This window comes from Castor canadensis, chromosome 5 (assembly GCF_047511655.1).
Source record: "Castor canadensis chromosome 5, mCasCan1.hap1v2, whole genome shotgun sequence".
NCBI classification, from domain to species: Eukaryota; Metazoa; Chordata; class Mammalia; order Rodentia; family Castoridae; genus Castor; species Castor canadensis.
This window is the reverse complement of record NC_133390.1, coordinates 151376163-151520341: the sequence shown is the minus strand read 5'-3', so window position 1 is coordinate 151520341 and position 144179 is coordinate 151376163. Positions and strand designations below refer to the sequence as shown.

The window sequence follows — 144179 nt, the reverse complement described above, 5'->3', positions numbered from 1 at the left end:
ATATATATATATATATACACATATATATATATACACACATATATATGTATATACATGTATATAATCATATACAATCATAGAACAGCATCAAGGCAAACACTGCTTCTTTGGTGATCCAGATTTTAAATTTAAATTTTTGATGCGTAATTTCCTCTCTCCTTTCTATCAACTTCTTACTTGATCAAAATATGTACCTATGTATATAAAAATATAAATATGCATATAATATATATGTAAAAACTTGGTAAAGAGAGAGGAAATTAAGCACCAAAAATTTAAAATCTGGATCACCAAAAGGGCAGTGTTTGCCTTGATGCTGTTCTATGATTGTTTCAAACCTGGGAGACGCTAGCTTTGGCCTCTGAGTTCACTAGAGTAACTTAGAGCATTGAGATGGGCTGATGCTGACATGGAGGTTTTCTGAGTCCTACGGGAAATCAGGTCAGAAATGAAACACAAGAAAGCACTGACTCATTCACTCTCTTGCTTCCTTACTCAAGAAGGCCTGACAGCCCCATATTCAGGCTGCACAAAGCCAACAGACCTTGGCCCTCTGCTGCTGTATTAGGACCATCCACATGCCCAGAACACTCCCTTGACCACCCATCCTCATGTAGTTCTGCGACATTCTCAAAGGCAGCTTAACACTTCTCAAGGTCCGGAGTCAGGATAAGGGATGTCAGTAATCTACAGGTGCCCACAGAAACAGAGCTATGAATGGGAGCCAAGGCAAGAAATAGTGAGAGGAAAAGTACCAAGCTGCAGAGGCCCTGGTGCTTCATCTTAATTGTAGGGGTAAGAAGCTTGTTGCCTGAAGAAGTTTTAATTTTAAATTAAAAAAAATTTATTATTAAGGTTATGGGGGTAGAACCCAGGACCTGTGCATCCTAGGAAAGTGCTCCATTACTGAGCTATACCCCGGCCCTCTTTTTTATTTTTTAAGGCAGGGTCTCCTTGTGTAGATCAGGTTGGCCTCCCACTCTTGAACCTCCTGCCTCTGTCTCCCAAGTGCTGGCATGCACCACCATGCCCAGCTTCTAAGGATGTTTTTAAAGGGCTGTGACTCCACTTGCTGTCACTTCTACCTGTCTTCAAGGTTCTTCCTAGCCTGCCAAATATGTTAGAATGTAAAGAGAAGCAATTGGCCTCAGTACCACTTGGCTGGTTATTAAAGTGACTTCCATTGATTTTGTAGGATCTCCTCCATTCTCAATTTTTTTTTTTGTCAGTATGGGGGTTTAAACTTACAGCCTCATGCTTGCTAGGCAGTTGTTCTACCACTTGAATCACTCTACTAAGCCCTTTTTTGTATTGAGAATTTTCTGATTTTTTTTTTTTGGCAGCACTGAGGTTTGAACTCAGGGCCTCACACTTGATAGACAGGTACTATACCATATAAGCCATTCTGACAGCCCTTTTTGAGTTGGATATTTTCAAGATAGATGAACTGTTTGCCTGTGCTGATCTCCAAATGTGATCCTCCTGATCTCTGCCTCCTGAGTAGCTAGGATTATAGGCATGAGCCACTGGTGCCCAGCTTTGATTTTTCATACCTCTCACAAATTTGTTACACCTCCTCCCTATTCAAAAACCTTCAAGGACCCCCAGTGCCTATTGATACTCACATATCTTTCTTTCTTTTTTTTTTTGTAATTTTCTTTTGCAGTACTGGGGTTTGAACTCAGGGTCTCATACTTGCTAGGTAGGTGCTCTGTCACTTGAACCATCTACCAGCCTGGGTAGTGGCATTTCTTTTCCCTAGCTCATCAACATTGAAACTAACCAAATTTCTACTTTGTAACTAGAAGGCACTAGGACAGCAGTAGTAACTAGCAGGATCCCATTTCTCTGTCCATGGAGATGTTTCAAGGGAAGGACATCCTATCCAGGTTGGCCAAGCAGAGCCTGCCCTGGCAGTTTTCTACCTGGGCTGGTCGGGGAGAACCTTTGCCCTGGTTGGCCACAAACATGATCTTGAAACATCCTGAGGATCTAGTTCTAGCCTCCCTGTAGAGTCTGATGACCTGAGAAACACAGCCCAAGCAGAAACACACCTGTTCTTCTGGCCACTGTGGCCAGGAAAGTCAAAACAGATCCAGTAGAGAGCTGAGGCAGTATGTGCTTGTGTTTCCAAGGGCGAGGGTACGGGGAAGGCTCCTTGGAAGCCCCAGAGAATGAGGAAGGGTGCCATCCATAATCAGTGGTTCTGCTTCCAGACTGCCTGGGAAGGGAGGCAACATCTGAAGAAGGTGCTGAGACAGAATGACAAGCTAGGCCTGGTTACGTCATCTGAACCCTGAATAGAGGGTTGTTCAGGTAATAGGAGTCCCCAAATTCACTTGTACTAATTTAGCCAACTTCGGTAGGATTTTTTTTTTTTAATCTGTACTCTTGAGAGTTCTGATTCATTGGCTCTTTTTGAAAGTGGCCCTATTTTGAAATCATTTTAAGGAGTTCTTTAAATATCCTGAATGCTCCATTTATGAGGGTGAATCAAAAAGAATCTTTTCCCCTGAGGGCAGGGGGAAGAAGAAAATAGTATTTACTAAGCAGAAAGCTTGTTTTGAAAGATGAAAAAATTCTAGGGACCTGTTGCTTAACAATGTGAATATACTTAACACTGCTAATTTGAACATTTAAAAACAGTTAAGATTATACATTTAATATTATGTTCAACCAAAAATCATATAGGGACTAAGAATGCAGCTAGGTGGGAACTGGCATATGTGAATCTGTGCAATTAAAATGGGCAAATTTTATGGTACATAAATTATAGCCCAGTAAATAAACATGAAAAAGAATATTTTCCTTACAGGGCCCTAGTCTCATGACATCCTGTGGGATGTTTCAGAATTGCTTTCAGGATTTCAAGCCTATCCCAAGCACCCAACTCCTTCATTGACAAGAGTGTCCTGAGGCACTTGCTGAGGTCTGGTTGTTATTGTACCCAGAGGATAGTGTGATGCAGTGGACAGGTACCTGTGAAATACTGTTGCAATGTACAGATGCCTGTTATGTATGCTCTGATTTTATTTAAACTCATTTATTCATTTTCCCAACACTTATTCACTTAGCAACAGCTATTTGACAGGAAAACAGTGACCAAAACAGTAGAGGGAATACACATAAATAAGGTAAACATATACTATAATAGATTGTGGTAGGTAAAAATTGAGAAGAAAAACAAATCCCAAATAGGGATAAGGAGACATCTGGGTAATGACGTCCATGAGTGGACCACAGACATCAACATTACTGCACTGAGGATGTATAATCTGAGGCAGATAAGGAAGGAAATGGACCCAGGAGAAAACGGAGAATGCCAACACATCAATTATACATATACACAGCCAGGGTCAGCATCACGAGTGTGTGGCCTGTGTGGTAACACAGAAACCTATGTCTAGAGGGTTTAATGCTGTCTCCATCTTAAAATTTTAAAAATAAGGAACAATGTATTTGTATTTTCTACCACCTACAAATTATATAGGTGTCCTGCACACAGTACTTTATTCTTTCAGTTACACAATGTTGTCTTCCACTTTCTCTGAAAGCACAGATAGTCCCAGGAAACACTTATGATTCATCTTCTTTTTTTAAATGTTTATTTTTTGGTGGTACTGGGGTTTGAACTCAGGGCCTCATGCTTGTTAGGCAGGCACTCTTACTGCTTGATCCACTCTACCAGCCCTTTCTTTTTGTGATAGGATTTTTCAAGATAGGATCTCTCAAACTATTTGTCCTGGTCTGGCTTCAAACCGTGATCCTACTGATCTCCTTCTTCCAAACAGCTAGAATTACAGGCATGAACCACCAGTGCCTGGCTTGATTCATGTTTCTAATATATTGGTGTGATGTGTTTTAACTCTGACAGTTGTGAAATGTACCAGTCAGGGGAGGCTGGGTTATGCTGCATGATAGAAACCTAAAACCCAGTGACTTAAAACAACAAAGGTTTCTTTCTTTCTCACACTCTGTGTTCATTAAGGTCCAGCTGGGGGTTCAGTTGCCCCACTCCAGGACCATGTCAGAGGGAGAGTGAGACAAGAGAAGTTCTGTACTGGCTCTTACAGCTTCTTGTTAGCATGTATGTTAGCACATGTCACCCTGAACTATCATTGGCCAGGACAAGTCACATGGTGATATTCATCTTTAAGGGACTAGAAAGTATAATCCAAATATGAGCCCAGGAAACCTGAGTTATTGAGCAACCCATCCTTTCCCTGGTGATTGTAATTTCCCAGTTATCATTTGCTAAAATTTTATTGATATTTGGGCCTCTTTTTTGGAGAGTCTGATCCATTGATTTTCCTGTCAATATCTACACAGAATCACCTTGTTTTAACATCTGTAGCTTTATAATGCCATTTAATATCAAAGAGGGCAAGTATTCCCTCAAAAGTCTCAGTTGAAGTTTATTTTGGATATTACCATATCTTTAATTTCTAGATGGATTTCAGAATCACTTTGTCAAGTCCCACCTACTCCTCCAAGGTGATCTTAGAGTGGAATCATATATTTGTAGGTGAACTTCTATTTCTTTACAATATTGAGACATACTAGTTGAATATTTTATGTATTTCAGAAAGGTTTCATGGTCTTCTTCAAATATGTTCAGTAACTTCCTATTAACTTAGTCTCCAAGTATTTTGTTTTATAGTTTTTGTGAATGAGGTTTAGTATTGTCTCATTATTCTTTTACTATGTCTTATTAAACATATCCAAGGGTTATTCTGGGATAGTAGAAATACTCTCAACCTTGGTGTTCTTTATAACCATCCATACTACTAAATTCTCTTATTAGTGATTTTTAAAAAATTATTGGTTTTTACCCAGGCACCGGTGGCTCACGCCTATAATCCTAGCTACTCAGGAGGCAGAGATCAGGAGGATCATGGTTCGAAGCCAGCCCAGGGAAACAGTTTGCAAGACCCTATCTTGAAAAACACTATCACAAAAATAGGGCCGGTGGAGTGGCTCAAGGTATAGGCCCTGAGTTCAAGCCCCAATATCACACACACAAAAAAAAGTATTGGTTTTTGCACATTTAAATCAATCAACTGATGTACCAATTATGATTCATCTCTTTTTCTTTCTTAGCCAATTTTATACTTCTCATTTCTGCAGCAAGAGTGAAATTTGCCATGCTAGCTGATAAATTTTCATTTCCACTATTTTCTGGAACCTCATGACTGTTTCTCTCCAGCCTGACAGCAGCTAGGGTGTTCTGTGCCTGTTGGCTTAGGGAAGAGGTGACACAGCAAAATGTGAAGGAAAAGGAAGTTGTAAAGTCTTTATCGGATCTGCAGATGACTAAGCTCATAAACTAGGTTACTCAATGTGGCCCCTGCACTACTTTTTCTAGAGATCCAAGTGCACGATTAGCAAACTGCTCTCATTGAACAGTGTATAGGCCAACAATATTAATTCAAGACAAGCAGAAGTAAAACACAATGGGTCCTTCACCACAGACTGTTTGAAGAGTACCTCTTGAGACTAACCAAAAATCTCAGATTCAGAGCAGAGAGGAGTTAGAGAGAAGCAAGTGTTCAAAACTATGAGGTATCCCTGCATCCTGTCCACATGTTCCAGAAGCCCAAGCCTTGCCATAAATGACAGGGGGGTCTTGAGGGGGAGAGCTGCCATCAGGAGAACAGAGATATCCCTGACAGACTGGGAAATTGAGATCTAAAGAGACCCATGCCTGTTTTCTCAGAAGAGTCTAGGAAACAGCAATATCTATCATTTTGGGAGGAAATGATAGTGCAGCTGGGCAGTGGGGACATCCCCTCAGCCTGGAGCTAGGAGCAGCAGAATGATTTGACAAGTGCCAAAGGAGTCCAGGGCCAGTGCAGATCCATGGACACTCCCACCAAGTACACACAAGGCCACCTAATGCTCCCACCTGTCTAAATGGAGTGCAAAAGGAGCTGAGACACACAGACATGAAGAAAATTTGCTTGGGATAAGGATGTGTCTTTGTGGTAGAGCATATGCAAGGACTTGGGTTCCATCCCCAGCAGCACAAAAAAAAAAAAAAATCCACACAACTGAGAACAAGGAACATAGCAGTTACTTGTATGCACCTGACACCCGAGGTTTAGATGAGACAAATGTATCTTAGCCAATGTAAGAGTGAGCACTCAAGAGTCCAGCACTTGCCCTCTCCAGAAGTCTTGACGTGATGTGACATCCCTGCTCCCAAATGAGATGGCAAAGCTGTCAGGAAAGAGAACACTTTCATAATAACCAACAGTAAATTTCCATCACCTGGGAAAATGGTGACTCATGATTGAAATACAGTGGAATTTTTTAAAGCAGAAAAAAATTAGAAAGCCTTATTTCTTTCAAACTTGAGTATATGGATTGAGATTCATGCCTGATTTGCCTTTGTTTAACCAGAATGACAGATGTACTTTTACCTTGTGTCTGATATTAATAGGAATGCATCTGGTATTTTCTTATTATATTTGCTATTAATTCTTCGTATTCTCATTGACGTTAAGATCAATCTATTTGAAGTTGGCTAGAGTTTTAATGTCTTCTAAATATTAAATCAGGAATAGATGTTGGATTTTATCTAATCCCTTTTTGACATCAAGATGGTCGTGGATTTTTCTCCTTTACCTTTATTAAGGTAATGAAGTATACAGAATTTCTTAATATACCTTTATCTATTTGTTTTAAACCACAGGTTTTTATCTTCTTATAACTTATAATCTGAAAGTCAATATTTATAGGTGAATTTGGTATGTACTTTTTTTACACATTCATTTGGACAAGCTTTGATACAGAGGTTATACTAGGTTTATAAAATAAATGGTGATACTTCTAAACTTTTCTTATTCTGTAGATTCTAGAATGTAAAGCTACTTTTACATCTTTCCTCAAAGTTCACTAGAAATGTTCCACAACATTGTGGGTCTGAAAATTTGGGGAAATGAGACTTTTTTTTCAGTGCTGGAATCAAACTCAGGGCCTCATGCACGCTAAGCAAGTGCTCTATCACTGAGCTACATCCTCAGCCCAAAAGAAAGACTTTTGATGACCCTTTCCTATCCAGAGCTGATCTGAATATCAACTCTGATTCAGATTTTCCATTTCTTTCTGAGTCTTTAGTAATTTGTATTTTCTTATTCTATAAAACTTATTTGGGGCTGAGGGGTGTTAACTGAGTGGAAGAGTATTTGCCCCCCTCCCCCCCACATACACATCCATTCATTTCAACTTCTAAACTCTCAAATAAAGTTGAATTTGATATTCTGTTATCTGTCCCTGAATCCTGAGTTTCATCTGAAAGCATCATTCTGACTCTAGACTGTCTCCTCCAATGTTCTCTAATCTGACACAAATATTCACTTTAGGTACAAATTTCCCCATACTGCTAACAACTCTTAATTTTGCTCTATTTCCTTTTGTGCTCCTGTACCTTTTCAAAAGTAAGTGCCTCTTCTCATCTTTACTCAAGTCTGTTTTGACCAGTGTCAAGAGTAGGAATAGGGTTTTTCCTGTTCTAATCTTCTAGTTCTGGACAAGGAAGAAAAGCTATGCTTTCTCTGGATTGAGATGATGAACTGAGAGTGAACATAAGGCCTATACCCCCCAGCAAGGGAAGGGAACAGGAGGCCAGACTCTTGCCATGACATAGAGAGCTTTCCACAATCCCACCTGCCTGCATCCTCTCCCAGCCCCAAAGAAGTCAGGCAGTGCTCAGGGCTCACTTGCTGAGTCACCTGTCACCACACTGCTGGGGCTATTCCATCTGTCCAGGGTGCCCACATCTTGTTTTCTGCCTTGGACAGTACATCCTTGAGTTTTACATTTTCATGACAATTAAGATACGCAATTCTGCTTTACGTACTTTTTCACATGTATTGCATTTTATTTTTTGCAGTACTGGGGATTGAATCCAGGGCCTCATACTTGCTAGACAAGGGCTCTTATGCTATACTCCCAGCTATCCTATATTTTACAATGAAAAGTTTAGAAAGTGTCTGTGTATATTTTTACCTTTGCTTTTTTTTTTTTCTGGAAGAAGACAATGACAGAATGTTAATAGGGGTCTTGAATATTTTGCTCAATATGATCTCATATGTAAATAAATTACTATTTTTCAAAGCTCAGCTGTTTGAAAGGCTGAGATCAGGTGGATCATAGCTCGAGGCTAGCCTAAACAAGTAGTTTACAAGACCCCTCTCCAAAAACAACCAGAGCAAAATGTACTGGAGGTGTGGCTCAAGTGGGAGAGCACCTGCTTTGCAAATGTGAAGCCATGAATTCAAATCCCAGTTCTACCAAAAAGAAAAAAAAAAGAGTAGAGGTAAAACATACACAAGTGGATTGGTTAGAAACCTATTTATCCTTTATGTTGACTTTAGAGAACGATGTATGTTTTAATAAACTAAGAGAATTTTGAATGTTTTCACCATGAAGAAATGATAAATGTTTGAGTAGCTATGTTTAGCCTGACTAAAATATCATGCAATGGATATATGTATTGAAATATCTCATGCTACCCCACAAAACTGTACAATTTTTATGTTTACATCTATCAGTTAAAAAAAAAATTAGAAGTCGGGTACCATGACACACATACCTGTAGTTCCAGCTACTTGGGAGGCTGTGGCAGGACTGCTTGAGCCCAGGAGTTTGAGGCCAGCCTGGACAACATAGAAAGGCCCCATTTCAAAGATGATGAAACTAATAAAATAGATTTAAATTAAGAAAAGAAAGAGGCTGGTGCAGTAGCTCAAGTGGTAGAGTGCCTGCCTAGCAAGCATGAAGCCCTGAGTTCAAACCCCAGTACCACCAAAAACAAACAAAGAAATGAAAAAAAGGAACTAGGGTTGGAGGTGTAATTTATGGTAGTGTGTATGTGCTTAGCACATATGAGGCTCTGGTTTGACTCCCAGCACAGGGGTCAGGTTTTGTGGGGGAACAGACATAGACAGACACACTTTGTGTTTTCCTTATGAAAATTCAACAAGTTTTTAATTTGTGCAGTTTTCTGTATGTATGCTGTACTTCAATAAAAAGTAAAGTAAGTGAAATTAGTTAAACCCTACTTCCTAACTCTAAGCAACATAGTTTTTATACTGTGTAGAAACCTGGATATTTGTTGGGTCTCTGAAGTTTCTCAAAGGGTGGATTTTTTTTTTTTTTTGGTGGTATTGGGATTTGAATCAGGGCTCCATGCTTGCCAGGCAGACGCTCTACTTCTTGAGCCACTCCACCAGCCCAATCATGGAGATTGGTAGATACTATTCACAATTGAGGTGTGAGTGCCACACTAGGATCAAGGGGTTAAACAAGAGCCTATTTACTGAATGTTGAGGCTCCCAGCCTTCTTTGCCAACTTGGTTCCCAGATGCTGATGGCCAGCCCTGTCTGAAAAGACCAGCCTCAGAGAAAGATCTGAAGTTAATGACATGGGTACTCTCCAATGAAGGGCTCAGCCAGCCAAACTGTCCTGCAGAGAAACCCAGAGTAAACCTCCACAATCCCTCTTGGTGCTGGAGATGGAACCGAGAGCTTCAGTGCACATGCCAGGCAAGCACTCTGCCACTGAGCTACACCCCTAACATGCTCCATTTGGTTTTGTATCCTTAATCTTTAACATGATCTGAGAGACAAGGATCACCTGAAAGAGAATGAAACAAAGAAACAGAAAAAGCAACATAAAGAAAAGACAGACATGAAGGTAGAGTGAAATGTTAAAAAGGAATCATAGAGGTAAGGGTTGGGGTATATATAGCTTGGTGGTAGAGCACTTGGTTAGTAAGCTCCAGGCCCTGGGTTCCCTCCCCGATCACAAAAGAAAAAAACAAAACATGAATATTCCCAAAGAAGATCATTCATTCATCCTTTCACTCAACAGATTACTGAGTTCCCTATCTGCCACACACAATTAAGTTGCTTGGGATATCAGTGAACAAAACAAAGATCTGAACATTGAGTTGTACAATTTCAGTATATAAAAAAGGTAAAAAACACAAAAGAGAAAAAATTTTAAAGAAAAAACACAATTTCTATTTGTCAATTATACTCCAATAAAGTGAAAAGTGGGTGGAAGAAAGGGGAAAAAAAGAAAAGATGTTTGCCCTTGTAAGCTCATATTCTAACTAGAGTGAGACACAGAAAAGAAATAAGTAAATTAAGCAGTTTGCTGGAAGGTAACAATTGGTGTTGAAAAGAAAGTCTAGCAGGGGAAGGAAGACAGAGAGATGATGCTGGGGATAGATATGACAGATGTGTGGCCAGGTGCCTGGGGTCCAGCGCTTGCCTAGCATGCATGAATCCCTGGGTTCCATCCCTAGCAGCACAAAAATAGTAATAAAAAAAATAAAAGAGAACAGGGCAGGCCTTACTGAGGAGATGCAATTTGAGCAAAATCTTGAAGATCCTAAGAGTGGAAGAGGAAGCCAGTGGGCAGGAGCAGAGTACATAGGAGGCGACTCTTGATGATGCCAGAAAGGTCAGGGTGGACAGCCTACAGTTGGCCCTATCTGCCACTGCTGGGATTCAGGCTTTTCCTAAGTTTCATGGAGAACTACTATAGGACTTTGAGAGAGGAATGACTTTTGTTTTTTGTTTTTTTTGAAGGGTAGAGAAAGGAAGTTATTACACAGCATGGCCAGGTAACTTCGGGAAGAGGCAAAGTAAGCACACTTCAGCCCTTCTTCAGGTACAGACATGAGCATTAGGTTTAAAGAGAATGGGGTCAGGGGGCGAAAGGTATGCAGAATTAAACAGTCCTGGTTAAAAGTGTAGTGTGATTGATCATTATTGAGGGGTTCCTGAGAAGTTGTGAGTGGTCATCATTTGAGGGCAGCAATCTGGTCAGGATGAGCAAGTCATTGTTGCTTGGTAGGTAGTCAGTCTGTCCTGTGGAGGCTCTGCTGTTCCTTTTCTTGGGGGCCGTAATGTCCATCCCTCATTGTAAAGATATTATCAATCAGTCTTGGATTCCAAGGTGACTGACTATAAAGTGACTGCAGAGAGAATGGCTCATAACTAAGACAGATACAAAATGGAGACCGAGGTGCCAGGCTTTTCTCCTGCTTCTAATTTGTGGGCCCAACAAAGGGTTTCTAAGTACCTGTTACAGTCTCATGAGCATATAGTGACCAGTTTGGCTCATCGATCTCCCTGACTACACCTTAAGCTCAGTGTTGGCCACTCCTGTTGACTATCATATCCCTGATGCCTCAAGGGCACAGGGTGGGGAGGCAGAGCAGGTCCAGCCCTGGCAATGTGGAGGGGGCATACCAAAGAATCCAGGGGGCAGGGTGTAAGCAGGGCATGCGGCCCTCTGCTTCCTCCATTCAGACTGGGTTGGGATCCTTCTCCAGCTATAACCATTTCTACCTCATTTTGCTGCATGTTGTACATGGATATATTTATCTCCTGTCTGAAAATGCTCTGCAGCTGTGGTCTACCTCAAAAGTGATTATTCCGCTGGCTGTGCCAAGCTGATGGATCTCCTTCCACAATAAGCCTCCTTTCTTTGAAACAGGAAGTGCCACTACTTGGCCCAGCCTAAACATGCCATTTTCAAGAATGACATATTTTAAAGGGATCACTTTGACTGTTAGGCTGATAAGTGAACATTTTATGTCGATAAGAGAACATACTGATAATAAAAGATGTTATGACTATGAATAAACTTCAATTGCCATAAAATGTAAAAGGGAGTCCTTGAGCAATAAAACAGAAGTCTAACAGATGAAAGGAAAAACAGAAAATCTTTCACAAAGGAGATCAAAAGTACAAAATATAAGAAAACCAAAATATGGAAAATAGGAAAGGTAAGGATTAGCATCTAAAGAAATACTCCAGAAATAGAAAAGAGAGATATGTGAGTGAAAGAAATTATCAAAAAATTGATTTCAGAAAATTTCCTAACATTGAAGGACATGAGTTTCTGGACTAAAAGGGCCCACAAGGCCCAGAACAACGGATGATGGGTACTGTATAAAAATGTGCTAACAAGATACATCATTGTGAAATTTCAGAACACTGAAAACAATCCTACAAGCATCCAAAGAGCAAAAATAACAAAAGAAGAGCCAAGAATCAGAGTGGCACCCAGACACATCTTCACTTCAGAGAGAGGTCAAGGCAGCAGGCTCCTTTATGGAAAGCATTCTTCAAGATGAAATGGACAGAATACTAGGAGCTATAGACAAATGGGAGTCAGTTTGGGTTTAGTGACAGATACATAGAAAATCATGCAAACAGGATTGTCAAGTACAGGGAAAACTAAAAGTTGTACCAGAAAAGTAAATCAAAATATACATCCTGTCTGTTATGAACAGGGTTTATACATCTTGGTAATGCCAGCATTTATATTGATCCAACCAAACTGACAATTATGTGAACAAAACGGAGGACTGGAAACATGTATCTATGATTGTCGATGATCAGGGAACAGAACTAAATAGCCATAATCCACCAGATAAAGTCGACCAAAATGCCTAATAGTGAAAAATCATGAAGTAGTAATATAAATATTTCATATGGGGAGATCAAAGTCAACACTAACAGACACAGCTGGAAGAGCTGGGTGCCTCTTGGAGGAAGGTTGCAAATGATTACTGATTTTCAGGATGAGTCTTCTGAAACTTTAAAATACCAAAGTACCTTATTCCTTAGCAGGTCACAAACTAGTCCTGTGTTGCTTGGTCAACCTCAATCTCCAACTCTTCCCATACCCAGACTGTGGGCTCCTGATCATGTCACTCATTTTACCAGCTTTGGGCCAGCCCAAGTCCCTGTCCCCATCTTACCATGGTCTAGCTCATGCCCGTCTCAGAGAAAGACCATTTCAAGATGATGTGAGCCTCATTTCCTCTCTAATCCATTTATCAGAACATTTTCAAATTATTCATTATATTACTTATATTTGTCCAGTTAACTCAAATATGGATCTTTTTCTGTAAATACATTGAAAGGTTCTGAAGGATGGTATAACGGACAATTCCTTTTTTTTTTTTAATGGTGGTACTAGGGCTTGAACTCAGGGCCTCATGCTTGTTAAGCATGTGCTCTACCACTTGAGCCACACTGCCAGCCCAGACAATTCCTTTTTGATGTCTAGCAGAGTGCTATGTCTGTAGTAAATACTCAAAAAATATTTCATGGATAAACTTAATGATAGGATTCAAGGTGAATTAATATGCAGTTTTAAATCAAAGCCTGTAGATAAAACCAAGGTTAGATTAATGTTGTTACTGATAATAGTTAAGACATGTGAAGGACCCAATTGTTTCAAGTAGAGCTGACTTCAAAGTTCTATGGCCTACTTTTTTTGGTTAATGTTTAAGTTGGGTTGATTTAATAATGAGATATTTTCTCCCAAAGAACTCTCTAGTTCCAAGTTTCTGTAATCCAGGGCTTGATAGGTAAATGTAGGTCTACTCTGCCAACACTCAATATGACTTTATAGACTCTGTATCTGCCTTTTTTTTTCTAGATTGCAAAGTCCTAATCTCTACACACTGAGAAGTTAACTTCTTTTACTGCCAATAAGATAAGACAGCTAGAGAGAGATGACTTTCTTGCCCATTGCTGGAGGTGGGAGATAGAAACATCTAGGGAAGGATCACAATGGAAGATCCTCATGAGTCAATGTTCAGAAGAGCAGGAGACTAAGTCTCGGGCCAGCATCATTTCATGGCTCTTTTGGTGTCACTCACCATTAAATAGTGGAAATACCTGCCATCTTCTGACATCCTGGTTCAACATAAGCAAATCAATAATACATTATATTAATGGACAAAAAACATATTCACCTTTCTAGATGCAAAAAAGCATTTGACAAAATTCAGCATCCTTTCATGGAAAAACTTTCAAGAAGGTAGGCATAAAAGGACAATAAAGGCCATTTATGACAAGCCACAGTTAACATCACACTTGTTAAGGAAAAGTTGAAAGGTTTCCTCTAAGATCCATGAGACAAGGATGTCTCTCTCACCACTTCTATATAGCATAGTACTGCAAGCCTTAGCCAGAGCAATTAAGAAAGAAAAATAAAGAATCCAAATCAGAAATGAAATAAACTGTTTCTATTTGCAGATAGCATGATCTTACATACAGAAAACCCTAAAGACTCCACCGCCCAAAAAATATTAGAACTAAACAAATTCAGTAACATGGCAGGATATAAAACCAACATACAAAAATCAGTAGTATTTCTATACATTAAAAACAAACTAAAACAAAAAATAAACCAGGGGGATGGGGATTTAGCTCAGTGGAAGAGTGCTTGCCTGGCAAGTGCAAGGCCCTGAGTTCGGTCCCCAGCACCGGAAAAAAAAAAAAAAAAAAGCAAATGAAAAAATGAATCAGGAAAACAGGGCTGGATGTGTGGCTCAAGTGCAGAGCGCCTGTCTAGCAAGTGTGAAGCCCTGAGTTCAAATCCCAGTATTTGACCTGCCAAAAATAAAATCAGGAACACAATCACATTTATAGTAACTATAAAGAAAAACTTCTGACATTCCCAAGAATGGGAAATTTTAAGCTCTCAGTAAGTGCCCTGTCAATAAGTTCTGAAGTCCTCACATAATGGACCACAGGGCTGGGGAAGTAGTTCAATGATAGTGCACTTGCCTAGCATGTGCCAGACCCTGGGTTCTACCCCCAGCACTGCAAAACTAATAAAAGTCACAGCTTCGCATGGTGGGTCCTACCTCCCAACACCCACTACATTCATAAGCTCCCCTCAGCTCTTCCTAGGAAGCCTAAATCCTCCTAGGGTTTAGGTGATTCAGCTGTTGCCACTGTCTCAGCAATAGGGGTATATCAGCCCCAAGGGTGGTAGTCTCAAGGAAAACTCTCCAGATACTATTGATTCTAGAAAAAAACCTTTCAGAGACTTAGCATCTGGGCTAAGAAACTTGATCCCTCAGATTGGAGCATTTTCAAGTTGGCTCTTCTCGTTATTGAGATGAAAGAATGGAGGCATCAGAGACAGAGATGAGCGCCATCACCTCCAATGATCAAATTGACCTCCTGAGGCACCAAGCCTGCCTCCCACACAACCAGAGAGAAAGTCTATCTTGCCTTTCACTGGGTCATAAATTGCACATTGTCCCCTTCCCCAGATCTTAGGTCATCTTTCCTGATGCAGACCTACCATCCTTGGAATTCCAGTTTTAGTTTCTCCTTGCTCACAAAAGGTTCACAAAGTCTTTCTGCATTGCTTTCCTGCCCTTTCTGTGATGCTTCCTCAGTTACTGTTTTATTCAGAACAGTGGTAGATCCAGAAGGAACTATACCTGCTGGGAGGCCTCCTACCATCAGTGGCACTGGTGGACTTCATCCAGACCCAAAGTAAGGAAATGAACTAGGAGGCATAGGGTGCCTGGAACAGTGTTTCTCAGACACAATGAATCCCTGGGGTCTTATTAAAAAGCAGGTTCTAACTTAGCAGGCAGACGCAAGATGCTGCATTTCTAACAAACTCCATGCTGCAGGTCCACAGACTATAGCCTGAGTAGCACGGCAGATGGTGGAGCGAAGTGCCAAGGGCAGTGCACCAAGTAGAGGGAAGAACAAGCTCTAGGTCTGACGATCCTGCTGCACCAGCTCACCTTCAAGGCCTTCCCTACGGGGCCTCTGGGTCATAACAGGATGTCCTGGTCCTGCCTTTCTGAAGACTGGAGCACACAGCTGCTCAAGTCCAGCTACATGCTGGCAAAGGGTTGGGGGCCCTCACATCCTCCTGTAGTTTTGTGAAGAGAGCCCTGCCTAGATTAGCTCCTGCTCCTAGCTCTGGGGCAGTTCCTCCTTGGAACAGCAGGTTCATCAGGACAGCCACAGGGACAACAGATGGGCTCTCTGCCCTCCTTCTCTGACTCACACCAAGTCCTACACCCTGAAGCCAAAGGAGTGACCTGAACTTTCTCCAACAGCAACTTCTTTTACAGAATGCTTACTCATGCCAGGACCTGCACAAAGTTCCCTTCAGAATTGTTTCATTTCATCTTCCCAATTACCCCCTAAGGTAAGAACTGGTTAGCCCCACTTTAAAAGACAACTGAGGCTCCAGAGATAATTTGTCCAATACCTTATTAGCTAATAAAATGAGTCTGTGCCCTTTCCACCCATGAAGTAAACCATATACCTTTGGAAGTGTGTCTAGCAGACATCTCAAGATAGGTTTTTAGATGACAGGTCAAGGCAACTAAGGGGCACTAACCTGGCAAATGACCTTTCAAACGGCTGCAAAGTCAACACTTACCATTCCTTTACAGGTTCCCTTGGCACACAACACTAATGGGAGGCTCCTCTGTACCAGCTGGTAGGTGTAAATTGCTAACTGTACCTTGAGCCAACTGACCAGACAGCACCAACTGTCTGAAGAGTAGCTGGGCTGTTACAACTAACAGAGGGACATTTAGGAAAGTTTGAATTAAATGGACCCAGCCCACTTGTCAACACTTCAAAGGAACATAATGTCTTTAGCTTTTGGCTTTTCATTGACAAACCTGAGTGCCTGCAAGCAGTACAAACTTTGTTGGAGTAAGAAAATCTCTACCAATAGTGAGGAAAATTTGGTTATAAAAATAACAGGTGTGGGGGGAACTACAGTGGAGAATCCTGCTCAGCTAAAGCTACTTTTACTACCTTGTTCCAGTTTGTAATGAAGGACCATCTACTTTTCAAGAGAAGTCAAATATCAAGATCATGTGAATCTTTTTTTTGGGGTGGTACTAGGGTTCGAATTCAGGGCCTCACACTTGCTAGGCAGGCACTCTACCGCTTGAGCCACTCCACCAGCCCCATGAATCTCACTTTTAAAAGCAAAACACAGAGCCAGTGCCAGATGTCTGTAATCCTAACTACTTGTGAGGCTGAGATTGGAAGGATCCCAGTTCGAGGCCAGCCTGGGCAAATAGTTCACAAGACCCCATCTCCAAAATAACCACAGAGAAATGGGATGGAGGGTAGCTCAGGAGGTATAATGCCTGCTTTGCAAGCAAAGTCAAGTCCAAACCCCAGTCCCACCAAAAAAAATCAACAAAAATGAAAGCAAAATGTAGGCCAACAAGTGGTCACTAGTTTGTAACCTTTGCTCCTTACGGACCAAACTGTTGTACCCCCAGCAACCTAACAGTCCTGGCAGAATACAAGTGAATAGTTCCAGTCCACCAGAGTGGCAATGATCATGAATCCTCAATACATGCAGAACAGCTGAAGCAACTAGGGTGGATTTTTTGCCTTGGAAATGACTAATGGGAAGCCCTAACTATAGTTGTCACAGATATAGTTAGGGCACCTACTTTAGTCAAGTTTATTGATACTGGGGCTTGAACTCAGGGCCTCACTCTTGCTAAGCAGGTACTCTACCACCTGAGTCCAAAGCCAGCCAACAGCTTAAAAGGGAGGTGGTCAGGTTGGGTGCCTGTGGCTCATGTCTTTAATCCTAGCTACTTGGAAGCCCGAGATGGGGAGGATCATGGTTCAAGACCAGCCTGGGCAAATAGTTCTCAAGACCCCATCTCCAAAATAACCAGAGCAAAATGGACTGGAGGGTATGGCTCAAGTGGTAGAACCCCCTGCTTTGCAAGTGGAAGTCCTGGGTTCAAACCCCAGTATCACCAAAGGGGAAAAAAAAAAAAAGGAGGGGAAAAAGGGAACTTTTAGGCAAACATCCATTTGGGTTGGTTCCTTTTACTCCTGTCCACCCCTCCTCCCCATTTTTTTTACTTACTCAGCCTCTAAACACTTTAGACTTTGCTGTGAATTCTGAATATCCCATCTACTGCCTAGGAATTTTATGTAACTCAGGATTTTCCCAAAAATTAAAATGATACAGAATATGTAATGAAAATACTTAGCACAACGTTTGGCAAAGGGTTCAAGAAACATTCACCAGTATTACAGGAATTTGTTTTCTATAAAGCAGTAAGGAATATAATTACAGTCAATGTATAGAAGTTATAGGGAGTCTGATTTTGGCTTAATAAGATACTTCTGGTCAGGTGCTGGTGTCTTGCACATGTAATCCTAGTTATTTGGGAGGCTGAGATCAGGATTGCGGTTCGAGGCCAGTTCAGATAAATGGTTCACAAGACCCCCATCTCCAAATAACTAGAGCAAAATGGACTGGAGGTGTGGCTTAAGCAGTAGAGTGCCTGCCTAGCAAATGTGAAGCCCTGAGTATCAAACCCCCCCTCCCCCCGAAAAAAGTTACCTCTGGAACAAAGTCAAATGAAAGTAAATTACCAGCGGATTAGAAAGGGATTCCTACATCAGGAGGGAAGTCTTAGGACCCTAAGACTACATATGCACGTAAGATGAAAAACTATACTTAGATACAACGTACATGAAAAACAAACCAGCTAGGGTTGGAGGTATTGCTCAGTGATAGAGTTGCTAGCTTGTGATGTCCTGGGTTTGGTCCCCAAAACTGCCCCACTTCCCAAATGTGACTGATCTCTTTGTATACTGCTACACAAAACAAGAGTAAGTAGAAAAGGAGAAATTATAGAATCATACAATGGGAGCCCAAGTTTTCTTTCTTTTCTTTTTTTAAAAGAATATGTCTTTTTTAAAGGATATGTTTATATGCTTGGAACATTTCTGGAAAGTTATTTCTGGAGCATTTCTAGAATTGAACAAACCTGGAAAGTGAGCTAATGAAGCAAATGTTCACCCCTCCCATGTACACACCAAATGTTTACTTTTCACTTTATACCCTTTTGTTCCATTTTGATTTTTCTTACTAGGAAAATCATTATCTTTATAAAAAGGACCAAATAACTGGATTTGGCTGACACCACTCTATCTGAACTTTGATTTGCAAGCATAGCCCATTGCAAAGCTCTATGTATTATTATACTTCATATCTTCACTGTCAAGTGTCAAGAACTCTAGAGCATTGGAGGTCTCAGGTTCTCCTCCCATTACCAAATGTATCCAAACTTGGAGGATGCTTCAGGTCAGTCTCTGTCCCTCATTTCTCAAGTTCTCCTTTCTTCTCCATATATATTCAGTCCACTGGTGATCTCATCCAGCCCCACGGCTCTGAAGATACTGCCCAAATACTGACTCACACATTTCTATCTCTAACCACCCCCTCCTGAATTCTAGACACACTGCACAGCAATTGCCTCCTCCACAGCAACCTTTGGATGTTGAGCAGACGCCTATAATGTAGCACATCCAAAAGTGAACTAATCTTCTCCCTCAAACCTACCCTACTCACAGCCTCCCAAATCTCAGCGGCATGTTTAGGCTCCAAGCTGCCCAAGTCCATAAGAGTAAAAAACTGATTGGAAAAGATCTGATTCATGATGCCAGTTACCTAAAAACAAAGGTCGTCCTGGATTACTAAGATCAAAGACATCATAAAATCATTAAAATCTTGAAATATGCTAAAAGTTAACTCATGTGAAGCCTAGAACTTGGATTTTGACATTTTAATTTCTTTTGAATATAAATCACTTTTTTAAAGCTAGGAAACAGAATTAACCAAAGGCAATCTATTCCTCCAGGGATTTAGGTCAAGTCTTTCAATCTTTAGCAGAATGATATCATAGTACCAAGTGCTAACAATAAGGTTATAAACTCTAAATAGTAACTGCTTATCTACATTTCTCATTAAGAAACAGCCCAAAGTCCAGTCCTCAAAGGCATGATATATAGAACATCTTGATCTTCAAATGACATAGTGACCCAAATTATATGCTGGCCAACCTAGTGGGAAACTAGATCATGGCTGGGCAAAGACTGGTTATCAGAGAAAGTGCTTACATTTTAAAAACTTAACTCTGTGGCTTAAAAAATTCCTGGTTGCTGTCAATTAAGAAAGTAAAAAAATATTACAGATGGACCCACACTTTCTTCTATCAGAATATGAAGGTAGAGAAAAATGTAGTGGATTTTTTTTTTTTTAAATAAATTACTTGGGGGCAGGGGGGGAGAAATGACCCAAGCCTTGTATGCAAATATGAATAAAAGAAAAAAAAATTACTTAGTAATAAGAAATTAGACATACGCCTTTCTTCCATTTGCTAAAACAACAAATTGACAATGAAGTCTATTTTAAAGAAACGTTCAACTCTAAAGAGGGGGTAGCGGTAATACTTTCCACTACAGAATAACCTCCTACTTTTCCAGACAATTAACCTTGCTATTCTTCCATGATACATATTCATGTGGAAAAATCTTGTTGAGCTTTGCCAGGGCCAAGAGATGAAAAACAGAGCATGTCCTAATTAACTGACTATAAGCTCAGTGAACATTTTTGCAGGTGGACCCATAAAAACATGCCAATGTTTTGCTAAACATCTGCAAACTGCAGAATTCCTCAGCCCTTAGCCATAGTTTCTGCTCAGTAACTTAAAGCTGGATGCTGCCCCACTGTGACTCTTCTCTTCAGGTCTGAGGTGAGTGCTAATCGTCAAAGTCTGGAATGTCATCGTAGGAGTAACCCCGGTAGCCTTTGGATGCATAGTAGGCGATGCGCAAATGGTAAAAGCCGGGCAGGAATACCAGAATACCAATGATCAGGACAGGAATGGCCCGGTCTGCCCCCTGGTGGCAAAAAGAGGAAAACATTAGTACCTACAATTTACACATTTTTAAAATAAAGTCATGGACCCAATCCATAGATCAGTATTTTACACTGTTCTGTACATTTTCTTTGGGTAGTGCACTACTGAGGTAAAGGATTGGTATCACTCTTCTTCCCAAGTATAAACCAGAGCCCCCTCCTCACCAAGCGTTGCGGATCAAACCAAGGCCTCAGCATGCCAGGCAACCACTCTACCACTAAGCCACATCATCAGCCCCCTCCTGATTATAAACTGAAAAACAAACAAAAAACTGCAGAGCACTAAAAATTATAAAGAAAAAAAGTTATCTGTTCTCATTCACAAGATATTTGGCTTATCTTCTTCTATTCCTTTTTTTATTTGTTTTTCTTTTTTATGGTACTGGGTATTGAACCCAGGGCCTTATACATATTTGCTAGGCAAGCACTCTACCACTTGAGCAGCCCTTAGCTCTTTTTTTATTTTGTTTTTGAGATAGGATCTTGCTAACTTTGTCTGGGCTGAACACAAGATCCTCCTGCCTTCGCCTCTGGAGTAGCTGAGATAACAGGCATGCATCACGCCTGACTTTCCTTCTGTTTTCTTTTTTAAAGTTCTTAGTTGTTGGCCTGGCAGAGTGGCTCAAGCACTAAGATCACATGCCTAGCAAGCATGAAACCCTGAGTTCAAACCCCATTGCCACCAAAAAAAGAAGAAAAAAGTTCTTACTTGTGAACATATCATACTCCTGTTTTCTCTTTTATAGACATATTAGTCAATAGTATTCAATACTCATCATATATTTAGGCTGCAATGGTGTTTAACATTCCACAGAAATGGATGTACCACAATTTCACTTAACTGCCTCCCTTTGAACACTATGGTTCTTTTTCACTTTTTGTAATTGTATAGAATACCACAACGAACTGTATTTTTCCTGGTATGTGTTAAAGAGAATGGGTTATGGTCGGACTCCATTCAGGATAACTTAAGACACATTATATATGGGAATGGCCTGAGAGAAAGAACCACCAAAAACCACTTTAGGATTCCATGGTATCATAGTGAAACTCAATGGAACTTTAACCAAATCAATGTCAGAGGAAATGATTTATGAGGCTCAATGGCCCCATACCTATACAAGACTCACTGCTTCTTCTCAAACACTGTCTAGCATTGGGGGTGTAGCTCAAGTGGTAGAGTGCTTGTCTATCAAGCATAAGGGCCTGAGTTCAAACTGCAGTACCAACAATTTTTTTTTTAATTAAAACAAAACAAAGATAAACACTGCCCAGTATGTTGGTGCTATTACAAATGACAGACGTACTCCAACTACAACCCTTTACCAATCAGGACTCCTGGATGCCAGGTTCAGCTTTGCTGTTCCAAACTGTGATAATGAGCAGATTGCTCAGTATCTCAGAGGTCAAGTTTTCCTATCTGCTACCACTCACCTCGTAGGAATTATGGGAGAAATTTGTTGTTCAGAGAACAAACTATAAAAGAAAAAAAAATTTTTGTCTATCTGCTGGAATCTGCTGTACTAGCTAGAAATATAGCTCTGGCTCACATTTTAAAAATCCCATAGCACATTTCCACATGTCCACCAGCTTACCCCTTTGCTGAAGTAGCCGGACAGCAGGAGGGAGCCTATGATAATGAGAAAGGCGCCAATCAAAAACAGCACAGTGGCAAGTGCAATGGCCTTATAAGGGATCTTAGGAGGGCTTTTCTTAAACTGGAAGAGAAACAAACAAACAAAAAGACAAAGAAGATGTAAATATCAGGACTAAGACACCTTAAAACAAGGAGGATTATAATTAAGAAACAAACTGGATGCTTCAAGTGTTTTCAAGTATGTTCTACCACCCAAGTGCACCTCTGGGAGAGAAAGCAAAGGGACAGGCAATAAACAAAGCTTTAGCTATGCTTTAATGGTCACTCCAAGGAATGGAATGCCAAATGTCATCCTTCCTAGTTCTGATCTCCTTCCACAGGCCATTCATTGTACCTGAAGAAACTTGTTTTCACAAAAACAGGAACTACTTTACAGTCATTTGTTCATAGACACATATTTAGCAAGTGCCTGGCACATGGATGGCTATACTAACGTGGGGATTTAAGATTACACACCATGCCATAGACAAGCAATGAAGTTAAACAACTTCTGGAATAGAAAGTTAAGTTTAGCATACAATTAAGGTTTTACAAACAGACAATTTCAGCTTTTTCTAAAGCACTGCCTTATGACCAAGTTCAATTCAAGGTTAAGATTAGAGACAGACTTTCTAAGATGTGGTTCATAGCTAAATCTGACCTAACTGTCTGGAAGCTTCCCAGATCTATTTTCAGCTCTCTGTAAGTAGGGGTTCAAAGAACATTGGTTTATTTATATTTAAAAGAATGGGTTCCTGCTACTTTATCCTTGTCTCTAGTTCCACCTAGAATATCCTACTTTAAGGAAAAGTGGGCAAAAAGGATGCTATACTACAATTTTATAAATAATGATCAGGAGCTAACAGAGTGGCTCAAGTAGTAAAGCGCCTGCTTAGCAAGTGTGAGGCTCTGAGTTCAAACCCCAGTACTATACAAAAAATAATAAAAATAAATAAATAGTGGTCAGGATATTAACAGATATTCTCTGTTTTACTTACTGTTTGTCACAAAGAATACCTTTAATAAATTAGATCTCATGACATCAGGAAATGAGGAAGGATTCCCACAATCTGCTGGCTTTAGCCGTTAGTTTCTCCCTTAAAAGATGAACTGACTTTCACTAAATTGTAAATTATCACAGTCCTTAAAACAAAATCTTATTATTTTCTGGATAAACTAAATGAAACTTGCAACTACAAGGCATTACAATTAACAACTGGAAATGGACAATATTGGAATTGGTTTAAAACTTCCTTGCCAAAATAGGGCTGAAAAGTTCAAAGAGATGAGTTTACTTCTTTCTGCTCCCTCTAATCCCCAAGGGTAGTAAGCAAAACCTCCACCTGGAGGTCCCTTTGCTAACTCAAGAGAAACACAGCCAACCAGTCTGTCATTTCCCTTCTGCATTTACCTGAAGGTCAATGTAGCCATCATCTGTACTGGAAAGCCTTGAGTATTTCACTTTACTACTGGGGATTCCAGTAGCCAGGTTGGTGCGAGCTGGCATCATAACACGCTGACACAGCTGTCTAAAACAAAAAGATTGTCATCTAGTCGTCACAAGAGTACATTGTTGTCAACGATTTCAGATGTCAGGTACTGAGTTCTGGGCTGCCATGTCATACTGCACCCAGCAACTTAGGCTCCACCGCTCTTGAAACACGACATTCCTGACAGTGAGAATATTCTCATTGTGTATCTACTCTAGTTCATCCTCACAGAATGACAGCCAAGACACTCACCAAGAACAGGACCAAGTTTACCTTGCCACCAATGTTCCCTGCCTTGTCATTTTTCCAAAGTCACACAGAGTACGTGGAAGAGTGGGACTTTAATCCAGGTGTACCTGACATTGAAGTGTACGTTTTCGACTACTCCACTTTGATACTGCCTGTCTCCTGCCCTGCTTAGAGTATATCCTTGAGTGATTTTGTTTGCCAGGAACAAACAGTGAATGAGGAACGAATACAGTCACATTAGTATTTTGTCTATTTCTCCTTTGACGGGCATCATCTTTTCAATGCAAAGGATCTGTAAAATTTCTTGGAGATTTGAATAGCCTCTTGGCCCCATGAGTACTATACTAGTGACTTCAGATAATGCCTGTCTCTCTGTACCACTCCAAGTAGTTGAAAGAAATGATTTCACTTTTCAGATTATGTAGCAACTGAAAAAAATTGATTAAGTCTGGTTTACTAGTATAATACTCAAAGCAGAAAGCAGCCATGAAATCATGGCTTCTTCGCCCAGTTTGAAAGCAGGTAAATTTAAAACAGTGACACTTATTAAAATAAAAAATTTTGAGCTGGGTGCTGGTGGCTCACGCTTGTAATCCTAGCTACTTGAGAGGCTGGGATCAGGAGGTTTTTGATTCAAGGCCAGTCTGGGCAAATAGCTCAGGACCCCTTCTCCAAAATCACCAGAACAAAATGGACTGGAGGTATAACTCAAGCAGTAGAGTACTGCCTAGCAAGTGTGAAGCCCTGAGTTCAAACCTCAGTACCACCAAATAATTTTTTTTTTTTAATTTGGGTTAGGTGAGGAGAGGGAGGATAAAGAAGAACGATGGAGGGAGTGAATTCAGCTACAAAATTTTGTAACTATCAAAATGTACCCTAATATGACAATGAAAAATTAAATTAATTATTTTGGGCCAGGCACTGTAGTAGATGCCTGTAATCTCGGCTACTTGGGAGAATGAGGTGGAAGCATCTGAAATTGGAGGCCAGCCTGGGCAACTTAATGAAACCTGGTCTCAAAGGAAAAAAAATGAAATTTGTACATTTTCCTTCATAAAGTAACAAAAGTTATTGAATAGCACAAGTAAATCTATCTTAATTGGAACACTTTCTGAATTCTAAATGCAAAAGCTATCTTTAAAGAGAGAAAATTGCTGGTGGAGTGACTCAAGCTTACAGCGCAGGCCTAGCAAGCTCGATGCCCAGAGTTCACACCCCAGTATTGCCCGCCCCCCCCCCAAAAGCTACAAAGACAGAAAATTAAGTATTTCAATAAAGGAACATAAAATAACAAAACGAAGACTGGCCTCTCTCTGGTGTGACAGTGTAAATCTAGATGATGGCAGTAATTACTTAGCCTGGCTCAGATGCCAGGCAATTATGCTTTCCACATCCTTAACTCTGAAATTGACAAGCTGTTACTGGGCTGCTAAATTAACTAGAATTGTAAGAGGTGCTCAAGCCGCTTTTGCTGAAAAACATGGACTCCTCACTCAGGTGCACAAATTAAAAGCAGGCAAAAAGCACAGCATTTCTCCCTCATTTTGTATCTGTCTCTTGCTCTAAGCAGAACTCTCTGCAGTTACTTTGCAATCACCTTGGATTCCAGGAAAGACAAAAATGGAAACATCTTCCTAACAGTAAAGTCTCAGGATGAACCACTAGCCAGGTGACAATGACCCTAGCCTACAACTCGGGAACCTTTGAGAACAAGGACACCTGTGACTGGGACTGTTTAAATGTTGTCCCCTGCCCCCAGTTCTTTGTTTATTTAATCTTACAGCTCGGGGGCTGGACGTGTGGCTCAAGAGGCAGAGCATCTGCTTGGCAAACACAAAGCCCTACTTTCAAACTCCAGGCCCGCCAAAAACAAACTAAAAAGCCCAACTACAGCTCATATCCCCTAAGACGGCTTAAGATGATCAGAGCGCTTACTCTGCCTCTTCCCACGGTATGTCCCCAGCCCTGTAATAAGTCTCCTTTCTCGGTTTTCACCATGCCTCTCTCTTTAGCGTACAGGGACAAGTGGGTGGAGCCAGTTTATGGAATCCCAGGAGTTTGGGCCTTGGGTCCAAAACTCGTTTCAACATGAAAGAATTGGTTTTAACTGTCCCTGTCCGTTTTGGTTAATTACATACTGGTTCAGCAATCTAGTATTGAAAAAAAGAAGAGTAATACTAATCTACATGCTTTTCTAAAAGGGCGTCAAGACGCATTGACGACTAGGTTTTTAGTGTTGCCATCCTAATGACACGATTAAGTTTAACTCTGTAAAACTTATTTTAAAAAAAGTTTAAACGACCAGTATATGGGAGTTTTGAGGGCATTTAATCACATCTGACTTGTACTGACTTTAAAAAACAAAACAAAACAAACTATGTTGGGCGCCGGTGGCTCACGCCTGTAATCCCAGCTACTCAGGACGGGAGAATCACGGTTCAAACCCTGCCCGGGGAAATAGTTCGAGAGAACCAATCTCGAAAAATCCCATAACCAAAAAGGGCTAGTGGAGTGGCTCAAGGTGTAAGCTCTGAGTTCAAACGCCAGTACCGGAAAAAAAAAAAATCATACACTAGCAGCAAAACAAAAAAATTCGCAGAAGGTGAGGAAGAGAGGAAGACATGCTTTTCCTTAGCAAACAAAAATTTCTAAAAGATGGTAAAACTCTCAACATAACTTGACACTATTTTCAAAGCGTCACTCTAAGTTTCCAAGCAGGTTTTTTTAACCAGCTCCACCGCAAGACGCCCAATTCGCTCAGCACCCGAGAGTTAGCAAAGAATTACAAAAGCACCTATCAGGAAAGCGCTTGGCACACTGCCTAGCTAGCATTAAGCGCCGTTACATACACTGTTTTCCCGCCGGTCTCCAGACGTCACCACCCAGATAAGTAAGACCACACGAATTTAGACGTAAAACAAACAAAACTGGTTTCTGGAAAGAAGTCAACCGTGCCCGGGCGGGGCAAACGCTTCACACCGAGGCCTCAGGGCTGACTTCCGCGAGGAGGGCGAGTCCGCTGCCGCCCCGCTGAACGCACGCCTTACAGGAGCGCCGTGCCAGGCCGCTCGCGCGCAGGGAGCTCGCTCACGGTTCGCAACGGAGGCGTCCGGAGACGCATGGCACACTCCACCCGCACCACTAACCTAACTGCCGCCTTGGCGCCCCAGCAAACGCAGCGCGCCACCGGAAGTAACACGTCGGTAGAGGCGCGCAGGAAATGACGTCACGAGAGTAGCCGTCTTCTCGCCTAGCTTCCTGGGCGTGTAGCAGGATAGTAGGTTAGGTTCGGCATCATGCGGGAGATGTTGGCACTTGTCCGGGCAGTGCCCGGCGACTTTTGGGACGCTCCTTGACCAGCGCCCTTCGCTATGCCAGACACTCTCCTGTGGCAGGCGGGTGGGTTTGTAGGGTCCCCACCCACCTGGGTCATAGTAGGGCCATAGGTTGACCTGATGTGTAGCTGCTTCCCAGACCCAGCCCGGCCAAGGTGGTGTAAGCAGGAGGGACCCGCGGGCAGAGGGGAAGGCTGCTGGCTGCCAAGCCTCAATTTGCCGCCAAGGCAGCCTTCCACCGGCATGCTCCGCAATCTGTGCGGTCAACACCCACGCTTGCAGCCTCTTGGTAGCCCCACATTCTTGGGCTTGTTTCCCTGTCCTTGTTAACAGGGCTCCCGCAGGTTAAGAAGTCTGCCCAGAAGGAACTTTAAAGCCCGTGAAGCTTTTTGAAAAGCCAGGTTGATTACGGTACAATTTACGTAAAGCACAACTGACTGAGTTCCGAAAAATGTAGTCCTGGAACCGTGACCAATCTAAATATTTTCCATCACTCCCAAAATTCCCATCAATGGGTACCTTTGCAGTCTCCCTACCCATTGACACACTGGAAGTATAGTAATTACTGGATATAGTGAACTGTAAAGTTGAATAATCTAGCACTCACTCCAAGTACCACCAGAGAAATCAGCTAATCCAAACAAAATATACTGGAAAAAAGAAAGATAATGTTTGCTAGGTAGAGCTGGGCACTGGTGGCCAACGCCTATAATCCTAGCTACTTGAATCTGAGGCTGGCAGAATTGAGGTTTCAGACAAATGGCAAATAGTTCAGTAGTCCCTATCTCCCAAACAACCAGAGCAGATTGGACTGGAAGTGTGACTCAAGCAAGCAATAGAACACCCGCTTTACTACTGTGAATCCGAGTTCAAGCTTCAGTCCCACCAAGAAAAAAAAAAAAATTCAATTATAAGGCATGCCAATGACCTCCCAGCAGTTACTGGGAATATTTTTAGTGTTTCTTCACAAACTCAGGACCTTTACACTTTCTTGGTTGGACTCAACATCCATGAAATTTAAGCCATCAAAATACTCCTTGGGCCCCATCACAAATCTACCAAAGACTCATGACTAGTAAAACAAGCTCTAGGCCAGAAGAAGACACTGCCCTGAAAAGTTTTGGTTTTTTTTCTTCCTTTCTAAAATGACTATAATTTATACCAACCTGCTCTAAACTGACAAAATAAGCACATTTACATGAGAGGGTAGCTTTCACTGAGAGTTCAGCAAGGTCCTTGCAACAGTTATGGTCCAAATGAAGGCACTGTCCTCTGACATCTGAAATTCAAATAACTTTATTTAAATTGAAAAAAATTTCTTAAAACTGCATTTACAGTCAAAACCTCTGTTATAAAAATCACCAGGAGTATTTCTAAATAAGGCAGATGTATTTCTAGGTTAACAAGACCAGATATGATTTTGAATTTTATTTCTTAAACAAATTGTAAAGAATGAAGAGAAAAATAATAGGTTATTTACAGAAAGCAGTATCTACATATGTACTCAGAGGTACAAATTTGGTGACAGGAAAGACGTTAAGTATTTGCTGGCATCTCGGAAGCAGTTCTCAAAGGCTTAGTATTATTTCCTCAGGTTTTATGTATACCTAAGATCCTTCTTCATCCTCAATCTTGGGAGCCAAATAGTACTTTAAATGTCCCATATCAGCAATTTTATACTCTACAACTGAAAGACAGGAAAACAGTTAATTACTGAGGAGTATCACATATACTACCTACAAAATAATGCTCAAATTCATTGTAGTGTCTTACCTAGAGGTACATCTGCAGACATACTAAGTGTTACTGTAGGAGAGAGCGGAGTGGCTTTTGTAAAGAAGTTCAGGTACCTCAGCGCAAAGGTTAGCTGGACTGGCTCATTCATATCTATGGTAACCTATAGGACAAAACAAGATTCATTACACTGAAAAAGTCACAATCCAGTAGTTTGTAATACACATTAGAAAACACACAAAAACCTTTTTTAAAGGGTGCTGTCAAATTAATTGTGGAACTGTATCTCAAGCAACCTAAAAATGATATGGCAAAGTTGCTCTTTATGAAAATCTAATAAATCAGCTACTTCATGAAGGAACAAAATAAACCAATACATTTTAGCCTGGCAAACACTAATGACTTGATGGACGTAGATGATAGGTATTACGGCTGCTAACATTACAAAAAGACATCCATACCCCTACAAAGTGTTCTTGATCTCCTGTCCCCAAAACAAACAGGAAAATACTGAAAATCATCCAGTTTCTAGAGCTGGAGCTACCAGTTAATAGGGTGCGGTAGAGGAGCATGTTAATTGACAGAGATGCATGTAATCTGCAAAATCCAGATTCTGGAAAAACTGACAAATGACCTGGTTTCTTCAACTAAAAGACTGCCATAGAGAGGGAAAGAGAAATTGAAGAAGTAACCAATAAGGCTGAATGACAGTTAAGGGAGCATATCGATCAATTTCAATATATGAACTTTACTAAAATATTGATTCAAACAAACTTGTGAAATAGTCACAAAAATATGAATGCTGAAATATTCCTTACAATTTCTTTTTGGCTGTCATCATATTTATAGTTCACATAAAGCCAAGGTTGGAAGGGGAGTAGAAATAAAATTTAGAAGACAGATAAAGGTAAGGATTAGCCCCTGACCTTTTTCACATATGCATACATGTTCAAATCTTTAAACTGAGTTTTACCTCCATTTGAGCTCATGCAGGAGACAAGAAAACAGTATCTAATATTTACTGTAAACTTCTAATGCCAGACACTGTGCTAAGCACTTTGCATATATTACTATATCCAATCCTAACACTTGGTTCAGACTTTTGTCTGCAATTTATAGTTTAATTGTTGCTCAGGCTAGCAATGATCAAACATTTATTAGTTTATAATTACTCTAAGCATATAATAAAGCATCTAGTTTAAGGAAAACCTTTACTGAGAAATATAGCTTGGTTAAATGAGGAGCACCCTCATTTAAATTTTAATTCCTACAACTGGAGACGTGTGCCCGCCTATCAAGCACAAAGCCCCAAGTTCAAACGTCAGTACTGTTCAGGCCTGTGACTAGGTCTAAACTGTCACTTAACCTTGTTTAAGTCTGCCCCTCCACCTCTAAAAAAAGGACTAACAATATGGGCACACTAACAAGCAGCTCACTCCTGTAATCCTGGCTATTTGTGAGTCTGACATCTGGAGGATCTCAGTTAGAGGCCAGCCTGTATAAACAGTTTGAGAGCCCCCATCTTTGAAATAAACAGAGCAAAATGGATGGAGGTATGGCTTAATCTGTGTTTCTGTTTTGCAAGCACAAAGCCAAGCTCAAACTCCAGCCCCACACACACACACAAAAAAAGAAAATGGACACAAAAAGAACTACATGCTCACAACAGCTAGACTTTTACCCCTTCTGTTGAGTTTCTGTCCAATCTTCACTTATTTGGCAAAAGATAATCTCCAGAAAGCAAAAGGTTAAACACCTACCTAGTTTCTCAATCCTATCTTTAAGACCATCTGTGAGTTTCATCCACAAACCCATTGTTCTGTGATTTGTAAAAATGCTGAATTTGCATTTCAATTTGAGATATCTTTTTAAGTAGGACTGGAATTTGAATTCAGGGCTTTGAGCATGCAAAGCAGGTGCTGCACTGGTCAAGCCACACCCTTTGGAGATGGTGGTCTCATGAACTATTTGCCCAGGCTTGTCTTAAACCTCAATCTCACAATCTCAGCCTGCCAAGTAGCTAGGATTACAGGCATGAGCCACTATGGCCTAGCTCTATTTCAGATAATTCTAAATTGGATGGCGCTTATAAATCACTTGCAGATTTCAAGTTATCTTTCTATTTTCATAAATTACTTTGAATGCAATTGTGTTTATTATTCGTTATTAACAAACTAGTGTTAAACAGTACTGCCATTGTCTAAAGTAATTTTACTTAAATAGAAACATTGACTTTAGTACTTATACTTACAGCTTCCTCTTCTTTATCAACATTACTTGTTTGTGACAACTTAATGTTTCCATTTCCAAGTTCTCCACTTGCAGAAAATTTCACTCCATCTTTTGCACAGGATATTACAACAGCATCTCCAATATGACTGAGGTCTCGGCATATACGTGCAAATTCACCAGAAGGCATTTTTACCACACAGCTGTACTCTTGTTCCTTTAAAAAAAAAAAATCAATGGTCAATCACTCGCCTCATAAAGATTTGGCACCCTTTCTTAAGATGCAGCATCTCAACAAGAACTCAGAATGTAAGACTTTTTGGATACTTTAAAATATCCTTACGGACTGTATAATTTCTTAACATACCCAACTACCCAGGTTACTAGAGCCTCCTCATAATCATCCTTCAGGGCTACATTAAGAGGACATCAGGGGTATGACACAGAATTGATGCTGATGTAAGCACACCTACCTGCTTTCTAAAAGAAACAGTTTATTAGGTATTTGAAACATCCCAACATCTCTCCTCTCCCTTGATGTTAATAAAGCTAGCCTTAATAAACTTCTAACATAAACTTAAAATCTAGTCTTGACAAAAAACAAGCATCCCACATGCAAAAAAATAAAACTTTAAAAAGAGATGCATGGCTGGGCACCAGTAGCTCATGCCTATAATCCTAACTACTCAGGAGGAGAGATCAGGTAGATCACAGTTCAAAGCCAGCCCGGGCTTTAAAAAAAAAAAAAAAGCAGGATGACAGAGGCTCACCCCTGTAATCCTAGCTACTCAGGAGGCAGAGATCAGAAGAAGCCCAGGCAGATAGTTCGAGACCCTGTCTTGAAAAGCCCTTCACAAATAGGGCTGATGGGGTGGCTCAAGGTGAAAGCCCTGAGTTCAAGCCCCGGTATCACAAAAGAAGAGAGAGAGACGCATGAAGGTCTAAAATGATGAATTTTGGACAACTGTGGTTTAGTAAAATGAGTGTCATTCCAAATAATAAAATCTCACTTTGGATCACACACCAGCAGTTACACTTCTAGAAAAAGTTGTTTGGAAATAGGCTTGAAATTATATTAGTAATGTATCTTACATAACTATCATAACTACATACAGTATGCTTTTTGATCAGAAACTGATACTCACTGGAATTCCAAGTTGTTCAACATCTAAATCCATTAATTTCATTTCATAATCTGAAACTTTCTCCTGATCTGCCAAAAGAAAACGTATTACTAAAGAAAATCACGTGGTCATAACTAAGATGTAAATTCTACACCCATCACAATTCTCAATATTCTCACAGATGAGATACTGACACAGAGTACAACTTACTTGGTGCTTCAAATACCAGTGCCAAGGTGTCTGCATTGTCCTCAGCCCTTAATGTAATGATGTCTTCATTGCCAGCACATTTTAATATTTTGGACATGCTAGAACATAAGACACAGCGTTTTAAATCAGCACCTTCTGCTAAGGACCTAGACTTCTATGCGGTTAAGAGTTACTACTGTCACACATGGGGCAGCCTGAGGATTTGGTGAAGAGGGTAATGGGACCCGGGTTGGAGGTGGTGTATATGAATGCAGCCATTTTGGAATGTAATTCATCAATATTTATACTTAAACCCCCCACCAACAGCAGTTTCACTTTTGGGTAATAATGGAGTACGTTCTGAATCCCATCCCTTCAGTGGGTGAAGTCAATTATCAAGTTGTGATGTTACTGGATTAAAAATATCCAACATTAAAAACGATAGAGTAAACCTCTCAGGCACACCGCAGAGTGTGACTAATACTTCATGTAAGCCCCTACTTTTTTGAGACAGGGCCTTCCTACGTAGCCCAAGGTGGCCTGTAACCCGCGACCCTCGGACTCCCGAGTAGCTGGGATTACAGGCGTGCATCACCACACCGGCTTTTTTTTTTAAAAAGCCTTTTAGGATTTAAACCTACAGGTGCTACTAGATAGGAAGTGGTCACTTAACTGAAAGCCACTACCCTAGATCAAACTTTACACAAGTCCAGGATCTTAAGATGCTCACTGCGAGTCCGTAATAATAAATAAAAGACCAGAAACAACCTATTGTCTTATTTATGTAACAGTGACATTCTCATTAGGGCACTGAAGTCAACCAGGACTAAGGTTTGTCATCCAAGGCTGCTGCCATTTAATGAGCAAGGAGCAATGAAGCAGTCTTTCCCCGGCAGCGCGGAAAGCAGGTCATTTTCCCGCCACGATCCGCTTTGTGACTTTGGCGCGGAAAGAGCAGGTTCGCGCGGTTGCCAGCGCGGGCTTTTTCGGAACCGCGCGCTCCTCCGGGCCCCGCCCCCGGCGTCGCAGGCCAACGAGAGCGCGCGGATGGCCCTTGTCAGCCAATGAGAACTCGGGACGGCGGCGCTCGCGCCAAGAGCCAGAGCTGGCGGTGCGCCAGGGCCCCAGTCTCCGCGGTCCCGGAGCTCACCTGGTGAGATTCACGCCCATGGCCAGGTTACGGTCGCAGCGGTACGTGTCAAAGCCCTCGGAGCGCAGGGTGAGCTGCACCAAGGAGACGTGGGACGAGTCCATGCTCTGCAGGTTCACTCCTCCGGAGCTGATGTCCCAGCAGGCCTCGTTGATGAGGTCCTTGAGCGCCTCCAGCACCTTCTTCAGGATGGAGCCCTGGACCAGGCGCGCTTCGAACATGGTGGCGGAGTCGCAACGACGGGCTGCAGGCAGGTGGGAGGGAGTACGGCCTAGCTGGTTTAGGCTTCCTGGGACTCGGAGCGAACGCGGCGGCTGAAGTCTTGAGATCCGGAAAGACGACAACCAGCCTGCTCCGCTTGCAACCGTTTAATGCCTCCGCATCCGCTAGTGCGCGCTCTCCGCCCCTGCGCCTCGTGTTGCGACGTCACCACGCTGCCCCGCCTATCATCTGGCTAGGCCCAATCGTATCCCTGGTTCGCACAAAGCCCGCCCCACTGAACATGCATTGGTGGATGAGTGTGCAGGGGCGCTGCTCACTACCGGAGGCCCTCGGAGGGGCGTCCCGCCGGCCTCCTGGCCTTTTTCCGTGTTTTGAGCCTGTTTCGTTGTTCTGGGCACGAGGCTTACCTGGGGTCTCGAGAAACAGGTCTGTGCCGGATCAAACCCGAACTTGGTGATGCCTGCTCAGACTCCCACTTCGGAGGTAGAAAGTTGCCATCCATGAACATGAAACGTGTATCAACTCCTTGTAGCCTCAAGAGTGCAAATACGCACTTTAGTTTTGCTCGTGTAGAAGTGATGCACCCAAAATGTCAAGCCATAAAGTTGTTCACTTAAAGTTAGATGAACTCTTAACACCCCCCTCACACTTGATAAAAATCATTTAATGCTCACTGTACACTTCGCTCTAAGCCTTTTTCTATAGAAACACAGATTTTAACAAATATCTTCATACTGTAAATACTTCTGCCTCATTAAGGTACATTGGATCTTATGCCACACATAACTATTGGTATAACTCTCAAAAAGATACATAATAGCCCATATATGTAAACTAATTTGTCAATTTCCTGTTGTAACTTCAAACACCTTTGAGCGTTTAAGTGCTTTTTGTATGATCAGCTCCTTGAAGTATTGCTGAGTCAAGCAACTTAAAGTAAATTTTTGATTAGTGCTACTAAATTGACCTTGAAAAGATTGCAATTTACATTCCAGGCAAGACTTTGTTTGAGCATGGTCATTTTCCCTTATTTTTCCAACAATATTTAGTAATTTTGTTTTTATTTTTATATTGTGCAGAAGGGCCTTGGGAGTGCTAGGTGAGTGCTCTGCCACTGAGCCATGCCCCACACCACAATAATCTGGTTTTTAAATCTGTATGTTTTTGTGAAAATTTCAGTCCTTAATAGGCTGGGTAATTTTTTTAATTAAACTTCTACCTATCGATTAAAAGGAATGTTTTATATATTACAATGTTAATATATATTTATCCCCTGGTTTGTTTCTTTTTTGCTTTGTTTACAGTGTTTTTCTTTAGTTGCTTTTAGTATCTTGGTTTGTAGAATTCTGCAGGTTTTCTACCATATACCTAAGTATGGATAGATATGGATTTAATTTTAGTTAGCCTTTCAGGGAACTGAAGACTTATTTATTTTATCAAGTCTAGAATATTCTCAATCATGACTTAAAATATCTATACTGTCCCTACTCTATTTTTTCACTCTGCCATTTCTTTCTTTCTTTCTTTCTTTTTTGGTAGGACTGAGATTGAACTCAGGGCTGCATTTTGCCCTGGTTATTTTGGAGATGGAGCTTCTGTAAATATTCACCCAGCTGGCCTCAAACAGAGGTCCTCCCTATCTCAGCCTCCCAAGTAACTAGGATTACAGGTGTGAGCCACAAGTACCTGGCCTTCTTCTAGTATTTCTATTAGACATATCTATTTCATTAAATTTAATATACCTTCAATTTATAAGATGTAACATAAAATAAAACCTTGCTGGGTGTCAGTGGCTCATGCCTATAATCCTAGCTACTCGGAGGCAGAGATCAGGAGGATCACAGTTCGAAGCCAGCCCAGGCAAATAGTTCAGGAGACCCTATCTGGAAAAAAATCCATCACAAAAAAGGGCTGGCAGAGTGGCTCAGGGTGTAGGCCCTGAGTTCAAACCACAGTACAGCAAATAAATAAAACCCTGTCAAGCTATCACACACTTACAATTTGTTTTGTAATTATTAAAAGAACTTTCATATTTGGGGGGAGTGCCACAAACAATGTATACACATATAAGTAAATGTAAAAATGATAAAATAAAAGGAGAAAAGAAAAAGAACTACCAAACTTTAAAACACATTTCTGAGCTGGAGGCATGGGCCAAGTGGTAGGACACCTCCTGTGAGGCAAGCTAGTAATAGGGAGAGTACCCAAACCAGGTCATGAGGAACAGGTGGTCTCTTTGAACGTCATATCACTGGGAACAGATCATCTAACCACACCCAGAACCACCCCCAAATGCCTGTTTTGAAACAGCATTTTCATCTGGACCCAAACTGGGTCATGCTCACAAGTGCCCCTATTTATAGCTCAATAGATTCACATGTGTGGCCAATTACCAAAAGCCACTCATAAGTACCATGCAAATTTCCTCCCCTTGCTGTAAATACCCATCCAAAGCAATGCACCTGGCTGTTGAGCCATAAGCGCTGCTCTTAAGCCAGCCTGCTTAGGGCCAGCTCCCCTCTCCTTCCACCGGCCTTGGGGGAGTGTACTTTCACTCATTCTATCTCAAGCTCAATACACTCTCAAAAAAAATCTTACTACTTTGTAAATTGTGTGTCTCCATCCAGCTGTTTGGGAAACCAAGGACCTGAGATCTTCACCAGGGTCTTCTGAGACCACCCACTGGTAACACCTGCCTAGCAAGAGTGGAGTACCTCAAACCAAAAACCAAACAAACAAAGGGTTAGGAGTATAGCTCAATGGTAGAGCATTTGCCTGACAAATAGATTAAGGCAGTCTTATTTTTCTACACTCAGAGTTGCTGATATTGCTGTTTTTCTACATAATATCATGTTCTGTGTTGTCAAGGATTTTCATGAAACAGCATCTCTCAAGAATGCTGCTCTATTGTCTCTGGAATTTCTTCACGTTCTTGCTTTATGAGCAATCAATTATCCTTTTAATACATCTTACTATCTAAGCATACAGGGCTGAGGGAGTAGTTCAGTGGTAAAGTACGTGTTTAGCATGTGCAAGGCCCTGTGTTAGAGCTCCAAAAACAAAAATAGCAAACCCCCAACCCACACAAAAGAAAAATCCAAAATACAGTTTCATCTGTTTTGGGGTATTCCTTTCTTGGGTCCCTTAAAATCTCAAGTTCCTAGCTGGGCACTGGTGGCTCACGCCTATAATCCTACTTACTCAGGAGGCAGAGATCAGTAGGATTGTGGTTTGAAGCCAGCCCCAGCAAATAGTTTGTGAGACCATATCTCAAAAAACACTTCACACACACACACTCACAAAAATAGGGCTAGTGAGTGAGTGGCTGAAGGGGAAGGCCCTGAGTTCAAGCCCCAGTACTACACAAAAAAAAAAAAAAAAAAAACTCAGTTCCTGCCGGGTGCCTGTGGCTCCCACCTGTAATCCTAGATACTCATGAGGCAGAGATCAAGAGGATCTAGCCCAGACAAATAGTTTGAGACCCTATCTTGAAAAAATCCAACACAAAACAGGGCTGGTGAAATGGCTTTAGTGGTAAAGCACCTGCCTAGCAAACATGAGGCCCTTAGTTCAAATCCCAGTACTGCTCACCCCCCACCAAAAATCTCAGTTTCTTTGCAAAATGTGAAATGTGTTCATTCCTCCATGAAGCCCATTTGCTTCATTAATAACAAAGTTATTCTCTGCTACTCTGCTCGGTGCTCAGGAGTTATAGAACACTGTGATTTAATGCCAAATCACAGTGTAATTTGTTTGAAGATATTTTTTGGTGATGGGAGTTTATCCCAGAGCCTCACAGATGCTAAGCACATGCGCTACCCCCAAAGCTCTTGATCTCAGGGCCTCATGCTTACTAGGCAGGCTCTCTACCACTTAAGCTTTTCTGCCAGCATTGGTTTGTGGTGTTTTTTTTCCAAGATAGTTTCTCATGAACTATTTGCCCTGGCTGGCTTTGAACCGTGATCCACCTGATCTCTGCCTCCTGAGTAGTTAGGATTACAGGTGTGAGCCACCAGTGTTGGACCTGAAGACATTTTAAATGGCAGTTATGTTCCACTGGCACAGTACCCGCAAAAATCTGTTGAAATGAGGACTTAAGCTATGACCTATTCTTGGAGAAGGTCTCTCTGTGGAGGTAGCATTTTACCTGAGAAGCTATCTGTTCAGTTAGTAGAAGAAAGAGCACTCTAGGATGAGAGAATAGCATTCTTTGTATTTATTTATTTATCATTGTGCCGGGTGGGAGTACATTGTGGAATTTACAAAAGTTCTTACAATATATTAAATATATCATTCTTAAATTCACCCCTTCCACCATTCTCCTTCATCATCTGCTACGCCTGAGAATAGCATTCTGTTTTTTTTTTATTATTATTTTTTGTGGCACTGGGGCTTGAACTCAGGGCCTTCACGTAGAGCCACTCTACCAGCCCTTTTTTGTGAAGGTTTTTTTTTTGAGATAGGGTCTTGTGGAACAATTTGCTCAGGCTGGCTTCAAACCGCGATCCTCCTGGTCTCTGCCTCCTGAGTAGCTGGGATTACAGGCATGAGCCATTGGTGCTTGCTAAGAAGAGCATTCTTTAAAAAGGCAGGCATTAGGGCTGGGGATGTAGTCCTGTAGTAGAATGGTGGCCTAGCACGTGCAAGGCCTTGGGTTCCATTTCCAGCACTGCAAAAAAGAAAAATAAATAAATAAAGGAAAAAGCACAGGCATGCCTACAAGGTGTGCAGTTAGTAGTTTGTTGTAGTGGACATGTCTGACTGGGCATGATGTTACACAACTGTAATCCCAGCACTCAGGAGGCCGAGGCAGGCGGATCTTTAGTTCCAGGCTAGTCTGGGTTACAGTACAACCTTGCCCACCTCCCAAAAAAAGAAAGTTGCATGGGCATAAAATCATCTGTGTACTCAATCCATTCTAGATGGGAACTTAAATGCAGAAAATAGTAAAAAAAAAAAAAAAGAGAAAAAAAAAGTTGCGATGTCTGGAGTGTTAGAAATGCCGTTCCCAAACAGTGAACAAAGAAATGTGCAGGAGTTGCTCAGCAAGGCAAAAGGAAAAGTTTTACTTCATTTTTCTTTTTTTTGTGTGTGTTACTGGGACTTGAACTCAGGGCCTTCACCTTAAGCCACTCCACCAGCCCTATTTTTGTGTTGGGTTTTTTCGAGATAGGACCTCTCAAACTATTTGCCTCTGCTGGCTTCGAACCGTGATCCTTCTGATCTCTGCCTCCTGAGTAGCTAGGATTATGGCCATGAGCCACTGGCACCCAGCAAAAAGTTTTACTTTATGCAGAAGGGTGCAGCCACAGACCATAGTCTGATAGGTAGAACATACTGAACATGGAGTCAGCTCAGTTTTTATCTCTCTTTGCCCCTCACCCTGATGGATGGGTTTGGGTTCATAATCTTTGAGATTGGTTACTTAGAAAAGGGGCACACGGGATAAGTGGGACCTGGAAGCAGAGAGAACAAGAAAATTCTTTTGGGCAATATTCATCTTTAAGCAAGCAGTTTGAAAGAGCTGGTGATAAACAGCTCTTTGTTTGACTGCAAGAACCTTGCAAGGTCAAGCAACATTTCACAAAGCATGTAGGCAGCGATTTAGAGAGGTTAGCTGACATCTACACAATGATAGTTTTACATTAACTCCTTTGGCAGAAAGGACCTAACTTTAGTTGATTCTCACAGGAGCATACTGAGCAAAGGGGAGAGTAATGTAGGTGAGATTGCAAAGAGAGGTGAGGTAGATCATACAGGGCTTTGTAGGGTCTCTGCAAGTGCAACAGAAAGTCACCCAAAGCAGGTCTTTGACATGATCCAATTGTATTTTAAGAGGATCTCTTTAGCTGCACTGGTGGCTCATCCCTGTAATCCTAGCTACTCAGGAGGCAGAGATCAGGGGGATCATGGTTTGAAGTCAGCCAGGGCAAATAGTTTGTGAGACCCTATCTTGAAAAAAACCTTTCACACACACATACACAAAAAAAAAGGGCTGGTGGAGGGGGACTCAAGGTGTAGGCCCTGAGTTCAAACCTTAGTACCAAAAAAAAAAAAAAGTGGATCTCTTTAACATCTAATAAAGGTACTATCCATTAGTGGAAGAAAGAATGAATTAAGGAAATTTTTATCTAATGATTGGTTCAAATTTTGAAAAGAATAAAGCTATAGACTCTTCCAAATAACTTCATCAAATTCAAGATAAAGAATTTAAATTCAAGTGAATGTAAACTCAGTAAGAAAGGAAAAATGTTTTAGTAAATATTGGAGATGTTGCTATGGGCTTCCTAACATAAGGAAACCCACAAGAAGGAAGACTACGTAAGTCTTAAAACTTCAGTATGCCTGAAAGCCTTGCATTGTTGAGTATACTTCAGGTTTTTGTGACAGAGAACACAACTCAAAGTGATTAGGAGTGTTTAACATTTTGTAGGACCAGAAAGATTTGGACCAGGCACCTGTACTGGGCCCAAGAGACCAAACCCACGTAGACTTTTAACCATAGTAACTGAGTTTTGAGTGGTTACAGAGGTTCTGTACCCAGGGAACTAATTAACTGAAAAAATTATCCAGTTCAGCCACCACTAATTGCTGGTTGATTGATTAGGCTGTAGGCAGTAAGTTGTTTTCTCCTTCTTGCCTCTATTTTTTCTATAAATGCTATCTGATCACATTGTTGGCTGGAATTTTCAGAACCTGCTCTGGTCCTGGCGGGGAGCTGGCCAATTGTTATAAGAACTTTTTTTTTGGCAGAACTGGAGTTTGAACTCAGGGCTTCATGTTTGCTAGTAGGCGCTCTACAGTTACTCTTTTTTTTTTTTTTCAGTCTTTTATTTTTTGATTCTGGGATCGAACCCAGGGCCTCCCACATGCTAGGCAAGTGCTGTACCACCGAGCTACATCCCAGCCCTACAGTTATTCTTTTTTTTTTTCTTTTATTATTCATATGTGCATATAAGACTTGGGTCATTTCTCCCCCCTGCCCCCACCCCCTCCCTTACCACCCACTCCGCTCCCTCCCTCTCCCCCCCACCCCCTCAATACCCAGCAGAAACTATTTTGCCCTTATTTCTAATTTTGTCCTACAGTTATTCTTGAATGGTGTTTTGGTCTTCTTAGCTCAAACCTTACTCAATTTAATTGGTTTAAGGAATTTTACTTTTTTTTTTTTTTGGCTGGGATTGAACCCAGGTCCTCAAGCAAGCTAAACACAAGCTCTACCGAGACATTATTTCCAGGCTTGGAATTTTCCATTTAACAAGAGAAAAGGAGAATTTATTTATCTAAAAAAGCCAGGAGATGGCTCAAAAGACCAAAAATCGTATGTTCTCCCTCATATGTGGACATTAGATCAAGGGCAAACACAACAAGGGGATTGGACTATGAGCACATGATAAAAGCGAGAGCACACAAGGGAGGGGTGAGGATAGGTAAGACACCTAAAAAACTAGCTAGCATTTGTTGCCCTTAATGCAGAGAAACTAAAGCAGATACCTTAAAGCAACTGAGGCCAATAGGAAAAGGGGACCAGGAACTAGAGAAAAGGTGAGATCAAAAAGAATTAACCTAGAAGGTAACACCCACGCACAGGAAATCAATGCGAGTCAACTCCCTGTATAGCTATCCTTATCTCAACCAGCAAAACCCCTTGTTCCTTCCTATTATTGCTTATACTCTCTCTACAACAAAATTAGAGATAAGGGCAAAATAGTTTCTGCTGGGTATTGAGGGGGGGAGCGGGAGGGGGTGGAGTGGGTGGTAAGGGAGGGGGTGGGGGCAGGGGGGAGAAATGAACCAAGCCTTGTATGCACATATGAATAATAAAAGAAAAATGAAAAAAAAAAATAAAATAAAAATAAAAAAATAAATAAATAAAATAAAAAAGCCAGGAGAATCTGGCTTCCAGTGTCCAGTCCTAGTCTTAGTAAATGTGTGAAAAAATTATTAGTCATAAAATAAACAATGAATGTAAATTCAAATGTAAATTCAAATTCACTGGAGATACTTTTTTTTTTTTTTTTTTTTTTGGTGACAGGGCCTGAATATATACCTGAAGCTAGCTTTGAGTTTGTGATCCTATTTCCTTCACTTTCTGAGCATTTGGGACTGTAGGTCTGAACCACCACATACACACCCAAAATATTGAGGCAAAACCACAATGAACAATGGAGACTTAAATAATGAAGGACAAGAATGTAGAACAGGTCCTGATAAAGGAAGGTAGTATGGGAGGGGAGGGAAAATGAAGAGGGTTAGAAAGGTGTATGTGGTTGATGTATTTTCTACATGTGTGAATATGGAACATTGAAACTTGCAAAGTCATTTTAAGAATGGGGAGAGGGAAGAGGGAGAATAGTGGAGGGGATGAGCCAATCTGGGGTGCATTGTACACATATATGGAAATGTCACAATGAAAACCCCTGTAAAACTATTATGTACTAGTAAAAAGTTTAAAAAATAAAATGCAAATGCTTTGAAAAAATAAGTGATCAATGACGTTGGTCAAAATGGCGGTCATACAGTCTTCAACAGATTGTTTTGTTATTTTGCTTTTTTTTTTTTTTTTCAGTATTGGGGGTTTAAACTCACGGCCTCACACTTGCTAGGCAGGCACTCAACCACTTGAGCCACTTGCTAGCCCTTTAACTGATTGTTTTACAGTTATCACCACTATGTTGTTTACGTTTGTAGACAAGGCAAACAATACAAAAAGCAAAGCTTTCGCTAAATAAATTATGGCCTGAAGGGCCATAATTTCCAAACAAAAGATGCAACAACAACAAAACCCACTCAGGTATTTGTGCAAGGCTGTTAAATAGGAAACAAAGTTCAGAGTTCAGGGATCTGTTAAATTTATTTTACTGTCACGTTAAAGTTAAAGGGCTGTTGTAAGAACTTGAGAATACACTTTTTTTTTCTTTTTTTGCAGTACTGGAGTTTAAACTCAGGGTGTACACCTTAAGCCACTCCACCAGCCATTTTTTGCAATGTGTTTTTTTCATGATAGGGTCTCATAAACGAACTATTTGCCAGGGCTAGCTTTGAACTGCTATCCTCCTGATCTCTGCCTCCTGAGTAGCTAGGATTACAGGCGTGAGCCTGCAGAGATACACTCTTATAAAAATCAGGAATATATAGTCCCCTGTTCAGAATTCTCTCTACTTTCCCCCAAACTCACAGCTCAGGTCAAAATTGCCAAAAGGAAATTAATTGCAACATCTCTTTGTGCAAACGTCTCTCATCCTTAGATTGCCAGATGGTTGGGGATAGGGAGCCCATGTTTTGCACTGTTTAAAATGCATTAAGTAGGGCTGGGGATGTAGCTCAGTGGTTTAGTGTTTGACTAGCATGCATGAGGCCTTGGGTTCAATCCTCATACTAAAAAAAAAAAAAAAAAAAAAAGGAAAGAAAAGCATTAAGTAGGAAACATTGAGGGCAATGCTGGAGCAACATGGGTATGAATGAATTCAGGCAGGGATATAGAACAGTGGTCTGTGCTCTTATTTTTTTGGTGGGACTCGGGCTTGTACTCAGGGCTTCATGCTTGCAAAGCAGGTGCTCTATAAGCCACATCTGTAGTCCATTTTGCTATGGTATTTTTGCCTGGGTTGGGCTCGAACCGTGATCCTCCTGATCTCTGCCTGCTGAGTAGCTAGGATTACACTGGCGTCCGGCTTGAAAACGTTTTTATCAGTATATGATAGCTATACGGGGAGTTTCGTTGTAACATTCCATATCTACATATGTTGTACCCCGGTTTGGTTCATCCCCTCCATTAGTCTCCCTCTCCCCCCACTTCCTTTCTTAAAATGACATGGACAAGGTTTCAATGTTCCATATTCATACATGTATAAAAAGTGCCTCAACCATATTCACCCTCCTTTATGGTCTTTGATTCCTTTCTCTTAAGCACGTCGGCTCAACTGGCCTCTCCAGTTTAGGATCTGACAAACCTCTCCTGGGGTGGAGGCTCAAGCGGTAAAGCGCCTGTCTAGCAAGCCCCAAGTTCAAACCCCAGTACTGCCGGGGGTGGGGGGCGTAACCTTGCACAAACGTTTCCTGAAGTGTGACAAACTCTGTCTGCTGAGGACAGTAAGTACTCGACAGGCTGTAGACCTTCGGAGGGGGCGCCTAGCCCCTCAGCAACCAGTTACCTCCAGGACCCTGGCAGCCCGCGCCGGACGCCCGCAGTCAGGCGGGAGCTCCTATTGGCTAATCACTTGCAGAACCGCACCCTTTTTCCCGCCCCCTCAGGCTATCGTCCAATGCACGCCTCTTCGCTCTGCTCCGTCCCTCCCCCGTCGCCCCGCCTCCCCGTGGTGTTCGCACCATTGGCGGATCTCCGGCCGACTTGGCGACGGTGCGCGTGCGCGCTCGCGCTGAGCCCTCTTCCCTGGAGGAGGAGCGAGCGGCGGAGACTAGGGAAGGCGAGTTGCGCTCGGCTCGGGAGAAAGGGCGGCGGCGGCGGCTTTGAGTAGAGCCGAGCTCCTAGGCTGGCGGCCGGGCTGCGGAGGGGCCGCTGCGGAGCTGCAGGGTGGTTTGCACCCGGCCGAGGAGTCCGTGCGCCTGCGCTAAGCTGCCCGTTTTGGTGGCAGCGCTGCTTGTCTGTGGCGACGTAGCGCAGAAGTCTCCAGCATGACAGAGCTGAGGCAGAGGGCGGCCCGCGAGCCGGATGCAACGCCGGAGGACAAGGTAGCGGCGGCATGGTCCGGGTGGACGCGACCGGGGCGGCGTGGACCCGGGGGCGGCGCGTGCAGCCGGGGAGTCTAGCCCTCCGACTCTGTCGCGGGCGAAGGCGGCACCGGCCCTGGGACGCACAGAGGGTCCTCGGGTGTGCGCGGCGCGCGTCGGGAGGTCAGCAGGTCCCGGCTCTGGGGCGGATTGGGAATGGGAATGGCACCCTGGGCAGGTTGCGCATGGCCGCCTGCCTCGCAGGGCTGGTTGGGGGTCCCCAACACCTTCTTGGGTGTGAAATCTCATGACGCTGCAGAGCCTCCTATTGCCGGGAGGTTTCTCTAACCGCGACTGGGCTGTGTGTTCCCCTTAAAAATGCTACTACAGTTTTTGGGGCGAGGGGATCAAGGCTGAAGGGTTTGTCTCCTGGGAGATTTAAACCCCGCCTTGGAGGTTAAACCCGTTGGCTTTGATCACAGAGGGGTTTTGACTCACAGAGTGAACCAGCCTGTTATTCAGCAGGTTTTGGAGGGTCTGTTCTCAGTGGTGGGCTTGTTTACTGCGCCAAGTGGGGGCATTGTTGGGGGGTGAAGGAGGAAGGTAAGGAGGCCATCTTGACAAGAACTCAGCCGATTGGTGGGTAGACTACTTTGGTTGGAAGTGCACGGTTTGCATGGGGTAGTTGAGGAAGATGGAGAATGGCTGTGTGAATGACAACATTAAGGTTTGGCATTTAGTGGTAGTATTTGTGCTTTTCGAGTTAGCAATGCTCAGAAGCAGTGTATTTGGAAAAGTGGTCACGCAGTGCTGTGTAGAATATACTGTAGGGAGGGAGTCTGGACCAGAATGATGGAGACTACTTAACTCAGGGGTTGCCATCGGGTGACCTACTGTAGATGCTTGCTTTGGGTCACATGGTCACATGATTTCTCCTAACCGTCTGGATTTCTTGTATGTTTTGATGTTGGAGAATCTGACACCACAATCTCACCAGATTATTGGTTGTCTGGAGTTTAGGTTCAATCTTTTTTTTTTTTTTGCGGTACTGAGGTTTGAACTCAGGGCCTACACCTTGAGCCACTCCCTTTTTTGTGATGGCTTTTTTCTTTTTCGAGATAGGGTCTCCTGAACTGTTTGCCTCGGTCTGGCTTCCAACTGCAATACTCCTGATCACTGCCTCCTGAGTAGCTAGGATTACTGACCTGAGCCACCAGCGCCCTAGGATAACTGTACATTTTTTGATTTTTAGAATAACTTTTAGAGAAAATTTAGGTGAGGTACAAACTTAGGTGTATCTTGCAGAGATAAAGTACTTTGAAGTCTGTTGCTCCTGTTGAATACCCTAGTCTGGCTGGGAAGAGCTCTACTCACTCAGCATATGACTGATGAGTAGTCAGATATTTGAAGATTCTAACCCTTTGAAGGGTAGCATTTTACTTTGTTAGTGGGATTCTGTGGACCAAGAAGATGTGAGAAGAAAGAAGCTAACTATAATAATTAGATATGGTAAACAAAGCAAAATAAAAACAACTATGAGGTTATGAGGTGAAACAAAGTTTTTGCTTCTCCCACTCAACTCCTTGATCATCCCTCAAAGATTGTCAGTTGGTTCTTACTTTTCACATCCATGGTTTAGGTAGGGAGGACATGAGGAACTGTCCAACTATAGATGCCTTAATAATTACAGTTGCACTTAAACCACTTCTACAATTAAAGGATGCCTGTGTTTGTGAGTTCTGTTAAGTGCATACCCTTCCCTAAAATATAGCAGATATGCATTCTGTTAAAAGCCTGTTGTAGCTATTAGCCCAGAAGAAGGCAATCAGTACCTAAGCCCCTTATTTAGTGTTTTTGAATTGTCATTTATGGGAATTTTAGTAAGGGCATATTTTAAAAATTGCAAAATGCATTGCTTTTTTTTTTTGACAGTACTTTTTTTTTTTTTTGTGGTACTAGAGTTTGAACTCAGTGCCTCACACTTGCTAGGCAGGTGCTTTACCACTTCAGCCACTCCTCCAGCCCTGTTTTGTATTGGGTTTTTTTTGAGATAGGGTCTCACAAACTCCTGAGATCATGATGCTCCTGACCTCTGCCTCCTGAGTTGCTAGGATTACAGTCAGGAGCCCCAGCCCCCAGTGGCAGTACTGGGTTTGAACTCAGGACCTTGTGCTTGCTAGATAGGCACTGTACCCTTTGAATTATGCCTCCAGCATGATAAATATATATATGTGTAATGTATATATGTGTAATAAAATTTTTTCAAATCCTGATTTATTATGTTTCATAGGTTGGAGAAAAATCTGTGTCCATGATTCTGGCTTTGCCAGTGCCCTGTGTTACAATCCAAGGATGTTAGAAATAACAACACAAGGATGATGTCTTAGGGAAATGAATTGTGAAATGGGAACTTTCTTATCTCGTAGTAGAAAAATCCAGAGAACAATTTTTAGGTCAATTCTTTAAAAGAGCTAGAACAAATCTGAAAGATTCCTCAAAAGGTTATAGTAGCACTTAGTGCTGTGGCCAACCCAGCTGGTTAATAGACAATCACTGTTATCAGAAATAATCTGGAGAATGTGCTTATTTATAAAGTCAGAGGTATTTTGTTATATTTAGCATCCTAGAATGGAATTTTCAAAGCTAGTTGCTAATAAAGGAAATGTTCTCCTCTGAGTGCTTATAATTTTAAAGTCCCAAAGCACAGTATAGTTACCAAACTGAGAAACTTGGAATTTAAGCTTTAGGAATGGTCCTCTTCCTGACCAAGCATGTTTTTTCCAATGGGATTTAGGAAACGAATAAAATCTGAATTGAAAGATTGGAATCCTTAGATGCTGGGGATATAGTATAGTAGAATGCTTGTTTAGCATTCTTGACCCTGGGTTCTGCCCCAGCACTACCCCCTCTCCCCCGCTAAAAAAAAAAAAAAAAAAAAGATTTGTATCTTGAAATGTGATTGGATTGGCATTTCAGGAGGTCTTGGATTGGATGCCAAAGTGAAGGTTCTGGGATTTTCTACTTCACTTAGATGCTGAAGTACTGTTAAAATTAGAGCTTTCTTTGTTTTAAGGCTTAATCCTAGGTTGATGAAAGTCAGCATGGAGAAGAAGTAGATGACGTTATTTAGAAAGGAGAGTGTGTCTGTTAGACACAGGATTTCACTGTGTAGCCCAGGCTGGCCTTCAACTCACTGTATATCCTAGCCTGAGTTGGGCTTAAAGTTGTGTCAACATATCCAGGTAGAAAGGAAAATTTGTTTTATTATTATTATTGGTGGTGGTGGTACTGGGGTCTGAGTTTAGGGCCTTGTGCTTGGTAAGTGCTCTACTATTTGAGCCATTTCTCCAGCCTGAGAATTTAAATTTTAACTGAGGACAGTGATTAAGAGCAGAGGTCTAAGTATCAGCTAGGTTCACCTTGAGCTTTGATGCTGCCACTTGTATAACTGAACAAATCACTTAACTTGTATAAGCCTCAGTTTGTCAATCCCTAAATTGGGAATAATAAAATTGCATGTGTTTCATAGGGCATTTGAGTGGATTCTGTAAGTATCCATGTTATACACCTAAGGCAGAACATGTCACAATGTAATAACCTGTCAGTTATTGTTGCTGCTGATTACAATAAACTTTTGTAGGAATAAACTTAGTCTTAGAAGGTGATTAAATCTTCACATTGTGTTTGGAGTAATCTTATATTCCCCACCTTTGAAGGAGGGTTTTATAGAAAGGACTTGTCTTCTGTGACCTGCCTTCAGTTCTTTTTTTTTTTATTTTAATTTTTTTGTGGTACTGGGGTTTGAACCCAGAGTCTACATCTTTTTTGTGATGGGTTTTTTTCGAGATAGGGTCTTGTGAATTATTTGCCTGGGCTGGCTTTGAACCATGATCTTCTTGATCTTCACCTCCCAAGTAGCTAGAATTACAGGCATAAACCACCGGTGACTGACCTTCTATTTTTCTTATGTAGCTCTGAATCACAAAAATTGCAAAATAAGTCTTTTTAAGTGTCAAATATAAAAACAAGTGTAGTGAGCCTGTGGGAAAAATTTTTTTTTGGTAGCAGAAATGGATAAGGTTGCTTTCCCATTCATTGGATGGCTGGTGATGTATGTATTTTGAAGCCCATCCCTGGGAGTGGCCACACGGCTCCACTCAGAGTAGGTGTGAGGCTATCCAGAAGAAGTGCTTTCTGGTTGATGACTGTGAGCACCAGAACTATTGGTTCTAGCAGCATGCATTCAGTGTTAAACACCTCTCATTCACTGACTCCAGTCTACTATATACAGTGTCTTTGGCTCTGAGCAAGACTGCTATCAGTGCTTATGAGATTAATATTCAGGATTTACATCAATTTTGATTTCCCAAATTTAAATATTTAAAGTTTGCCTGATTTAAAGAATTTTTTGCCATGCTGGGAATTGGTCCATGGTCTTGCACTTGCTAGGCAAGTTCTCTACCACTGAGCTACACTGCCAGCCCTTGTTTTTTTGAGCCGGGGCCTGGTTATATAGACCATCCTGGCCTTGAACTCATGATCCTCCTGCCTTTGCCTCCTGAATCTGAATGCAGACCTTACAGGTGTGTACTAACACATCCAGCTGAGAAACTTTTAAAATGAATTTTGTAGCCAGGTGCTGGTGGCTCACACCTATAATCTTAGCTGCTGGGAAGACTGAGATCTGGAGGATCAGCAAAAGATTAGTCAGGGCAAATAGCCCATCTCCAGAATAACCAGAACAAGATGAACTGAAGGAGTGGCTCAAGTAGTAGAGTGCCTGTTTTACAAGTGTGAAGCCCTGAGTTCAAACCCCAGTCCCACCAAAACGAAAAGAATCTTATTAAAGATTTCACAGTGGAAATAATCATTCTTTAAAGGTTTGAAGCAGTTTTTAATCAATATTTCTGACTTTCACCCTTTTGTATCATTTCTAGGATCATATAGGTAGAGTATCTTCCACCAAAAAGCTTGGTAACCTACACCGGCTGTGACAGCCCCCCAGGTCTTGACTGGTCCTGAAGGGTATGGGGATGAAAAACTACAGCCATTCTTCTGGTTTGGAAAAGAAACAAGGACTGACTCTTGACTGTTAATTTAGCCAGGTCTTGTTGAATGAATACTGATTTCCTGGCATTAGGCAATGTCCCTGCTTTTCAAGTCTTGTCACATGGTGGCTACTTGTTGGGGGAGTAGTGAGGCGCTCCCACATGATCCCTATTAGCCATCTTCATGTGCCAGTCCCTGATCTTTGTTCTCATGTTGTTTGCCCAACAAGAGGGATGGCACTGAGCCTACTAAGTTGAGTGACCTTCTAAAGAAAGTTAAACTTTATCATGTTATTTTAGCGAGGCAGTGTCTGGTTCAGAATTTGAAAGGAGCAAAGGGTACACTGTGAGGTCTTCTTCCTCCTACCTGCTTCTCCCCAGAGGCACCCACAGGCTAGTCTTTTGAGTGCTGTTGTCTCTGTGAAGGACCTACCTTTTCCTGCCAACATCAGATGTTCTTTTGATTGGTGTTGAGGCATCATTTCCTTTGTGTTAAGATCCCCACAGGGCAAGCTTGGGGCTTCTCTAAAGACTTTGCTGAGGTTGTGTTTTTGGCTCTGGGGTTTGCACTCAGGGCCTCACGCTCACTAGGCAGGCACTCAAGTAGCTAGGATTACAAGTGTGAGCCACTGGTTCCTGGTGTTTTTGCTGAGTTTTTAAAAGGGCCTTTGGGACATAGGATTTATAGGCAATACTGTTCTTGGGTTTTTGACATTGAGGGGACATTTGTTATAGAACCGGGACCCTTTTCAGTGGTTGATTCTCAGAGCTGTGTCACCATCATTGTGTCCTGCTATTCCTGTGATTTCAGCGGTATATAAGTACTTATTGGTCATTCAGTCAGTGCAAACTCAAATTGTCTCAAATTTGCCCCCCTTTCTCTCTTTCTCTCTCTCTTGGTTGTACTGTGATTTGAATTCAGGGCCTTGTGCTTGCTAGGCATGTGCTTTACCACTTGAGCTGTACCTCAGCCTTTTTAGCTTTTAGTTATTTTTCACATAGGGCCTCCCTAACTTTTTGTTGTTGTTGTTGGCTTGGGCTGGTCTAGAACCATGATCCTCCATCTCTGCCTCCTGAGTAGCTGGGATTATAAGCATTCACAACCATTCTTGTCCCTCAAATTTGTCTTTTACTCTCTGCTGACCCATTTCTTCCAGTTTCCTTTTTCTGAAGATAGAATCACAGATCCCTCGGTTATTCAAGCTAGATATCTGCTAGTCCTATGTGTCTCCTCTGCTCCTATGCCTGGTCAAGGACAAAGAGTCTAACCAGGCATTATTTGGATTTCATATTGCCCTCGCATATTTTACTTAGTTCAGAACTTGATGCCTGCCCTATTGTAAATCCTTTTTTTAAATGTGGTGGTACTGGGGTTTGAACATGACCTCACACTTGCTAGGCAGGTACTCTACCAATTGATCCACTCCACTAGCTCCCTGTAAACCCTTCTAATTTAGCATTCTCTAGCCCTTGAGGATTTGTTCTCAGCACCTTCTGTTCCAGTCCGTCTGTTCTTTGTATCTTCTTGCACCTTTGAAACTACCCTATGAGTTGAGAATTATGCAATAAACTATAGAATCCTTTTTCATCTCTCTTAGCTAGCACAGCCTCTTGCTTGCCCTCTGTCATGGGTCTTGGTTCTTGATACTTCCAGCCCCAGAAATGTGCTCTTTTTCTGTCATTTCTCTCTCATTGAGGAGTGTGAATTGATATAATCACCCTGGAAAACTGTTGGACAATATTTACCAAAAGCTAAATATGCACAAACCTTATAAACAAGCAGTTCCAGTCTTATGTTATTACTCAGTAGAAATCCTGTATTTATGTTCCCTGAAAGACAAATCCTAGAACATTTAAAGCTGTATATATATATATATATATATATATATATATATTTTTTTTTTTTTTTTTTTGTCAAAGGTTTATTTAGTAAAGCAGGGCAAAACAGAAATAGAAAGGAGTGCCCTCCTCCCCCACCGTACTTGGATATTTTTGTATTTTGGAAATTTCTGTTTCAGTTTTTAGTATGACAAGTATTGATGGATATAATCTTCATAAACAGCTATTGGGGTCCTCAGTCATTGAATGTTTGGTTGCTTCAGTGGACTGTATTACTCTTTAAGGGGCAGAGGGTGGAAGCAGCCCCATCAGTGGGTGTGGAAAGTGATGGTGTGGGCAAATTGGGTGATGAGTAGGGTCACACACTCCTTTGCGCTCAAGTGTTCCAGTTTGGGTTATGCATTATATCACCACCCTGATGGTGGGGTCCTTGAGGCAGATTTTTAGATTTGGCATTAGAGCTACCTTTGTGTTAGTGCAGCTGTGGAGCTTCTTCAACTGGCTATTTAACTTTTTGTGGCCCATGGCAGACCAAGGCTTTGAACAAAAACACTGCTGAATGAAACATTATCACATTAAGAAATTTCTTTGGGCCAGGTGCTGGTGACTAATGCCTATAATCCTAACTGAGTTTGGGAGGATTGCAGTTTGAGGTCAGCCTGGGCAAATAGTTCACAAGACCCCATCTCCAAAATAACCAGAGCAAAATGGACTGGAGGCATGGCTTAAGCATGAAGCCCTGAATTCAAACCCTAATTGCACCAAAAAAAAAAAAAAAGAGAAATTTCTGTGGATGGTGCTATAAGACTTTTTTTAATTAAACATCAGACTTGATTTTTAAAAGAAAGCTTCTATTCATATCATCACAAAGAATATGTCACCAGTGCAACACTCCAGTAGCTTTGGACACTACCCATTCCTTTTGAAATCTGACATACTTTCCAAAATGGGTGATGATTCTGACATTCTTCCTGTAACTTTTCCTGTGTATTGTTTTGTTTACAGTAATGGACTTTTGAGATAAAATACATTCTTTTTTAGATAAACTATTGCAACCGTCAGGTTCTGGATGTATGCATGCCTACTGTGATGATTGTTTATTAATCCACGTGTGTCTTCCCAAGAAAACATTAACTGGGGATGATTTGCAGGGTGTGTGGGCTTGATCTAGTTCTCTCTCCTTTCAGCTTGCAGAACACATCAGCCCTCTCCGGGGGGTGGGGCAGGATAAAGTCCCAGCCAGTTACTGGTCAGTGTGTGTGGCTTAGAGTGCAGCATCAGTTTTATACCCAGTAGTCTCCTTCTTGGGTATAGTGTCAGGTCTCTAGAAGGATGTCTGTCATCTCTCTCCCCTGAAAATACCATTGTACAAGGACAGAATGGGGAGGAGGAGGGGCAGGATGGCCATAACAAGCTTTCCTATTTTGACAAGGAAAGAAGGAGAGACACACAGCAGTGTCTTGGCTGACTTCTTTCTTGAGTGGAAGTTTAACTTTATTTTAAACCTCTGTGTGCTTAGGTGGAATTGTTCCCTAATAGATGTCACTTTAGGTCAAGTGGAGGGGTGCAGAACCCTCTAAGTCCCAGATGAGAATTCACTCTGGGGCTCCAGTCACACTGGAAGGTTAAAGTAATCAGTTGGTCAGTTTGGTTTATTGACAAGTAATACCTTCTGGTTTTTAGGCTGGGGGAATGGCCATGTTCTCTGTAGGTAAGTCTAGGAGTGGAGTGAGTTACAGTTGCATCTTATACAGACCTTCAGTTTTTTTTTTTTTTTGTGGTAGTGGGGCTTGAACTCAGGGCCTACATACACCTTGAGCCATTCTGCCATCCCTTTTTGTGATGGATTTTTTTTGAGATGAACCATTTGCCTGGGCTGGCTTTGAACCACGATTCTCCTGGTCTTTGCCTCCTGAGTAGCTAGGATTATGTGTGTGAGGCATCGGCGCCTGGCCGGATTTCAATCTTTGTTGCAATCCCCAACTTCTTACTCTCATCTACCATTGCATGTGTTAGATATTAGTCCAGAGCTCCTCCAAGTTTCCAGAGGACAGAGGCTTCTATTTTCTCCCAAGTCTTCCAGAAGCACACACTTTGGTTGCATTTTGTTTTGTTTTCTCCATTTTAGCACTTCAGTTCATTTTGTTATCAAGAAGTTCATTGAACTCTCACATCCTTTTATGATTCCTGTCCTTTGCTATTTCTAAGGCTGTGGTTTCCTTCTTTACTGTACTCATGGACACTTCTTTCTGTGTGAATTTGGGGTCAAAGCATGGATCCCACCTATTGTCTTCAACAGGAAGTTTTGAGTTTAGAGAGCTCAAACTGGTGTTGTTGCAACACTTTCAGTTGTTGTTTTTTGTTTGATTTGTGTAGTGAAGGGTTAGAAATGGTTCCTCTTGATCAGTGACACTTAGGAATTTTGGGCTTCTGCCCTTGGCATAAAAGATAGTCAAGAGCTGATGACTGACCTTGGGAAGTGCCAGTGTTTGGTTAGAGATGGGAGATGGAGGAGAGAGGTCAGGGTAGAAGTCAGTGAAAGAACCAGGAGGGTGTGGTGTGCTGGCTGGAGGAAAACATAAGTATCTATGGAGGTGTCAGGTAGAATAAGGAGTAGACATGGTTCATTCCCACTCGTGTGTTTCCCACAGTGGCCCAGTATTCATTTAATAGAAGAAAGAGGCTGTTATCCCTGAAGGTGATGGGACCTAAGTGTTTTGAAAAGTAAACTTTATGTATACATTTGCCAGTTCATGGATTTTTTCAGCACTAGGATTTGAACTCAGGGCCTCATGCTCTTACCATATGAGCCACTCTGCCAGCCCCTCATTTTATGGATTTTGCTATAAGCTCTTACATTTTTTAAGCCTCTATTCCGTTATGAAGTAACTAGCACTATGTGTTCACAACCTGTTTCATTAAACATTACTGCAAAATCTCAGGGTTTTATACCAAAAAATAGTCTATGCCTTGTTTAATTGTAAGTGACTAAAAACTAAAAATCATAAACAAAATAGAAGTACGTTTTTCTCATGTAAAAGAAGTTTGGAGGTTGACATTCTAGCAGTTTCACAGTGTGAAATATTCAAGTTTCTCTATCTTCTTCTCCCACCATCCTGAGTGTAGGGTGGTTGCTGGAATACTAGCCATCATATCCATATTTCAGTAAGTAGGAGTTAGGGAGAGGGAAAAAAGAAGCATACTCTTTTCCTGTAAGGACACTTCCAAAAAATGCACTGTTTCAGAGCTGGGAATGTGCTGCAAGGTTTGATCCCTAGCACTTTTAAAAAATAAAAATAAAAGTAAAAATTTTCACTTAAAAAAGTTAGACACCATCAGCCAGAACTCAGTGATATGTCCTTTTCCTCTGCAAGGAAAACTGGGAAATGTTCCTTATGGGTGGCTATGAGTTTGAGTATCGGGGTTCCTATTTCAGTAAAAGAATAAAAGGGGAAAATCAGCAGTCTCTGGAATCTTCCATAGGCCTGAATATGCTTATTAAAAATTGATAGAAGGCAGGCAGGCATGATATTGAATACCTGTAATCCAATCCCAGCACTAGGGAGACTGAGGCAGGACGATCTTGAGTCCAAGGCCAGTTTAGGCTACATTGTGAGATCCTATCTGAAAAAAAAACCCAAAAATCAAACAAAAACCAAAACACCCCACAACCCCAAAAAACCTAACAGAAGAGCTAAGATGCAATAAAGAAGAAAAACTGTGAGAAAATAAGGGTGTAGAGAAATTAGGCCGAAAGGAGCTGTTCTGCAGGTTTGGAGATAGGAAAGGACGTTGGGTATAGGTATCTACTGTCTACTCTTTCATGGACCCCAGGAGAGCATAGGCATTGAAGTGTGTTTTTTTGGTGTGTGATACATTAATGCTTGGTAAATAAGGAGATAGATATGTAGAAAACTCCACATCAACAGTGACTCGCAAATACATCCAATTCCACTTTTCTAAATGTAGAGGAAAAACCAGACCCTTAGCTCCATGTTCCTCATTGTTTGATTTGTATCTTTTTGGCTTCTCAATAAAACAGAAGTGATTGTTATCTAAAATGATCCTCTTGATTTCTTAAGAAGTTGTGTGGAAATGCCCTGTTGAAGAGAGCCAGAAATGGTGCTGCTTTAACAAGACCAGTTTGGATACAAATTATCCCACAGGACTTCTCTTGTGGCCTTGCAGCAGAAGTGTATTTCCTAGATGTTGAAACAGTAACTTGCTGAAGGTGTCACAGGAACCTGCAGGGTTTGCCTGAAGGGTCTGATCTGGATGCCAGGGATCTAACGGCTTGATGGGGTTGTTCTCTCTGGAAAATGTATATTATTTATAAATGCAGTTCTGTAGACAGTCTTAAAAGTAAGAGCTTTTTGGTGGAAAACAATCAAAGGATTAAGCTGAGAAATAGGACTGAACCAGCTTCATTATCTTGTATGGGAAAACAGGCTCATGGAAACTGGCTGGCCAGCCAGAATTCTCAGGGTCTCTGGCCAGTTTTTTTCCATGGACTTAACTCTGAAGGCGTAAGTCATAAACTTTCTAGTCCTTCACCTGTAGATTGATACGTGTCCATCCTACTTTGATCCTCCTTCATTGCTGAGCTTTTGGTAGCTCTAGATAGCATCTCTTCTTGTAGTCTAGTCTGTGCTGTGTAGGCCGATAACTCCTCTCCTGTTGTTTTGGAACAGGACAAGCAAGAGTCATGTGAACTTTGTGATCCCACAGGGACATCAGCCAAACATCCAGCTTTCTCTTGAACAGTTGCCATTTCTTTCTCCTTGCTGTTCCACAGAATTCTCTGAATAGAGAATTTTTAATTTGCACCCAGTGATCTGTTGAAAATGTGCCACTGGGGAGTGTCTATTTTGAGAATCTCTGGACAAGAACCATTTCTTCCAGAGACATCATCCTCTGTAGGGACTTTCATCAGATAAGTGGTATCTCATTGTAACAGGAGGTCCTGCTTTATTTAGTATTTGGACCAGGACTTAGACATTGTTTCCTAGATCTTGGGGGAGAATTCTCTGGATTGTGGATCTGGTGTTCTAACCGATCACTCTTGTATTTCTCATTGGCATAGAAGAGTTATTATTATTGTAGAAGTTGAACCCTTTGCTGTATGTTGCAAAATTTTCTCAATTTGCCTTTTTGATTTTTTTTTTTTGAGTTTTTGCATTTAGAAGGAGTTCCAGATTATTTTGGTTAAATCTATCGGGTTTTTTTTTTTTTAAACATGTGGACTTGAACCCAGGGCCTTGCACATGCTAAGAAGCATATGTTGTACTACTGAACTACACTCTCCAGTCCCCATGAGTCTTTTGTTTCTTCCTTTGATAACATTCTTAGAAAAGCCTTAGCTCCTTTCCTCTACCCTTGCATGTAGGCATTTAACCTGTCTGATCTTAGTATTTTTATAGTTTCCTTTTTTTTTTTTTTGGTGGGGCTGAGGTTCAAACTGAGGGCTTCATGTTTGCAAAGCAAGTGCTCTACTTCTTGAACTGCACCTACAGTCCATTTTGCTTTGGTTATTTCGGAGATAAGGTCTTGTGAACTGTTTTCCTGGATTGGCCTCGAACCATAGTCCTCTCAATCTCAGCCTCCCAAGTAGCTAGGATTGCAGGTGTGAGCCACTGCGCCTGGCTATAGTTTGCTTTTGATATTGAACTCTTTAATCCATCTGGAATGTATTTAAATGAATGGTGTGAAGTAGAGATCTGAACTGTAGGTTTGTTCTCAAAAGATTTTAGAAAATGATCATCCATTTCTCATAGCTGTGCCATTGTGGTAGGCAGGGTGTGATTTTGTGCAGAATAGCTGCTTAGCAGGGTTGTGATTCTATTAAATGTTCTTAGTATGCAGTGACCAGCTTCCAACTTGAGTCCACTTCTAGATGTGGGCGTGCTGAATTGTCAGAAGTATTGGCTTTTATTTTATAGAGTTGAGCAAACAGTTTTGAAGTTCAGTAACTTGACAAGTTAAAAGTTTAAACACAGATGGACTGAATCTGAGTTCTGTGCTTTCTGCTTCCCTGGCTTCCTGTACTCCTAAGTAATTTTTCTTCCACAGTTTTGCAGGATCCCTAAAACAGAAGACTTGTGAGCTTCTCAGGGAGCAGTGTTGACAGTGCCTACCCATTCCTTATGGTCTGCATGCTGGAAGAAAGGGCATTCTGGGGTAGTGTGAGACTTGTGTGGTACATAATCCTTGCCTGCTGAGGCCCAGCTTAGCTCCAGCTTCTTCTGTGGAATCCTCCACCCATTTCCTTATTTCTCTCCCTTCCCTGAGCTTCTGTAGAAATGGGCAGTCTAGACCCTCATTAGTTGCTGTCTTCAACAGATGGTCTTTAGAGTGAGGCTTTTTTGTCCTGGATTTCTGCAGCTCCCTCATGTAAGTGTGTTGAGCTCATAGGCTCATCTTTCCTGCAGCCTTGGTCATGAACGCCTTGGATGGTTGGACTTCGGTGTTCTAGCATATGTTGGTTGTCAGGAGGTTGTGTTGGCGCTAAATCAGCTGTGAAGATTAGCAACTGTCTGGACAGTGAGAACTAGCTCTGTGGTTTCAGGAGGAATTTGTTAAGCAGCACAAAGAAAATATTGGCATGTCAGTGTTTTATTTTAGTACTGGAGTATCATGTTGATATGTATTAAAGCTACATTAATGCATGTTTAATAGTAGTCCCAATATTTTATTAAAAATTACTTAGGATTTATGAAATTAAAAAGACAGGTAAAGCTAATGCTCAAATACGCAATGTTTTACCACAGAATTCACAAAAATGTAAATGCTAAATATAAATTACTCTTCCTATGGAGGTTAGTAGATTAAATAAACTTTAAACTAATTCAAAGTTAAAATTTACTAAAATGTACTACATTAGCTATACTTACTGAATTCAGAATTAAAGCTGAAGATTTAAAATTCAGTGTTCTTTTAAAATAGGTGACCTTGGTTTAAGTACTTTTGTTCAAGCTTTTTCCCTGTGCTGGAAAACTCTAGGAGGAGGGGGATTAGGAGACTATTGAACTGCATCTTCTTAATCTTTCATGGCTAAAGAGTCAGCTGCTCGTTGCATGGTAACCTTGAGGACACTTTGAGGCAGGTAGGCAGAGACTGTAGCCCTGTTTTTTTTTTTTGATAGTGCTGGGGTTTGAACTTGGCCTCATACTTGCTAGGCAGGTGTTCTACTACTTGAGCCACTCCACCAGCCTGGACTGTAGCCTTTTAATTGTGGTGTGCTATGGGTTTTGTCTCAAGAGACAGCATTTCCTGTTTGTTTTGTTGTTCTTAGTTTCATCATTTGTTTGGAAAGTCTTTGAACTGGAGTAAGAATTAGTCTTCAGGCAGAAGGTTTTCTTTATTGATTCATTTTCTTGCTTTTCCTGATGATTGTGGAAGGAAAGAAGGCTTCTAAATGAGGACACCTGTTGTAGGTAAGTGTCAAAAATGAAATCAGGGAAAGAAGAAAAGCATGTTGTTTAGAGCACATTTGTACACAGGAGTTATGCGTGGGTTTTAGATTTTTCTTGCAGTGCTGGGGATTGAACCCAGTGCCTCATAGATGCTAGGCAAGTGCTCTATCACTGAGCTATATCTCTAGGCCTAGGAGTTGTTTTTATGTTTTGGATTCTCATTGCAAAAGGGGTATCTTGTGTATTTCTCCACCCTTGCTGGCCCCCAATAATAGCTTTGGCATTCGTGTAGTGGTTTAGTTTGTAACCTATTTTTCTTTTTCTTTGAGCAAGCACTCAGCCCATCTTCAGCCACCTTCCCTCCTCCTGATAGAATGAAACTGTGCAGGGGCATAGATGACATGTAGATGTGACAAATGACAGGTATGTACAGCTCCCTACCTTCACCATGCAGCAAAGGACTATGCTGACCTGCAGTGCCTTCTCTGCCTCTAGGCTTTATCTGTGGAGAGATTTCTGCCTACCTGATGTCTTATGCCCAAGAATATCTACCCCAAGGCCTCAGTGCTGAGCCGTTCTGTCATCCTAATCTTTTCTGGTTGAGGGGGTCGCTGTTCCCAGCCAGCACTTCTGGGAGCACATGCACCGAGCACAGCTGGGGCTCACATCCCATAGTCCATACCCAGAAAGCCTGTCCAAGCACCAATCCTGAGGACTCTCAGGCTGAAGCTTAGTTCTAAGAGCCTTGGCCTTCTGGGTTCATCACCCTTGGTAGAGTTCCCTGGGAGAGAGGCAATTCTAAAGGCAGGTATGTGCCAGACAGAGTTGTCATCCATGGGTTGTAGCAGTGAATAAACCAAGTCTTTCCACTATGAAGAGTTCATGTTCCAGTGTGGTGGGGTGGGGGACAAACACGTGTTACAAGCTAGCGAGTTCAAGAATGATGCAGGTGTGGGCGACAGTGGCTCACACCTGTAATCCCAGCTACTCAGGAGGCAGAGATCAGGAGGATCACAGTTTAAAGCCAGCCCAGGCAAATAGTTCATGAGACCCATCACAAAAAAAAACCCATCACAAAAAAGGGCTGGTGGAGTGGCTCAAGGTGTAGGTCCTGAGTTCAAGCCCTAGTACTGCAAAAAAAAAAAAAAGATTCAGGTGTTCAATTTTTTGACTGGGTTGCACTATGCTGCCCACTATGGTCTTGAACACATTCACATAAATAACCCTGTTGGTTTAGCCTCCCAAGTAGTTTGGACTGTGGATGTTTACCACCATGCTTAGCTAGGTATTTGTTAATACAAAGGTAGCATTTTCAAGTGTTAGCATCTGAAGGAACCTTTCAGTACACAGTCCAGTTGGCTCAGATGTGGACAAATGGTTTCTGTTTCCATTATTCAAAGGAAACAAGTGGAAATATACACAGAACTATATATTGTGTAAGACAGGACCAAACCATTTAAGACTCTAAAAGCCTTTACTTTGTCTACGTATTCATTATTCCTGGCAGTACATTTATGTGTTGTTGGGAAGTATGGCACATTACTACACTGGACTTTATGGTTGCCTCCTGGGAGCTGCTCCCATCCCAAGACTTTAACCTTTGAGAGGGCTAAAACTCGGTGCTTTAGTCATTAGTTGCATTTATATAACTGTAGTTTCCAGTTGTCTTTCCCACACAAATGCTAGCAGGCCAACATCCTAGGCCTTGCAGAAGAAGGTAGATGAATTTGATTCATTAAAAAAATACTTAATGGCTAGTAGAGTGGCTCAAGTGGTAGAGCACCTGCCTAGTAAGTATGAGGCCCAGAGTTCAAACTCCAAAACCACCAAAATAAATAAATATAAAAAAAAAATACTTACTAAGATGGGCACTGGTGGCTCATGCCTGTAATCTTAGCTACTCAGGAGGCAGAGATCAGGAGGAGCATGGTTTGAAGCCAGCCTGGGCAAATAGTTCCGTGAGCCCTTATCTCGAAAAAACCATCATATAAAAGGGTTGGTGGAGTGGCTCAAGGTGTAGGCCCTGAGTTCAAGTCCCAATACTGAAAAAAAAAAGGTACTTATTGAGCTCTCAAGGTCAACAAACATGAATAAGGCAGTTCCTACTTTTCATCAAAAGATTTCATCTTGAAATCTAAATTATGGAAAGTGCCCTCTTACTGTATATATAAAGCTTAACAAATTGTATGGGGGGAGGGACAGCTAGCATTCTGTGGGAACTTTATCAGAAGAGAGAGAAAGTTGGTGAGAGGAATGATATTTTAGTTTCCTGGGGCTGGTATAACAACTACATTTCACACAGTCTGAAAAGTCCAAGGTCAAGGTGCAGGCAGATTAGGTGTCTGGTGAAGTCCTGATTCATAGATGTCTTCTTACTTTCTTCAGATGGTAGAAGAGGGGTGGGGGGGAGAGGGAGGGGGCGGAGTGGGTGGTAAGGGAGGGGGTGGGGGCAGGGGGGAGAAATGACCCAAGCCTTGTATGCACATATGAATAATAAAACAAAATAAAAAAATAAAAATAAAAAAAACCTTAAAAACAAAAAAAAAAGAAGGGTCCCTTTCTGGGATGATGACTTTTTTTTTGGTGGTGGTGGTGGTACTGGGACTTGAACTAAGGGCCTTATGCTTGCTAGGCAGGCACTGTTACCACTTGAGCCACTCCACCAGCCCAAGCCCTTGATTCTTGATTAATACACTCTCAGCAATTTGCCAAAGGATTACTGAGTGCCTGTGTAGATGGTAACCAGCTTTGTTCCCTGTCCCTCTTTTATCCCCCAAGCAGATTTGTGAAACTGTATTTGTTATAATGTGCACAAACCTTTCATATCAGATAAATACCAAACTACATTCTTCTGAGGGATGTTTTTCTTAAGTCATTGAAATACATGTTACATACAATGAAACTTTTTTTTGATGGTACCGGGGGTTTGAACTGGGCAGGCTTGCTATCAACTTGAACCACTCTGCTAGCCCCAATGAAACCATTTTAAAATAAGCAGTGACTTAGGCAAACTAGCCCTAGTTTGTTACAGCACTTCCCTGTTTTTATTTAAAAATGGGAAGCTGTGCTTCTGAATAAGTTTGTATATCTAGCAATGTAAAACACTGCTACATAAACAAGAACAAAGTAAAAACTGCTACTGTTCAAGGCATAGGAGAGTCAGAATCTGCTGGTAGGCTTTGCTCACATCTGTTTGTAGGCTTGAACTCCAGAAAACTTTCTCAGCTTACTGACAGGATTGGCCTTTTCTTTATTGAACCTTGCTCAGAACCCTTCCTCTGGCTATTGAGGATTATGCTCTCTCCCTAAGTGTTATCAGTAAGCCCTTTGGGTTTAATGACCAATCCTATGCCAGTGATCCCAATGAATGTATCTTGAACCCCAACCTCTCCCTCAGCACCAGACTTCAGCCTCTTTCTGACCTCATGAGAAAGTTCTCACAAGCATCTCAAATACAACATATCTAAACAGAACTTTCTATGTGGCTCACAGACCTGTTGATCCTGAAGTCTTATCTGGCCAGTCAGTTGACAGCATCACAATCTATTATCCTGCATAATCCAGAAACCTTGGAGTCATAATTATATTGAATTCTTTTTTTTGCCACCTTCCCCTGGTACTGGACCCTTTAGTTCTCTTCCTAAAATATATTCTACTTCTTCATGGTATATAGCCCTCACAGACAATTTATTTTATCTGCCCCACCGCCCTTTTTTGAGACAGGGTCTTGCTCTCCAACTCAGACTGGCCTTGAACTCACATCCTTCCTGTTTCAATTCCCTTGTGCTGCCACCACTGCCAGGCCTGGTTTCTCATTTTTGTTTATTTCTTTTACGACTACCTCCTTACACTTTGCAGAGAGAAAATACAAAACGAGAAATAGACCTCATTTCAAGTACATAAATAATGTGCTGGAGTTTAAAACATTACTAATAATATTAGTATAGAAGAAGGTCAGCTTTTCTCCAGGGCACTTCAGTGTTCCTGAAGAAAAAAAATCTGTTTGTCTTTGCTTCTCACTGGGATATTATTAGTATAAGTCCCCACTCCTGCTCTTTGACATTTCTATGCTGACAATTGGAGTGGGTCATCCCCAATCCTATGCTAGAACCTAAGGTTAATGGCCACTTACTAAGGTAAGTGATAAAACAGTTCCTAATCCCTAATTAGTACATATCTTCATGACCACATTTACCATGCACCGACTCTGCTTCCTGCCAAGGTCTGACTCTGGTATGTTCCCCAACCACAGCTCCAGCTTTCTTACACTCTGGCTAGTTATTTTTAATCCTGTCCCATCTGCCACAGTTCATGAATAGGCATTTAACCGAGCTGAAGCCAATGTACATCTTGATGGTTTTGGAGTAGGCATTTGACTTATAATAGTATAATCAAGTTAGAGCACTAGAATATGGTGAAGTGGCTGTGAGGAGAAAGAGATGGAGGAGCAGCATAGCCCCAGGTGCTTCTGTCACTGGCCTGTACCTGCATATAGATGACATCAACACCTGGAAAGCAATGGTGTGACCATAGAGACTGATGTAACCAATGACTAGAGTGACCTACTACTTGCATTTGGAACAACAGAGCCAAACTATCTTCATTCTTTGGCCAAAATATATCTCATTGTTTCTGTCTCTTCATTCATTAGACTTATCCTAGTTTCCATGATCTTTTTTTCCTCCCATTGTGACCTCCTGATTGCTCCTTTCATTCTTGTCCCACACCACTTTCCTCACAAATAGAGATTTTTTAAAACGTTTATTGATTCATGTATCTCACCCATTGTTTTAAATTTTTTTTTTTTTTGGGTTAGTACTGGGGTTTGAACTTGGCCCTGCTCTTGCTAGGCAGGTACTATATACCACTTGAACACACCTCCAGCCCTTTTTGTTTTAGCTATTTTTTAGGTAGGTTCTTGTACTTTTTTCCCTAGGCTGAGATCCTCGTACCTGTACCTCCTGAGTGACTGGGATCATAAGTATGAACCACCATACCTGGCTTGTTCTTTGATATAAGGTCTCACTAACTTCTTTTTTCGGGCGGTGGGCTGAGCTGTCCTCTAACCATGATCCTTGTATCTCCACCTACCAAGTAGCTAAAACTTCTATGGCCTTAGGTTGACTTAAGATCTCTCATATTACCAGAAGGCTGCAGTAGAAGGATCAAGAGTTTGAGGCCATCCTGAGGTGCATAGGGACACTCTGTCTCAAAAAACCAACACCCCCCCAAAAAAAACCAACCCAAAAGATCCCAGCCTACCTCTCCCACCCCTTCCCTACCCTGCCTTCCCCGAGAGATCTTCAGGAAGACAGACCTAAACCACACTGACTTTCCTGCTGCCTCTCAGCACCCTGAGCTCACTCTGACCTGAAGCCTGCACACCGAATCTCATGGCTCAACTATCTGCCTCACTCAGTCTCACACTCCTCATAGAGGTTTTTTCTGACAACCCTACTTAAAATAATGGTCCAACTCCACTGCCACCATTCTCTTTCCCCTCAGAATTTCTCTGATCTTTATTAGCACTTACCATTGCCTGGAATTTATTATCTAACTTTGGGAGAGGGCCCTAGTGGAGGGGCGGGGGTGGTGGTGAGTAGATTTCTAGCCTCTTCTGCTCTTAGTAGACATTCCTTAATTGAGATAATGCATCTGTAAAACCTCCCGCAATCCCAATACCACAAATGATAAACATTCTGGTGTATTTCATTTTAGTCTATCTGTCTTCTGTCTCTGTCTCTCTTCTCCCCCCCCCTTCCTCTCCTCTCCCTCTCTTACATTAATTGTACAAAGGAGTTTCATTATGATATGCATATGATCACATTCATCCCCTCCAAGTCTCTTTTTTCTGTGTATACACTTGTGTGTGTATTAACAGTTGTAATCACACGTCATATACCAGTTCTGTTTTGTTTCTATTCACTTCCATCTTCAGTGACTTAGATGAAGCTATTGATGACACACTGATAAAGTAAGCAGGAGACACAAAGCTCAGACAGATAAATACACAGACAGGAAAACAAATACGTAAAAATACAAGCATGCTAGAAAAATGGGCACTCTACAAATCAGTTAATATCATGCATTACCCACCAATGCAGAGGCACAGATTAAAGATGTAGTTTGATGATCACACATACAAGGAGTTAAGAAATTTAGTTGACAAGAAATGTAGCTCACAGTTCAAATTACAAAAATAGCTAAGAAATGTTTGACTGTATCAGCACAGTATGAACGGCTGTTTTTAGCTTGACAGACTTCACGTACTGGTAATGTGTCCAATACAGTGGTTAAAGTCTGAAATAAAAGAGACACCAAAGGAGCAAGATGGTAATAGCTGGCCAGAGTTAATTTCACAGTTATCATAGATTTTCATATACTTATGTTTAAATCACTTTTAATTTATTATTTGCTTTAATGCTTGAATTATCCCATCTTTGGTCAATAGGGGTTTTTGATTTGTTAGATGACTTTCTCACTTTCATCTTTTGTCAGGCCTCTTTAGCGATTTATCAAAAAACAAAACAAAACAAAACAAAAAAACCCCCAAAACCCTAGCATCACTGCTTTCATGTTAGTTTCATTTCTGAAACTAATATGATAGTAGTTTGGGATTGGAAGTATGCTAATTCCATGTTATTAAGGGAGAGATATTAGAATCTGTTTGATTGGTATTGTTTTTCATGACTGCTAATCATGAACCAGGAATACCACAAAAGTGACAATATAATATTCTAATACAGTGAACAGGTCAGGTGCTTTCCTACCTTTAGGGGCAGGGGAGATTGGGGCATGAGACACTGGGGACATCAGCTCTCATATCCACCTGTTTTTTTTCCTAGGAATCTTTAGGTTGACAATGAGGCAGATAGCTGGGTGCCAGTGGCACATACCTGTAATCCTAGCTACTTAGGAGGCAGAGATCGGGGAGGATTACAGTTCAAAGCCAGCCCAGGCAAAATAGTCCTCAAGACCCTATCTCAAAAAAGCCCATCACAGGTTACTCCAGAGGCACCTGCACACCCATGTTTATTGCAGCACTGTTCACAATAGCCAAGTTATGGAAACACCCAAGATGCCCCACTACTGACGAATGGATTAAGAAAATGTGGTATTTATACACAATGGAATTTTACGCAGCCATGAAGAAGAACGAAATGTTATCATTCGCGGGTAAATGAATGGAATTGGAGAACATCATTCTGAGTGAGGTTAGCCTGGCCCAAAAGACCAAAAATCGTATGTTCTCCCTCATATGCGGACATTAGATCAAGGGCAAATACAACAAGGGTTTTGGACTTTGATCACATGATAAAGCGAGAGCACACAAGGGAGGTATGAGGATAGGTAAGACACCTCAAAAACTAGAGAGCATTTGTTGCCCTCAACGTAAGAGAAACTAAAGCAGGTACTTTAAAGCAACTGAGGCCAATAGGAGGGGACCAGGAACTAGAGAATAGGTTAGTTCAAGAAGAATTAACTTAGAAGGTAACACACATGCACAGGAAATCAATGAGAGTCAACTCCCTGTATAGCTATCCTTATCTCAACTAGCAAAAACCCTTGTTCCTTCCTATTATTGCTTATACTTTCTCTTCAACAAAATTAGAGATAAGGGCAAAATAGTTTCTGCTGGGTAGCGAGGGGGTAAGGGGGGAGAGGGAGGGGGCTGGGGGTAAGGGAGGGAGTGGGGGAAGTGGGGAGAAATGACCCAAACATTGTATGCACATATGACTAAAATAAAAATTAAAAAAAAAAAAAGCCAAAAATAGGAGTGGATAAAGAAAATGTAGGTATACACAGTGGAATAGCATTCAGCAATAAAAAAGAATGAAACCTGCTGGGTGTTGGTGGTTCACACCTGTAATCCTAGCTACTCAGGAGATCTCGGTTCAAAGCCAGGTGGGCAAAATAGTTCTTGAGACACTATCTCAAAAACACCCATCACAAAAAAAGGTGGGGCTGGTGGAGTGTCTCAAGGTGAAGGCCCTGAATTCAAATCCCAGTACCACAAAAAAAAACAAAAAACTGGGAGGCAGATACTAGATGGCCATTTATGATTTAGAGACTTGTTACATTGAAACCCAGCAGCCCCTCCTGATTCCACTTCCTGACAGGGGTCTAGAGAGTTCAAATATCTTTCTCTTTCCCATCTTATTAGATCTTTTAACAATAGTTGACATACTCCCTTCTGTGGGGGAGACCGAAAAAAAAATGTTTCCCTTCTAATAAGGCTGAAGATTCATTTTCCCTTAAATACTAAGTAGAGTTGCCTGACTAGGGAACTGATAATAGGGAGGGCCTGTTGAACCCCTTCAGGGCTTCTAATTTTTGGTGTCTGCTGTAATCCTGGGGAACAATAGGAAAATAAGTGAGGTCATCAGAATCTAACTGTGGGCAGAATCTTCCAGGCGTTTTAAATAACGTGATGGGAGTTTGGTATTTCCTGTATCTGTTTCAGGTAAAAGTTATGCTTGTTCTTTAATGAATAGATACGTCTACCCCAAAGGGGCACTTAAATGGCCAAGTAGGAGAGTGTTGGGAGAAGGATGGATTCCTGTGCATTCCTTGTCATGCAACTTCTTGGTTTACTATATGATATTGGTATTTGGACCCAGGAAAGTGGTGTGTGTTTGAATTAGAAATTCCTGCATTTTAAAAAATTATTATTGTTGTGCTGGGGGTACATTGTGACATTTACAAAAGTTCTTACAATATACCATAGTTGAATTCACCCTTCATTCTCCTTTATCTCTCCTCCCCCCATTGCTGTATTTTGGTACTCAGTATCCAATCTCCATTTATCCTCTATCTTTCTGCCCTTCCTAACCTCCAGTGATGATTGTTCTACTCTCTACTTGTATAGAATAGGCCTTTTTTAAAAAAAGCTTTCATGTCCAAGTGAGAATATGTGATATTCACCTTCTGGGCCTAGCTTATTTCACTTAACATAATGGCCTCTAGCTCCATCCATGTTGTCAAAGATACGGGATTTTGGGTTTTTTTTTTTTGGCAGTACTGGGGTTTGAACTCAGGGGTATACCTTGAGACACTCCACCATCCTCCCTGTCCCCCATTTTTGTGATGGTTTTTTTCAAGATACTGTCTCAAGAACTATTTTCCCTGGGGCTTGCTTTGAACCGCAAAGCCCTGTTCTCTGCCTCCTGAGCAGCTAGGATTATAGGCGTTAGCCACCGGTGCCCAGCAGGATTTCATTCTTTTTTTTTTTTTTTAATTGCTGAATACTATTCCATTGTGTATACCTACCAATGGAAGGTACTACTGTCCGTTCAGTTGTTTATGGACACCTTAGTTGAGTCCATATTTTGGCTTCCAATCTTAGTTATTGTGAATAGTGCTGCAGTAAACATGGGAGTGCAGGTATGTCTTTGATACACTGATTTCATTTCCTTTGGATAAATACCAAGAAGTAGAATAGCTAGATTATATAGCTATAGTTCTATAATAGTAGTTCTATCACTCCTTTTTTGAACTGTTTCTCAGACGTATAAATCCTGCACTTATTTTTTAATTCCCCTTTATTAGTCAGGTTACATTTGGCCTAAAATGTCAAAGAAAGGAGCTGAATAGTGAGACATCTGGCCACAATTCTGCAGTGCCTCATATAGTGCTATTAAGAGTGAAAAAATTGCCTGGGATTGTCTTGGCATATTCGAGGCTCTAGGGTTTGATTCCCAGTGCTGGAGGAAAAAATCTTGCTGAAGACTGCAAAAATTGTGCAATTGTTGACCCTAACTGTACATAGCCCAGCTGTGCCTGCCATTTGAGTAAACCCTGGATTCTGTGTGAATAATTGGTTGGCTGCTTATGCATGTGTGGTGAGGACTAATTACTGGCTTCTGCGTTCTGCGTGCCATGCTAGGTGCTGGGATGCAGTGGTGAGTAATTGGATGTAGTAGCTGTTCTGTCATGGAGATGCTGGTCTAGAGTGGGAGACCACACAGTGTGGGGAGCACACTTGAGGAAGGACTGGGACATGCAGGTGGATGGGGGGAGTCCTAGTGAGTAAGGAATCTCTTAAAGGTGTGGTGTGAGAACAAGTGAGATTACTTGAGGGAGAGTAGTTGGAAGTATTAATGTTAGTAGTAGAATAAGAATGTCTGGGGGCTGGAGATGTGGCTGAAGTAATAGAGCACTTGCATAGCAAGTGTAAGGCCTTGAATTCAAACACCACTACCATAAACAAACAAACAAAAGCAAACCTAGGACCAACCTGTGAGGAACTCTCAAATTAAAAGACAGCTTAGGAAGAGGAGTTGCTGAAGAGAAGGCCATCTACAGATGGCTTGGCCAGAGAGGCAAACCAGGATATGCTGCCAAAGGAAGAGTGGTTTTTTGATGAGCGCATTGTTGACCTGGAAGAACCATTAAGTACAGTGGATGAGGTCGAACTTGACTTGCTGTGTTTGAGGGATGGTGTACTCAGGACTGGGGTTTTGACGCCTCTTCCCAAGGGTTTTCACGCCTCTAAGTGGGGAAGAAGGCCATTGATTGGATGAACTGTCAGAAATTGTTTATTGTTGAGTTTGCTTAGATGGTTGTAAGTAAGGGCCTGTGGGAGGAAGTGGTGAGTAGAGAGAAGGGAGGGTGATAAGTGGGGTGGGGTGAGTGTCAGAGAGGTGGGAGGAAAGGGCATGGTGAGCACATGGCCAACTCTCAATATAGTTGCTCTAAGGGGTCCATAACTGTGTCCGTTGTGGAACCTTTATAAATCAGCCTCCCCCTGGCCGCCACCACAGCCTCTCCCCTCCCTCCCTCTTCCTGCTTCAGTCTCCCAAGTTCTGTGGGGCGTGCCTTTTCTTTTCTCTCCTTAATCAATTGTTGATTCTCCCCTCCCCCCCCCTTTTTTTAAAGCAATACTGGAGTTTGAACTCAGGGCCTTGTGCTTGCTAGGCAGGCACTCTACCACTTGAGTCATACCCTCAGCCTTTTATGCTTTAGTTATTTTTCTGAGAAAATCTGGCATTTATTTGGCTGGGCTGGCCTGTTGCCATGATCCTCCTACCGATGATCTCTCATAGTTGAGATAACAGCTGTGAATCACCACACCTGGCTTATTGATTGAGATGGGTCTTGCTAGATAATTTTTTGCCTGGGCTGGTCTCCAGCTTTGATCCTCTTGATCTCTCTCCCGCCAGGAGCTAGGATTACAGGCTTTTTTTTTTTTTTTTTTTTTTTTCCCCTAGCTGACTCAGTTATCAACCTTCAGAGGGCATAGAGGAAATTCTCTTTGCCCCTAAAACTGTTTCAGAATAGTTCTCTTCCTCTTTGTTCTTTTTTTTAGCCAACTGAACTTGTCAAATTGGATCAGCATTGGAAAAATCTAGAAATTTGTTACTACTAATGCCATATATACATAGGTCTATTTTTTCTTTTTTTCCTGTAGGAATTCAGATGGAATAGAGCCAATTGCCGGTGGCTCATGTCTGTAAACCTAGCTACTCAGGAGGCAAAGATCAGGAGGATCTCGGTTCAAAGCCAGATCTCACAAATAGTTTGCAACAAGACTGTCTCAAAAATATCCAACAAAGAGGGCTGGTAGAGTGGCTTAAGTGGTAGAGCACCTGCCTAGCAAGTGTGAAGCTCTGAGTACCCCAGTACCACTAAATAAATAAATAAATGAACAAATAAAATAAAAAATGAAAAAATTCAGATAGAAACCTACAAAATTTTTCATTTCAGAGGTGCTTGTTAACTGTCTCTGACAGTTTCCCTCACAGGGACCTGTTTGTGTAAGTGGGAGAGTTGGTTGGCTTGGTAGCTGCCCACAGGCTTGTTTAAGTTGGTACCCTAGGTTCAGACTGATGTCTTTGTTCCAGGAGAAGGTCTATAATTTGCATATAAAGCAGTGCAAAAAATAGTTTAAGTTATGGAGTAATTTAGTAAGGGAAACTTGTGAATTGGCATGCAGTGCTGGGGGTGGGATGGGGAAGGTAGAGCTGTTGTAAGCATAACTAGCCAGGGCATTGAACACCATCTTTTAATGAAATTTCCCTGAAGATGAGGAAAAAAAGAATAAAAGTCTTGTGCATAGTACTAGTTACTTCCTTTCCTCATGTTTTAGCTCCTCAGGCAGATATGAATGGAATATTAACATGTAATTTTTAGCAGGATACCAAATGGAGTCAGCATCTGGTAAAGAAATGGCTGTGCAGCAGGGTGAGTCCCACCTTCCTGGACACCAGATGGCACAATACCAGGGGCTTCTGTCCAGTCCTGGCCACAGCCACACTTTTAAAAGAGGTTGATCATGACCTGACCGTGGCCATTTGGAGTGTCACAAGAGAAGCTTCAAATAACTGCTCCCTGGGAAGTTTTTGTAAGTATAGGGCAGGCCTTCAGGAAATCCTGACAACTAAGAGGGAGTAGGAGGAGATAGGATTCAGTTTTCAACTAGAGAATGGTAGTGGAAATTAGGTATACATGGGCTGTTGTGGGCTGAGTTAGGGCCCTCTGCAGGGGCCTAGACCCAGGAACTTCCTCTTCTACTCACTGTCTCTCTGTCATATTTTCTGGTCCCATCCTGTGTAGTCATCATTTCTCCATTCTCCCCCACCCCTGGTGCTGGGTCAGGGCAGGGGTGAGGGTTCTAGGAGGCTGGTCAGGGAAGCTTTTTGAGTATGAGTTTCTTCAAAAATGCCATTGGCTCTTGATGTCCAGGAAGATCCATGTGCCATCATCCTAAGTGCTTCTACCTTTCTCTAAAGGGGGCCTTAGAAGGAGCTGTTTTCCCCTTCCTTTAGAGCAGCACTGTGTTTCCTGTTTACACCAGCATTACCATCCCCTTGGGAAATGGCTTAGGAACCAAGGGAGGATGGGCGGTGGTTGAGATGGAATCTGAGAGTATCTGCCCAACTCAACCTCTGTTGATTGGAAAGGAAGGAAGAAGGAGAGGTCTTGGTAGCTGGGCTGAGGTAGTTTAGAGTGGCAAGGCAGCTTCTCCTTGCTGTACTCCTTCCGCATCTTTGCCAACATTTGTCATTGTTGGTGTTCTTGATGGTAGCATCAATTTAATAGTATTTATATCTTACTATGCTGGTCCGGAACTGGGCCTCCTACCTGCCACCCATCAGGGAGGGAGGCAGGAACAACTCTGGTCTGGTCCTGCTGCCAGGGCTGCTGCAGAACAGGGGAGGCAGGGGGTGGGTCAGGCACTTGAGCTGGGAGCAGATTGAATGCTGTCAAACTCTCAGTGCAGTCTGCCCACTTGGGTGATGGGTCAGGTAGAACTAATAAGCTCATTAATTCATTGTTCAACAAATCTTTGGATGCCTGTTGTGTTTCAGGCATTGCTCAGTGCTGTGGTGGACAAGAAGCCTATGGTTCCTGACAAACCACCATACGTGGCATGCATATGATTTTGTAAAAATGTTTTAGCAAGTATTTATTTTAGTATAACAGGATAAAGTAGGGAGAAGTATGTGTGTGGGAGAGACATTTCCTGCTCCCCATGCAGTATATGATGTTTTTACTATGTACCTCACTTTATAGATACTTACTAAGGTGTGGATATGTACTGATATGTCCATTCCAAAGTATAGAAGGGAAGGAAAATGAGATAAGTAGAAATAAATTCTGATATCCCCCACCCCACTCACACAGATTATGTTATATGCATCCCACTGGAGAGAACATTATAGTGTGCTGTGTTGCTTTCACAGGTAGCCTGCAGTATCAGACACCACTTCATACATTAGCTGGGGGCGGGGGCATTTTTGCGTTGGGACTGCCTATATGAAAAGAGGAAGCTAAGCTGGCAAATGCTACACCAAAGTAATTTATTAGTTACCCAGACCACTGTTCTTCCCTTGACCCACTGTCCGTGAAAGAGGCACCCATGTTGCCTGGGGTGGATGTTTAAGGTACTCATTCTCCTGTCTTGGGAGCAGGGGAACCTGTGGGGCAGGCACATGTTGTTCTTCAGTCCTTTTACAGCTTCCACAGCTGCATGTTGCATTTGATCCCCCAACAATGTCTGAGACAGGGAGTCCTTGCACCACTAGGAAGGCTGGATTGGAGAAGGAGGCCTGTGCTGAGTAGGATGAGCATCACAGCTGGCCCTGGGCACTCCTGTTTTGGACTGGCTGCTAGTACTGCTGCTTTCTGTAGTTTGCTTGGATGTCTGCCTGTCTTGCCATCCCCTGAAAGCAGTGGATGGACATGCTCAGTATCTCTAATTCATCGTACAAAATGTGCTACTTTTCTTCTGGGCAGGAAGTTGGGTTCCAGATCCCCATCTTCTTCCAGACCCACTGTGTAAGCTGCTGCCCGAACTCAACTTCCTTTATGTAGGCCTGAGCAGCTGCTTCCCCAAGTGGAAGTCCTTTTGCCCATGGGCTGTGGATGGGAGTGGGAAACCACAGGCCTTCAGGTTTTCTTAGGTTTCTTAGGTTTCTGTTCCCATTCGACACACCTGCGGGTCAGATGCTAGAGAGCTGACTGACTTGTCTCCCTTCCCCAGCTGTGCCTTTTCCCTCATAGGGATTCACCCTTTCTACCTGTTTGGCCCTGTCTCAACTGTGGGAGAGTGGTGGTGGTGTATAGGTGTCAGTCTCAGAGGGTGCCTCCAGTCCATTCAAGAGTGGGGTGAGGGCCTGTACTCACTTAGAAGTAGGTAAAATCTAGGAAGTTAATCTCTTTCAGGCTTATTTCTTCAGGGCTCTACATTTCTTAGTCATTAGCCCCAGTCACCTTGAGATCTTGGTTATAAAAGCAGTGATAGTATTCCCGTGAGACTTCCTTATCCGTTTACTACTTTTTGCTTCAGGGTAAGGGAGAGGAATCAGGTTTAGGGGATCATGGTGCTGTGCATACAGTTCATAAAAGACCGCTGGCAAATTCAGAAACACTTTTAGCATGGAGCTAGAACCCCCTGCCCCCAACACACCACTCTTCAGGCTCTGTTCCTGCCCTTCCCCACCTGGAGACCTAGCAGCCTTATGTCTCCTTGACAACGGGACAGATAAGTTAAAAATAACCTTGTGCTGGGCCTTCTGTGTGTGTGAGTGAATGCCCTGCTGTGCTAGGGTTTCTAGATGCTCCTGGAGCGCATCCATGGGAGCCTTGCAGGGCCCAGGTTCTTGCACTTTGAAGTCCCCCAGTTTGTAAGTCAGAACTAGATCACCATGAAGCATTATTACCTATATTACTGTTGGTTGCCAGTGGGGTGTGAGTGTGAATATTAAAGAATGGAAATACGTTGTGAATGTCTGGTTCATTTGTGTGACTGGAGAGAGATGATCCTGGAGGTATTACTGTGTTTCAGAATCTTTTGGGGTAATGGAGAAGGACACAGCCCTGGGTGGAGTTTGGTTCTCTCCAGGGAATCCCTACATGGGAAATGTAGATTAGTGGTAGTACACTGTCCAAGTATGTGCAAAGTCTTGGGTTCAATCCCCAGTACTGCTCTGTTTCCCCCGCAACAACAACAAAAGAATCCCTACAGGTGAGGAGGGCCAGCCTTTACTGAGTTCCTTCCAAAAGGTGAGCACACACAGGTACTTAGGTCACTTGTCAGAGCCATCTGGCCCTGCTGTGGTTCTTTTTCCCTACTTAATAAAGCTATCTCTATAGATCATTGACCAAAGCCAACTGTCTCTTTTATCAGGAGTCCATACTAGCTAAGGCCCTTGGTATTAGTATCTATCATAGCTGTAAATTAATTTAGAAATAGCGTTCTCCATGAGGGCAGGGGCTGGGTCTCTACCATACCTGATATTAATTCTTAATTCCTCTTTCCCTTCATCATTTGTCCACCCATTAGTAAGCATTTTGCTTTGGGCCAGACATGACAAATGAGAACAAGATGTCATGGTCAAATCATTAGGGAGTGTATGGTCAGTTGAGGGGATAATTACTTTAAAAGTCTCCATTGTGACCAGTGCTGAGAATGGAGAAATTCAGAGGTTAGAAGAACATGAGACTGGGAGAACATTCTTGCACATGGAGTACCAGTAACACAAAGTACTTAAAGACAGAATGCATTTTTAAAAATCCTACAAGTTGCCTTGGGATGGAGCTCAGTGTAAGAGGCCCTGGGTTTGATCCCGAATATCTTTTAAGAAAGAAAGGCAGAAAGCCCAGCAAAACAAAAACAAAAACAAAAACTGACTAATAGCTTGACAAACACTTCACAAAAGAGGATATCCAGATAGCCAATAAACATATAAAATAAGTTTTGGGGGAAATTCAAATTCACCTTAATTTTTTAAAAGTGGCTGTTTTTGTGTTTATACTCATACTTAACAAAGTGTTCAAAGATGTGGTGAGACATCTGCTTGCCATTTCTAATTTACTTTGTTCTGAATGTGTTATTGAAGAATAAAATGGATTCCAAAATGCTTAAATGAAAGAAAATTTAGTGGGATGAACACATTGAAGCCAGAAGCCCTGGGTTAATATGGGACAGTGGGCCAGACACTTAACTTTCCAGAGCTCCTGTTTCTAATTTGTAAACAGAGCTCTTCCTGTCTCTTCCCTTCCTCCCATTACTGCTCCAAAGCTCACAGGTATGAGACATGCTTTTCACATTGGAGGGGCTCTATAAATACTCTGTGGTGCATTCTAAGTGATCTGATTTTTCCTCCACTTTCCTGTGACAGCAGCTACTTTAAATTCCCCTAAGGGATAGGGGATCAGAGAAGTGGGATTGTTGCTAGGGTTTGGAATAGCCTGTTTGGTACTTGGGGTAGAGTTTGTGTTTAGCATGCCTCCCTCCATCCCCACACCCTCCAGTCTGGTGGCAGAGTCAGTTCCTGCAGTTGTTAACTTCCTGGCTGTGGCCTGGACAGCAGCTCAGTGTGAGTGACCTTGCAGGTTCTGCTGATACCCTGGGTCTGGTGGCAGGTGAAGGTGAGGTGCACCAGTCTCCGCTCAAAACACTGACTTGAGTGAGTGGGAAGGTGTATCTTCCATGCTGACCGTGGCAGCCTTCTCATAGGGTGTTCTCATGAAGTCCAGAAGTCATGCTCTAGACTCTTAACTGATTCATGGTGGCAATTGCCTGCACACCTGAGAGAGCCTGGTCGGTACCACTGGCTGTATGGTGGCCATGAGGATCCACAAGGTGTATAGAGAGAGAGCAGAGGCTGAGCCCTGTAAGGTTCAAGTGCTGGTGGAGAGGAATTTGCAGACATGGCTAGATCTTTCTGTGTGCTGATGCTCAGTGCTTACAGGGATGAGTCTGGGAAACCTTTGCAAGAGCAGGCTCAGAGACCCACTCCCAGGAAGTCATTCACAGTCTTCTTTCTGCATTCTTTAGGTATAAATGAACCATTTCTCTCAGCCTTATGATCCCACCTGGGGATTAAGCAGATTGTGCATCTCTTCCATCAGAGGAAAGCCACCTTGGCACATGTCAGAACGCTATTGGGATTGCCATGAGTCCTGTCCCGTTACCTAACTGTGCCAGGCCAGGTTTGGGATCTTTCCCACAGATCTCCTGTGACAGGCATGCACTTCTTAATGGTTTATTTGCCAGTTTTGATTTTTCCTCTTCTTTGTTTTTACCACTTAGGAGTCAGAGTCAGAAGCAAAGATAGATGGAGAGACTGCATCAGATAGTGAGAGCCGAGCGGAAACAGCTCCTCCAGCAACTGCTGTAGATGATACTCCAGAGGTCCTCAACAGGGCCCTCTCCAACTTGTCTTCAAGGTAACTAATCTGGCTTACTGATACAGGTGCTTGTAAGGGGCCTTGCACTGTACCCAAGTGCAATGAGGGACTTAAGGTATTAGGGTTTCTGGTTCAAGGTTTACTTTTCCTCTCTCACACATATATCCACTGTGAACGATTTCTTCAGTTCTCTAGGAAGAACTGAGGAACATCTCAAGTTTGGTGAATCCAGGGCTAAAACTCCAAGCTCTTGAGAAGCTGGTCCTTCTAATACCAACCATATGGGTGAGTGAGAAACACAAAGTGAAGGAACCCAGAGTTTTATCTGAAAGTGTTCCTGTGTGTGCCTTCCAGTTATCCCTTTGAGAGGCTGTATTGTCAGTGGGTATGGAGTCTGGAGCCAGACTCCTAGATTCAAATCCTAGCTGTATGGCCACTGTCTCCAACTCCTTAGTAAAATATGTACTAATCTTATGTATCAATTAAAATACTATTTGAATTAAAACCTACTTATTTACTTATATTTTTGGTGGGACTGGGTTTTGAACTCAGGGCTTCACATTTGCAAAGCAGGTGCTTCACTGCTTGAGCCACACCTCCAGTCCATTTTGCTCTAGTTGTTTTGGAAATGTGATCTCGTGAACTATTTGCCCTGGCTGGCCTCAAACCGTGATTCTCGTGATCTCAGCCTCCCAGGTAGTTAGGATTACTGGTGTGAGCCACTGGCACCCAACAAAACCTACTTAAAATAAGACTAAATATTTTAAAAGAGCTATCTGTGTTGAGGGTTTGATGTGTCAGTAATATAAAAAATTCTTACTGAAGTGCCTTGAGCATATTCGTGATAGCTGGTTTTCTATTATTTTCACAGTGATGATAAATTCTGCTGTAGGAAAAAGGCTCAGTCTTTTCTTCAGCTAGAGATGGCCATAGAAACTACATCTCTCTGTCCTCTTTCTTTATAACATAGCTGGATATGTTTTTCTGCAGCCACGGAGCGTGTGCTGAGTTTGGTTGTGGTTAAGACATTGGTCTAGTGACCCTGCTCCTGCCAGCATGTGGCATTGTCTCTGTCAACGTGAAGGAGATGCTCTAGAAAGTATTGAGCTCAGGGCCTTCCATTCTCAGAAGGAGCCATCTCCCTTGGGTTTGTGCTTCAGTTTTTGTGGCTCCTAACTGGTGTTTCCTCCGTCCTCTACTCTCTCACCTAGATGGAAGAACTGGTGGGTGAGAGGTATCCTGACTTTGGCCATGATTGCATTTTTCTTCATCATCATTTACCTGGGACCAATGGTTTTAATGATGATTGTAAGTGCCATTTACATGCCTTTTTAAGTTTTACCTTCAGGTTTTCCTGTAGGACAGTTGTCTTTAGTGCTAGGTGTTGGGTTTGGTTCTGAGAATCAGTGGGGCTCCAGACTCCTAAGATCACTCTGCCTTAGACCTGTGACTTATCTTTTAGTAGCCAACTGAAGGGTCACTGGCCTAGGCCAGTTGTTTATGGTTAAAAAGATGTCTGTGTTTTAAAAATTGAATTTGTTATTACAGATGTTTGATTAAAATTGTGACTTTAGCTGTCTTTGACCCCTGGTTTTGTTTCTTGCTTTCCTGGAGCCTCACTCATGGGCTTAGAGCTCTCATTGTGAAGACACAGGCCATGAGCTGCTTTCAGCCTTTCCACTGTCAGGATAGGGCTAGCTGATTCAGCTTAACAATGCACTTGGGGCCTTTTACATATTTATATCCAAAGTCAGAGGGGAAGGAATTAGTTGAATCCTAGGTGGTTCTAGAATAAAGATTAACTAGGAGAAATTGCACCTGTTCCCTGTGACAAAAAGGGCTGCACTGATGGTATAAGAAAGAAAGAGGAGAGCGGAATCATTGTAGAACTGAATTTTTTCCTTTTTCTTTTTGGCAGTACTGGTGGTTGAACTTGGGGCTTGGCACTTGCTAGGTAGGCATTCTACCACCTGAGCCATGCCCTAGCCCTAAATTTTTTTCTTAAATAATTTTTTTCAAAGGCCCATGACTTGCTAGTTTTTCTTTCCAAAGACTATAAGAAGAGTGCTATAATTCTTCTGTTTTGCAGGTGATGTGTGTTCAGATTAAGTGTTTCCATGAGATAATCACTATTGGCTACAATGTCTACCACTCCTATGATCTGCCCTGGTTCAGGACCCTCAGCTGGTAAGCTCTCTCTCTGGCACCACAGGGCACCTTACCTGACTTAAGTGACATGTTTTGTGGCAGGTGTTTACAGTGATCATGGGTGGAGGGAGTGATTGCTGTAGACTTGCACAGCACCTTTGAGCCTGAGACTGTCACAGGTCCGACCGTGTGGCTGCCTTTGAGGCATCTTCAGTAGCTACTAGGGGCCTGGAATCTTCCTCAGAAGAAACCACATGGGTTGTGTCTGTGATGGGTTTGCCTTGGTATTAGGGTTACTTAGGCTTCTGGGGAAGGAGTGGTGTTTGCTTTCACTCTTCCCTCAACAGTATATTTTTCATGTTGTAGTAGCCCAGCATCCCACAAGAGTCACTAGGGGTTGTCAGGAATCTTCCTCAGAAGAAACCACATGGGTTGTGTCTGTGATGGGTTTGCCTTGGTATTAGGGTTACTTAGGCTTCTGGGGAAGGAGTGGTGTTTGCTTTCACTCTTCCCTCAACAGTATATTTTTCATGTTGTAGTAGCCCAGCATCCCACAAGAGTCACTAGGGGTTGTCAGGTTCTGGTGCTTGTGCTGCTTTGGAACTTGGCTTCCTCATTGCTAAAACAGATGGTTGAGGCTTGAACAGTCATTTTCAAACTGTGATATTGGAGCCCTCATTCCTTGGAAGTGTCTGGGGTCCAGCGTGGGCGGGATGGGACTGAAAATACAGAATGTGGGCTTCCTCCAGGGAAGCTGCTTTCTCCTCTTAGAAAAGGGCTTGGCTGCCTTAATGCAAAAGCAAAATAACTGTAGCACAAATGATGCCTGAGACCCCATTCTGACCTGAAACTGCTTTGTTGTCCACACTGTTCTTGGGTGGTGACATTTGAGCAGAACACTGCACAATGTTGACAAGACTTGGGCCAAATACAGATCTTTCCACCCCACTGTTCTGGGACACGGGATTGATTTGTGACTTAGTGGGCTGGACAGCAGTGTTTTGTGCCCCAGTACCTTGGTCATGGCCAAGGAAACTGACATGCTCAGAGTTAGGCCAGGCATACCCCTCTCCATCACTCAGCAGTGCCAGCTGCCTAGCTGCCTCCCATACTCCAGATGAACTTGGAATTGCCCCCAGGTTAAGATATAGGTCTCTTTCATGACTGTTGTATAACTGGACAGCTGTAGTTTGAATTTTGTTAACATACTCAGGCCTGAGCTCTAGCTATGATTACTTTCCAGTGAAAAATTTTTCCCTCCATATAATGTAAATAAATACAATATGTGAGTTTTGAACTTCACAATTAAAAACAAACAAACAAAACCAAAAAAACAAGAAAGAGGAGCTCTTTACTATCTTCCCTGCCTCAGGATCCTTGCTGAAGGTGTGGAGTGGTCCTGCATGATGCATACTACTTGCTATAGAAATAAAGGTGGGGGGAGGTAGATAGCATGTTGGGACATGCAAGGTTTTCCGAAGAAAATGGTATTTGAGCAATCAGTAAAAAAATAGGTAATTGAAGAGGCTGTTCCAGGCAAGGAAGAGGCAAAGCAGAGTAGACAGGTGGCAAAGCCAGAGTGAGCCATTTTTTTATAGGCATGGAGGGTTCTTGTGGGAAGAGTGGGAATGAGCCAGGGAGGCAGGATGAGGTTTATTTTGGAGGGTCTTGAGGTTGAGTATGGGAATGCCACAAAAGGGCCAAAAATTGAGTCCCAAGTTTGTAATAAAGGAAGAGTAAACAAAAGGTGCCACAAGTTTCTTGGTCACCTTCTTCCCTATGGTGTCAGTGGAGAGCAGGGAACTGTGGTCTGCTAGTCCCCTTTTGACCTGTTTTGGGGTCTTGAGATGGCATGTGCTGTTGCTCTTGTCTTCCTTGGGGCTGTCTGATGGTCTCGTAGTGGAGAGGCTACATGTGCTCCCATGGCATTGCCCTGTCTTCATTTGCAGGTATTTTCTCCTGTGTGTTAACTATTTCTTCTACGGTGAGACAGTGACTGATTACTTCTTCACTCTGGTCCAGAGAGAGGAGCCTTTGCGGATTCTTAGTAAATACCACCGGTTCATATCCTTTACTCTCTATCTAACAGGTATGTGCTAAGCACTTCTCCAGTTCTTTCATTGGTATTGTTTTCATCTGTTTCTTGAGTAGGAGTTGGGGAATTTCTTGGTTAAAGTTTTGTGATGTTAACTCTGACCAGGTGAGCAGTGGGCTGACTGTCTTAACGTTGGCTGCAGCAGCTCTTTATTAAGAGAACCAGAGGCCTAGGGGATTATTAAGTTGTGGGGGTTGACATCTGTGCCACCTGTGCTTGACTTCCACCTCCCTAGGAGGATAGCAGAGCATGGCCTTGTCCTGACTCTCTTGTTGGCAAAGAGTCTGCAGTGTGAGATTAAAAGAAAAAAAATCATCTAGCCATTGACCATTTAGGGGAGTTATTTTAGCAACACTTTTGAGAGGCATTGCAGTGTGGTGGAAATTTTACTGGATTTGGGCTTGGAAAGACTGCAGTCTCTGAGGGGTAGGAACTTAATCTGAGTCTCAGCTCTTTTGTAATCTAGAGCTAAAACTGTGGGCCTGTTGGAATATTTTTTCCTTCTGACTGCTTATCTGGATGACTAGTTTTTCTCCTCTGGGTTTGTTGTTTTGTTTTTGTTTTCTCTTCTGGTTTTTTAACTTAGGCACTGTTAAGTACTGCAAAGAAATTAGTGAAAAGATCACCTAACACAGCTAAAGGAAATGACTAGGAGAAAGAGAAGGGCAGAGTGTGATTGATTTTAACTTTTCTCCTCCCTCTAGGATTCTGCATGTTTGTACTGAGTCTGGTCAAGAAGCATTATCGACTGCAGTTCTACATGGTGAGGGGAGTGTGTGTGTGTGTGTGTGTGTGTTGATCCGTCTGTTTGTGCGAATTCTTAGTGTACGTGAAGATCTTTGGAAACTCAACTCATGCCTTCTGTGACAAATCACAACTCTGGGATGTGGTCTGTTCTGTCAGCATTTAGATATTGGAGCAGGAAGAAGAGTGTCCATTTAGGTTATGGCACTACATACACCTAGACCCAGCCAGTAGTATGTAATTCATGCCCTGAGCAGTCTCTACCAGGCCCCTGAAGGCTCCAGGTAAGGTCCAAGCTGAAGGTTTAGATGTTGTCTGCAGAAACTCTGTCTGATGGATCATTTGGTGCTGGGCATTCCCTACCACAACTTGACAGCATCTCTGAGTTCCCTTAAGAGCTCAGTGAAATGATAAAAGCAAGTGCACACAAGGGAGGTGTGAGGATAGGTAAGACACCTAAAAAATTAGCTAGCATTTGTTGCCCTTAACGCAGAGAAACTAAAGCAGATACCTTAAAAGCAACTGAGGCCAATAGGAAAAGGGGACCAGGAACTAGAGAAAAACGTTAGATCAAAAAGAATTAACCTAGAAGGTGACACACACGCACAGGAAATTAATGTGAGTCAACTCCCTCTATAGCTATCCTTACCTCAACTAACTAAAACCCTTGTTCCTTCCTATTATTGCTTATACTCTCTCTTCAACAAAATTAGAGATAAGGGCAAAATAGTTTATGCTGGGTATTGAGGGGGTCGGGGGGGAGAGGGAAGGGGCAGGGTGGGTGGTAAGGGAGGGGGTGGGGGCAGGGGGGAGAAATGACCCAAGCATTGTATGCACATATGAATAATAAAACAATAAAAAAAAAAGAGCTCAGTGAATACTAAGAAAATGAAAAGTACCCAGTCTTCAGTGTACAGAAGGACTCACTCATTAGTGAACCATATGGTCTGTGCTTTTTTAATTTTTTTGGTGGGACTAGGGTTTTAACTCAGGGCACCATGCTTGCAAAGCAGGTACTCTACCACTTGAACCACATCTCCAGTCTGTTTTCCTCTGGTTATTTTGGAGATAGGAGTCTCACTATTTACTTGGGCCAGCCTTGAACCACAATCCTCCTGATCTTAGGCATGAGCCACCAGCTCCCAGCTTGTTTTCTGCTTTTGAGGAGATAATCTTACTAGGTTATTTTCAGAAGCCTGATCTGTATCTTTTCACTTCCAGGAACTTAGGTACAAAAGCAGGTATTTTTCCTGTTTCTCAGCAATATTGTATTTGTTATTGGTTGTTCTTTGAAGTTACTTGAGAGGTAAACTTGATAGGTAGTTTATTTTTCTTCTTTTGCAGTTTGGCTGGACCCATGTAACATTACTGATTGTTGTAACCCAGTCACATCTTGTTATCCACAACTTGTTTGAAGGAATGATCTGGTAAGTGATGGCAGTGGGAGAAATTTCCCTTTTATTTTGTGGATGTTTCTCATTGGTAGGCTGAAAACCTCTGCCTTAGCAAGCCATGTGTCTCACCTGAGTCCATCAGGATCCTATGCAGGCTAGTTACAGCACAGATGACTGATTGAGTTTGCCATGAGGCCTGAGAATATGAGTACATTCTCAAGTGGTGCTGATGTTGCTGGCCAGGACCCATATTCTTAGAATCTGTTCTGGAAAGAGACATTTAAAGAATCAAAGACAGTGTAACTGTATAGCAATAGATTTAAAACCCTAGAGGAAAATATTCATGATTTCCTAATAAATGGTAGGGTGCTAAAAGTCACAAAAAGTAAACTTGAGTAGATCAATAACTATCGAAGAGCTTTGAAAATTGTGCAAGTTCCACACCTGGAAAAAGAAACAGGACAAAGTGTGTTAACAGCTGAGTATTTTCTAATCCTTACAAAGCTCATAGGAAGGTGAAACAAGAATGAGAAACTATCTCCTTTTTGATTATAGACAAACGATTCTAGCTAAAGTGTTAGCAAATAGAATCTGGCAATGTGTCAGAAGAAGAATATGCTGCTACTAAGTAGGTTTTACTTCAGAAGTGCAATGTTTTCAATAGGATATCTACTATAAACCAGAGTGACTGAAGAAACTAAATGATCATAGTGGAAAAGTAAATGTGCATCTTTTTGTGGGTGACATCCCACACTACCTAATCGTCAGATTTAGGATGTTGGAACCCCCTTCTCCTGAGGAGTCAAGTAGTCAATGTATCTAAAGAGATTAGCTCATGTAAATATTAGCCTTAGCCATTGTTATTACATGTAAAACAATTATAATAGCCAAAGGAGGCACCAGTTCTTTCTCTTTCTGTCAGTGTTTTTGTTAGGTATTTCTTAAAGAGTGGCACGTGCTGAGTTGCCTCATCAGTGGCTAATACTAAAATTTCTAATGAAGACTTAATCATAGTTACAGAGGAGACACTGTTAGAAGCCTTGATAATGTGGGGATTGGAAGGTTAATGGAGTGAGGAGTTACAGATGCTCTAAACTCTCCCCTCAAACAGGAAGTCAGGAAATACTGCCTGCAGTTGCTAGGCCAAGAAATCAAGATTTATGTATATCATGTATTAAACTGTAATAGAAGAACTTGAAAAAATGTCAAAGGGTACAGAGTGAGGAGAGGAGAAAGCTGCTGCAAGTGTAGAAACGTCTCTCCTCCCGCTGGGGATGACAAGGCCAACAGGGGAGGAGTCAAGGAAGAAATGTAGCTTTGTGTACTATGGTTTTCCTCCCAGGGTCCTCCTAAGGAAAAGGACGGCACACTAGTGCTAGTAATAAACAATGAAAAAAGTAAGTTATGATATAAAATATATTGTTTAGTAGTGAGGAGGTATCCGCTAGAAGAAAACTTAGAAATGACTAAGTGGATATTTTTAAACATAGAGATAGGGATGGGGAGAGAAGGAAAATTTTTTTCTTTCATAATTTATATTATCATGTGCATATATTATGAAAACAGAACATAGGACCTTTATTGAATGCTGCCTCCATTTATTCAGTAGGTATTCAGTAAACATCTGAATGTCTGCCATGTGTCAGGTACTAGGTATGGCTGTTTTGGTGTTTTCTTTCTTTATAGCTTATTCCTTAAGGGTTACAAGTACACTGTGACTTATTTTGGTACTGGGATTTGTGAATGGCTTAGGATGGTGAGCTTCTGAGGTCTTACCATCTCTGGAGAGTTGATCCTCACTTTGGTTTATTTCCTAGGTTCATTGTCCCCATTTCTTGTGTCATCTGTAATGACATCATGGCCTATATGTTTGGATTTTTCTTTGGTCGGACTCCACTTATCAAGGTAAGTATGTCACCCCAGCATGAAATATCACCATCAGTGGAGGATGATGCTTTCTATGTGAGCAGATCAGTGTGGCAGACAGAGAGGAAAACTAGCTGGTACATACTGTGGCCATATTTTCACATTACCCTGGAGACAGACTAAGAGTAAATTATTGTTATTATTATTATTGTTTTGCAGTACTGGGGTTTGAACTCGGGGCCTTCACCTTGAGCCACTCCACCAGCCCTAGTTTTGTGAAGGATGTTTTGAGATAGGGTCTCAAGAGCTGTTTGTCTGGGCTGTCTTCAAAATGCCTCCCGAGTAGCTGGGATTACAGATATGAGCCACCAGCGCCTGGCCTAAGAGTAAATTAATTGTAAGATAAAAGCCAGTAGAAGAGCTAGGTGTGGAGGTACACATCTATGATCCCAGATCTCCGGAGGCTGAGGCAGGAGGATAGCAAGTTTGAGGACAGCGTGGACTGCATAGCAAGACCCTATCTGAAAAAAACCATAAGAAAGAAGAGAAGGAGGGAAGGAGGGAGAGAGGGAGGGAGGGAAAGAAAGGTGAAGAGGAAGAAAGAGGGAAAGGGAAGAAAAAGGAAAGAGAAGAAAAATCAAAGGAAAATACTGACTTTAAAAAATATATAATAAAGCAAATGCTTTTTATGTGCTATTTTAGAGCTTCAATCTGGATTTGAATGTTGTCATTAAGTTAGTATATAGTTTTATAATATATTTGAATAACAAATTGAAACAAAGGAAACTGAAAGGTATAAGGTAGAGAACAAGGAAACCATATTTGGGGGGGATTTTAGAAGTGGCATGGTTAACAGAATTAGGGCTTAATGATACAAATATCTTTCATAAGCAGTCATTGTTCTCAGAAGCAGAGTTGCGGAAACACTCTTTGCTGACAGCATGCTTTCTGTCCACAGCTCTCTCCAAAGAAGACTTGGGAAGGCTTCATTGGGGGCTTCTTTGCTACTGTAGTGTTTGGCCTTCTGGTAGGTGGTGGCTCCCAGCTGGATGGGGGAGTGGACGGAGGCCTCAAATCCATCTTCAAAGACCTGTGCAGAGCTAGAGATGTCTCCTCAGGCCAGGGACTCTGTGCTGCCAAATGGTGAACTTGCCCCAAAGATGGGCATGAGCATGGCACACTCCATAACTGGTATGGCAGCTCTAGTGTACTTTATCCACCAGATTTCAAGCAGGGTCTTAGCAGTTGATGTTCAGAGGTTGTGTGCACCCACCTTGTATGCCTTCTTTTGCCTAGGCATGGTCATGCTCAGCAGACAGTATTCTTATGTAGGCCTTCAGTATTTCAAGATCAAGTGACTAGCACCTGAGAGTAAGTTGTAAGATGAGACATGCTACTCCAATCCGGATTTTCTTCTGTGTGTGACCTGTTTGGAGGTGGACAACTTTTCAGCCCTTGCAAAGACACTAGTCTCTGCTTCTGACTCTCAGGACAGTCTTTCCGTTTTTAGTGTTGTTTGGCTGTCCCATGGGCTGACCTCCCATGGTTTTATTGCTGTCCAGCCTTTTTCCTAATTGGCTGCCTGCCTCTCACTGTACTGTCTCCCTGTGACCTCCCTCCAGTTGTCACTGAGTTTAGAGATCTAAGCAGAATGGACCAGGACTTCCCCAAATGGGAAAAATGTCTTGCCCAAATTCCTTCAAGTCTTTCCTGGGCTCTTTCAGCGTACATATGTGTGAGACTCCAGTGGGAAACGAGCCTCTTTTATTTAAAGAATTCAGGTACAATACACATGCAGTGAAACATGAACTCTGATTTAGTTCATAACTTGCAGTTTATGGGGTGGTTGAGGAACATGGCTTTCCAAGCTGGATGGCTTTAACTTGTCTCCATGTCAGCCTCTCTGTCCTTCCGCCTCAGCTGTCCTATGTGATGTCTGGATACAGATGCTTTGTCTGTCCAGTGGAGTACAACAACGACACCAACAGCTTCACTGTGGACTGTGAGCCCTCGGACCTGTTCCGCCTGCAGGAGTACAATATTCCTGGGGTGTTCCAGTCGGTCATTGGCTGGGTATGTGCCACTCGCATGGGGCAAACAGGTGGGATAGTGACTGTAAAGAGCAGTCTCCTCGAACTCTACCTGCCTTCTAGAAACCCTAGCTTCCTCCTTCCCAAAGCTACCAGTCTCAGGATGAAGAACTATTTGAGCCAGGTCAGGGCAAGGGTAGAATGATGCTTTTTGCCCCACTTCATACCATTTATTCCAGTGTTTCTCAAAGTGTGTTTTTGGGTCCCTAGAGGATCCTGAGAATACCTTAGAGAGGTCTGTGAGGTCCCAGCTGCTTTCATGATAATTCTGTGATTTTACCTGCCTCTTTCACTCCACTGACGTTTACTGTGATGGTGCAGAATCAGCTATAAAAGTGCTGGCACCTGGGCATGAGCTAAACCACTGGCACCACCTGAACCATCAGGGCAGTGCCTGTTTCATGCCACAATCTCTAGTGCACACAAGCCAGTTGCTGTTGTGAACATCCTTGACAAAACAGTGAAATAAACTTTTATTAAATCTTGACCCTTACATACACTCTTATTTTAATACTCTGTGCTGAAATGGAAAGTATGCATAAAACATTCCTGTCAAATACTGAAGTACAGGGCTTGCTCAAAGGAAAAGCATGTGCAGGTGTTTGAGTTATGACCTGAACTAGCTGCCTTTTTTTTTTTTTAATGCAGGAACATTATCTTTTACTTGAAAAGAACTAACAGACTGGTTTTGCACATTTGGGTATTTGACAGACATTTTTCTTGAAAAGAATGAAGTGAGCTGTCACTTCAAGGAAAATGACTGACAGCAATTGTTACCATTGATAAAATTTGACTTTTAAGTGAAAATTAGGATTTTGGAAAGTATGTACCTGCTATTACTATGCGCTAGACAGCTTGCTGGTACTTAAAGGATGTTACGTGATTTTTAACAGGTGATAATTTTGACATTGAATAATGAAATGTATCTATATTTGGAAGATTTGCATGGCCTAGTGAATCAATATTTTCTAAATGATCAGTGCATGGTGTTCACAGTCATACATGAGTAAAAAGATTCAGAGTGCATGATAGACTAATGGATTTTTTTGTTTCTTTTTCTGTGGTGCTGGGGCTTGAGCTCAGTGACACCTGCCAGGCAGACACTCTACCACTTGAGCCACACCCCTAGCCCTTTTTTCTGTAGGTATTTTTTGAATAGAGTCTTGGATTTATGTACAGGCCAGCCTGTCTGCGTAGCTAGGATGACAGCCACATACCAGCATGCCCAGATTTTATTGGTTGAGATTTAGTCTCACAAACTTTTTGCTTGTGCTGTTCTTGAACCCAGTCTTTCCAGTCTCTGCCTTCCAAGTAGCTAGGATTATAGGCGTGAGCCATCACAGCCTCTACCAGTGGATTTTAATGTGAGAGATGACAGAAAGTTCATCAGAACTTCTAGGATTTCAGATTCCACATTGTCCCTAATTTTTAAGAAACAACTATTTACTAGATTCTGGTGAATGTCAAAGAATACTCCTAATTATTTGAGAAGACTACTAAAATACTCTCACTTTTAAAATTATGTATCTGTGTAAGATGTTTTTCTTTATATATGTCCACCAAAATACATTACAGCAGGTTGAATGCAGGATATCTTAAATCAGAGATTTATAAGAATGGGAGAAGCTAGGCACCAGCACCAGTGGCTCACACTTGAGGCACTGCCTCAGGAGGCAGAGATCAGGAGGTTCACAGTTCAAGGCCAGCCTGGGCAAATAGTTCGAGACTCAATCTCAAAAATACCCAACACAAAAAAGGAATGGTAGAGTAACTCAAATGGTAGAGTGCCTGTCTAACAAGCATGAGGCCTTAAGTTCAAACCCCAGTACTGCCAAAAAAGAAAAAAAGGGGGAAATGTCTTTACTAATTAAATCGGTATGTGGAATTAGCTTCACTAAGAGTTATTTCTGGCTGGAAATGTAGCTCAGTGGTTGAGTGTTTGCTTAGCATGCATGAAACCCTGGATTTGATCCCTACTATCATAAAGGAAGAAAAGTTATTTCTAAGGGCTGGATATGGTAACAGACATCTGTAATCCTAGCTACTCAGGAGGCAGAGGTAGGAGGATCGCAGTCTGAGGCTAGCTCAGGCAAAAAACAAACTGAAAAAAGTTCAAGGACTGGGACATGGCTCAAGAGGCCCTGTGTTCAATCTCTAATACCACCACCACCACCAAAAAAAAAAAAAAAGAAGAGTTATTTTTGAAGCCTAAAGCTGGGCATGGTGGTTCACTCCTATAATCCCTGCATTTGGTAGACTGAGGCAGGAGGATCATGAGTTTGAAGCCAGCCTAGATTATACAGTGAGTTTGAGTCTGGCCTCAGCTACATAGCAAGACCCTGTCTCAAAAAACAAAACAAAAAAGAAAAAAATTATTTCTGTTAGCATGTGATGAAACTGGACTTGTACACACCTTGACTTTTACTTTGCTTACTCTCTCAGAAAACAGTCCGGATGTACCCCTTCCAGATTCACAGCATCGCCCTCTCCACCTTTGCCTCGCTAATTGGCCCCTTTGGAGGGTTCTTCGCAAGTGGATTCAAGCGAGCCTTTAAAATCAAAGTAGGAAAACCCTTGTCTGTGTTCCTCTCATCTCATTGCCTGTTCACCCATCTTCTGCCTTTGTCCTCCTGGCCCCACCCTCCAGCCTCCACTCCCTTCATAGTACCAGGCTATGCACTTGGCTATTGTGTGCTCTTTTGACTCATGGGCTGTATGGAGTTGAACAAAAATACATTATTTCCAAGAAAATTCAGCAGCTGGTTTTCAATTTGTTAATATCTTTTCCTGCAAAAGAACATTTTGTAATTTATTAAGATTGCATCTTATTACAGACTTTGCATTTGATTCAGTTCTTTTTCTTATTCTCTCAGCCACACCCCAGCACAGTAGGTGGACACCGGAGTGGGCCCATTAGATGGGGATGAGGTTGTTGACTGAATCCACACTTACCTATCCTTCTTCTGCCTCTAACAGGACTTTGCCAATACCATTCCTGGCCATGGAGGCATCATGGATCGCTTTGATTGCCAGTACCTGATGGCCACCTTTGTCAATGTGTACATCGCCAGTTTTATCAGGTATAGTGCCTTTCCACCTGAACCAGGTTGGTGGATTTTTAAGTATGGTGCAATTCTAGAATTTTATATACGTCTTAATTTTAGTGAAAAGTATCTCAAATATGAATGTTTATGGATTCCATTAGTGGAGAATCCAGAGATCAGAGAAGCCACTTGGATGATCAAGCCCTCAAAGCATCTCATAGCCGTTTTTTCATGTTCTCTTGCAGGGGCCCTAACCCAAGCAAACTGATTCAGCAGTTCCTGACCTTGCGGCCAGATCAGCAGCTCCACATTTTCAACACACTCAAGTCGCACCTGACCGACAAGGGGATTCTGACAGCCACCATAGAGAATGAGTAGGGGCCACCCAGGGCAAGGAGAACAGGAGTCAGACTGAGTGAGGGGCAGGTCTCCAAGGCAAGCCCAGCTGCTGTGACTTAGACAATGGAGAAACTTCAACTCACTGTCCTTTTTTTTTTTTTTTGGTAGGGTGTTTTTTACTCCTGCATTTAAAAAGATGTGTATATACAGTCTTAAGTGTTTATGATTTGGGTTTTGAGTAAGCTACAGCTCTGAGTTGGAAGAAAGTCACGGGGTAAAACCATTTGGGTCTTTTAAACAAAAGTATTGCGCAACCTGGAAGACTGTTACCCAGCTTAAGATCTCTGCTTGGGTTCTAGACCCCATCCATTAAACTGTTTCTGGGCCCTATCAGAGAGTGACATTCATCTGTGTCCAGCCTATTCAGGGGGCTCTCCACCTATGCTGGAGTGCATGGCTTGGATGCCTTTGCTGTACTTGACAGCTTTTGCTGGGGCTTCTCCAGTCACCCTGCCTGGGAGCTAGGGAGTGCTGCCTTCTGTTGGCCAGAGGGATGCAGGCTTAGTGATCAGCTCAGTATTCTTTCCAAATCCTGCAGAGGATACTGTAGCTCAGCTTTGTTAGTATGGTTTCACTGTACTTAATCACAAATTGAAAGAAGACTTCAGATTTTACTGTTTTCAGAAAGAATGAAAAAGTAAAATAGTCTGGAGTTAAAAACGCACTGTAGTATTTCAAGTGTGTGCAGTAGAATGCACTGTAACGAAGCCCTTTCTCATGAGGTAGGCTCTGTTGTCTCCTGGAGGGTGGCACAGCGAACTGCATCTTTTCAGGGATGAGACCATTGGCATTTGTGCTGTAGAGTTGCTGCTGCTGAATCCTTCCTGGGGACTCTCCCAGGAGGTAGGGAGCAGAGGGCTTTTTGTTCATGCACCCTAGGCCTGAACGCCCATGTCGCTGCTGTGTTGTGTATATATTCTTGAGGCAAGTGTGTGTCTGTGTGTGTGTTTTAAAAGTCACTTATTAACTGTAATTTCAATTATACCATGACTTCTTCACTGAATCTACAAGTCTTGCTTAAAACTGGTGATCCTAACTTGATGTGAGGCTTGGCTATTCTGAAAATTAAATGTATGCTTTTTATATAATGTGACCACTTTCAATGTAGTTTGTATTTTACTGGGGGACCTTTCTGTTGTTATTTGTATAAATTGTGATTTTTTTTTTCCCCTTCCTAATCAGAGTGAAATTGACATGGGAAGACAAGTTCTTTTACAGGTCAATGAGCAGTTCAGCACTGGAGAGAGAAATTGGTGCCCAAATGTGCTAAATTACTGTGTCACAGTTGTTTTCATTGCCAATGAGGGTGTAATGAATTGCTTCATCACTTTGATCAAGTACTGGTTTGTAGTGTTTTTGTTGTGAATTGGCGTTACTGCCTTCCAGAAAGCTTTCGATCAGCTCAGACACCACAGAGGACAGCACCCTCACAATGTTTCATCTCTCACTATGAACCTCCCTCACAAGTATGGGATTGAAGCAGCTTTTTTCCTCTGAAATTTACTTCCATTTCAGCCTCATGGCTTATCTTTTTTGAGTTCAAGGCTCCCTTAAAAGAAAACATATTATTTTTAGGGGTTTCAGTTCCGGCCTTGTGACCCTGGGCAAGAAGCATCACTCTCAGGGTCCATATTTTCTGAGCTGACTTCTAATTCCAGTGTTCTGTGATTCTGAAGAGCAAATTCGCATCCTATGGGGATTGAGTCATGTCCTGGGCAGCCAAAAAGGAAGTGCTTTTAGGCCTGTGCCTGATGATCATCCTCAAGATGAGTCAGTGTCTCAGCAAGAAATCTTTAGCAGTGATTAGCAGTGAGAGTAGTTTTCTGATTAAAGAATGAACTTGGCTCACCAGACTAGATACAGAAGGGTGTCTCGTTGATCTCTCCTTGTCCTACGATGGGCACATGGTGGTGTTCTTGAGAACAGGGGTATCAGCTGGGGCTTAGCATCACTCTTGAACAGGGCTGCCTTTAGGATTGGGGAATATGGCAGCAGCAGCTGGGATTCCTGTACCTTTAGAAGTTTTGCCACTGTGTGGGAGTTATGGAAAAGTAGAGCTGCCAGCAAGAGGGGGCAGCTTGGATTTTACTTTTTTCTGATCTTTAGGAGTGCTTTCCCGGTGAAGGAGTAATTTCCTAGTCAAGTAGCCAGGAGAGCAGTGCCACCTTGTGGCTGTATAGCACAGTATTTCTTTTCTTCATTACAGGCTAGATTCCAGAGGCTCTTAGTTAACATGCATCCAGCAGATCTTAATGACTTGCGTAACTTCCTTTAAAACCCCGCCACCCCCCTTTTTTTTTCTGGTCAGAAATAAAATGTGACTGAACTTTTGTGCCCTCCTTTGTCATGAATTTAGTGTTTGTCATCTCCATTGGTGGTTTTTATTTCTCACTTATGTATTTATAAATACTGCGCAGTCTTGATTTAGAGATTTTTTTTGTTTTGTTTTGCTTTCCAATTTGTGTTGCATTCATTCTTAACAGCCTTCTGAGGTACCTCAGGTGAGAGCCATAGCACCTTACCCAGGAGAGAGCTTCTCCAGGTCATGAGGTGGAGTTGGGGACAGTCCACCTACAGGACTAGATGGTCACCAGCCACTCCCATCTGGAGTCTTGCAGCATTCCTCCTCTCAAGCTCAGGAGGCCTGACTCGAGCCAGGTTGGAGCTTAAATTGCTGTTAGGTCAAACTGGTAAAATAAGGAGTTGGTGAACAAAGGGATCCCAGAGACCAGAGCTGGTCACAGACACACAGGCCTGGGTGCACTTCTGGCAAGTTCACTCATGACTGCTCACAGGCACTGACCTTCCCTTTGCATGTGTCTGCGCCACTGTTAGCGCCTCCAGCAGCACGAAGTGCACATTTGTCCTTCGCTGTGAAAGCAAAGCCCTCTCAGGCAGCCAGGCCTTCTTTATGTGATTAGTTTGCATGTTTCACATGCTGAGCCTTGGAGCTGAGATAAGCCACATTTAAAATGTATGTACTCTTAATGCTCTGTAGTTCTGTAACGTTTGTGAACTAGTCTCTCTTCAGAGGGCGAAATGTAACTTTTAACCTTACACAGGTAGACTTTGAAACTATTTTTATGGTATCCCTTCCCACTGGTCTTTTTCATGAAACTTGATATATTATGCAAAAAAATTCTGAAAATCTATTTTAAGGGAAATTACACAGACCCTGTGATTGGGTCTGGGCTAATTGCTGAATTGGCAGGATTCTGATTCGAATGGGTCCCTGAATTCAGTGAGCCCTGAGCAGGCTCAGGTAGGTCCACGCCTATTGTTGACAGAGTTGGGAAAGGGAGGATGTGACGTGTGTCACAGAGTGTCTTGTACGGAAGACTCTACAGCAGTGGCTGTGTTCCTTATAAAGCCAGTCTGAGATGGATTTCCAAGGGGGATTTTTACCAATCTACCAAATGTGGTACGTCACTGCTGTAACCTCTCCCGATCTTAGTAGTTAGTATCTCAGGCACCGCTGTCTTGTCTTTCAGAATAACTCATGTCTGTGTCCACCTTTCTTGCACATGTCCTTATGTGTGGGTTGGGAGTGGGTAGAGTGGGGGAGGGTACACAATTTCACTTGGACGCAGGTTCTCGTGCTTCCCAGGTTAGAATGGGGAGGATGTACAGGTAACTGTCATAGATGCATTACAAGACAGTAAGCTGTGGTGGACTCAGACTGTTTGGAATAAAAGGCTCCAAAGAGCAGCTGGAACAAATTGTCAGCTCCTGAAGAGAGGGAGCTGATTTTGGGGCTGAGTCCCTTACACTTCCTTATCTTGGTCAAAATAAACTTCCTTTTCCCTTTTCACTCTGCATACAGTTGCCAGCTTCCAGTTTTAAAAGATTATCAACTCCTACTTCTTGACTTGGTTTCCCTGGTTGGGAGAGGCACAATTCACATAGGGTGCTGAGGTTTGGACTAAGTGGTGATGAAGGTCCTTATTTAAGGCTTTGCCTTATGTAGGGATTTCTGTCTGGTTCTAGTTGAAAGACTTCCCCATGGTCCTGACCCCTTTCACCCACATCTTTCAGAAGGTGGCCCCATCCTAGAGTCCTAACTGCCCATTTGCTGTTTGAATGTGGTCACCTTTCTGTCCCTCCTGTACCTTTCCCCACATCAGGTTGGCCAGCAGTGACCTTATGTGGACTCTCAGGTAGGTAGAGGCTGTTCTTACCTGGACTGCCCCTTGATTGGGCAAGGCTCTCACCTGTTTGTATGTGAACCATGTTTCCCAAGGCCAAGAGATTCCAGCATTAAAGGCAGTTTAGGAGATAAACTTTGGGTTTTAGGACATGTAGGCGATTATGAGAATAGAGGGCCAAAATATGTGAAGTCTTGGGTTTTGTGGCCAGTAAGTTTCAAATTAATGGGCTATTTAAGGATCCTGTTCCTCCCCTCCTCTTTACCAAATGCCTGTCTGCAGGCACCTTATCTTTTATTCTGTAGCCAACGAGATACCAGCAGTTTAGTAATGATTGCAATCACATAGTGCTTAATATATGCCAGGCATAGTGCTAAAGGTTTACATATATTATCCTTTTTAATCTAGAAAACAGCCTCTGGTTAGAGGGTATTGTCCCTGTTTTACAGATGAGAAAATTGAGTCTCCAGCTGGAGGCTGAGAGCAGTGGTTGAGAAGACAGACTTCAGGCTTAGATAGCCCTAGGTCTGGGCAGGTGACTAGGCTACTGTGAGCCTCCACCTTGGATCCAACTGGGTATGATGGTGGTTGTGAGGATTTAATGAGATAATGTGTATAAACGTTTAGCGTGGTATCTGGCACGTAGTAAGCACTCAATAAATGGTAGTTATTTTTGTTGAGCTTAGCTGGCAGTTTGACCCATGCTGGTGTAATACCAGAGACTGGGTCCTCGGTCATCACACTGCCACTGCCCTGCACACAACCTGGTGTTCGCAGTCTAGAACGTGACCATACCATCCTTTCGGGAGAAGCAGCCCAACTATAACACCCCTCTATAGCATCTTGGTGCTTCACATGTCATTTAAGAGGCCAGCCTGACCAAAGGGAAGAGGATGGAAGGATATTCAGAAATTTTCTGGTCTTAGTGGGAGTGTCTTGTCTGAGAGTCTCACCCACTTGCCGTCCTCATGGTCTGGACTGCCCGTGGAAAGGAGGGTGTTTCTGCTCTCCTGGTGGTGCCTCCATTCTGGAGGCAGTGAAGGTCTACTGTGACTCTGGAACCCACTTCTCCTTTGGCCAAGCACCACACTGCACACAGTTTAGGAACCTGCAGTTCCTTCTACAGGTGGATGTTTTCAGGCACTGAGAAGTGGGACAAACAGAAACCCGCTCTAATGCCCATTACACCAACCGGAAGCCCAAAAGCTCTGCCCCCACCCACCCTTACCTCCATAACCAGTCTGCCCGGTGTTTTATTCTTCCTCAAGTGAATGAACAGGACAGAGCAGGTGACCATTGAGAACATGTGATGCTGGGTGTTTTTGTCTAGTTCTAGGTTAGCAAAAGATCAAGTGGGTGATTCAGGAATAAAGGGTGAACAGGCACTGGACTGAATGAAAAATGTTTCTTTAACTCAGTTTTCTAAATGCAGACAAGTGGAGCTGGGGACAGTGTATATGGGAGGTGGAGGATCTTCACTTTGAATGAATGGCGTTGGCTAACAAGACTCATGGATTCTTAGGCCAATTGCATAATAATAGCTTAGAACTACTGATGTGGCTGTGGACTATTTCCTGGGTGTTAGTGGGACCTAAAGGCCCATTGCAATAATTTAAATATTGGCCTGTCCCCTTCAGTTAGGTTTAGAAGGTGCCATTAAGGAAATGAATAGGGAAAAGTTGGTTGTGAGGTTTTTAGCAAATAGTTGCTTATGACAACCTGAGCTTGGGTTTACCCTGGAGGTTCTCTTGCCCTTCTGGACTTACGTTTGCCGATTCTGGCCTTCCTCATTGTGCCATCCAATGGGCTCAGGCTGCCCTTTATCTTGAGAGAGGGAGGCTCCACATAGGGGGAAGCCCTCTAGACAGGGGCTGGCTGTCCCTGCAGTGCTTGCCCAAGCATTGGCAGGGCCTGGCTCTGCAGCCCCTGAGTATTTCCTTGCACTCAGCACTCCTGGTGATCTGTGAAATTGTTTGCTGGTATCCACACAGTCATCTCTTCCTTTGGCTGCTGGAAGACGTTTTCTCACCTCCATTAAGTTCATGTACTGGTTTTTGCTGGCTTTTCTTAAAGGAACACCAGTGTAGAAAAGGGGTTAAGAATGTTTTTTAGAGGGCAGAATGTGCACATGTGTTTTTATGAGTGCTTTGTGTGCTGTTTTCTCTAAATCCTCTGTACATAGAGCTTCTCTGACTCTTTAGTAAACTGTTTCTGTCTTCTGTCACGCTGACTGGGTATCTAGGGCTGATTACAAAGGGAAAGAACTTGAACAGACATCAGGGGCCAAGAGAACCAAAGGATTTGGAGGCAAGAGAACACATCAGGGACTGGGAGACAGCGATTTGTTGTCCAGCTAAGGAACGCCTGAGGAAACATAAGGGCAGGGAAGAGAGCCAAGAGTCAGCCCTACAGCCTGACAACTCACAGAGGCCAGCTGTGGGCTCATTGGCCTGGATCTCACATGGGTGCAAGGCCCAAAAAACAGCTCAGAAAATCCATCCTAGGAGATTTGAAGCTCATCGATTGCCTTCTAGAGTTGATGCTGATACCAAATTTTAATTTCTACTGTTGTTTAATAACTTCCACAATAGGAGGGGAAGGTCACAGTGGTAAGACAGAGCAGGGCATCCCAGAGCAGTTTCTCAGCCCTCCTTTTATGTGGAGGGACACTGGAATTCATTTGCCTCACACCAACAGGCTGGGTGTCCATACCCAGTTTTCCTGCCTTCAGGCACTGGAAAGCAGCCCTTGGAAGCGTGGAGGGCACGTATAGCCCTTTGGGTCTCCCCAGTTAGATGTGTGCCTGTGTGCTCCTGCTGTCCCATTTTCCCCACTTGCTGTTTCAGGAAATCAGTGTTTCTGCCATGGCTGGTCTTTCTTTGTGCTCTTCCGATCAGTGTTGAACACACGTAGCTTCTTTTTCAATGCAGTGTAAGAACATGATATACTGTACATTGGAAAGTATTTACCTTATTTATATCTGAATGTTCCTACTATGAATAAACATATTAAATTCCAGGTTGAGTGTGATTTTTAATGGGGGAGTGGTTTTTTTTGTTGGTTTAATACCGGGTCTCAGTATGCAGCCTCGAACTTGTGATCCTCTTGCCTCTGCCTCCCAAGTTCTGGGATAACAGGTGTGTGCCACTGTGCCTGGAAGGAAGTGTAGTGGGTTTTTGTTCTGGGGGGTTGTCAGTTCTGGGTTTGAAGTCAGGTACTTGCGCTTGCCAGGCAGGTGCTTTATCACTTGAGCCATTCCCCAAGCCTAGCAACTTGCTTTGAAGGCCAAGGGTGTAGCATGGTGTGCTGACCTGATGCAGATACCCAGTGGAGTCACTGGTATGGAGCCTACCTTCCTTCCTCGGGTGCTGCTGACCATTTCCTGCTTCCAGAGTCAACTCTACCTTTGGCCTTTGCAGCCTACTCTCCTGGCGTGCCTCCTATGTCCGTGGTTGCTCCCCCTCAGCCTGCCTTCCTTCTGGACAGTCCTTCCCTTGCCCATCCCATAGATGGTGGCATTCTGCTCAAGTTCCTCTTCCCCTCCTCTTATTTTTTTCCCAGGTGTTCTTGGGAGAACTCTTAAGTGCTTTGGTCACCACACTCACTCCACACTGCCTGGGTGCCTGTGGCCATGTGGGGCTGTGCTTGCATCTGCCTATGAGTTTTCTTCCTATGGACTTTGTCCAGTCAAGCCCATGGTCTTTTCTACACCGGCTTGGATACAGTGTTCTTTTACTCGCCATCTGTCCTGCACAGATCAGTAACTACGAGTGACCTCATCAGTGATGAAGGCCTGTCCCATTTGCCTTCTAGATAGCCTTTCATCCTGAGTCTGAAGCCAGCCCTCTGGGTCAGGCTCTTTTCTCTTCTGTGGTAGCATCCAGCTGACTCTTCCAACATGGGCACTTCTGTTAATGACTGTAATTTCCCATAATATCACTTCTCAATTTTAACAAGAAATGTAAGCACAGTTTTAGGGTAAAGGAACATCCATCAGACTAAGATGAGGTTCAGGGTCAATTCTGACCTTAATGGGCCAAGGCAATTAAGTTGTTATTCCTCCACCAAAGATGGACTCTCTGATCTTGACCATGTGGTCCCTGTTTCTCTTAGATTCACAGAGCCTTAGAGCAGTGCATTCTAAGCCAACCATTCTCAAACTTGCTGCACATTTGAAACACCTGATGAACTTTAAAAAAAGCCCAATTTCCAGCCAGGTCCCCTACCTCATTGAATCAGAATCTCTGGGAATGAGACTTAGACATCAGCACTTAAAAATAATTCCCCGGGTGATTCCAACCTGAGGCCAAGGCTGAGAAAAAGGTTGACTCCTTTGTTGAGTCCAATCCCTCAAACACCTCTACAGGTGGTGGCATCCTCTGTTGGAGCACCCCTAGGGGTGAGCCGTGGGGTGTTCTGAGGTGACCCTTCTAGTGTGTGATGCTTTTCTGTTCAGTGCTGACCCATAGTGTCAAATGATGTGTGCCTCCCAGTACCTCTGCCCAGGCCTCATCCTACCTTCTTGCATCTCACACTGAATCTGACTCCTCTTTTGCATGACAGATGTCTATAATGTTCCTCATGTGCTTCTGGTCCCTATTCTAGCCACCTAGCCTTCTTGCCTCAAGTTTCCCATCTTAGTCTTTCTACTCTTTTTCACAAGATATGTCCTTCCTGAGCCCTTTGCTATGCTGATCATTTTCTGGAAACACATTGCTTATTGTTTTTTGGGGAGGGTCCCCGATGACTCTGTAATATGCACATATGCATGCATTGGAGGGGGCATGCACAAGGTCCGATGGGTACCGAAGACCCTGATAGCCACTGCTCAAGAGGCTTCTGCTTCATCTTGTAGTCTCAAAACTACAAGGCAACTCCTGCCTACTGTGGAGGTCATCATGGAGAGGAGCCACGAAGGGAGCCAGCCCTACAGATGGTACACCTGCAGTTTCCCCTAGATGCAGTTGGTTACAGGAATGTACTGGGAGCCTGGGAAACTAGGGTTGGTGGCTTCCTGAAAGTGCAATTATTTAACTTTTTATTTTGAAATAGCTTTAGACTAGTAGAAAAGTTCTAAGAATAGTATAAGGAATTCACTGTATACACCCAAATTCCCCAAAATGTTAACACTTCACCACATTTCTGCACAGTCTATACTTTCTTTTTCTGAATCATTTGAAAGTTGTAGACACTATGCCCCTTTACTGTTAGATAATTCCTTTCACTTTCAATAACGTCCTTTATAGCAACATAAACTCACACACATACTCTGAAGTTTTATTGGCCAGGTGTAGTAGTGTATGTGTTTAATTGCAGTGTTGGCGAGACTAAGGCAGGAGGATCAAGGCCATCCTGGGCTACCTAATGAGACCAACAAAAACAAAAAGTGCTATTGAAAACAATAGAATATAAAAACAACAGATTATCACTTTAAAGTAAAATGACAACACTGTCCAAAACTTACTAGTACTGCACCATTCTTGTCATTATTAAAAAAGAAAACCAAATTCCAGATCCAAAATAACAAAGGTAATCATTTTTCTCATGTTTCTAAGCCCTTACCTTGGGTAGGGCTTATTTTTCTAATTTTTACATTTGTAGTTTGTACCTTGTCAGGAATGAGTAGCATTTTTTAAACTGATTAGTATTCATGAGAATTGGATTTACTTTGTTCATATTAAGAAACTATAAAAAGTATATCCTACTAAACTTGGAGAAAATATACATTTGTTCATTAAAGTTCACCTGCTTTAATTTTTTTCACACATTAGCATATTAAGCCAATATTTAACCCATGCTGTAAAAACTACCTTCTAATTCACTAAAGAAACCTTAAGGTGGTCAGATGCCGTGGCTCATTTCTGTAATCCTAACTACTTAGAAAGCAGAAATTGGGAGGATAGCAATTTGAGGCCAGCCAGGCAAGAAGTTCTCAAGCCCCCATCTCAACCAGTAGAGCTGGGCATGGTGGTACGCATCTGTATCCAGCTATATAGGAAGTAAATAGGAAGATCATGATCCAGGCCAGGCATGACATAAATATGAGACTATTCAAAAAATAAAAGCAAAAAGGGCTGGGGGTGTGGCTCAAGTGGTAGAGTACCTGCCTGATGCAAGGCTCTGAGTTCAAATCCCAGTTCAAACTGCCAAAGGCAGTGGGTGGGGGGAGAGGCATTAGATGGGACACAACAAACCTTAAGGCAAAAAAGCAAAAGCCTTGTTAGCAGAGTGGCTCAAGTGGTATAGCACTAGCAAGTATGAGGCCCTGAGTTCAAACCCCAGTAGCACCAAAAAAAAAAAAAATACAGGTATTAGGACTATGGCTCTGATGGCCACATCTCCTAATACATCAGAGATGGCTCCAATAAATAAGCACCAAAAAGATAAAGAAAAGGACAGGTTCCCGCCTGACAACCTCCCCCCCGCCCCCCACACACATCCCCTTTTGTGGGACTGGGGTTTGACCTGAAGTCTTCACACTTGCAAAGCAGGCACTCTACTGCTTGAGCCACATCTCCAGCCCATTTTGCTCTGATTATTTTGGAGATTAGGTCTCTCAAATTATTTGCCTTGATTGGCCTGGAAACTTAATCCTGCCCATCTCAGCCTCCCAAGAAGTTATGATTTACAGGCGTGAGCCATGGTGCAGCAAGAAGAGGACTGTTTTTGTACAAACATACACAAGAAGATAAAGTCCAAAAAGGAGCATTAAGACCAAGCAGATGACACTTTCCTGTAATCTCAGCCTCTGGCAACTGAGGCAGAAAGATCTCAAGTTTGAAGTCAACCTAGGCTACATAGTGAGACCCTGTCTCAAAACACAAAACAAACATTAAATATCCACATTCCTGCAGAAATAAAGACCACGTGAGACTCCTGAGGAAGTTCTGTTCGGATTGGAAAAACAGACTCCTAGTTTTTTCCTATGTCTACCAATTGTATCAGAGCCTGGTTTGGGGGCTCTCCTTTCCTTTTTATGGTGCAGACTTTTGATCAGACACCTATCCAGTTCCTACAGACAGGAACAGTGGTGTGTTTGGGGTAAGCTCCATCTTCCATTCCACCTAACACTAGGACTAGCTCCAATCTCCTGTTAGTCCCTTCACAGTTTTGAGTTGTATTAAAATTTTTTAGCACAGAGATTTCATTAAGGCTGCGAACTTTATAAGTTGGTCTCATTAAACAATGACCACAAAGTGGGAATTTTTTTAAGTGACATGAATCAAACACTTGCATATTTTAACATAATCCAGTTTATATTTATCTCTGAGATTCAGACTTTACTAACTTGTTTCCAGCTGGTTTCAATACTGGTTTGAAGTTGAATAATTTTACTGTGTAGACATTAAATATTTTGCTTAAATATTAGACATTACATCTTTCCCTGACTATCCAGTCAGAAATGGAGAGGACAGGAACAAAGACAAGAGAACAGACCTGTGACTTCTATACCATCTGTTAGAAGGGGATGGATTTCATCATGGGTTTCAAAAATGTCTAGAAGCTGGTTTCTAAAAGTTCACCAAAATTTGGCATAAACCAAAATTTTCTACAAATGGTATTCGATTCCTGCAATGGGGGAAATAAAACCAGAAAAAAACCCCAAAAAGAGCTGGGTGTTTTCCTCTTGGGTGGTAAAAGGGCCAATATTACATTATTTTACTCATTTAATAACCTACAGTGAATGTTCTGTAGCAATGAAGGGTTCCAATTTCTTTTTCTTTTTTGGTATCACTGGGTTTTGAACTCAGGGCTTCACACTTGCAAAGCAGGCACTCTACCACTTGAGCCACACATTCAGCCTTCTGTAGCAATAAAATAATTGCCATTTAACTTTGCCCTGAGTCTTTGCCATGCAGATGATCTCGTCCCATGGAATTAAGAAGTTCATTCTGTTTATTTACACAAGAGACCTTGAGCCAGTAATAAATACATTCATTGTGTGTGTATTGGACACATTTTTTATGGCCTTGGGGATCAAACCCAGGCCTGTGCATGCTGGTCAGGCACCCTACTTTTGAGCTACATCCTAACCCTATAGTATGTAGTGGCTTAGAAAATACGAAATACCCTTCTGTCCTTCTCCCTGCCTGCCCATCCCTCATCCAATGGAAAGTGCAGTTTCAGAGGCCTGGATTATGCACTGCCCAGCAGAGAAGGCAGTGTTGCCATGGGCCCAGCAGAGGGCAGTGGTGGATCAGGAGTGAGGAGCAGAGCTGTGGAGCAAGGCACCTGGGGAGGTCCTGGTCATCGTTGACTAGGTTTGTGAACTTGAACAAAACTCTCAGCTGTTCAGCCTCCTCCTCTGTGAAGCAGGGATAATTGAAAAAAACAGCAAACACTTGTCCAGCTCCTGGCACCTGATAATCATTCAACAGAAAATTTTATTTGTAATGTTACCACTCTGGTCTGAGAAGTGAATTTCTCAGGGATGCAGGGAGAGGAGCTGACACCAATATTCCAGGGAAGGAAGGGATGGGGCTGGACGTTGGGGCTGGGGGCATGGAGAAGGAAGGACGTTGGGGCTGGGGGCATGGAGAAGAATTTACAGTTCTTGTAAGTGAGGGAGAGGGGAATAGAGTTTACTTACTTTGGGCCCTTCAAGGTGTAGCTGGAACTGAAGTGCACACTGTAATGGTGACTGAGGATACGGTATTGTCCAGATCCCCACCAAGTGCTAGAACCGCCACCACAGACATGCTCACCAATCCACGAAGGAGTAGTAGTTTGTTTTCTATTTGGCTAGGGGAGTGCCTGAACTGATTCCAGAGTGTATCACCTTCTGGCTGTTTGGCCTTGCCTAGGTTATTTAACCTTTCTGTGTTTCAGTTTCCTTATCTATAAAATGAGGGATAAAAATAATACCTCATGTGATTATTATAAGTATTGAGTAAGTTAATACTTGTAAAGAGCTTAGCTAGCTACTGGCATGCAGTTAAGTTTTCATAAATATTAGCTGCTGTCAATTTGGTGTTCCTCTACCCCCTTTCCTGATCTATGTGCTTGATCTTTTCCCATCACCCCTGAGATGATCCTGTTATGGGTGGGAAGTTACCCTTGTGTCTGGACCTCTCTGCCCTGAATTGTTGTACAGCTGGCTGCTCACACCAAACTCACCATAGCCACCAGTCAATCTTGTGGAACTTTTACCTGAGCAAGGGCTTTCTATATATCCGTTATTTCTTGCTGCAAACACACTGGAGTGCAAGGAAACTACTAACAATTAAAGTAGGGTTGCGTCAGACTGACTCAGAGCCAACAAGAGGCTCCCAAACATGGAACATTTTGAACACCAATAAGGGTAATAACTGCAGTTGACTGGAACATATCAGTGATGATTAGATATATGAATTCATGATACTGAAACACCATTGATCATGGGAGGATGCCAGTAAACCAAGCCTATTTCTAAAACTAGCAAATGAAGGGAAAAGAATTAGCATCTGCCCTGCCTTTTCTAAACGAACTGCACCTTGGGTGTCAAATACCAGTTGCATAAAGATAAGCCAACTAGCAACTAGGTAGTAATTTTAAAACTGGTGAAGCAAATGACAAAGTTAAGAACAGGAAAGCAGATCCACACATGGCTGGTTGTTTAATTTATGACAATGGTGATGGGAAGACCAGTTTATTTTCTGTATTGCTGCCACAATGCAGGCCAACTGGAGGCCTAGCCCTGCCCCTTAATCCTCAAGAAGTTAGGATGTAAGATCAAAATACAAAACCCTTTTTTTTTTTGGCAGCCCTGGGGTTTGAACTCAGGGCTCATGCTTGCTAGGCAGCTGAGCCACTCCACCAGCCCCCAAAACTTCTTAACATTGTTCAAGGCCCTGGGTTCAATCTCAGGACTAAAAACAAACAAACAAACAAACCCAAAAAACAACAAGACCCAATTGTATTTTATGCATCAGCAACAAATTATCTGAAAAGTAAATTAAGAAAACAAATTTCCAAGAGCATAAAAAATATTTAGAACTGGTGTGGTCTGTAATCCCAGCACTCAGGATTTTGAGTTCTAAGCTAGCCTGAGCTGCATAACAAGACCCTGTCTCAAGAAACAAACCCCCACAAAACAAAACTTGGGAATAAATTTATCCAATAAGGTGAAAGACTTATTATACACTGAGAACTACAAAACTGTGATGAAGGAAATCACAGAAATAAATGGAAAGGCACTGGAAGACAGTATTGTTAAGATGTTTATACTACCCAAAGCAATCTGCAGATCCAGTGCAATCGCTAACAAACCTTCAAAACATTTTTTTTTACAGAAATAGGAAAAAAAATCCTAAAATTGGGTGTTTATGGGAGATATGTGACCTGCCTGGAAAATTAAAAGTGAAGAGGTGTATCTGTAGCTCCTCTTGTGAGGAACTTGACCACACCCATCCTGGACCGCTCTCGGGGTGGGACTTGGTCATCAAAGCTCTTCTCTCCCTACTGTTTTGCCAGCTTTAGAGTGACCAGTGCCACATTGGCGCTCCTGAGTAAAATCCTGAGGGGAAGAGAATTGGTCCCTGGCGAATCCTCTGGGCAGGGGCAGGATTCCCATAAAGTGCATGAGAATTCATCAGCAGAGATTAGGAGGCAGAGGGGATACACAGAGAGATCAGAAAGCAGGTACAAAGACCCCCCACTCCACCAAAGGACTTGAGTTCTTCGATATTTTCTCCAGTAGTTATGAGGAAAGCACATATAACTTTAACCCCCACTCTTGCAGGAATTACCAAACGAGATTTCAAACATCTCCCCAAGCAACCTTTGTCATTCCATTTTTAGATATTCCAGTGGTAGTAGAAGTCAGCCACAAGCAACAAACTCTTCTAGCTTGGGCAAGCAGAAAGGGATTTATATAGGGAATCAGAATCACTGAACTAGAGAAGCAGACTCTAGAGTTCTGGGAATAATTTGCTGAAGGACATTGCAGAATTGGCCACCAAGAGAGCGGTCACATCCTCCACAGGCAGAAAGTTATGGATGGCCCTTATGGCTAGCTCTGGAGCAAACACACCTGCTGGGAAGATCAGGTTACTTTCTGCATTGCTGCCACAATGCAGGCCAACTGGAGGCCTAGCCATGCCCCTTAATCCTCAAGAAGTTAGGACTTGGCACTGGGGCCTTGGTTACTCTGATGCAGGAAAACAAATCTCAGGCTAGGGGTGTGACTCAAGTGGTAGAGTGTTTGCCTAGCAAGCATAAGGTCTTGAGTTCAAACCCCAATAGCACTAAAAAAGAGTTAAAAAAAAAAATCTCTCCACAGGTGTGCTGACCATAGAAACAGCAGATGTTACAGAAGTGGGACTTACAGTGAAGCTAGGTTTTACACAGCACAGACTGGGGAATACAGTCTTCAACTTCCCCCTAGGAGACACAGGTGAACTCAGCCATGGCCAGGTAGGAGGCTATGCAATAATCCAGGTGTGGAGGCTGATGGTGGCGTGGACCATGTTGGTCCAGCTAGAAAGGGAGAGGTATAGAAGAGCTGGGGATATATTTTAGAGGTAGAACTCATGGAGCTTGCTGATAAATTGGAGGAGGATGAGAGAAAGAGAAATCAAGAACTAGTCTAAAGCTTTTGCCTCACCAGACAGGTGGACAGGGTACCATTGTTTGTGAGAGCCTTGCTACTTAGTATAGGACAGAGGCTATAATGGAGGTAATTGACACTCAAGGGAGTGGGAGCAGAGCTGGGCGAAAGTTGTGAGGATGTTCTTGGAGAAGAGAGGACCCTTGCTTCTCTCTTTTGCTCTCTGTACTTTGGAGACCAGTACTTCTAGTAGAATCTTATTCGTTTGGGAGTTGATGATGCTGGACAGGGTTGATCGCTGTGCTTATTTCTGTTATGTTTGTTTTGACAGCCTCTTTTTCTGGCATTTGGTGGGTGTGAGCATAATTAGGTTGGCAGAAATAATTATGGTTCTTATTCTACCGACCAAGTGGGATTCGAATACCATTTGCATGATTTAAATTTCTCTGTGGAAATTACTTCCTGTCTACACAGAAGTCTGAAGGATGAGGCCTAAAGGCAGAATGAACTTGCCTAACCCAGTAAGCAGCTGATTTGGGTTGGGATTCAGACCCTAGAGTGCAAGTGGTTTAAGTGGAGGTGAGTTCAGGCAACACCAGCAATAGATTGAGAGCTGACACCAAGAAGAGTATATAATGAGTAGCTTGCTGCTAGGGGCCCCTGAGGCTTTCTTCTCCTGAAGAAGCTTGGGAGACTCTAAAGAGCCCTCCTCAGTGTTGTCACCACCAAGAGGTGAGGCAGTTCATCCAGCCTGCTGGGTCATTGACTGAGGAGAGCTTTAGGGACACTAAGTCCTCCAGCACATCCTACCCATGGCACCTTCTGGCTGAGGGCATTAGTGCAGTCAGAGGTAGCTCTCAGGCAGTAAGTCATAAGCACTTGCTTCAGGAAGCCACCTCATGCATGGGACAGTGAGAGCCAATGGTGTGCGTGTGCTCAGGACACAACTGCTTTTGGGGAAGACAGGCTACTGGGTCCAGGACAATGTCTGGGGAGCACACACACAGCTTGGCACAAAGGATGCCATTGTTGCCTGTGGCATTTTTATGATTTGAGAGCTTCACAACTTATGAAAAAGAATTTGCATATGGGTGAGGAGTGGTGAATCTTTTCCAGGAATGCATGTATGTGGCATCTGGATTTTTGGCTGGCTTTAATTCACTGATACTTGACTCATGTAGGCTCAGACTGTGAGTACTGCATTAGAGATGACATGTTACACTGGGTGACAGGGGCTGGGACATAGAGTAGAAATGCAGTCCAGCTCACTCAAGTCCTTCTTCCTGCAAGGAGCTGTGTCTGAAGGGTGCATCTTTTTCTGATTTGCACAAAATTGCCATATGAGTTTAGGACGTGCTAAATAGGAAAAATGGATTTAGAAGAGAATGATTTATAGCCACAGTATGTCATTAGGGCAACCATTGGGCAGAATAATATACTGCTTGAATTTGATGTGGATATGAAAATAAGAGCCATAATTAGTTCTAGAAGCTGCCAGGTAGCTTCCTAAATCAGCCCAAACACAGATTAGTCTTTTTTTTTTTCTTTTTCAAGACAAAAAGAAATCCCAGACTGTCCCCAAACTTGTGATCCTCCTGCCTCCACTTCCTGAGTGCCGGGATTATAGGCATGAATCACCATGCATGCCTGGCTCCAGATTGGCCCTTTTGAGTGCACTTAATTGACCCTGAAAAAGAGTAAGTGGAAATCGTGGCAGTCATTTTCAATTTCTACTTAAAAACAGTAGTAATGGCAAGTGCCTCTATCCTGTAAATGAGGGCAGAAGGAAACTAAGGGGCCAACAAATTGGACCTCAGAAAGCTTCCCAAGGCAAATGAGGCAAAGCTGACTCCAGAGCCACCTGTGAGTCAACACCCAGCCAAAAGATTAAGTTAACTGATCTACAATAATGTAATAGGAAACTTGTGATCTGAGCCCTAGCCCTGGGCACCTTACAGGAATGGATGAGAGAGCTAGTTCAGTGAGGGTCTTTGCTATGAGAAAAGGAAGTAGGAGAAAGGAGTGTCTGTGTGATTGGACACCACCCCTTGCTTCTGTAGGTGCACACTCCACCCAGGCGGAGTGTCTGTGCTTGAGTCCTTAGTGTCATATAGGTTGCTATGACATGGATGTTGAAAAATACCACTCTGGCACAAATGTGTATTTTGCTTCTACTTTCTCTAGTGAATGATGCCCTTCTTCTCCTTCCCCGACCTTGCTACCATCTTGGAATGTGCCACTGTCTTTTCACACCTGGATTATGGTACCAGCCTCCTATTGTACTTACTTCTTCTGTCTCTGTCCCTATCTTTATCTGCCAGAGTGATCCAGCTCACTCAGATCCTTTCCTTCCTCTCTAAGTGCCTACAGGAGCTCTGGTGGCACTCAGGAAAAGCTGGAGTCCTTTAACTGCCTGCACAACCTGGCTTCATGTCTGCCTTACATCCCTTCAATCACTCAATACAAAACCACTCTGGCCCATCTCCGAGCCTTTGCACTTGCTGTTCCTCTGCCTGCACTGTCTACATGGCTACCCCCTTCCTCACCTCCTTCAAGGTTTTACTCAACTGTTTTCTATCTGAGCAGACTTCATCAGGCTACCCTTCTAGCAGCACACACCAATACCTCCCTTTCTGGCTTTGTTTCCTTAGTGTTTGTCACTATCTAACATTCTTATTTCTTAGTTTATTGTCTGTCTCTCCCTCTAGAAGGTAAGATTCTTGAGGATGAGGACGTCACTGGCTTTAATCATAGTTGTATTCCACTGGTGCCTGGGCTGTAAGAAGTGCCCTGCAAATATGTGTTAAATGAATCATGTGGAGAGTGGGAACCCAGAAGTACTCATTCTATGGACTTACTGGCAACCATTCCAACTGGCCAGTGGAACTGCCACCCTCATGAATCCCCAGATGTCCAGACGGTCAGGTGTTCTGGTCCCCACTCTAATCTACTTCTGTCTGGCTATATGGACAAAAAGATGCCACTGACTCCTCTAGGCTAACATTTCCTATAAAATAATGGCTTTGAACTGGATGATTTGAATCTCCTAAATCCAAAATCTAGTCTTCTAAATGTTTGATTTTTTTTATTTTTAATTTTATTCCTTTAGCCAGACTATATTAAAACCAACCTATATTATCAGAATAATTAGCGATTCCCTTTGGTGAGTCCCAAACTCAGCTGCTTATAGCAGATAACCATCATGACCAGCCCCAAATATTGGCACTTACCATTTCAGGGCACACCAAGTGCATTTCACTGCAAGTGCCTGTGCCTTCTGCCTCAAGGTTTTCTCTTCACCAGTGATGGGGAAGCCTGAAGTTCTAGGGAGTAAATATCCCATGGACTGGTTGTAAGCCAGTGATGTATGAAAATTGGTGGATGAATAGCCCTGCTCCTTTGCCCAATGAAGGGCTATCTCTGAGGTATGTTCAGTTGCCCAGAATAGTGATGTGTTCATCAATTCTCCCTATCATCCTATTGTACTCACTCCACTACCCCTTCCCAGCACTTCCTGGAATCACTTCCACACTAATCTGCTTATACCCAAATCTGTCTCAGGCTCAGCTTTGGGGAGCCCACTTGAGACACAGCTCCCTGCCTTCTCCTGCATCACCACCCACTGAGTACCTTATGGAGTTCCTGGTGGCTTCCTCTCTGTCTGGGGTACATTGCAGTATTGGCCCTATCCATTGCTGGACAGGGCCTACTACAGACCCTTCCTTCCACCATGTTGCTGGACCCCTTTCATCCCACTTTCTACAGTGTAAACTGTAGAAAGACACAGCAGGCAACACCAAAACTATAATGCAGAAAAATTTAATCCTTCCTTATCTTTACCTCTCTCACCTAAGCTATGCCCACAGAACTCTTTACATCCTCTACCAATCCAATCCATCAAGATGCTTGGATAAACACTTCTCAGAGTTTGAGTGATTGCTCAAACTGTAAGCAGTTTAAAAAAGTGTATTTTTCTTATCACATGTAACTCCACAAGTTCATGAATCACTAAGGTGGAATGCCACAACTGGGAAGTGCTTTTTCATTCAGGGTAAGACATACTCTTTTGGCCACATGAATGATGACAGAGATACCAGCAAATAATACGGAAAACAATATTCTTTGTTCTTAGAAATTTCCTAGGGGGATAGGATGATAACTCTAGATCTTATTATTTTAGAAATTGGCATATAGCTTTAAATTGCTAATCAACTCAAGCAAACACTTGAACTTACAGTTTTTCTTGACTTTCCTGCATACAAATGTTAGTCTCCCTGTCCTTGACTAGACAAGCCGTTTGGATAGACTATGGAAATGCTGAATTGCCTTCTGGGAGGCAGGTTAGGTTTGTAAATAAATAATGCAATCCACAATCTCACACAACATCATGTTCTACAGAGCACAGACTTCACTCCATGATCCCCTGGCACTTCTAATTAACTCAAGGACTGAAGGCCCTTTTGTGGGGTGGAGGGAGAAGAAGGCAAGGGAGCAAGCACAAATCAGAGAGGATTTTGCCTCCTTTTTTAGTCCTCATCTGGATTGGATGTGGCCAATCCAGACCAACTCTTTGCCTCAGAGATAAGGACTAAACAAAATTCATCGAATCACTCTGTACACCTAAATGTCCATCCCCAGGATCCAGCTAGGTGGTCAAAGTGTGACAGTGGGACAGATTATGGTGCAGTCCTTGCAGTCATGTCCTAAAGAATATTGACTTTCAGGGTGAAATGCTCACAATAGACTGCAGACTGCAAAGCAGCATGCGCAAAATGTCTTCATTTTAATAAATTATAAATACCCCCCACACATGGCTCATGCTCATACTACATATGCATGTAAATTACTTACATATAGCAATCACATGTATAAATATGGGGAGAGTAGAGACATGGCCATATTCATTCTGGGTACAGGGATGCTGTGGGATTTTTGGGGAGGGGTGGATACTATTTATGTTTTCACATGGTTTTACAGTAACAATCCTATCTTTTATAAACAGAAAGATAGCTCAAGAAAAACAATATTGTCTTTCCTCCAGTTTCCATGAGTACTGACCCTGGTGGTCTGAGTTTCACTCAGACCCAGCTGCCTTTCCTTAGTCACACCCCAGATGTGGCTCCATGGTTCATACCGACATACTTCACTTAAACTGCAGGGAGGGAGTGTCAAAGAGTGGAATCCTGTTAAGAGGTCAGTAGACCTGAGACCTAGGCTGTGTCTTTCATACACATATTACTAACTAGAGAGGATGTCATTGACACTCCACCCAAAACTGCAGGGAGAAGAAGCTTTGCTCAAACTATCTGTATCAACGATCTCCTTGTCAGTCAGTGCAGCTATCCCTCAGCCTCCGTGGGTACTGGCTGCTAGCAATTCACAGTTGTCCCCTTCTCTGAGATTTATTGAGAGCCACTCTCAATAAATCACCTGTACCAGAATCCTGTCTCAGTCTCTGCTTTCAAGACACTTAACCTGATACTGTGGATTTCACAGAAATCACTCAAATGCACTTAACAGGAACACTTTTCAGTCGATAATTGAGTTCTTTGTTGATTCAGAAGATACTCCTAGGTCATGTACAGTCAATGGGCTCTTATTATGGACATCAATAATTTCTCCAGGTAGTAAGAGATATCCTTGAATGGAGCTCTCTCTGGCTAGAAATTGCAGTTACATGCTTTGATTTAATAGAAGCCAAAAGCCATCATGTCAAGCCAGCGTGAATGAAGAGGCATCTGATGGCAGAGCCAGAAGACAAAATGATATTTCCAATCAACATCATCTTCATTGACAATCATGGGACACAGATATGGGCTCGTGCTCTTCCATGTATAACTTCACATAGGTTGTCTCATGTATGGACACAGAATGAGAGCTGGGAGGAGCCCTAGTCATTCCTCCAATAAGTAATTATTAAATCCTGGGCTCAGTTGAATTTGGTCCCCCAAAAAGCTATTTGGAAGTCCTTACACTTGGAATTTGAGAATGAGATCTCAGTGGCTCATGCCTGTCATCCCAGCTACTCAGAGGCAGAGACTGGGAGGATCATGGTTTAAGGCTAGCCCAGGAAAAAGTTGGTGAGACCCTCGTCTCAACCAATAAGCCAGGTGTGGTGCTACACATCTCTAATCCCAGCTCCATGGGAGGCATAGGTAGGACAGTCTCAATCCGAGGCTGGCCTGGGTAAAAAACATGAGACCCTTTCTGAAAAATAACTAAAAAGCAGAAAGATCTGAGGGAATGTCTCAAGTGGTAGAATGTGTACCTAACAAGCAGTGGCCCTGAGTTCAAACCCCAGTACTGTCCAAAAAAAAAAGAATGTGTATTATTTGAAATTGGGGTCAATGCAGATGTAATTAGAGAGAATGTGGTCATACTGGAATAGGGTGGGTTTAATCCAATATGATGGGTGTCCTTGTAAGAAAAAAAGAGAAAGACACAGAGGAAGGAGGATGAGAATAAAGTGATGCATGTACAAGCCATGGAGCACCAAGGATTTCTCAAACGCAGAAGCTAGGAGAGGCAAGGAAGGTCACTGCAGGTTTCTGGGGAGCAAGCCCTACCCACACCTCCACGGTAGATTGCCAGCCTCCAGAGCTGTGCATTTTAAGCCACTCAGTTTGTAGTACTTTGTTATGGCAGCCCCAGAAAATGGATACGAGGAGCCCCTTCTACATGTCCATCTTTATGGATTATCTATTCTAACCTTAAGGACATGATTTGCTACCGTTACACTTTAGCCCAGAGGACAGTGCTCACAGGTTGGCCTGAAATCTGCATATACCACATCCAATTGTCTCCATCTGGGCTTCTTGTCACACACTTGGTTCACAATGACAAGTAGGGGAAGGGTTCAAATCACCCATAGCCATTGCTGAAGAAGTAGGCTATGCTTCATGTCTCATAACCATTAACTCAGACCATCAAAGTCAAGGGGATCTTAGAAATCAGGGTTCTTTGAGGACTCCCAGAATCAACAGAATCAGCTTTTAACAGGAGTTTGTTAAAAAACAAAATTCAAAATGAAGGCAGGTGTGGTGACGTGTGCCTTAATCTAGCACATAGGAGGATGAGGCAGAAAGACCTGCAGTTCCAGACCAACCTGAACTGTACAGTAAGACTTTGTCTCAAGAACAAAAAGTCAAAAATTACTAAGAAACCTTTGTGGATTATGGATTTATAGCCATTCTTACTAGTTTGGGATCTTGCCTTAGGTGTGTGTATCTTTAGAAATCAAGTAATGATGGAATTAGGCTGAACCATATTTAGCTGTAATTTGATATAAAATTGGCAATTCAATAGAGTTTAATCCAACATGAAGTTTTTGTGATTAATAGGTATTTTAAAAATTCAGAGCATTTACAAAGTGTTATAACCTTTTTATTGTTCTGTTCCATTTCATGACTTTTTTTGTCCTGTAGGGGATTAAACCCAGGGCCTTATACATATGAGGCAAGCACTCTACCAGTGTCATATGTCTCTAGTGCTCATTTTTTTTTTTAAGACAGTCTCACTATGTAGCCCTGATTGGCTTCAAACTCAAGATCCTCCTACCTCAACCTCCTGAATGCCGGGATTACAGAGTATACCACCCTGCTCAACTTGCCCTCATTGAGTTTTGTTTTTTTTTTTTTTTGTGGCAGTACTGGGGTTTGAACTCAGGGCTTCAAGCTTGCTAGGCAGGCATTCTACCATTTGACCCACTCTGCCAGTCCTTTTTTGTGATGGGTGTTTCAAGATAGGGTCTCGCAAACTATTTGCCCTGGATGTCTTTGAACCGAGATTCTTCTGATCTCTGCCTCCTGAGTAGGTAGGATTACAGGTGTGATCCACCAGGATCCAGATAAACAGAGGTTGACATTTTTTTCTGGTAGTACTGGGATTTGAACTCAGGGCCTCGTGCTTGCTATGTAGCCACTTTACCACTTGAGCCACTTCACCAGCCCTTTTTTGTTTTTGTTTTTGTGGTGCTGATCTTTGAATTTAGGGCCTTACATTTGCCAGGTAAGGGCTCTTACTGCTTGAGCCATTCTGCCAGCCCTTTTTTGGTGATGGATTTTCAGGAAGATAGGGTCTCGAGAACTATTTGTCCAGGACTGCCTTTGAACCATGATTCTCATGATTATCTTGATCTCTGCTTCCTGAGTCGCTAGGATTATAGGTGTGAGCCACCAGCACCCAGGTTGAAAAAATTTTTCTGGCTGTACTGGGATTTGAACTCAGGACCTCATGCTTACTAGGTAGCACTCTACCACTTGAGCCACTCCCCCAGACTTATGGATTTTTTTTAAAGCCTTGGGAAATCTGATTTAGGCTCTTATAAAGATTTCATTGAACCTCTTGATACTTAACCTCTTTTGAGATTTCCCTTTTAAGAATAAACGATGAATTTATTCCAGAAGGAACTATCTGAGTGATCATCAGAATTTCTGCCTCTGGGAAATGGAAGAACCAGTACTTGTCGAAACACATGGTTATTTCTTGCAAGTCTGTATGTGGAAAGAGCAAGGTGCATATAAATGTTGCCTGTGTCTTGGGGGACATCAAAAAGCACATTTTCAGCCTCTTTCTTGCCCAACTCAGCTATGCAAGTTAGCATACTGTCATTTTCATCTGCCTGATAAAACTAACTTTCTTTAATAAAAATAGAGTAAACAATGGAAAGTTATACAATACTGTGCAAGATGTTATCTCGTCCTGGTGAAATAAAAGCAATTGGAAGAATAGCTGGAAATAATGAAAGAGCAAAATAAAAATGCAGTCCTTGGTGGATGAATCTGTGGAAGACACATAAAAAATATTGCTAGAGATTTAGAAAATGTTAACAAATTGCACAGGTGGCTTGATAAAAGATGTTCCTTACATGTCCAAGTTAATAGTGTTTGTTGGACCCTGTGTCCATAATAAAATGAATGAACTCTTTTTAATGAATTACGAAGGGAAAGATGAGCTGGATGAGATATAGTTTTGACGGCCCTGACTTCTGGAACAAAAACAATGTTTGATGAAAAAGACAAAACAAGGAACCTATGGTTCTTTGATTTGGGAGTGGGAGCAGAAAGGATATTGAGCATCCCATAAAAAATGCATTCAGCATGGTTTTATAGGCCAAGTATTGGGGTAAAAAGGTGGCAGCAGAAAATCTCTGTGAATGGACCACGCTCTGTAAAAAAGTTTGATAAGGATGAGCTTGGAAATCCTTTGACCATACAGAGTTTATCAATTACTTTGTGGCAAAGTTCTTTTTTTTTTTTATAGGGTTGGGGTTTGAACTCAGGACAGGTGCTCTACTGCTTGAACCATATCTCTAATCATTTTTGCTGTGGTTATTCTGGAGATGGGGTCTCACTATTTGTTTGGGCTGGCCTCCAACCACAATCCGTCCCATCTCAGCCTCCCAAACAGCTAGGATTATGTGTGAGCCACCAGCACCAGGCTGTTAAAGTTTTAAAAAGAGCTTCTGACTTGAAGATAAGCAACTGTTTTCCTCTATAAGACAACTGCTGAAAAATTGGAGCCTTCTTCTGGGAAGAAAATTATTATTATTATTATTATTACTTGCAAAACTGGGATTTGAACTCAGAGTTGTGTGCTTGCAAGACAGGTGCTCTGTCACGTGAGCCACACCCCTTAGCCCTTTTTGCTTTAGGTATTTTTTGGATAAGTTCTCACCTTTATGTCTGGGCTGGCCTGGACTGCAATCCTCCTATATATGCTTCCCCCATAGCTGGGATGACAGGTGCATATCACCTGCCCTGCTTTTATTGGTTGAGATAGTTTCCTCCTGATCTCTGCCTCCCAAGTAGCTAGGATTACAGGAGTGAACCACTGCTTCCAGCTTCTGAAAAGATGATTCTAAGGGTGTGATTAGAATTGATAAATGACAGTAAGTGTTCAAACTGGTGGGAAGTCTAAAAAAGCACTGAGGGTAAATCAACAAGGTTCACTTTTATCATGAATGGCCAAGGAAGGTGGCATACTCAGAATTCACTTCAAAGAGATTAGGAATATTAAGTGGACCACACGTGGTGCAAACTTGCCTACTAAATCTTATCCCAGAGCAGCACAGTGTTGGATGACAACTTTTTTTGTTTTTGGAGGCACTGAGGTTTTGAACTCAGGGCCTTGCAGTTGCTAGGCAGACAGTCTTACCACTTGAGCCACTCATCCAGCCCTTTTTTTTTGTGATGGGTTTTCTTCAAGATAGGGTCTTATGAACTATTTCCCTGGGGCTGGCCTTTAACCATGATCCTCCTGATCTCTGCCTCCTGAGTAACTTGGATTACAGGCACAAGTCACCAACCTCTGTTGGATGAAAACTTCTGGATCTATAAGGATTTCCTCAGACCATCTGGAACCCTGTCTCTGGATCCAGGTTTCTACGTGTGTGACTCACAATGCTATTGCAGGTCCCAGTATCCTCAGGCATGAACACAGCCTTCCAAGTCCCTCTGCCTCTTGGAATAACACCATGTTGTCTAAACACATTTTCAATTTTGTGCTCCAGTGCTGAGCAGGGGCCCATGTTCCCATTCTCTTTGGATTAAAAGAGACTTAAAAGACTTAACTAGACACAATGTGTGGTCCCTTTGGATCTTAATTTTTTTAAAAAAAGGCCTGACTGCAAAAAATATCTTCGTGACAATTGGGGAAACTTACTGATGGATTGGGCCTTAGGTGATATAAAGGAATTATTCTGCATTTGTTAGGCATGGTGATGGAATAGCAGTTGCTATAGTCTGAATGTTTGTGCCCTCATTCATATGAGGGTGCAGCCCTTGTGAATGGGATTAGTGCCCTTAGAAAAGAGGCCTCTGAGAGCTTGTTCCCTCTAGGGCACCAGGTGAAGATACAGCGAGAAGTTGGTGGTCTGTAAACCCAAAGAAGAACTTGCCAGAAATTGACCAGGCTTGCCCTCTTGATCTTGGACTTTCAGTCTCCACAACTATAGGAAATAAATTCCTATTGTTTATAAGTTACCCAGTTTTGGCATTTTGTTATAGCAGCCCAAATAAACTAATATAATAGTTAAGCTAGAAAATGTCCTTATTTGGGATTGGGCATAGTGGCATTTGCCTGTAATCTCAGCTACTTGGGAAGTGGATATCAGGAAGATTGCAGTTTGAGACCAACCTGGGCAAAAATTTAGGGAGAACCCCCCATCTCAACAAACAAGCTGGGTATGATGATTCATGCCTTTAATCGCAGTTATGTGAGAAGTGTAGGTAGGAGGATCATAGTCCAAGGCCAGCCCAGGCAAAAAGTACTATCTGAAAGGTGACTAAAGCAAAAAGGGTTGGGGCTGCCACTCAAGTGGTATAGCACTTGCCTAGCAAGCACAAAACCCCAAGTTCAAACCTTGGTACCAGCAAAAAAATCCCAAAAGTCCATAGTTTTAGCAACACATATAAAAGTATTATGAAGTGAAATGTCATTGTCTATAATTTATTATAGCTACTTGGACAAAAAGTTAGATGAGGGCTGGAGGAGTGGCTCAAGTGGTAAAGCACCTGCCTAGCAAGTGCAAAGCCCTGAGTTCAAACCCCAGTACTTCCAAAAAAAAGTCAGATGAAGTAACTCTGGCAAAATGCTGAAAATGATTAAATGAAGGTGATGGGTATATGGCAGATCATTGCACCATTTAACCCCCCCCAATTTTCTATATTTTTTTCAATTTTTACTTTTTGGTGTGCTGGGGATCAAACCTATGGCCTCACACATGCTAGGCAAGTGCTCTGTCAGTTAGCTACACCATCAGCCCCAACTTTTCTGTATTTGGAAATGTTTATAAACTTTTTTTATAGTAAATAATAAGTTGACAAAGGAACACAATTTGTACCATCAAGGGGAACACGCTATTTTGGCATGAAGGTAGAAAGTATGGAGAGATTTTTGAAAGTTTTCATCATTACATTACTTGATTGATAAAAGTAATACAAGTAATAAAACTCTTCTTCTGCCACTCTTAAAACATTTGAAAAAACAAGCAGTTAAGAAGGAAATTAAGAAAACAATTCCATTTGCAATAGCATTAAAAACATATATTAGGGAATAATCTAATCAACAAGTGTACGTTGTTTTGTCCACTAAAAACTATAAAAAAATGATGAAAGATATTAAAGAAGACACAAACAGGGCTGGGATGTGGCTCAGTGGTAGAGTGCTTGCTTAGCATGTATGAGGCCCCAGGTTTGATCCCTAGTACATGAAAAAAAAGACAAAAATAGGTATGGTGGTGCATGACTATAATCCCAGCACTTGAGAGGGTGAGACAGGAGGATCTGGAGTTTGAGGCTAGTCTGGACTTCATAGGAAGACCCTGTCTCAAAAAAGAAAAAAAAAAGATACAAATAGGTGGAAAGACATCCAATGTTCATGAATTGGAAGATTTTACATTGTCAGGGTGTCCATACTACTCAAAGTGATCTACGGATTTAAAGCAATCCCTATCAAAATACTCAAAATGTCATTTTCTGGAGAAATAAAAAAAGTAACTCCAAAATCTTATAGAATCTTGAGGAGAATCCCCTCTCCAAATAGCTAAAGCAATTTTGATAAAGAGAAACTAAGTCAGAAAACCTACAATTCTTGATTTCAAAACCCATTATAAAGATGTAATAAGCAAAACAGTGTGGTGCTGCCATAAAGATGCATAAATAGAACAGAATAGAACAGAGTTCAGAAACACGTGGTCAAAGAGTGCCAAGCCCATCCAGTGGGTCAAGAAAAATCACTTTAACAAAGGGTGTTAGGAAAAGTGGCTATCCCGTGTGTGAAAGAATGAAGTTGCACCCTAATTAGTTACTGTACAGACTAACTTGAAGTGGATTAAAGACCTGAATGCAAGACCTGAAACTATAACAACTCTGGGAAGAAAGCACAGGGGAAACTTCACGACACGGGGCATATCAATCATTTCTTGGCTATGATACTAAAAGCACAAGTAACAAAAGCCAAACTAGGCAAATGAGACCACATCAAATACTATTGTGCATCAAAAGACAGGGTGAAGCCAATCCTGTCACAGCTACAGTGTGGATGAACCTTGAGGACCTTATGCCAGGTGAGCGAAGCCAGCCACAGAAGGACAAATACTATACCATTCCACTTACATGTGGCATCACTCATAGAAACAGGAAGTAGCATGGCAGTCACCAGGGACTGGAGGGAGGGGAAAAGGGAGGTGCTGTTTAACAAGTATAGAATTTCAGATTGGCAAGACAGGAAAGTCTAGAGAGCTGCCTCACAACAATAGGAAATATTTAGCGCTATCGAACTGTAGACTTAAACATGTAAGATGATCAATTTTATATTATGTGCTTTTACCATAATAAAAAAAATGAGGAAAAATAAACTTGGAACAGAATTGTTGAGCTGTTTTCAAAGCTTCCAAATGAAGTGTTTGAGTAGATTTTGAACTGGAACACTTTACTAAATATATAAAAAACATAGCACCCTCTGATTACTATTCAAGAACACCGAAGAACGTGGTGATTTGCACGACGAGTATCAACAAGAAACTTTGCATAATTCATGGTGGAAGAGATGAGAAACTGAGTGTCACAATCCAGGGACCCGCATTCGGTGATGTCCTTATTACAGTTTCTTTTTGCAAGAAGTCTTTGCAGCTATTTCACTAATGAAAAGTGAAGATTGAAAGAACATATCTTCATATTGTTTTGCCATAAGATGTAAGTCAACATTAAAAAAATTAAAGCACAGCCTGGGGATGTTACTCTGTGGTTGAGTGTTTGCCTAGCATGCATGAGGCCCTGGGTTAAATCCCTAGAACTGTAAAATAAATAAATAAATAAGTAAATAAATAAATGTTTAGTTCTAGCTTAATGACTAGTCATAATAAACTATCAAACTATTAATAAATTTATAAAAAACTCCATTAAATGTTTATTTCAATTTAGCTCATCCTTTAAAATTTTCTTTTAATTGTGGCTTAAGTTTTATTTTTTTAAGTAGAAATAAGGGCAAAATAGTTTCTGCTGGGTATTGAGGGGGTGGGGGGAGAGGGAGGGGAGTGGAGTGGGTGGTAAGGGAGGGGGTGGGGGCAGGGAGGAGAAATGACCCAAGCCTTGTATGCACATATGAATAATAAAAGAAAAAAAAGTTTTATTTTTTTAGCTGATGGGGCTAAAAAAATAGTACAATATAAATTTGGGGTCATTGATGTAGTGTTTGGGAGTTTCTCCATACTTACAAGCCCTGGAGTATTCTTGCAATGTTGTAAAGATGCAGTGCAATAGAGATGTTAATTTCTCAAAATAGAGCTGAAAATTCAATGAAATCCCAGTAAAAGTTCCAATAAAGTGGTCCAACCTGCTGATTTGAAAATTTATATGGAAGAGTAAAGAGCCAAGAATGGCAAGCCATTTTTGACAGGAGAAGGATGTGGTAGTGAGGTTTTGCTGTACTACAAATCAAGACTTACTTAAAGGCTGGAATCACTAGGCAGTGTGGCTTTGCTACAAGGAGAGACAAATAGATTGATGGAGTGCAGAAGCCCAGAAACAACTTCAAACGGGGCCCACTGGAGAGAGTAGCAAGGTAATGATTAGTCAACAAATAGCTCTCTGACCCCATAACAGCCTCTTGTTCTGTGCTTTCACTTCCACCTACCCATCATTCTTGTTTATTTGTTTTGTTTTTGGAGACAGAGTCTCACTATGTGACCCAGGCTAGCCTTGACCTCTGGGTGATTCTCCCGTCTCATCCTCCTAAGTGCTGGGATTACAGATGTGTACCACCATGCTTGACTTCCACCCGTCATTCTTGATGATTCTCACTTGGCTCTCTTTCTGTCTCTCTCACAAAACTTGTCAGAGACAGTGCCTCATCCCCCCCATTTTCATTTCCTGACACAGTGTCCAGCACATTATAGAACTTTTTCAAGGTATGAGTCCATCTTTAAAGAAAGTTTGATATCTACTTTGTGTGAGTATTACAAGAGGTGATATAAGTAAACCTGCTAGAGCCACGCTTTGCACAGAGTAAGCACCCCAAATGATCACCATAATAGTTCATGTTTATTGAGGGCTTACGTGGTACTAGGATTGCATTCAACTTTCTGTGAATTATCCCAATTCACAGCAATGCAGCAAAGAGGCATTGGGAAACTGAAGCATAAGAGTTAGGAACTTTGTCTAAGGCTCTGTGCTAGAAGGTAGAAATTGAGGCTTTAAACTTAAGCAGTATGTTTTCCATTATCTTAGCCATTATGTTATACCGTGTGTCATACTAATACCTTTATTTTGTATAAAAGACCATTGATGAGTACCTGAGTGAACCTCCTTCTCAATAAAATGTTGAGAAGCAAGGAAACATGGAACACATTTTTGAGATCTTTGTTTTACTTAATCTTAGGGGCTGGCAGAGTGGCTCAAGTGGTAGAGCACCTGCCTAGCAAATGTGAGGCCCTGAGTTCAAACCTCATACTACCCCCCCCACCATATGCATTTGTTTTACTTAATCTTGGAGGAGTTATGGTTAGTTGGAAGTGTAACAAGTATGTTCCATCTCATCTCCAAATGTACAGGAGAAAGAAGAAACACCTCCCCAATCAATCCTTGGACCCTAGGGAACCACAGTTTCCCAGGAAAGACAATAAAGGTGTTTGCAATTCCTGGCTACTGTCCTATTGCATTGTATCCCTGGCCTTGCTGGGCCCCCGTGTGAGTGCTGGGCAGAGCCAGAGGCTCCATGAAGTTGCATGAGCTTACTGCTTCTTGGGATTCCCACTTCCAAATTATGCCTAAATTCCCATCAGGACAATCTATTCACCCAGGAGACTGAGGAATTCCTTAACATGTAGCCCACAATTAGGTTGCTTCTATAAGATTCACTTCACTTCAGGCTCTCCTCAGGCTTGTGTCCCTTGGGGTATCTTAGCTCCAAGGCCTTACCTCCCTGGCAATGTCTCTGTCTCTTGAGACCTTATTCTTTGTTTTTGGCATAACATTTAGTTATATTTACAAGAAAAGCAGGAGAAATTCTGCTTCCAGGAAGACGTAGTAGACATTCTATACACAGGAATGACAAAGAGTTACTTCCCTGTTTTATGTTTTTTTTCTTCTTTTTCTTTTCTTTTTTTGCTTCAGATCTCCAAGACTTGAAGCTAAAGAAGCTGGCAAGTTGGGAGTACCAACAGTTGTAAACAAAAAAAGAAATAAACCCCAGGAAGAGTCTTCTTTCTCTTTCCAAAAGACAAGGAAAATGGCAGCTTAGGAAAGTAGAAACTTTTAGATAATAACCACTTTATTCCATTCAAACACCACAGGAAAAAAATGGGGCTCCACTTTCTCAAACAGCCTTGCCAGTGTGCTGTCAGAGGCAGCCAGGTAAGCCAAGAGGTTTAAATAAGGCATTGAATTTCAAAACATAATAGTCAGAGTATCCAGATTTCAATATAAAAATCACCCATCATTTCAAGAATCAGGAAGATCTCAACCTGAATTTAAAATGATTATCAATTGATGCCAACACCGAGATGAAAGAGATGTTAGAATTAGCTGACCAATATTTAAAGGTAGCCTGTTATGAAAAATGCTTTAATAAACAATTATGAAAATACTTTGAAACAATGGAAAGAAAAATAAAGTACCAGCAAGAAAATAGGAGATATAAAGAAGAACCAAATGGAGATTTTAGAACTGAAAAATACAGTAACCAGAATAAAGAACTGAATGGATAGGTTCAACATCAGAATAGAGGAGAAAGGGAAATGCTTATTGGTGAACTAGAACATGGGCCCTTAGAAATTATCCAATATGAACAATGGAAGGAAAGTGGACTGTAAAAAGTGAATAGAAAGCAAGGGTATAGCTTGGTGGTACAGTGCTTCTCTAGCATGCAAGGCCCTGGCTTTGATCTCCAGCCCTGAAAAACAAAACAAATAAAAAAAGAATAGAACCCTGGACTTATGTGATTATAACAAAATTTCTAACATGTCTGTCATTAGTGTTTTGGGAGATGAGAAAGAGGATAGGGCTAAAAAAATACATGAAGAAATAATGGATGAAAACGTCCCAAGGTTGGCAAAATACATTAGCTCATACGTACAAGGAACTTAGACAACCCCAAACAGAGCAAGTCAAAGAAATTCACACTAAGGCACAATCTAGTCAAACAAGAACAAAGAAAAAAATCTTGAGAGCAGAAAGAGAAATGATACCTACTCCCAACAGAGGAAAATGCTTCATGGTACAGCTAACTTCCCTTCAAGAATAACAAAAATCTGGGCAAGTGGTACAGTCTTTTTCAAGTGCTAAAAGAGAAGAACTGTCAAAAAATTCTATTTCAGGAATGAAGGGGAATTCAAGGAATTCTAAGATGAAGAAAAACTAAGGGAATTTGTTATAACTGCTTGGTCCTACCAGAATGGCTAAAGAAGTTCTCTAAACAGAAATAAAAAAATAATAATAACTAAAATAAATAAAGGAAGGAACCTTTGAATATCAGGAGAAGAGCAAGGTGAGCAAATATAGATAAATACAAAAGACTTTCATTGTTTTTTTTTTTTGTTGCCTCTGGTGTTCTTGTCCCTTGGATGTCACCTCAGGGCCCATACCTTCTCTCAGATTCCTGTCCCTGATGCCTCTCAAGACCTCTGTCAACTTTACTTGGTGCCCTCCAGGCACCAAGTAATCCACCATCACCTGATTTCCCCATTTCCCCATGTCCTCTTCTACCTTCCTTACTCTTCCCTGCCCTAGACTCTTTTCTCTCTTCCTGTTTTCTCCCTCTCCTCCCTCACCCCTTGACAGCCTTTACCTTTCCCACACAGCCCGCACGCTCTTCCAGTCACAGTGCCACTTCTCACCTATGGTCTTGCTCCTGTGTCATTCTGGTCACTTAGAGGCACCTCTGCAGCAGCAGTAACTGCAGCTCCCCCTTACTGGGTGTACCACAGCCTGGCCTATTAATTTTGTGCACATTACCCTAGCCAACCTTCACCACCACCCTACAATAGCCCTAGGCAGTCTTGACATTGTACAGTTAGGAACACTTAGGCCAGCAGAGCTTAAATCTGCCTAATGTCATGCTACTTTTGCATAAGATTTGAAAAGGACAGTTACAGACGTCTCTCTTTCTCTTTTTGTTTATTTATTTATTATTGTTGGTGGTACTGGGTTTGAACTCAGGGTCTCACACTTGCTAGGCAGGCACTTTACTACTTGAGCCACTTCCTCAGCTCTTAGTTTGCTATGTTTTTTTTTTTCCTTCAGTGTAGCTACTTTTTAAAAAATTTTTATTTTATTCATATGTGCATACAATGTTTGGATCATTTCTCCCTCCTCCTCCTCACCCCCTCTCTTACCCCCTCCCTTACCCTCCCTTACCCCTCGTTACCCGGCAGAAACTATTCCGCCCTTATCTCTAATTTTGTTGAAGAGAGAGTATAAGCAATAATAAGAAGGACCAAATGTTTTTGCTAGTTGAGATAAGGATAGCTATACAGGGAGTTGATTTGCATTGATTTCCTGTACATGTGTATTATCTTCTAAGTTAATTCATCTCAAGCTAACCTTTTCTTTAGTTCCTTGTCCCCTTCTCCTATTGGCCTCAGTTGCTTTAAAGTATTTGCTTTAGTTTCTCTGCACTGAGGGCAACAAATGCTATCTAGTTTTTTAGGTGTCTTATCTATCCTCATACTTTCCTTGTGTGTTCTCTTTTATAATGTGATCAAAGTCCAGTCCCCTTGTTGTGTTTGCCCTTGATCTAATGTCTGCATATGAGGGAGAACGTATGATTTTTGGTCTTTTGAGCCAGGCTAACCTCACTCAGAATGATGTTCTCCAATTCCATCCATTTACCAGTGAATGATAATATTTCGTTCTTCTTCATGGCTGCATAAAATTCCATCGTGTATAAATACCACATTTTCTTAATCCACTCGTTAGTGGTGGGGCATCTTGGCTGTTTCCATAACTTGGCTATTGTGAATAGTGCTGCAATAAACATGGGTGTGCAGGTGCCTCTGGAGTAACCTGTGTCACAGTCTTTTGGGTATATCCCCAAGAGTGGTATTGCTGGATCATATGGTAGATCGGTGTTTAGATTTTTTTTTTCTTTTTTTTCATTTTTCTTTTATTATCCATATGTGCATACAAGGCTTGGTTTATTTCGGTGTTTAGATTTTTAAGAAGCTTCCAAATTTTTTTCCAGTGTGGTTGTACTAGTTTACATTTCCACCAGCAGTGTAAAAGGGTTCCTTTTTCCCCCCCCCCGCATCCTCGCCAACACCTATTGTTGGTGTTGTTGCTAGTGATGGCTATTCTAACAGGGGTGAGGTGGAATCTTAATGTGGTTTTAATTTGCATTTCCTTTATTGCTAGAGATAGTGAGCATTTTTTTCATGTGTTTTTTGGCCATTTGAATTTCTTCTTTTGAGAAAGTTCTGTTTAGTTCACTTGCCCATTTCTTTATTGGTTCATTAATTTTGGGAGAATTTAGTTTTTTAAGTTCCCTGCGTATTCTGGTTATCAGTTCTTTGTTTGATGTGTAGCTGGCAAATATTTTCTCCCACTCTGTGGGTGTTCTCTTCAGTTTAGAGACCATTTCTTTTGATGAGCAGAAGCTTTTTAGTTTAATGAAGTCGCATTTATCTATGCTATCTCTTAGTTGCTGAGCTGCTGGGGTTCCACTGAGAAAGTTCTTGCCTATACCTATTAATTCCAAAATATTTTCTACTTTTTCCTGTACCAACTTTAGGGTTTGGGGTCAGATATTAAGATCCTTGATCCATTTTGAGTTAATGTTGGTATAGGGTGCTATACATGGATCTAGTTTCAGTTTTTTTGCAGACTGCTAACCAGTTTTCCCAGCAGTTTTTGTTGAAGAGGCTGCTATTTCTCCATCGTATATTTTTAGCTCCTTTGTCAAAGACAAGTTGGTTATAGTTGTGTGGCTTCATATCTGGGTCCTCTATTCTGTTCCACTGGTCTTCATGTCTGTTTTTGTGCCAGTACCATGCTGTTTTTATTGTTATTGCTTTGTAATATAGTTTGAAGTTGGGTATCGTGACACCTCCAGCGATGTTCTACAAAAGACTTTCATTTTCCTCTCAAGTCTTGTAAATTGTGTTTGACATTTGAAGTAAAAAGTATAACACTGATGTGGTTCTGGATACACATAGCAGGAATATTGAAGACAGTTATATTATTGGGTGTAGGTAGTAATGACACATAATGGGAAGTAAGGTTTCTATGCTTCACTGGAATTGGTAAAGTGATAATGCCACTAACCTGTAAAAGATATGTCCATATAATACCTAGAGGAACACTAAAAAACTATTTAAAAAGGTAGCACTCAAAACCACTACGTTTGTCATGGAGATGGCGACTGATTCACAAAACAACCTGGACAAACCAGAGCATTATGCTGGGTGGAAAAAAGGCCCATCCCACAAAGTGAAATTCTACTTATATTACATTCTGACAAAATTATAGAGGTGTAGAATGGTTTAGTGGTTGCCAGAAATTAAGGAGAGGATAAAGATGGGAGGGAAGTGCCTGGCTCTATTAAAGGGTAACATGAGGGATCCTGGTGGTGACAGAATGTTCTAACTCTTGACTATATCAATGTCAACATCCTGGTCATGATACCATACTATCATTTAAAAAAGTATTATTGGGGGAAATTGGGTAAGTGGTGTGTTGAATCTCTCTGTATTATTTCTTAAAATTGCATGTGGACCTGCAATTATCTCAATATAAAAAATTTACTTAAGAAGTTGAATGTGGTACATGCCCATAATCTCAGCAATGAGGAGGACAAGGCAGGAGGAGCACAAGTTTGAGGACAGCCTAGGCTACATAGTGAGACTCTGTCTCAAAAAAAAAAAAAAAAAACCCAAACAAAAAAAGAAACAGAAACAGAAACAAAACAGAACCACATCAACACCCCTCACTCCAAAATGTTTACTTTGAAAAATAGGGCTGGGATGTACCTTAGTGTTAGAGCACTTACTCAACATGCATGAGGCCCTGGGTTCCAGCTCCAGTCCTGAAAAGTAGTGCCATTTGAAAATATTTTTACCATTCTATCTAATTTCTTTAAACCTGTACATAATTTTTTATAAAAGCACAGAATTATTTCAAATGTAATGTTTTTTCTTCTTACTTGCTCTTTTCCTTCTTCTTCATCATGTCTTCACCCACATCACTTTCCATCCTTAACTGCTGTCAACAAACTTCTGTGGCAAAAATGAACAATACACAATGTTATTAGATGAATGATAGGTTTGGAAAAACATCAATAATGCAGATGGCAGTTAAGATCTTTAATATTCTGAAGTTATCCAACAGAAAAAAATAGGCAAAGATTTGAACAGATGGTTCAAAGAAGAGTAAATTTTAAATGATCAAACTCCATGTGACAAGATGCTTAAAGCCACTCACAGCCAGGGAAATGCAAATTGAGGTAACAATGAGTACCATTTTATACCTATTGGACTTGGAAAAACAGAAAGAAAAAACTAGAAAGAAAAAGGGAGGGATGGAGGAAGAGGAGGAGAAGAGGGAGGGAGAGAGAAAGAGAAAGAGGAAGAGAGGGTGAGAAAGAGGGAGGAAGGTAGGGATAAAGAAAGGGACAGAGGGAGGGAGAGAGAATAAAAAAGAGGACTGGGGATTTTCTAGTTCAGTGGTATAGTGCTTGTCTGGCATGTGAGCATATACATGACGAGAGAGAGGGAGAGAGAGAGAGAGAGAGAGAGAGAGAGAGAAAGCAAGCAAGCAAGCAAGCCAGGTATATTAGGATAAAAGTTAATTTCCTTTCCTGCTGTGGAAATGTAATTATAAGCATCAATCTGGCAACCTCTATTATAATTAAATATATGCTCTTTAAAAATTTACTGAACCATGCATACAAGAATTGTGCACTTTGCTGTTTGTAAATTACTGAATCAAAAGTAAATAAAAAATTAAAAATACATCTACCTTTCCCCAGTAGTACACCCTGGAAATCTATCCCATGAACCAAATCCACCAGCATACATAGGGAAGTTGGTGGAGAGATGTTTCTTACAACAGTGTTTGTTGAACCCAAAGAAACTGGGAATGAAGAAAATGCCCACAAATAGAGGCATGCTAGAATATGGTATAATCATAAAATAATTAAAAATATCAGGATAATATGGATGACTTGGAGGTATTTCCCAAGGTATTGTTGAAAAAGCTAGAAGCATAAAACTATAATGTCCCTTTTTTTAAAAAGTTATTGCCAAGGAAGCTTAGGTATCTGCATATATGTTTATATTCTGCACATCCATGAGGAAGGTCATCTTTCAGTATCCATGAAGGATTGGTTCAAGGACCCCCATGGATACCAGAATCCATAGATGCTGCAGTTCTTCATGTGAAATTGTGTGATGTTTGCACAGAACCTATGCAATCCTCTTGTGTACTTCAAGTCATCTTTAGATTACTTGAAATACATAACGCAATGTAAGTGATATGGAAATAGTTGTTCTACTGTATGGTTAGGGAATAATCACAAGGAAAAGATTACATGTACATGCTCAGTACAGGTGCAGTTTTTTTTCCTGAATATTTTTGGTTTATGATTGGTTGAATTCACAGATGTGGAACCCAAGATTCAGAGGGACAGCTGTATTTCTTGAATTTCTGTTCCCACATTTATTATGGTTGTTGTTGTTATTATAACTATTATTTGAGACAGGATCTTGCAAGGTAGACTAGGCTAGCATTGAACTTTGCCTCAGCTTGCAAAGTTTTGCGATGTCAGGTGCGCACTACCCATGCCAGGTTTCCATATTTATTTATTTATTTGGTTGGTTGGTTTTGGTTTTGGCAGTGTTGAAGTTTGAATTCAAGGCCTCACACTTGGTAGGCAGGCACTTTATCACTTGAGCCACTCCACCAGCCCTTTTGTTGTGTTGGGTGTTTTCAAGATAGAGTCTTCCGAACTATTTGCCTGGGCTGGCCTTGAATCACGATCTTCCCAATCTTTGCCTCCTTAGTAGCTAGGATTAGAGGCATGAGCCACCAGAACCTCACCCACATTTATTATTTTTAAAGTTGAGAAGGCTGTCCAGTTCACCTCCCAGAGACAGCTGAAGATTTATCTGGGCTTCTCCCATTTCCAGTACTGTGTATTTACCTACCCAACTCCCTTGAGGACCTGGTAAAACAGCCCACAGGCCTTGTCAGTAAGTGTTCCAGGCACTTCTCATGTTAGTGAAACATCCTAACATGGGGAGTGCATGAAAACCTGTTAATGCCGCCCACTTCCTCATGGATAAAATATGACAGTTCCAGTGACTTAATGCTACCCATGGAAAGGGACCCTGAAATGGAGTCATGTTGCTGAATTATCTACTCACCACTCTTTCCCTGTGACATCTATTTTCACTGTCTTCTATAAAGTCACCCTCTGTCCCAATTCCTCTTAAAACACCTTGAGTTTCTATTTAAAGTTGTCCTCACATGTTTTGGAACATTCTAGGATACTAGTATAGTATAACAAGCATATGTAATATCTGTTGAGTTGATGTAACAACATCTGTTTGTTGGTTGGCATTATAAACATTGCAGGCTGGAGGAGGGAAGAGCAGAGGAGAGAGGGGGGGTGGGAGGAATGAGGTCAAAGTTGGAACCAGTTGGCACCCGCTCCTTCTCACGTGCCCCTCAGGCTGGAGGTGACTTTCCTTACAGTTTCTTCTTATGGTGGAGGCCAACTTTGTCCTCCCTTTAAGGAAAAGACATTTAGTGCCAGGGAACATTTAAAACTTTTTATTTGCATAAAAATAAATTTTAAAATTTTCACTATTATTTTAGATGGAGTCTCACTGTGATGCCCAGGCAGATCTTGAACTCATGGACTCAAGGAGTTCTCCTGCTTCAGCCTGTTGAGTGCTGGGACTGTGCCACTGTTCATGGCTTAAAAATTATTATAAAATGCCATTGCACACCTTTTAGAGCAGCCATTATCTAGAACATCAACAACATCAAATGCTGGTGAGGGCATGGAGCAATGGAATCGCTTGCTCATTATTGGTAGAATATAAAATGGTGCAGTCACATTGGAAGATAGTGTGTAAGTTTTCTGTTACTGCAACAAATACCTCAAATCATCAACTTATAAAGAGAAAAGGGTTGTTTTGGCTCACAGTTATGGAAGTTTCAGTCAATAATTGGTTGGCGCCACTGCTTTTGGATCTGTGGCAAAACACATCATGGCAGCAGCAATGTGTGATGGAACAAAGCTGTTCACCTCATGGCCAGGAAGCTAAAGGGAGAGAGAGAGAGAGAGAGGAAGAGACCAGGGTCTCCTAATCCCCTTTGAGGGAATTAAGTCCTATAAAACCTCCCACTGAACCCCACCTTTTAAAGTTTCCACCATCTCCTGGTGCCAACCTGGTGCCGAAGCCTTTAACATATGGGCCTTTGGGGTTGTTCCAGATCCAAACTCTATGGATAGTTTGGGGGTTTCTTACAAAAACTTAACTGCTTTTACCACATGATCTGATACATTTACTGAGGAAAGTGAAAGCTCATGATCACAGGGAAACTTGCACACAGGTGTTTATGGCAGATTTATGTAATTGCCCAAACTTGGAAGCAAGTGGTGAGTGGATAAGTGATGGCCCATCTGAACAATAGACTATTCTCTATCTCTAAAAAAGAAATGAACTATCAAGCCACGAAAAAAGACACAGAGGAAACTTAGGTGCTTATTATTTGAGAAAGTAGACAACTTAAAAGGCTATATGCTTCTCTATTTAAAACAATTTCTTTTTGCTATGGTGGTGATTGAACCCGCTGCCTCATGCATGCTAGGCAAGTGCTCTACCACTGAGCTACCTTCCCAGGAAAAAGGCTACAATGCTGTGTGAATTCAATTATATGACATGCTAGAAAAGACAGGGATGTGGAGAAAGTGAGATCAGTGATTGCCAGGGGTTGGAGGGAGGAACGGAGGGATGAAGAGGCGAGGCACAGTGAACTTTTAGGGCAGCTAAACGATTTTGTAGGATACTATAATGGTAGTGCATATCCTATATTTGTCTAAACTCATGGAGTACACAACCCCAAGAATGAACCCTGAGGTAACCTTGAGACTTTGGGTGATTATGATGATCAGCAGTGTTTCATTAGTTGCAATAAGTGTGTCACTCGGGAATGGGATGTTGACTACATGGAGGCTGGGTTTATGGGAGTAGGATGTATATGGGAATTCCCTACTTTTTGTTCAATTTTTTTTTTGGTGGTACTGGGATTTGAACTCCGGGCCTCATGCTTCCCAGGAAGTTGCTCTACTGCTTGAGCCATTCCACTAGCCCTTTTTTGTGTTGGGTATTTTTGAGATAAGGTCTTGTGAACTATTTGCCTGGACTGCCTTCCTCTTGATCTCTGCCTCTCAAGTACTTAGGATTACAGGCATGAGTCACTGGTGGCCGGCTTTTCTGTTCAATTTTGCTGAGAAGCTAAAATTGCACTAAAAACCCCTCTATTTAAAAGTACCCCAACCCAATTATTATAAAATAAATTAAAGAAAATAGTTTAAATAAAATAATTAAATTAAACTAAAAACTTAAGAACCATTGAAGAAGGGGACTGGGCCTCCTTAGCATAAGGTCTTGGGTTCAATCCCAGCCTATATACAAAAATTTACTTACTTTTAATTGTTTAAATATTTTATTACATTTATTATAAAAATTCACACATTCTACAAAGTGCATAAACCTTAAATGTAGAATGTGATAAAGTTTTTTTGGTGGGACTGAAGTTTGAACACAGGGCTTCCCGCTTGCAAAGCAGGTGCTCTACTGCTTGAATCATGCTCCTGTCCATTTTCCTCTGGTTATTTTTGGAGATGGGTCTCACAAACTATTTGCTCTGACTGGCCTCAAATCACTATCCTCCAGATCTCAGTCTCCCAAATAGCTAGGATTACAGCTATGAGCTGTACTCAAAGCTTTTTAGTTTTTCATGTACAGCCCTGGGACAATTTTGAGATTCTTCTCCATTTATCCCCAAATTAATGAACTCAATTGCTTTTCCTAAAAAAATGGAAAAGAGGTGAAGATAGTACAAAGCATCGAATCCTTCTCATTGCCTTCTTCACCTTGTAATGTGCCCATGAATCACGCTGGGATCTTGTTAAAATGAACATTCTGACTCTGCAGGGTTGGGGTGAAAATCCATATGTTTAAACAGGCTCCCCGGAGATGCACGCTGCTGCTGGTCTGTGCTCTGAGTAGCAAGAGTCTAAACTCTTAGACTCTAAATCACCTGTATGAGCCTTTAAAAAATTTTTTTCTTAATGAAGCGCTGACTAGAAAACGCCCCAGATCAAAACTTGATTTGCTGGTCATGCATTTTTATTTGCCACATCTTGGCTAACAATGGCCTCTTAGCTCTGATCACATTTAATCATGGTGAGTTGTTGAATGTCAGCCTCCCCATCACACTGAGTTCATTGTAGGTACTATGTCTTATTAAATTTTAAACCCTTAGCATTCAATTATTTGTAGGTTTTTAAAAAGGCATGTGGACAACAGGGGAGCAGTTGAGTAAGTTATGGTCAATTCATACCACAGAATATTTTGAAGCATTAAAAAAGAGGCAGATCTCCATGCATTGCTGCCAGAAGAGGATCATCTCATCCAGCCTGGGGTAATGCGGGAGTTAGGAAGAACTTCTTAGAAGTCAAATCTGAAAGATCAGTAGTCAGAGAAATAAGAGGGTGTTCCCGGGAAGTCTGTGAGAACAAAGTGCACACTGGCAACATTGTGGAGAAGATTGTTCACCCCTGCATAGGAAGCAGCAGGAGAATTTGTTTGTTTTGGCGGTACTGGGGTTTGAATTTGGGCTTTACATTTACAAAGCAGGTGTTCTGCCATTTGGACCACACCTCCAGTCCATTTTGCTCTGGTTATTTTGGGAATGTGGTCTCATGGCCTATTTGCCCAAACTGCAGTTATCCTGATCTCAGCCTCTCAATTAACTAGGATTATAAGCATAAGCCACAAGTGTGCAGCTGGAAGAATGCTTTTATGAAAGAATAGAACAATGGCCAGCACATCCTAGAACACAATAGGGCAGAGAGGAGAGATCGGGCTGTGGATGGAGTCATGAAGAGTTACCCAGAGAGACTCCCTCATGTGCCCTACATCCTCTCCTGCTTCCACAGTGCTGCTGTCAACACTGTTGGTAGCCCATGATATCCCTTCAGTACTCTTTATCCTAGCACACACTAACCCTTTGGCTATATACTATGACTCTTTGCTTGAGGGTTTTCTCTGGCCACTCCTGATGGATAGTAATAAGTATTTAACAGATCTAAGAGATTTTGGTGGATTCTTTTTTTTTATTCATATGTGCATACTATGCTTTGGTCATTTCTCCCCCTTGCCGCCACCTCCTCCCTTACCACCCACTCCGCCCCCTCCCTCTCCCCCCCAACCCCTCTTACATGGCAGAAACTATTCTGCCCTTATCTCTAATTTTGTTGAAGAGAGAGTATATGCAATAATAGGAAGGAACCAGTGTTTTTGCTGGTTGAGATAAGGACAGCTATACAGCGAGTTGACTCACATTGATTTCCTGTGCATGTGTGTTACCTTCTAGGTTAATTCTTTTTGATCTAACCTTTTCTCTAGTTCCTGGTCCCCTTCTCCTGTTGGCCTCAGTTGCTTTTAAGGTATCTGCTTTAGTTTCTCTGCATTAAGGGCAACAAATGCTAGCTAATTTTTTAGGTGTCTTACCTATCCTCACCCCTCCCTTGTGTGCTCTCGCTTTTATCAGGTGCTCAAAGTCCAATCCCCTTGTTGTATTTGCCCTTGATCTAATGTCCACATATGAGGGAGAACATATGATTTTTGGTCTTTTGGGCCAGGCTAACCTCACTCAGAATGATGTTCTCCAATTCCATCCATTTACCAGTGAATGATAACATTTTGTTCTTCTTCATGGCTGCATAAAATTCCATTGTGTATAGATACCACATTTTCTTAATCCATTCGTCGGTGGTGGTGCATCTTGGCTGTTTCCATAACTTGGCTATTGTGAATAGTGCTGCAATAAACATGGGTGTGCAGGTGCCTCTTGAGTAACCTGTGTCACAGTCTGTTGGGTACATCCCCAAGAGTGGTATTGCTGAATCAAATGGTAGATCAATGTTTAGCTTTTTAAGTAGCCTCCAAATTTTTTTCCAGAGTGGTTGTACTAGTTTACATTCCCACCAACAGTGTATGAGGGCTCCTTTTTCCCCGCATCCTCGCCAACACCTGTTGTTGGTGGTGTTGCTAATGATGGCTATTCTAACAGGGGTGAGGTGGAATCTTAGTGTGGTTTTAATTTGCATTTCCTTTATTGCTAGCGATGGTGAGCATTTTTTCATGTGTTTTTTGGCCATTTGAATTTCATCTTTTGAGAAAGTTCTGTTTAGTTCACTTGCCCATTTCTTTATTGGTTCATTAGTTTTGGGAGAATTTAGTTTTTTAAGTTCCCTGTATATTCTGGTTATCAGTCCTTTGTCTGATGTGTAGCTGGCAAATATTTTCTCCCACTCTGTGGGTGTTCTCTTCAGTTTAGAGACCATTTCTTTTGATGAACAGAAGTTTTTAGTTTTACGAGGTCCCATTTATCTATGCTATCTCTTAGTTGCTGTGCTACTGGGGTTTCGTTGAGAAAGTTCTTACCTATATCTACTAACTCCAGAGTATTTCCTACTCTTTCCTGTATCAACTTTAGAGTTTGTGGTCTGATGTTAAGATCCTTGATCCATTTTGAGTTAATGTTGGTATAGGGTGCTATACATGGATCTAGTTTCAGTTTTTTGCAGACTGCTAACCAGTTTTCCCAGCAGTTTTTGTTGAAGAGGCTGCTATTTCTCCATCGTATATTTTTAGCTCCTTTGTCAAAGACAAGTTGGTTATAGTTGTGTGGCTTCATATCTGGGTCCTCTATTCTGTTCCACTGGTCTTCATGTCTGTTTTTGTGCCAGTACTATGCTGTTTTTATTGTTATTGCTTTGTAATATAGTTTGAGGTCAGGTATCGTGATATCTCCAGCATTGTTCTTTTGACTGAGTATTGCCTTGGCTATTCGTGGCCTCTTGTGTTTCCATATAAATTTCACGGTAGATTTTTCAATCTCTTTAATGAATGTCATTGGAATTTTGATAGGAATTGCATTAAACATGTAGATTACTTTTGGGAGTATAGACATTTTTACTATGTTGATTCTACCAATCCATGAGCATGGGAGATCTCTCCACTTTCTGTAGTCTTCCTCAATCTCTTTCTTCAGAAGTTTATAGTTTTCCTTATAGAGGTCATTCACATCTTTTTTTAGGTTTACACCTAGGTATTTGATTTTTTTTGAGGGTATTGTAAATGGAATTGTTTTCATATATTCTTTTTCAGTTTGTTCATTATTAGTGTATAGAAATGCTAATGGTTTTTCTATGTTGATTTTATATCCCGCTACCTTGCTGTATCTATTGATGGTGTCTAGAAGCTTCTGAGTAGAGTTTTTTGGGTCTTTAAGGTATAGGATCATGTCGCCTGCAAATAGGGATATTTTGACAGTTTCTTTACCTATTTGTATTCCTTTTATTCCTTCTTCTTGCCTAATTGCTCTGGCTAGGAATTCCAGTACTATGTTGAATAGAGTGGAGATAGTGGGCATCCTTGTCTGGTTCCTGATTTTAGAGGGAATGGTTTCAGTTTTTCTCCGTTAAGTATAATGCTGGCTGTAGGTTTGTCATATATAGCTTTTATAATGTCGAGGTACTTTCCTTCTATTTCTAGTTTTCTTAGAGCTTTTATCATGAAATGGTGTTGGATCGTATCAAATTCTTTTTCTGCATCTATTGAGATGATCATGTGGTTTTTGTCTTTGCTTCTGTTAATGTGGTTTATTACGTTTATTGATTTTTGTATGTTGAACCACCCCTGCATTCCTGGGATGAAGCCTACTTGGTCATGGTGAATGATCTTTTTGATGTGTTGTTGAATTCGGTTTGCCATTATTTTGTTGAGGGTTTTTGCATCAATGTTCATTAAGGAGATTGGCCTATAGTTCTCCTTTTTTGGAGGTGTCTTTGCCTGGTTTTGGGATAAGTGTAATACTGGCTTCATAAAATGTGTTAGGCAGTTTTCCTTCCCCTTCTATTTCGTGGAACAGTTTAAGGAGGGTTAGTATCATTTCAGCAGAGAATCCATCAGGTCCTGGACTTTTCTTTTTGGGGAGACTCTTTATTGCTGCTTCAATTTCATTTTGTGTTGTAGATCTATTCAGGTGATTAATTTCCTCTTGGTTCAGTTTTGGATGATCATATGTATCTAGAAATCTGTCTATTTCTTTAAGATTTTCAAATTTATTTGAATATGTAATCTCGAAGTAGTCTGTGATGATTTCCTGGACTTCCATGTTGTTTGTTGTTATCTCCCCTTTTGCATTCCTGATTCTACTAATTTGGCTTTTTTCTCTCCTCATTTTAGTCAGATTTGCCAGGGGTCTGTCGATCTTGTTTATTTTTTCAAAGAACCAACTTTTTGTTTCATTAACTCTTTGTATGGTTTTTTTGTTTTCTATTTCATTGATTTCAGCTCTTATTTTTATTATCTCTCTCCTTCTATTTGTTTTGGGATTTGCTTGTTCTTGTTTTTCTAGGAGTTTGAGATGTATCATTAGGTCATTGATTTAGGATTTTTCAGTCTTTTTAATTATGCACTCATGGCTATAAACTTTCCTCTCAGGACTGCCTTTGCTGTGTCCCATAGGTTCTGGTAGGTTGTGTTTTCATTTTCATTGACTTCCAGGAACTTTTTAATTTCCTCTTTTATTTCATCAATGATCCATTGTTCATTAAGTAATGAGTTATTCAGTTTCCAGCTGTTTGCATGTTTTTTGTCTTTACTTTTGTTGTTGAGTTCTAGTTTTATTGTATTGTGATCAGATAGAATGCATGGTATAATTTCTATTTTCTTATATTTGCTGAGGCTTGCTTTGTGCCCTAGGATATGATCTATTTTGGAGAAGGTTCCATGGGCTGCTGAGAATAATGTATATTGTGTAGAAGTTGGATGAAATGTTCTGTAGACATCAAGTAGGTCCATTTGATCTATTGTATATTTTAGATCATGGATTTCTTTATTGATTTTTTATTTGGATGACCTATCTATTGATGATAATGGGGTGTTAAAGTCTCCCATGACCACTGTGTTGGAGTTAACATATGCTTTTATGTCTTTCAGGGTATGTTTGATGAAATTGGGTGTGTTGACATTGGGTGCATATTTCCTTTTGGTCTGTTTCCCCTTTTATTAGTATGGAATGTCCTTCTTTATCTCGTTTGATCAATGTAGGTTTGAAGTCTACTTTGTCAGAGATAAGTATTGCTACTCCTGCCTGTTTTTGGGGGCCATTGGCTTGGTAAATCTTCTTCCAGCCTTTCATCCTAAGCCTATGCTTTTTTCTGTTGGTGAGATGAGTCTCCTGTAAGCAACAAATTGTTGGATCTTCCTTTTTAATCCAGTTCGTCAAACGGTGCCTTTTGATGGGTGAATTAAGTCTGTTAACATTAAGTGTTAGCACTGATAGGTATGTGGTGATTCCTGTCATTTAGTTGTCTTAGTGTTTGAAGGTTTGATATTGTGTACCTAAGTTGAGGTTGCTCTCTACTTTCTTGCTTTTTCTTTTCCTGTAGTTTGGTGCTGCCTGTCCTTTCATAGTTACGTTGGGCGTCACTTTCTGTGTGCAGAATCCCTTGAAGAATCTTTTGTAGTGGTGGCTTTGTGGTCACATATTGTTTTAGTTTCTGCTTATCATGGAAGACTTTTATTGCTCCATCTATTTTGAATGATAGTTTTGCTGGGTAGTGTATCCTGGGGTTGAAGATATTTTCATTCAGTGCCCGGAAGATCTCACTGCACGCTCTTCTTGCTTTTAATGTTTCTGTTGAGAAGTCTGCTGTGATTTTGATGGGTTTACCTTGTATGTTATTTGTTTTTTCTCTCTTACAGCCTTCAATATTCTTTCCCTAGTTTCTGAACTTGTTGTTTTAATGGTGATATGTCGTGGGGTAGTTCTATTTTGATCTGGTCTGTTTTCCCATCATTGCCCTTGGTGTTGTTATTGTCCTTGTACTGTGTGCAATTAAGTATTTTTTGGCTTGTAATAATAGCACTAGTGATATTTAGAATGGAAGGGTGAGAGGGAATGGAAAGCAAAGAAGTTAAAGGAAAAGAGAAAAACAAATAAACAACAAAGAAACAAAGAAACAACAAAAAAACAAAAAAACAAAGAAACAAATAAAAAAACAAAAAACCAACCAAACAAACAAACAAAAAAAAACAAAGAAACAAATAAAAAAAGTTTCAAAGCTGTAAACAGGGAGAGACCATGTACTAATCAACTGTAAGCTGGAAAGGCATTGGAGAGACAGAGAGAGGATTGAAAATAAAAAATAAAAAGAATAAATATAAGAATAAAAATAAAAAATAAGTAAATGAAAGAAAAAATATATATAAAAAATAAAATAAAATAAAAAAATTTAAAAAATATATAAATAATATAACAATTTAAATAAATAAATAACTAAATAAATAAAACCCTCCAAGTTCAAATACAATGAAGTTTCAGTCTTAATAATTTTGGTATTCGTCCCTCAGCCTCCAATCCTGGAGATGGTGCCTCAGATGTTGTTCTGTAGTTGTCTCATCAAAGGGGAAAAATAAAATAGAACAAAACCACACACACACACACACACACACACACACACACACACACAAACCCCACAAAGTGTCCCAAGTTCAAATGCAATACAGTTTCAGATAGTTCAGTAAGTTTTTCAGCATGCAGATGTAGTTCAGTTGTTTTCTCATCAAAGTTAGGGAGAGAGAAAAAAAAGAGTCTGGAGACAGTTCTGTGAATGGCTATCTGAAGCTGTGCCTTGGCTGCCCACTGCTGTCAGCCTGCTGTTGCTGGAAGCATTTTATTTTTTTTATTTTTATTTCTTTGGTGTTGGTACTTGGGTTTGAACTCAGGACCTAGCACTGAGGTGTTATTTATGCAGATCTCTGGGGTGAGCTTAGCACTCACCTGGCCCTGCAGGCTTTGTTTACTCAGAGTTCTCCTGTGCACAAGCTGCTGCTACAAGCTTTCCCCTTTCCAAGCATACTGGGGGAGGTGACACTGCACCTGCTTTCTAAGGCCTGCGTCTTTGTTTACAGTTCACATGGGAAGTGGGTCTTCCCCCCTCTCCTGTGGAGTTTTCCTCCCATGCCACTTTTACAAGCTTTCCTGCTCCTGGTTCCTGGATGCACGCCGCCACTCCTGCCCTCTCTGGCCAGGCCTGGCTTGTTTATTTACAGTTCTGTGAGGGATTCTCCTCCCCCCACTTTGGCACTCAGGGACCCCTGCCCTCTTTGCAATGTGTCTTTATTGTTCTTATTGCTTATTACTCAGTTTCTCTTTTTTCCCTGGGTGGAGGTCAATCTGTCCAGGGGTCTATGCTGATCTGGCCCAGGGCTGTCTGTGGAAGTAATGCATACCACTTAGCTCACCTTGTGGTCCGCGTCTTCCCAAGCCGTCTGGGAGCTGGTGTCTGGCGGCAACCCTGGGGCCCTCCTGGTTTCTCCATTCAACGTGAAGTGGAGATGCTCTGTGCAGGCTGGAGGTGTGGAGGGATCAAAGTTTTGCCTCTTCTTGGTGGCCTTGTCTGCAAGGTGTGTCTCCAGCGTCTCTCCAAGATTTCACTTTAGGAAGCATGCTTTCTGCTTCCTCCCTCTAGCTGCCGTCTTGGAATCCCCTGGTGGATTCTTTAGGGTCTTATAAGTATAGGATCATATCATCTGCAAATAGGGATCACTTGACTTCTTCCTTTCCTATTTGTATTCCTTTTATTTCTTTCTCTTGTCTTATTGCTCTGGCTAAGAATTCAAGCACTATACTGAATAAGAGCTGGCAGAGTGGACACCCTTGTCTCATTCCTGACTTCAGACAAAATGCTTTCACTTTTTCTCTGTTTTAGTACTACGTTGGCTATAGATTTGTGGTGTGTAGCCTCTACTATTTTGAGGGGTGTTCCCTCTCTTCCTTTCTTCATGAAAAGGTGCTGAGTTTTGTCAAAAGCTTTTTATGCATCCATTGAGATGATCATGTGATTTTTGTCCTTTATTCTGTTTATGTACCTTATTACGTTTGCTGATTTGTCTATGTTGAACCATCCTTAAATCTCTGGAATGAAATCAACTTGATCATGATGTATGATCTTTAAAATGTGTGGTTGAATTCAGTGTGCAAGAATTTTTTGGCACACTGACATTTGAATTTAGGGCCCCATGCTTGCTTAGCAAGCACTCTATCACTTGAGCCATCTCTCTAGCCCTGCAAGTATTTTATTGAGAATTTTTGCATCTTTGTTCATCAAGGAAATTGATATATAATTATTTTGTTGTGACTTTGTCTGGTTTTGGTATTAGTGTAATACTGGCTTCATAGAATGAGTTTGGTAGCAATGGTTCTCTTTTTTTATGGAATAGTTGGGGAGCACTGGTTTTAGTTATTCCTTAAAGATCTGGTAGAAGGGATTAATCTGTTAAAGAACAGTATGTTTATAGGTGAAATACCATGGCAAAACCCCTCTGAACAATGAATATACACTTAAAAAGTGAAGGACGAGAATGTAAAACAGGTCCTGTTAGGGTGTGAGTGATAGTGGGAGGGGAAGGGTGGATGGAGAGGGTGAAGGAGGGTGAATGTGGTCAATGTAGTTTATTATACTTGCATGAAAATAGAACAATGAAGCCTGTTGAAATCATTTTAAGTAGGAAGGTAATGAGGGAGGATGATGGGAAGGGGTGAACCTAAATGTATTGTAAGCATATATGGAAATATCACAATGAAACCTCCCTGTACAACTAATATATGCTAATAAAATATTTTTAAAAAGATCTGGTAGAATCTGGCAGTGAATTGATCTGATCCTAGGCTTTTCTTTGTCAGGGGACTCTATTACTGTTTCAATGCCATTGCTTGTTATAGATCTATTTAAGTGGTCTATATCCTCTTGGTTTAACTTAGGTAAGTCATTGGTATCTAGAAATTTATCCATTTTTTCTAGATTTTCCAGTTTATTAGAATATAAGGTTTTGAAATATTCCCAAATAAATAACACTGTCTTTTCAAAGAACCAACTTTTTGTTTAATTGATTCTTTGTGTTTTTTCTATTCTCCATTTCATTAATTTCTGTCCTGATCTTTATTATTTCTTTCCACCGAATTTTGGATTTCACTTGTTCTTGTTTTTCTAAGAGCTTGAGATGTGTCATTAGGTTATTTATTTGTGACCTCTCTCTTTCTCTCTTTTTAATGTATTCATTCATCACTACAAACTTTCCTCTTAGCACTGCCTTTGCTGTGTCCCAAAGGTCCTGATAAGTTGTATTTTTATTTTCATATAACTCCAGGAAAGTTTTTTTTGATTGCCTTCTTTGTTCTTCAGTGACCATCCAATAATCATTTCATGGAGTATTGTTTGGTCTCCCATACTTACATGGTTGCATTTGCCTTTCTCTTCTGTGTGTGTAGGATTCATTTAAGTATCTTCTGCAGTACTAGCTTAGCAGTCATAAAAACCTTTAGATTTTTATCATGAAGATTTTTATTTCTCCTTTGCTTATAAAGAGTAATTTTTCTGGATACAGTAATTTAGGTTGGTACTCCTTTCTTTCAGAGCTTGAAATACATCATTCTATGCTCTCCTTGCTTTCTATTGAGAAATCTGTTATTTTTATGGGTCTGGCTTTATATGTGACTTGTTGCTTCTCTCTTGTAGCTTTCAATATTCTTTGATTGTTCTGTATATTTATGTTTTAACTCTAATATGTCATGGACAGGGTTTTGTTTTCTGGACTTGTCTGTTTTGTGTTCTAAAAGCCTCCTATACTTGGATGACTGTGTCTTTCTTAAAATTTGGGAAATTTTTTTGCTATTATTTTATGGATTATATTTTGTATGCCTTTAGCTTATACATCTTCTTCTTCTATGCTCCTCATTCATAGGTTTGGTCTTTTAATAGTGTCTCAGAGGTCTTGCATTTTCCACTCATACTTTATTACTTTTTCTTGATCTTTATGTGAATGATCTAGTTCATCTACCTTCTAGTTTAGTTCATCTTCAAGCTGTGATATTCTATTTTGTTTTTGTCTATTAGTGAGGCTTTCAACAGGTTTTTAATTTCCAGAATTTCAATTTGATTTTTTCAGATTTATTTTTTATCTACTGAATTCCTATTTCACTTCTGTGTTGTCTTCCTTATTTCATTCAACTGCTTATTTTTATTACCTCTTATTCAGGTACTTATTCATGGTGTCTTTACTTTTTTTGATCATTCTTATAATCATTATTTTTAATACTTTGAGATTTCACTATCATTGGATTCCATTGTTGTAGAATTATTGACTCTTGGAGGGGTCATATTGCCTTTTTTTTCCATATTATTTGTGTTTTTGTCTTGGGATTTATGCATCAGAGGCCAAGCCTTGGTTTGGATTTTTTAAATCTCTTGTGTCCTTTAAGTTGAAGTATTCACAATGCTTAGCTAGGGCTGGATAGTGGCCAGGTTATGGTGTAGTTCCTTGTCACTGGATTGGGGTTGTAGCTCAGTTGTCAAATATTCTCCCATTGTGCTCAAGACAGTGTGTCTGATACCTTACTCCACTCAGGGAGAAGAAACTAGTTCTTCATTGCTGAGGAGAAAAGCATACATCAGCTGTGTTCCATCAGTACAGCAGGTGCTTTTCCTTTGATCTCTGGTCTTCCACATTCTGTCTGTGGCTCTTCCAGTATGCTGGTTCCCCTCTGGGCCTGGGATTACCTGGGATTTCCTCTGGGTGCTTTGTGGTGATGGTAGGTGTTTGGCTAGGCCTCTGGGCTGACAGGCAATGGCTGGAGGAATATGGGAAGGTCTGGCCTACTTCAGCCACTTTGGTGGGGGTGGACAGCCCTAGCTGCTAATAGCAGTAGCTGGGGTGGGTGGAGTGGCTTCCTTGTGTAGCTAGTGGGTGTGAGTGTGCTTTGCTGAATTTGCCCTTTGACTGTGGATGGTCTTGGGTGTAGAATTCAGTGCACCAGACCAACTCTCTATAGGGAGGCTTGTCTTCTCCCTTCTAGAGCACTAGCCTGGTGATCTCTTTGAAATTCAGTGTCTGCAGCAGCCACTGCAGCTAGCTCTCACCATACAAACACATGGACTGTGGTGGATCTAGGGACAGCATGGGTTGGGAGGCACTCTGCAGAGTGTGCCAGCACCCACTGGCTAATTCTGGGTAGGGAGATTCTGGCATGAGTCCCTCTGGGCTCCACTAGAGGAACGCTTTCCCTTTGCTCTTTCTGAGTTTTCCCTTCTCTCTATTCTTTTACTGGTACCCTACCCTACCTTGTTAAAATGTTTGCCTTTCCTTGTAGCCATGAATCTGAGGTTTGTTTCAGTATTGTGGAGACATAGGATCTTGGTGAATGCCTCTAGTCCATCATCTTCAGAAAAAAACAAAACCTTACCATACGTATTAACACTGTTCAATCTGGAAATGGCCATAAGGTGGCTTTCCACCTCCCAGAACCCTGGTTCTCATTCTTGGTCAGGCTGTCATAATCACCTGGGAGCTTATTGAAACATGTACACACCTGGGTTTGCTGAGTCCCAGAGGGTCTCATCACAGGCCTGGTGTGGAGCCTGAGAATATGTATCTTAATATGTCTTAGAAATGATGCTTGAGAATTATTGCAGTAGAGAAACTCCCTGTACAAGTCCCTGACAGATGGTCAAACAGATCTCAGTTCATACTTTCATTGGCAGACTGTGCAAATAATTAGATGGTTCTGATCATTAAGAATTGATTATATATATATATATGTGTATATATATATATATATATATATATATATATATATATATATGTATGTATAAAATCTGTATTGGGTGGGCTTTCTGTCATTGTTCCTAGTTCTGCTGCTTGAGACTATGCTCCCACATGGATGGTTATTATTTGTGTGACATTGAAGGCAGTGTCTATTTTCACATCTCCCTTGGCCACCTTTTTACTTGGATGCTCTGCTACTTTACTAGTTTCCAGAGCATGTTTTTCAGAAGCTTCACCATCCTGGGTAGTTGTTTCTGGCATTTGGTCATTTGTCTACTTTGTACTCATTC

The 144179-nt window shown here is 41.7% G+C and overlaps 3 protein-coding genes across 6 annotated transcripts; 1 reads left to right on the top strand and 2 right to left on the bottom strand.

The window, feature by feature from the left end:
- Positions 1-19412: 19412 nt before the first annotated feature.
- On the bottom strand, positions 19413-27155 carry Tmem230 (transmembrane protein 230). Of its 4 annotated transcripts, none has more exons than XM_020178335.2 (4): positions 27085-27155; positions 23611-23728; positions 22159-22281; positions 19413-20544 (listed from the first exon to the last, which is right to left on the bottom strand). In XM_020178335.2, the coding sequence occupies exons 2-4, from the start codon at positions 23707-23709 to the stop codon at positions 20404-20406; spliced, it is 363 nt and encodes a 120-aa protein (XP_020033924.1). In that variant the 5' UTR covers positions 23710-23728; positions 27085-27155; the 3' UTR covers positions 19413-20403. The 4 variants fall into 4 exon arrangements, with proteins under 4 accessions (XP_020033924.1, XP_020033923.1, XP_020033922.1 ...); XM_020178334.2 differs by having other exon boundaries at positions 23611-23724; positions 26788-27134; XM_020178333.2 differs by having other exon boundaries at positions 26788-27133.
- A 1398-nt stretch (positions 27156-28553) lies between these two features.
- Positions 28554-34102, bottom strand: Pcna (proliferating cell nuclear antigen). The gene is made up of 6 exons (XM_020178332.2): positions 33700-34102; positions 32571-32668; positions 32382-32449; positions 31259-31453; positions 29047-29170; positions 28554-28960 (listed from the first exon to the last, which is right to left on the bottom strand). Exons 1-6 carry the CDS (start codon positions 33918-33920, stop codon positions 28881-28883), a joined length of 786 nt encoding a protein of 261 aa, XP_020033921.1. The 5' UTR covers positions 33921-34102; the 3' UTR covers positions 28554-28880.
- Positions 34103-44298: 10196 nt separating this feature from the next.
- Cds2 (CDP-diacylglycerol synthase 2) lies at positions 44299-97471 on the top strand. The gene is made up of 13 exons (XM_020178338.2): positions 44299-44613; positions 76431-76567; positions 77740-77836; positions 78618-78715; positions 80626-80765; positions 81476-81534; positions 82860-82942; positions 84727-84814; positions 85734-85802; positions 86696-86848; positions 89308-89427; positions 89842-89945; positions 90155-97471. The coding sequence occupies exons 1-13, from the start codon at positions 44557-44559 to the stop codon at positions 90285-90287; spliced, it is 1338 nt and encodes a 445-aa protein (XP_020033927.1). The 5' UTR covers positions 44299-44556; the 3' UTR covers positions 90288-97471.
- Positions 97472-144179: the final 46708 nt, after the last annotated feature.

What these genes read in the sequence shown, in the direction of transcription:
- Pcna (XM_020178332.2), bottom strand. Translation starts at nt 33,920, where the DNA reads ATGTTCGAAGCGCGCCTGGTCCAGGGCTCCATCCTGAAGAAGGTGCTG. An exon ending in ATGGGCGTGAATCTCACCAG is followed by an intron (nt 32,669 to 33,699) that starts GTGAGCTCCGGG and finishes CTTATGTTCTAG; the next exon opens with CATGTCCAAAATATTAAAAT. An exon ending in GTCTGCAGATGTACCTCTAG is followed by an intron (nt 28,961 to 29,046) that starts GTAAGACACTAC and finishes CCTGTCTTTCAG; the next exon opens with TTGTAGAGTATAAAATTGCT.
- Tmem230 (XM_020178335.2), bottom strand. Translation starts at nt 23,709, where the DNA reads ATGATGCCAGCTCGCACCAACCTGGCTACTGGAATCCCCAGTAGTAAA. An exon ending in ATGGCTACATTGACCTTCAG is followed by an intron (nt 22,282 to 23,610) that starts GTAAATGCAGAA and finishes TTTCTCTTCCAG; the next exon opens with TTTAAGAAAAGCCCTCCTAA. An exon ending in CCGGCTACTTCAGCAAAGGG is followed by an intron (nt 20,545 to 22,158) that starts GTAAGCTGGTGG and finishes TTTTGCCACCAG; the next exon opens with GGGGCAGACCGGGCCATTCC.
- Cds2 (XM_020178338.2), top strand. Translation starts at nt 44,557, where the DNA reads ATGACAGAGCTGAGGCAGAGGGCGGCCCGCGAGCCGGATGCAACGCCG. An exon ending in CAATGGTTTTAATGATGATT is followed by an intron (nt 77,837 to 78,617) that starts GTAAGTGCCATT and finishes TCTGTTTTGCAG; the next exon opens with GTGATGTGTGTTCAGATTAA. An exon ending in ATCGACTGCAGTTCTACATG is followed by an intron (nt 81,535 to 82,859) that starts GTGAGGGGAGTG and finishes CTTCTTTTGCAG; the next exon opens with TTTGGCTGGACCCATGTAAC.